At 35.9% G+C, this 127,581-nt stretch overlaps 2 protein-coding genes across 2 annotated transcripts; both read left to right on the top strand.

Moving 5' to 3' along the window:
- Window positions 1-32,689: 32,689 nt before the first annotated feature.
- On the top strand, window positions 32,690-35,088 carry LOC123526802 (uncharacterized). The gene is made up of 2 exons (XM_053522605.1): window positions 32,690-32,924; window positions 33,550-35,088. Exons 1-2 carry the CDS (start codon window positions 32,690-32,692, stop codon window positions 34,878-34,880), a joined length of 1,566 nt encoding a protein of 521 aa, XP_053378580.1. The 3' UTR covers window positions 34,881-35,088.
- Window positions 35,089-57,225: 22,137 nt separating this feature from the next.
- Window positions 57,226-125,171, top strand: LOC123531529 (alpha-(1,6)-fucosyltransferase-like). Its single transcript, XM_045312587.2, has 10 exons — window positions 57,226-57,285; window positions 86,423-86,657; window positions 100,204-100,343; window positions 109,551-109,728; window positions 114,144-114,261; window positions 114,939-115,176; window positions 115,722-115,968; window positions 119,267-119,443; window positions 122,505-122,655; window positions 123,443-125,171. Exons 2-10 carry the CDS (start codon window positions 86,464-86,466, stop codon window positions 123,761-123,763), a joined length of 1,764 nt encoding a protein of 587 aa, XP_045168522.2. The 5' UTR covers window positions 57,226-57,285; window positions 86,423-86,463; the 3' UTR covers window positions 123,764-125,171.
- Window positions 125,172-127,581: the final 2,410 nt, after the last annotated feature.

The following is a 127,581-nucleotide window of genomic DNA, read 5'->3' as shown; positions in this document are numbered from 1 at the left end:
AGCTACGTGGTAAGTCATAAGGTGTGAGTAACTTCCTTTAGATACACACCAGAAGATACGTATTTACTGTTTTTCTGTTGAGGCAGTGAAATCTTGAACTGGTACGAAAAGAGCGACGTAAGATGAAAATTTATTCTACGCAAGACCCATGTCCTTACAGTTAAAATAGAAAAAGAGACAACTCTACTGGTCGCCCTGCACGACAAAAATGAAAATGTATCAGGCTCGGTTTGATTGAGCTTGTTCACGGAGGGTAGTGGAAATACAAGCTACCGTCCAATCCTTTCAGCCCCGGGTTGAGTAAAACTCAACATTTACACATGCTACAAGTACAAAAAAAACAAGAGATATCCGCAGATGTGTTCATATGGCGGTGCACATGGAACCTTCAATGATACACTAGTGTGTAATTCCATGAAAAGTGGCGTATGGTCCTCAGTAAAAAACAATGGGCTTGCCCTAAACGAGAAAACAATAGGCAGATTTTTTTTTTTTTTTTTTTTTTTTTGTGGGGTATAGTAAAAATCCATTCAAATATTACAAACAAGCTCTATGGCTTTTTCAGTACTAAACTAACATTGGTATTTCACTACTTACTGCAAAGTGTAAACAAAATAAATCATTCAGACACACAAAAAAAAAATTTAAAGCAGAGTTAATAATATAACTGTGAAACATTGATTATAATTTAACAATTTCATATAAATATTACTATTCAATTCTACATTACTGTTTATAGAAAGTTGTTATTCTACCCCATTCTTCTACATATTCAGTCAATTATCTGTCTGCTTTTAAAACTGCATTATTTTAAAAACTACATTTCATTTCTATGTCTACATAATTCCGAATGTTACATATAATATAAACATTTACAATATGAATTCCAACATTGTTCAAAATATCTCAACCAAAAACATTTATTACGAGAGAAAAACATGACAAACTTATCAACACGATATCTAAATATTCTTATAAAAGGTTTCTTCTCCACACCAATAAATTTATGCTTAAGTAGGAATTCAAACTAATTATCGAATAAAGCATGAGTATTCTTCTTTTAATGGCTTAGAAGTTCTACAAGAGTCCATCCCTTTTGTTTATCTACTCTACATGTTTTATTAATTATTGCGGAAGCAAGTTTAAAACTTGCTTTAAGTCCATGTAAAGATGGTATAACATCTCTTCTTTTACAGAGAAATATATATTTTTTAATTTCTAAACACAACACATTATAATTACATACAGTTTTTCCTGGATATCCCAAGATAAAGGATTTACAATTAGTAAAAAACTTATCATCATAAGTCTTGGCAAGTTTTTCAATTTCTGTGATCAAATGTTTTACATGACTACATTCCCAAAATAAATGAACTAGAGTTTCTTTTTCATGTTTACAAAATGTACAATATTCGGTTATAGTCTTGTTCATTTTGAATAACAAAACATTGGTACCTAATAGTCTATGAGCAATTCTAGTTTGTAACCATTGTAAATATGTATCATTACAGGTCATATAAACCCAGCTATATATATATTTCCATTCAGCGTTATCAATATCAAAGATATTACACCATTTTTCTTGAGACGTTGGATTGTCGGAGTTTTTTTATAAAAATTCACATGTACATTTGTTTTATTCCTTTGTCTATACCTAAAATAGGCTTCATAAAAAAAGGTATAACTGGGAAAACATAGTTAAAATCCGACGTTTCATCCATTAAACGAACAGATTTAAAAGCTTGTAAGATTGCTCTTTTCATTCCTGCATATGTAAGAAAATTTATTTTCAAATCCGAAGTTCTCTCTAGGTCTTGTTGGTCAATAAAAATCCCATTTCTGTTCATAATATCTTTCACATATCTAATACCTTTATCATACCATAACTTCAAAAAAATAGGTTTTCTATCAATTAGAATAAAGTGATTATAGAATAATGGCATTTCAAGAAAATTGTCCACCGTAGCTATCTCAGGTTTTTCAATTAATTCAGAATATGCACGCAATACATCTTTCCAAAAGCAATTTTTAACATTATTGACCATTATGTCTATGTATCCCTTTCCACAATTGCATAGTTTTTCCAAATTCAATAAATTACCAATAAGACTGTAACATTTGTTATTTGTACCCTTTAACATCCTTTTAAACCAGGTAAGTTTTAAACTTTTCATATATGCGTACACGTCAACCATTTTTAATCCGCCTTCTGCATATTCCTTTACTGCTACTGATTTTTTAATTTTCACCGGCCCTTGCCAAACAAAGTCCAAAAACAGTTTATTTATTTCCTGTAAGGTCTGTGTTTAGGGATTTGGTAGAGACATAAAAAGATGTGTCAGCAATGGTAAAAGAAGAGATTTTACAACAGTAATCCGGCCAATCGGCGTAAGGTTTCTTATGTTCCAGTACGAAATTACGTTCCTTATTTTATCAACCTTTCCTTTGTAATTCATATCGCACATACTTTTATGGTCAATATGAAATTTCAAACCCAACAGTTTAAATGATTTTGTACGCCAGTTTAATTTCCATCTTGTTTTTATTGATCTTGTACTGTATTTCAAAGCACCGATCCACACAACATGTGTTTTCTCAAAATTCACCTTTAGGCTGGAATATATTGCAAACTCATTTAAAACATCTAAAGTAGAGTGCAAAGAGGTTTCAGACCCATCTAACAATAACGATGTATCGTCTGCAAACTGACTTATTTTATATTCTACTCCATCAATTACAATTCCTTTTATTTTCCTACTGTTTCTAAGTTTAATTGCTAAAATCTCGGCACATAAAATAAAAATGTAAGGACTTATCGGGTCCCCCTGACGACAACCCCTTCTAATAACAAAAAAGTCGGATAAATACCCGTTTAATTGAATACATGTTTTGATATCTGTGTAAAACAGTTTTATCCATTTCTTAAACATTGGACCAAAATTAAAGAACTCAAAAGTCCTGTCAATGAATTCCAGCGACAAAGTATCAAAAGCCTTCTCAAAATCAATCATCATCAAGAGACCCGGAATTTCATTTTGCTCAGTGAAGTTCATTATGTCATAAATAAGACGCGTATTTTCACCTATATATCTGCCCTTGAGAAAACCTGTTTGATCCCTATCAATAAGAATATCTAAAACCAACTTTAGTCGTTTTGCTATTGTACCTGAAGCTAACTTATATACAGTGTGATAGGCCGCCAATTCTTTAGATATTGTCTAGGTTTATTCTCCTTTGGAATGCAAGTAATAATACCTTGTTTTTGTGTAACAGAGAAGTGACCCTTCAGAAAGGCAAAGTTAATAGCCCTTACTACAAAATTACCAAGTTGTAACCAAAATACTTTAAAAAAGTTAGAAGTGAAACCATCCGAGCCGGGACTCTTGTCGTTTTTCATAGATTTTAGGGTTTCTGAAACTTCTGCAAATGAAAGGAGTCCTTCTAGGTCATTTGATTGATCATTATTTAGCTTCGGAATATTGGCATTTTCTAAAAAAGCTTCAATATTTATATCAGAGGGTGTATCTCCCTTGGTATATAATTTACTGTAAAACAGTTCGGTTTCTTTTAAAATGTCTTGTTGTGAGTAGACTTTACTTCCGTCATCTTTTTCTATAAAAGGAATTGTTTTGTTTACATAGTTAGTCTTTTCTAAACTACAAAAATAACTTGACGGTTTTTCTCCATTGTCAACCCAATTAGCTCTTGATCGAATAAAATGTCCTCTCATTTTCTCATGCCTGATATTCTCTAATTCTGCCTTTGAAATAAGTAAATCTTCCTGATTAGATTCGGAGAAATTTCCCTCAAGCTTTTTAATCTTTAAAATCAAATACTGTTCTTTAGATTTAGAAGATTTACTTTTAAAACTAGAATACGATATAGTTTTTCCTCTTATTTCCATTAAAAGAGTTTCTAAGAATAATTGATCATCGATTGTAAATTGAATATCAGCATTATATATTTCTGGTAACTTAGACATAGTATAGACAGGTAAGCAATACTGTGCTTTTACCTCTTCTATTTTCTCTTTCATGCATTTGAGATACTCACTATCGTGTAATAATGAATTATTAAATTTCCATAAACTTTTACCATGTGTAAATTCTTCTAGAGATAATTTTAAAATAGCAGGCGAATGATCTGACCTATAGCTTATATCTAAATCACTAACGCGGATTTGAGAAAGGAAGTCTTCAGTTACTATAAAAAAATCTAGTCTTGCTTGCTGAGTAGGATTGGATCTTCTCCATGTATACTTTTTTGTATTACCGTTTAATTCTCTAAAAGGATCATGCAATCGTCTGTCTTTGATGGCATCGAGTAAAACTACCCTAGCATTCCTATTGTTATTTATGGATTTGTAGTTACAGTAATCTAAATCAACATTTGTTACTAAGTTAAAATCTCCACATAATATGTATGAACTATTTCCTATGTTATCTATATTTTGAAAAATATGCCTGTAAAAATCAGGTTTATCAACATTAGGTCCATATAAATTTACTAAAGTGAATCTTTTCGAATATACAGTTAAATCTAACATAATGTAATTTCCTTCTTTATCTACAACAATATCATTAGTTTGAAAAACCAGCTGTTTTTTAAATAATATGCCAACGCCTCTTGAGTTACTTTCACCAAAACTAAAATAGCAGTTTGCATTCCATTCTGAGTATACTTGTTTCTGTATGCCAGCTGTAATGTGCAGATCTTGCAAACAATAAATATCTGCATCTCTTTCTTTAAGAAAATGAAATACATCTGCTCTTTTTTTTCGAATCATGTAGTCCTCTACAGTTGTAAGATATTATCTTAATATTACCCGATGTCATAGCTAAACTTTACTTTGATTTGTACCCGTAACGTACATTCAGGAATTACATACAATATTGTATAACAAAACATACAGATAAACATGACTGAAAATGACATAACTGCAAAACAACAATGAAAAAAAAACACAACAAAAACGTGAAAAAACGAGCAAAAGTGACAGAAAATGTAAAGAAGAAGCCTAAAAGAGGCTTAATACATATAAAAGGATAAAAAGTGTTTAATTATCGTTTATCCCTTATTTTTTCAAATTGCATAAGACGATCACTTAGTATTTCCGTACTCCCACTATATACAATTTACACTTCCTCTATACATGTACCTTCAACAAAAATGCCTATATTTAATTACGGATCGTATTTATACCTACACCTATATAACGCATTATTTACCTATGTCAACGGAATTTGAGTCGCGCCACGAATAACCATCGCGCATGCAATCTCAAGAATCCAGAACAGCCCCTGCACCCGCGCAGCCCGCCCGGGACCCACACCGCTGGCTGTCAGACACTGTGACTATTACAGAGGCTTTGAGCCAGCCGTACAGAACCCTCACAGACCCCGCAGACCGACACGGATCCAGTGTCTTCAAACTCACTAAGCCCGGCTCAGTCAAAGACCTATAGAAATAAATAATTTTTTTTCTATACATCTCTGGCAGAATTAAACAAAATGGAGTTTAGAAAGGGGATCAGAGGTTACGATGCCTACATATCGCAGAAACTGCCAAAAAACAAAATTGAAAAATTGAAAAGCAGGCGCCATATCCAAGGGGTGATTAAACAAGACCCAATGCTATGAAAGCGGGAATGTTGGAACCACCTAAGCCGAGATGTTCAAGCAGAAAAAACTAAACAGTACCAATAACACAACATAAAAGTCGTGCTGAACTATCTGAAAAGATCAAAATATAACATCCCTCATTGAATGTACGGGGAGACATTTTACGGCCGCCACACGGCACCAACTATAGATAGAAAAAGTGGAAACTCTACAGGTCGTCCAACACGAAAAAAATAAGAGGACTACTTTTGATCTACAGTTGCACAGTACTCAAGAATACCTGACATATTGAGAATTATGTGATTTCCAATGCGTCAGTATCAACATCACAACCACAACAAGAGGCCTCTACCGATGGCCTCCCAACCCAGAAAAAAAGCAAATTTTTTTAAGATAATATTTCAGCAAGAGTGTCACAATATAAAGCTGTTTATAACATTTTGTAATAATATACTGACATTTGATATGGTAGTGAGGCTAAAACTATTTTATTACCTTGAAGTGTATTGATAAGTAAACGCAACTATATGCTCTATGACATAACGAATTTAGTATGAAAACAACGTATAAAATGTAGGGTAGAAATCGTTCAAACTTGACTGCTGATTCTTAATAATATCACCACATACTCAGCAAGACTGTGCCGACTCTTAAATTAGCATAAATATTAGGATTCGAGGCTCCAAATTACCAGACATCTGTAGATAACTGATTGTATGAATATGTATTTTTTGTTGATTTTTTTATTCGAAAATTAATATGAATTTAAGTGATTGCTCGTCATATGGGAAGATTCAAATAAAGATCTAGAATTCCACAATATATTTGTTGGAAGAATCAAAACGGCAAATTATGGAACTTCTATGGTGTACTAGGGATGATCCAGAATTGCGTTTACGTGTGCTGTAGCTAAAACTGGGGTAGCTTAATTACTAAAGGTTATATTTTAACTTCATCTTTTAATCCCGGGTACTGAATGTGAATATAAATAGTCAAAAGCCGGAAAGGCGAAGAGACATTTCATAAATGCTACACTGTGTCTCTGCAAATTCAAAATTTGCCAAGACCTAGTATTTGTCTAAAATTCATAATTATTCTTTGAATTGTGGAGTGTTCTAAATTCTTGACAAAAGTCAATATATTTTAAATCACTCATATTTTCAAGATGACACATTTCACGTAAAGTTTCTTATGTGTCTTTCTCGGGGTATTTAAGGAAATTTTCATTTTCTGGTAGGGTTTTAATTTTTCTGCAGGCTTTGTTATAAGGTAGCTTTGTGTCTATACTTAAGCTTTTATTAGAAATAAATCTCTCTGTGTCCGAAACTTTTAAGATGTACTTGTTGAATTCATTGGTTAAAATGATTGACATATTTTGTAATAAACGTTAAAGAAAGACAAATGCATAAAGTTGAAATTTCGTTCGTATTATATAAATTGTTGTATCTTCGAATGCTTAATGTATTTGAGGTATTTTGCTTAAAACGGATTTCTGTGGTAGATATTTTGGGGTAGTGTCCTGCCGCTTCGATGCTGAATTTGCAGAATGAAGTATTTCTTATTAAATGGTCAATTTAAAAGTTTTCAAGCAAATTCAGGCTTCTTGTTATGAACTTTGATCTTTTATAATATAGATACTGTATGTTGTGTCCCGTGTAAAAATGTACGTATTTATGGTCAGTCCTATTTCCTTAATTCGATGCCTGGAATGTTCAGGAAAACACAAAGAAGAGAACAATGGATAGTTTCTCTGCACAGATTATCAAGAAGGCAGATGATGAGCTTTTTATATAAAACAAGTCCACGACCAAATTAACAAAAGATGCTCTGCCTTACCAAAAATTCAAGAAAACTTGCCCCGGAAAACTTTAATCTCACTTCAAGATTTTCGTTGTATTAATTCCCTACGGATGAAACGATATTCCGTATTACCCTTTTACATTGTTTCATAATTTGAGCCGTGCCATGAGAAAACCAACATAGTGGGTGTGCGACCAGCATGGATCCAGACCAGCCTGCGCATCCGCGCAGTCTGGTCAGGATCCATGCTGTTCGCTAACAGTTTCTTCTATTCCAATAGGCTTTAAAAGCGAACAGCATGGAGCCTGACCAGACTGCGCGGATGCGCAGGCTGGTCTGGATCCATGCTGGTCGCAAACCCACTATGTTGATTTTCTCATGGCACGGCTCATTTATATTTTTATATTGATATTAATATTATGAGAATGTCAAGAACATACCGCAGCATTGTTTTGACAGATGTGTTTCTTCAAAGGAACATTCGAAGCATATACCAGTGGATTATTGCTCCCTTAAATAATAAAGGACGGAAGATTTATCTGTGTTTGAAAATGTAATATCTATTGTTTCTTTGTTTCCGTCTTCCTTCCTTTGATCCCAGCATCTTCGGAAATCATTTTTAGTTTTGCTCCTTACAAGTTTCAAGTTATCAAATTTCAAGCATATTGCAGCGACAGTTTCGTAGAAATTAAGGACTTTTTTTTGAATATATGTATCTATTGCGAAGAAAAATGATAATAATGTACACAGGTATAATTATCGCATAACATACTATAGTTTAACTATTAGAAATTAACAATTTATTGAATACTAAGAAAATCAAATCCTGTAGTGTTGTAAGTAGTGATGTTCCTATTTTCGCCGATGATCGAGTAATCGTCGCCGAAGCCGGCGAAATCGATTCTGACCACAGAGAATTGATTCTAATCGCTGATGTTGTTGAAGAAAATAAAACCTAGCTTTCAAGACTTTTTCAGATACCTCTCGCTGTTTAGCGTACATACTTCTGCGCTTTTATCATATTTGGTTTAGTATTTCAAAATACATGTATCTACTCTTTAAAATGGAGAACGCTGTAAGGTCAGTTCATGATCGCAACAAAAAATTAAAATTAATTCATTGTTCTGGCAGTAGATTCTGAATAAGTAGGGACACATTGTAGCATTTATACAATGTCTCTCCGCCTTTCCGACTTTTGACTGACTATTTATATATTCACATTCGGTATCTGGGTTTAAATTTAACCTTTAGTAATTTAGCTGTGTTTGAGCTACTGCCTTTTTGATAGATTGTGGAATTCTTGACGAGAAATTACCGTCTGAATTTGAATCTACCCATATGACAAGAAAACAGTTAAATTTAAATGAACTTTTCGGAGAAGAACACAAAATACATTCATATAATCTGTTATCTACAGATGTCTAGGTAATATGTTAACATGAATAAGAATATTTAGGCGGTCTAGTATTGCAGTCTTTGGAGATATTGTAAGAATCAGCAGTCAAGATTGAACGATATCTTCCCTACAATTTATTCGTTATATGTTATATACTATAGTGCAATATATAGTTGTATTTACTTATCAAAATACTTCATGGTATAACACAGTATTTACCCTAAGGGGTACCAAATGTTTAAAGACTCTATAGTTCTCACTTAGTTGTATTAACGTTTCGGCCTTAAGGCCTTTATCAAAATGACAAATTCCGAGAATTACTCTACATCATGGCGTCTCATAATATAACAACATTTGAAATACAAAATCGGAACTGACGTAACGTTATTAAACGTTAACGTCAAATCCCGCTAAAAAGCGATACACATTTATGATGCACAAGGACTGTCTTCAGGCCTAATGAAGATATGATTAAAAAGTAAAAGACTTAATGTGCAGAAACACATCAAGCTAGTGAAGTCCCAATGCTATCATGGGAGACAAATTAAAATTATATCCTAAACAATTCGTTGGTAGGACAATGACAGTTTATATACCATAGATATAATATAAATATAAATGAATATATTACTTCATGGTAATTAAAATACTTTTAGCCTCACTGCCAATATTATTACAAAAATATTATAAATAGCTGTGTATTGTATCACTTTTGTAGAAATATTAACTTTTTAAAATGATGGGAGGCCATCGGTCTTAGAAGATAACAGAGGTGTGCATTTTATCTCGAATTTATATTAATAAGCTGACTTAGCGGCATACATGTAATATAGAAAGCGAATAGTGTAACTAATTACTGTTTGGTATAACTAAATTAAAAAAAAGAATGACACCTTGGGAATCGCACAATGCTCAATAAACATGCCAGGTATTATCGAGTACTGGGCAACTGTAGATCGAAAGTAAAGTCCTTCACTTACTCTGAAATTACTCTATGGTTCTTGCATAGCATATATTTTCATCTCTCTTTTCATACCAGTTAAAAACCGAATTGCCTCAACAGCAAAACAGTACATACGTATCTATTGGTGTGCATCTAGAGGAAGTTACTTACACCTTAAGACTTAGTTTAATCATATTATATTGCTTAACAAATACGACAATACAGTACTATACAATACATGTAAATAAATCAGGCAAAAAATAAAAGAAAGAATAAACACATGTGTTAATAAAATGGATATCAAAAGCAAATGGGTTTGGCCACAAGTTATACCAACATTAGCGGATGGCCCCTCCCTATAGTCAAACATAAGGAACAAGACTTAGAAGAATTTTTGTATTGTTGTCAGGCTATTTATACGTTATGTTATGTTGTATTCTGTCTACAATTAAAATTTTATCTTATGTATCACTAGGTTCTAAAATCTTTGCAAACGTTTTGAGTCATTTTACTTGAAATCACACATATTTTCAAGATGACACACTTCACGTAAAGTTTCTTGCATGGCCTCGGAGTATTTAAGGAAGTTTTCATTTTTCTAGTAGGGTTTTAACTTTTCAGCAGGCTTTGTTATAAGGCATCGCTGTTTCTATAATTGAGCTTTTATTAGAAATAAATCTCTCTGTGTCCGTAACTTTTTAGATGTATTTTCGTTTAAATCATTGTTTAAAATGGTTGACATATTTTGTAATAAACATTAAAGAAAGACGAGTGTATGAAGTTGAAATTTCGTTCGTACTATGTAAATTGTTGTATCTTCGAGCGCTTGATGTATTTGAGGTAATGCTTGTTTCACCAACTTGATAACGGATTTCTGTCGTAGATATTTTGGGGTAGTGTCGTGCCGCTTCGATGCCGAGTTTGCAGAATGAAGTATCTGCTTTTAAATGGTCAATCTAAAAACGTTTTAAGCAAGTTCATGCTTCTTGTAATGAACCTTGATTTTTTTTCTATGTTGTGTCCCATGTAAAAGAATGTACGCATTTATGTTCAGTCTTATTTCATTAATTCGATGCCTGGTATGTTCAGGAATGCACAAAGAAGAGAACAATGGATAGTTTCTCTACACAGATGATCAAGACGACAAGAGCTATGCAAATTATAATGAGGCTTTCGACATGTGAAGCTTCCACTTTTCTCTATTTTATTATCACAGCAGCGTTGTTTGTGCCGTGTGGCGGCCGTAAAAAGTATCCCCGTACATTCAATCAGGGCTGTTATATTTTGATCTTCTCAGATCGTTCAGCACGACTTTTATGTCATGTTACTGGTATTGTTTAGTTTCTCAACATGACCATTTCGGCATGGGTGGTTCCAATACTCCCGCTTTCATAGCCTTGGGTATTGTATAATCACCACTTGGATACGGTGCCTTGTTCTGCCCATTGTTTTCTCGTTTGGGGCAAACCCTTTACTTTATCTGGGGACCAAACGCCGCTCTTCATGGAATTACACGCCTCAACACGTGTATCATTGAAGGTTCCATGTTCACCGCCGTTTGAATACATCTGCGGATGTCTCTAAATTGATTTTTGTACTTTTAGTATGTGTAAATGTTGAGTTCTGCTGAACCCGGGGCTAGAGGGCGTGGACGGTAGCATGCATTTCCACTACCGTCCATGAACAGGCTCAATCAAACCGAGCCTGCAACATTTTCGTTTTTGTCGTGTTGGGCGACCTGTGAAGCTTCCACTTTTCTCTATTTTATATAAACCAAGTCCACGACCAAATTAACAAACCTTGCGCCCCCTTAAAGCAAAAAGATACCCAGTACTGATAATTAAAGAAGGGTTATGGTACATTTTTGCATTAAGGGGGCGATTAACGATGTTCTGTTCAATTCAATTCAATTCAATAGTTTATTAGACATATACACATGTTCATCGCCATTGCATATATATATTGTGTATGGCGGTATAGTTAAACATATAGTATGAGAAAAGTATGAGAAGGTTTGAGTTAGCAATTATCCAATCAACTATACACATTTCTCTTGCTTTTCTTACTATATTACAACTATATCTTTACTTAAGGATGTAGGAACTAATTTTTTCTAACGTTAATAATTTTTTCATACTCTGTGAGCTTGAAGAACATAAGTTTCCAAGACAAAGAGAAGAAAAAACAAAGATCACCGAACTCGTTTTAATTTTATATGGCATTTTTTTCACCCACTGTTTAAGCATTTCTGAAATTTTGTAAAATTAAAAACATGGTGGTACTTTATAAAACATATAATATCCCACTTAATGTTTAAGGGATTTTAGGTCCTACGTGTTCATATGAATACAAGGTGATGTCAGTATTATATAAGCATAAATGTCACTAACAAATCTCTTTCATTTTTACATGTTGACATAATTACCCCACCCACTTTATTTTCAATGGAAAGAAACGTATTTAGATCTACAAAAAATTCCGACATTAAGATTTTAAAAATATTTTGCAGCTTTAAAGACACACAAATATGCTTCAAAATGGAAAGAAAAAAATGGGATCACCATGCATCTAAGAGATTTATTAAGGAAAAAACTGTTAAAAACTCGTGAATTTTGTTATTTTTCGTTCTTTTTGTTTTAATTTACATTTTCTAGATAATATAAAGTGCTATCTTTAAAACTTTTAATTTTATTACTAGTATAGCTTATCAATATAAGTATCAGTCTGGAAAATATCAAATCCAAACACGGTCTTCTTTAACAGATATTTGAAATTACCTACCCCTACCCCATTGTAAATCTTACGTCAATTTTAGGCAATTGCCAGCCAAAGATAAGGGTGAAAAAAAAATTCGCAAAAAGTAGAATCTTTTTGCTTAAATGGTACATTATAAAAACAAAGACAAATATCAAACAGGGAATGCCACGTACCAAAATCGCAGCCTCCCCAAAACGAAACCTACAGCACGCAGACGTGCACACCACAAACACACACACATACACGTGCACACACACAAAGCCAACTCTCGAGGACAAAACGAACAAACAAAGGAACACACACACATACACAAAGCCTACACAAGAGGACAATACGAACAAACAAAGGAACACAGTGGGGCACCGCCTTGGAACGGTCAGTGGCAAAAACACCACTGGGGAGCTTAAACCGGTTTATGGTGCGCACCCAACCTCACTCTTACCCCCACTATGTTCCAAAGAAACGGGACAGTGTAAATAAAAGTAATCCCCTCCAGGTGAATCTCTAACATACGTAATGGAAACAAAAAGGCATGGCAAGTAAAACACAAAAATGCTCGTGTATAAAAATATAAAAAGCAAACCTTTAGAACCAAAAACGCATGTACTCAATGCCTTTTCAGAAGACAGAGCAACAAGAGAAACACCCTTAAGGGCCCGACGAAACAGGCCAGAAAACAGATATCAAAACAGTTCAGTCTTGGTAGGATTTAAAAACTGCTTATCATAGAGTCCTCCCCCTCTTCCGTCAGACACAGTCAAAGAGGGAAGCGTAGTGTCCAACTGTAAATGGGTTGAACACTAAACATGCGGTATGTCTCAAAACAGTTGGGTCGTAACCTCTTTTAATAAAACGTTTTATAATTTTACCAAATACATTTGGAAAATTACCATGACCCAAGATCTTACGAAGTTTGTAAACCACATCCCCATAAAAAAACGGGTTTAGAAATACCTTCTCGCAGAAGTGTCTTTAAATTACTATTGGATTTTAAAACTAAATCATAATTACGATAGTAAAATGTAGCAAAATATATACGCAATTTGTAATAACGGTAGCCTTGCTGAAGAAGTTTACTTGTAATATATAGATTACGTTCATTGAAATGCTTGACATGACTACACGCTCTGGCAAACCGAATTAATTGAGAAATATATACCCCATAAGATGTAGCCTGAGGTACATCCATAAGCCATATTTTATATAAGCCACCCATAAGCCATATATAAAAAACAAAGAGAAATATCAAACAGGGAATGCCACGCACCAAAAACATAGCCTCCTCAAAACGAAACCCCGAGCACGCAGACGCGTGCACCACACACACACTCAAAGCCAACACATAAGGACAAAACGAATAAGCCATATTTTAATTATTTAGCATTACTTATGGGCAAAACTTTTGTAAGAAAGCAATATTCGAAGAACCATTTTTCAAAATGGTGGATATCTTGAAGGTCAGGTGATGTTTAGCCATATTTGGCCAAGAACAATAATATCTTGACAAACATTCAAGTCTCAAGTCCCTGTATAATGGACATTTAAGCAAGAAATGATATTCATTCTCGATGACATTCATGTGACACTGTGTACACTTTGTTTTCTCTATCAGTATTACGCTATTAACGAATTATGTGCAGAACATCTAAATCTACTTAAAGCTCTACGGTATTCTCATTGTTTAAACAATTAATATATTTCTCTTCAGAGAATTCTACTACAAACATACAATACGTATCTAATTTTGTCATGTTATAAACATCATTTTACAACATTTGAATATATTGATCTTTAACTCTTTGTATTAACTTGTAATATTTACATCATACCATATATAGGCAAAATCAAGATTATCTAATAGTTGTTTAACTTCTAAAGACCATTTGTTTAAAATATTACCATTTGCATCAATCATATTAAAAACTCTATACATCATAGACTCTGGATTTTTCTTCAGTCTTTGCCAATATTTTAGATTTCTAATTTTCCTATAGACATAAAGGGGAAATCTACCTAGTTCCCCATAAATTGTTGCGTTTACTGCATTCAGTACTTTTTTCATTTGAGGCCTCTTACGGGTAACCCCGTTTATTTTTTTATACATGATACTTAAACATACAGTTCATATATGCACAAACTTGACAATATTATGGTTAACATAGCCTTATATTTGAATTTAGGTTTAAATATCATGTATTTAATAATATAAAATGTAAAGAAAAATAATGATATTTTTGTTGCTATCCCACTTAATAGAAGAGTTTAGAAATGAAATAACATGAAAAGGACTACGTCAAAAGGATACAAAAAAGACCAAAATGGTGGGGGTGGAGAAAAAAAAGAATTGATTGTATCATATTTTACACTGTTGTAGATGTTAAAAAAATTGAACAATTGAGGGACAAAAAAGTAATGAAGAAGTCAAAGGAATCCTTGCCATTTTTGTTTGAAGAGGTCTAGTTTTTCCTTTCTAAAGCTATTTCTTTTTCCAGTAGGATTCTGTTTTCTAAGATCTTAATAAAGCTTTCTATTTTTGGAAGTGTTTTACAATTTTTCATTTGCAGAAAAAAAAACTTGCACAGAATAATTATAAAATTTATAGCGGCATTTGTTAAACCTTGTTCTTGTATACCAAAGCAAATTTTCCGAAGATTGAATTTTATATGGATGCTTTTTGTTTTAAGTAATCGCTAAGTTTACTCCACATATTTTGTGCAGCTGAGCATTCCCAAAAAAGTATTCTAATGTTTCATCATGCATATTGCAAAAATCACATAGTCTTGATGATATTAGTTGACATTTATAAAGGTATGTATTTGTTGGAATTGATCTCATTATGAATTTGTATTGGAAATTTCTCAGTATAGTATCAATTGTTAACATAAAAGGGGTTGAAAATATTTTCTTCCATTTTTGTTTACTTTCTTTATCAATAAGTCTTTCCCATTTTCTTAGTGGAGTGATTGTTTCTTCTTTCATATGTTTTATTTGTATATTATATAAGGTTTTATTTGAATATTTCATTTTCTTAACCTTTTCCATTAAAGTTTCATCTCTATTTTGTGTTATCATTTCTTCTCTTAACTTTAATGTTTCGAAAGCAGATATGGCATGAATAATCTTATGATAATTCAGGAAACTTTGCGTAGAAAAATTGTACATTTGCCGTGCCTTTTCAAAAGAAAAAAATGTTTGACCTAAAGTTATATAACTGTTCAACATATTTGATCCCTTTATCATACCATTCTTTAAAAAAAATATTGTTTCCTTACTACTTCTTATATTTGAATTGTTCCATATTATATGACAGTTTATGGGAATGCTGCTTTCATAGTTCATATTCTGGATATTGAACCAAGATATAAGAATGTCTTTTAGGAACAGATTTTTGGCACATATCGTTTTTATATCTTTCGTTGCTAAATTGCAATCAAAAATAAATTTTCCACCATATTTTTCCAAATACTGATTGTAAAAGAGTTTCCATAAACCTTGATTGTTTTCATCAATGATTCTTCTAAAAAAAAACAAAGAAAAATATCAAACAGGGAATGCCATGCATCAAAAACGCAGCCTCCCGCAGACGCGTGCACCACACACACACACACACACACACACACACACACACCCAAAGCCAACACATAAGGACAAAACGAACAACCCACACGCACACAAAGCCAACACATAAGACGAAACGAACAAACAAAGGAACACAGTGGGGCACCGCCTTGGAACGGTCAGTGGCAAAAACACCACTGGGGAGCTTAAACCGGTTTATGGTGCACCTAACCTCACTTTTACCCCCACCATGTTCCAAAGACATGGGAAAGTGTAAATAAAAGTAATCCCCTCCAGGTGAATCTCTTACAGACGTAATGGAAACAACAAGGCATGGCAAGTAAAACACAAAAATGCTCGTGTATAAATATATAAAAAACAAACCTTAAGAACCAAAAACGTATGTACTCAATGCCTTTTCAGAAGACAGAGCAACAAGAGAAACACCCTTAAGGCCCCGACGAAACAGGACAGAAGACAAATATCAAAACAGTTCAGTCCTGGTAGGATTTAAAAACTGCTTATCATAGAGTCCCCCCCCCCCCCCCCCCCCCCCCCCCCCCCCCCCCCACTCTTCCGTCAGACGCAATCAAAGAGGGAAGCGTAGTGTCCAACTGTAAACGGGTTGAACACTAAACATGCGGTATGTCTCAAAACAGTTGGGTCGTAACCTCTTTTAATAAAACGTTTGATAATCTTTCCAAATACATTTGGAAAATTACCGTGACCCAAGATCTTACGAAGTTTGTAAACCACATCCCCATAAAAAACGGGTTCTAACCCAGCAAGCTTTTAATGAATTTAAAAATGCATAAATATCTGTCAATTTAATCGCTCCATTTTCGTAAGATTTCGGAAGTAATTTTTGCTTACTTTTGTCTGGTTTTCCATCCCAAAGAAAGTTAAAAATGCTTTTATTTATATCATTTAGAATTATTTCTGATGGGTTGGGCAAGACTGTTAGGGGGTATATGAGTTTTGGTAATGCGAAGGTTTCTAAAACAGTAACTTTGCCTAATAGCGTCAATTTTCTATGCTGCCACTGCTTGAGACAATTTTTTAATTGATCAATTTTTGCATTAAATTCTGAGGTCCATAAGAAATGTTTGTCTACACAAAATTTTAAGTTACTTTCTTTTAAAGTTCCTAGTCTTAATACTACCGATTTCTTTAAATTTAACTGTAATTACAATAACAAGATTTTCAAAAGTTTCTTTTTCACCATTGTTAACATAAGTTGCATCATCGGCGAAAAGAGTTTGTTTTATTTTTGTACCATTTACAGAGATTCCTTTAATACTATCATCATTAGAGATTTTATTTGATAATATTTCCATACAGAGAATAAATAATGAAGTAGAAAGGGGACATTCTGCACTTGCTTTAAAAACTTTATATATACACGCTCGATATCCGGAGCTTTGTGAAAACTCCAAATTTCTGAGCCATAGTTCAAGATAGGTAATACCATAGCATCAAACAATTTAATCTTTTCTGAGACATCCACAGATACTTTATCAAATAATGCATTTAAAGAGTATAATGCTTTGTTTGCTTGTTTTGACAAAGCTTTTTGAATCTGATTTTCGATGATAAGTTTACACCAAGATATGTAAATGTTTTGACAACTTACAATCTTTCATTACTATAATATACATCAAAACTTTCGTGAATATACTACCTCAGATCCCCTTTCTAAATTCAAGTTTGTTTAGTTCTCCCATTTCTTTCTCGTTTAGGGCAAACACATTATTTTAACTAGGGGCCGTACGCCCCTTTTCATGGAATAACACACAAGTGTATCATTAAAAATGTTGAGTTCTGCTCAACCCGGGGCTAGAGGGCGTGGACGGTAGCATGCATTTCCACTACCGTCCATGAACAGGCTCAATCAAACAGAGCCTGCAACAATGTTGAGCGACCTGTGGAGTTTCCACTTTTTCTATTTTCTTACTCTCAGTCCAACATTTTTGAGGGCAGGCTTTTGCTAAACGATGAAGATTATTTTTTTCTGTATATTTTTATATTGTGCAATAGCTCTTAGTTTTGTCTTTTTAAACCTTCTACGTTTTATAACATGCAAATCCCTGTTATCTACAGACATGAGTGTTCTATAATTTCTATTTGCCCTTCGTAATTCTCTTCTTGCAGTTTCGCAGTCATTATTAAACGATTGACTTTTATATTTACGATCATTATTGCTGTTAACAGGTAGAACGTTTCTCTTTGTTCTAAAAACAGAACGAGCTTTATCATAAAAACAAGAAGCAATCCTGTCTGCACCGGTATCAAAATCCACATCAGACGAAATAATATTATTTACAATGCCATCAATATTATTATACTCACTAATCATAGCATCTCTAAATTCTTGTGATCTCTGTTCGTCAAATTTTAGATTATTATAAGAAACATTAACTTGTGTTTCATGTTGTTGTAGCACATGGTTTGGTTCAAAACTGATTTGTAATGGTACATGCGTCGAAAATGTATATAAATCGTGAACCGTAAAATCATTTATTAGGGAAATAAATCGTATGAACATAAAACATAGTCAATTAAGCTATTGCCATTTTGGTTTAAATTAGAAATACTTCTAATGCCTTTGTCGTCTTCACAACACCCATTGTTCAATGATGATCTGCCTTATCAGAAATTCAAGGAAACATGCCCCCGGAAAACTTTAACCTGACTTCAAGATTTTCGTTGTATTAATTCCCTACGGATGGAACGATATTCCATATTACCCCTTTACACTGTTTCATAATTTATATTTTTATATTAATATTTTTATATTAATATTAAAAAATGTCAAGAACATACCGCAGCATTGTTTTGACAGATATGTTTCCTCGAAGGAAAATTCGAAGCATATACCAGTGGATTATTGCCCCCTTAAGTAATAAAGGACGGAAGATTTATCAGTGTTTGAAAATGTAATCTCTATTGTTTCTTTGTTTCCGTTTTTCTTTCTTTGATCCCAGCATCTAGGGAAATCATTGCTTAAGTATACGATTATATTTTGCTCCTTACAAGTTTCAGGTTATCGAATTTCAAGCATTCTGCAGTATACACAAACTGACTAAATTCTGACATGGAAAACGGTTTCAAAAGTGAAGGATGGATTAAAGGGCTTTGTCAATACGTAATGTTGTGTTGCTCTCTTGTAAAATTATCAAAGACAACAGCCAACTTCATGCGTTGTCGCCAACACAAGCTGCACAAATGAAAACAACCCGAGAGAGAAAAGTGACGAACGAGTGAATAAAAAAATTTTAGTGCATTTAATTATTTGGTTAAAACAGTTCGAGGGGTGTTCAATAAATACCAGGAAAAGTGCTCTCATTTCTTTATTCCTGGTCTCATTTTGCTAAAATTTGAAAATATGAAGGATATGAACATACTGAATGCAAGTACCAATTACAGATATCAGAACATGCACAATATTTATTTGTCGTCTCCTAAGCACCGCCATCACCTCAAAAGCGGCCCAACGTCATTATGATGCTATCATATCACACTCAATTAATCAATACAACTCGTGATTACCATTGATTCAATGTTTATCACCTTTAAATGCATTTTTACACCTTCCTTAGAATAAATGAATACTGTTCATATGATGTTCCTGTTGTATTGAAGAAATTGGACACTGAACTGATGCCCTAGCAAGGAGCTCTTTAATTTATTAAATGTGACTGAGCGTTATTTTTCATGTCTGTAACACAAGTCGTCAGCAATATTCTCCTGACCACTTTTAAACGTCACGTCCCACTAATAAAATTTTTTTTTTTTTTCAGGGCATTGTCCCTTAAATCTTTTTTAGCATATCATTTGTCGTTTTCCTTGATTTTCGATTCAGAACACAAAATGTTATCTCACATCTCCGTTCAACACTGATTTTCAATTGACGACCAACTCAGTATACCTGCCAAATATTTTAATGATGTCACATTTATAATTTGACGTTATTGGCGTAACGCTTACTTTTCATATCAATATTCACCCAATTTAAGAAAAGGTAGCTTGAAAAATAAGTAAGTGGCAAGTAATGTTTTAGCGCGAGTAAAAAAGAAAAAGAGACAAAATCGGGTCGGATGACGTCACATGACGTTGCCATGGGGACTCGCATTTACTTACTATTTATCCAAAGACAATCTAATTTTGAAAAAAAAAAACTCCGTATTCCCTAGTCTACATTTTGTAGCATTTTCATTTATTTTTAATGATACATGAAGAATTGAGAGCACTTTTCCGGGTATTTATTGAACGCACCTCGTATATATAGTCATAATTGCAACTGTTACAAGATTACAAATATATAAACATAGAGGATTGAATTGGAAGCTATAAGCTTTTTTAGAAACTCTCTCTCTTTATTCATTTGTAGATAGCTATAAAACTTGACACATCATAAATGAAATGTATAATTATGACTTAACATGTTCATTTTCAACAGTTTGAACTGAATTGAAAAAAAAACACCAAGAGATGCTTAAATTTAGGTATTTCAAAACAGAGTTTTATATGCAGGGTATTGTTGAAGTACTCGTATCAAACAATAACAGAGGCCATTGAGAGAAAATGTTGTGTACAAGAGCAATAACTCCATCCTGCTTATTTTCTTACTATATCCTTTCATTAAATTTAATTGTCCTGGCCAAAATCTTTAAAAAATGTTCATCATTTTTGTTCAAGGAGCATCCAGAGGACATAAACGGGTACTGCAGTGTAAAAGACCAATAAATCTATGCTGAATAGTTTGAGTATCATCTCCCTTTTTGTATGTAGTCTTTCTAGGTCGAGATGATAGTTCCAATGTACAGAAGTGTTACTGGAAACATACTTTTGAAATATATATAGACCCTATTGAGAGGGGGTAGACCAACAAGATAAAAATGAAAATGTTGCAGGGCCTGTTCATGGACAGTAGTGGTAATTCATGCTAACTTCCATGCCCTCTAGCCCGGGTTGAGCAGAACGCAACATTTACACATGCTACAAGTACCAAAAACAGTTTAGAGGCAAAAATCATCACAGAACTTTCCACCTGTATAAACGCACAAAATAGCATTTAATTATTTCAGTTTGTCTGAATATAATTCAAATTCCTTATTTACAATATCTACACACACAATACTAGAATAAAAAATCTGTTCAAAAGATTATGAAGGTTATTATGAAAGAAACAAGACGCAGATACCAGATGTCAGTCTGCGAAGAAATACATATACGTCCCTGGGAAAGCATTTAAAAAATAAAAATCATGTATTAACAGCACATGAATTGCCTTGTTTGCAAACGATTTTTCTCCTGTTAATACACGGCCGGATCCAGTGAAAAAAGTAGTTTTTATGCAAGAATTATCATTTGCGGCGTACGTTACGTTCTTTTACGTTATGTTTTTTTGTATCTCTGAAATAACTTTTTAAATCGAGAAATATACTAGATCTACGTGGAACAAAAAGCAACTATCAAGGTGTTGAAAATAATCGAAAGTTTCAAAAACAATAATCAGTGCATGTGGATGGATGTAGTTCATTGGTATCATCACCCGAAACGTCAGCCCGATGAATAAAAAATAAAAGCATCTGTGTATACATTTTTGACAGCATATGTTTACATAGATATGGACTTTTTGCCACACCTTTCTGAATTAAGATATACTTTGTTGGTTAATTCAAACAATATACAAAAATACAATTACGTCAATTTCTCAGAAATTATTAATCATTTATTTTCCGTCTTTTTATTATGTTAGAAATCTTAGCGATAGGTAGTTTGGAAACAGTTGAACATTTCCCTAGTCTGGTTTTATTAGACATATAAAACAATGGTGCTTATCAACTGTCCACCTGTACAGCAATTTTAAGTAAAGACACATATTTTATGAAACCCTGAAAATTATGGCTTTTCGTGGATCAACAATATTAGAAAGAAGCAAAAGTATTTCCACTTTATTTTGCATATGAATTACTACGGAATGACAAAAGCCGTGTTACCGTGCTAGGAGACGATTTTTCTGAAAAAAGTACAATGTTTACTTCAGAAAAATCGTCTCCTAGCGGTGACACATACTTTATCAAGGGAGGTAAACTAGTGAATGCAGTTCCTGGAGAAATTGGTATGCATCTTTTATCCATTTCCGATTAATTGATTAATTAAGAAAATGACTAAATTTTATTGTAAAACGTTAACCAGGTCCACTTGCAACAAATACAATTTCGACCAAAATTCAACGTCGATACAACGTCGAAACCTGACCTCGTACCGCTGTCGCACTTTCGACGTCGGGAAGACGTTGTATTTTGGTTGTCGACGTCGTGACCTAATAACAACTTAGAACCGACGTCGTTTCGACTTCGCATGCCCGCTGGGAATGCTTTTGATCTGGAATTTCACGAGAGCAAATTTATGGTTTGCATACACAATTTTCGTTCTGTTATCTTCTTTGGTCAGTAAGTGGTACCAACTTCACTATAAGACAGCTAGAAGGAAACACCTCTCTTCAAATCATTTCGATAAGAATTTCAATAAATTAACCTCCCTTTACAACAAACACAACTGGAGTTTTATTATTACTGTCTGCTCGACAGAATGTTGAAGAAATAAATTATAAATTGAGTAGTACTCCGAGATATGTTCGTATAGGGTTAATATGCGGATGTCTCTAAATTGTTTTTGTACTTGTAGCATGTGTAAATGTTGAGTTTTGCTCAACCCGGGACCAGAGGGCGTGGACGGTAGCATACATTTCCACTACCGTACATGAACAGGCTCAATCAAAACGAGCCTACAACATTTTCGTTTTTGTCGTTTCTGTCGCATTTGAACTCTAAACAATGATTTTATTCAACGATAAATCACTGGATGAGATATATTATTTCGATTCTAACACGTTACCAAGGATTTTTAAGTACATCCTTGACGACTTCCGTCAAATATTTGCCTGTTTTTTGTTGGTTTCTTTTTCAACGCGCAGCTATACCGTATGACACTATGACGTAATAATATTGACGTCAGAACAGTGAATTGTTGTAAGATAACACCCAACTTCCAGCCTTCTTTGTTTAATAGGAAAATGAATCAAGTCGTGTTAGAATGTATAATAAAAAGGAATAATACACGTTTTTGTGTATTAACGTCTGCAGAAGCCTGAAGGATTGTTGGTGACCGATACCATCAACAATTCTTCGGGCGTCCCTAAACTATCATACACAAAACAAGCGTGTAGCTTCTACTGTCGCTATTCTTGCATAAAAAATGTGACAAAAAGACTAAATGTATTGTTTTCACAGGTGATGACTTTACGATTCCGATACTATTATTTACCATTCTGTTGTTTTTGAAAGCGCACAAATCAACGAAACTACCAAAAGATGTAGATCTATTCAAGATTAAACGAACGTTTTTATTTTTTGTTATTACAAACATGACATTCACAATAATTTTGCATATTACATAAAATTCGTAAACAGGAACTCAATTTCAAGAATAGTTTAACACATTACCTATTTACTCAAAATATGTCTTCAACGTGTTGACCTGCTTCCAAGATGTATATGAATTATATGAGATATTAAATGAAAACTTCCCCAAACAATCGGATAGATTATATGCAATTCAATAAATTCACGATTAACGTCCAGTTCGAAAGAAAGTGAAAGCCGCCCATACGATTGCAGGAGATCTTTCTGTGGCGTAAGAATAAATATTCGGCCCTGACACATCATTTCAAAAATAAAAAATCGTGTATTAACAATACGTAAATTGCCTCATTCATGACCGGATCCAGTTAAGTAGTTTTATGCAAGAATAGGGTTATTATGACAAAACAAGGATACATATTAATCAGGGAATGCCATGTTCCAAAAACGCAGCCACCCAAAAACGAAACTCACAGCACGCAGATGTGCACACTACAACACACACACTCACATAAAAAGCAAACACACGGGGACAAAACCAACAAATAAAGGTACACAGTGGAGCACCGCCTAAAACGATCAGTGGCAAAAGCATCACAGGGGAGCTAAAACCGGTTTATGGTGCGCACTTGATCTGCAATGATTTATTCGGCTGGAGCGAATTTAGCTAGACCTGGATCCCACAAGGCGCTTGCCTTATAATTATATCAGGTAACAAATTTAGACATTTTCGAAGCGAAACAGATAAAAGATAAAAATGAACAAAAAAATGAAAAGAAATTTGCTGCAATCAAAACTGTTTCCCTAAGGCCAACCGACGTGCCCGCAGACTGAATTTTAAAATGTGCGCTCATGTCATGAAACATCGTGTGGCAACAATGTATGACTGGACGTCAAAGACACAGGACTGTTTGGCCTAAGTTTCAGGAGCCGTAAATGAGACAATTGCAGACTGTGTTACCTCTGATCTCGTTTCTAAATTCCAGTTTCATTGCTGCCCATTGTTTCTCGTTTAGAGCAAGCCCATTATTTTAACTGGGGACCATACACCACTTTTTAATTAAACACTAGTGTACCATTGAGCGTTCCATGTGCACCGCCATGTGAACACATCTGTGGATGTCTCTAAATTTTATTTGGTACCTGTAAATTATGTAAATGTTCTGCTCAACCCGAGGCTTGAGGGCGTGGACTGTAGAATTAAATGAACAGGCTCAATAAAACCGAGCCTGCAACATTTTCATTTTTCTCCAGTTGAGCGACCGGTAGAGTTTCCACTTTTTCTACATGAAAGGTTGTATATATAATATTGGTATGTTGTTTTAAAAGGAATGTATATGCGTTATAAAGAGGACACGCTGGTAGAAAATGGTTTCCTGCTTCAGTCTCTCCACATATGCAATGGGGCTATCTACAATAAACTTTCTGAATGAACCATTTTTCAAGTAGCTTCATTCACGACGAAAACGGACATGAAAGATTTGTGCTATTCAGCTCCCATTAAGAAAGTGGGGAGAAACACGATGCTAATTCAAATTAAGGTAATGCTTCAGTTCATTGAGAGTAGATGATTTTTATATGATTTAGTAGTGCGTTCCAATCGTGGATTACGGAAGGAAGGGAATTTCGCTTTAAAGCGTTTTACCTTAGAACGTGCCTCAAACCTTTTGGTCTCGAAAAAGTAAATGGAAGTGTTATAATTTTTGGACTAATAGATATTATGCGGGGAAAATAACACGTTTCTCGTCTACACACGTGACATATGTAAATTACTATTGCGGCAAGTCGTGCACTTTTACTTCAAGAATTGTCCGTCTTTGGGCTCATTATAGTTCTTTGAAAAAGAAGTATGTTAATCGTATAAAGTTTATTGAAAGTTTGCAAATACGCCTGTAAGTCGTGGTAAACTAGTTGTTACAAGGTGATTTTAATTCTTGATAGATAAAACAGTCACTATGCCGGTTTTGCGTACCTGTGGTAATTAAGATATTCTTTGCGCTTCGCCTGTAAGTAAATATGTTAATAAAATATATGACCAAATTATAAAACGACTGCGATATACAGCGATTGTATTGTGCGATGGACTTCGGACAGAATTTCATTGGCTTTTAAGTTAGCGTTTATATATCATGGATAACAACACAAATTCTTGTCTTATTTTCAATTAAGTTTCCAATATCAGAAATCCCATAACTCACAAATATAGCAATTAATTATAACAGCAAATAAATTATCTGTTGTCCTAAAACATGTGACATGGAAAGCCATTACTTTTCAGTTGGAGATCCAAAACCTAATTGTCTTCTCTCTTCGTTCACAACCCTTGATTTTTAAAGTTAATCAATAGATTTTCGAATCATACATCGCATGATTAGGTTGGATCAAATAATGACCAATGTCATTCGTACAGATTACAGATTCGTACAGCGCGTTAAGATTCTGTACTACCTCATGGGAAGCTAGGCCCTGTACTCGAAGTAATTACTTAAAGACTATCGCTTTATTGCATGATAAACAATCGCCATAATAAAAAGTATCCTTGCAGGTAACCATAAATGTAGATAATAATCTCTGAAAGGTATTGGCCATTCTGTCTAGGTATCAAATATACTTAGTAATATTTACATTTACCACAAAGAACAAAACGCGTTATTTTCGTATAAACATCACTGGTGTAATAATATCAAGGATCGCCCTTTCCGCGAGACTGCACGCGCGATCTGACGTCATTCAAAAAAAGAACATGAACAAAATCGCATCGTTCGATATTTCCGTTCAAACTAGATAAAAATCGATATCGTACAGCCAGGTGATTTCAAGGGGGATAATTTTACCGATAAGACGGCAAATTTTACCTAATTGTTGATCATGCTTTCAAAATAGGAAACTTTGAAATATAACACTAAATTATAGCAAAAAATAATTTTTCGGACGATAAAAATCAAAACTGAATTAATCGACATGACTATATGATTTTTCCCTGGACAAACTATTCAAAATTATGTAAAACATAATAGCTGGAACGACTATACGTATTAGACCTTCCTGATAATAGATCTAATCGTTTTGATAAGTAATTTGCATGTTTATCATAAATAGTCTTCAATCACATTCCTCGTTATTTAGTTCTTTATCCTTGTAACAAACTGGCATCAATTTCTTCAGCCTCTTCTATCTGTTTTCTTACAAGGTCCTAAATCAAACAAAACTCAAAACATTTCTCATTTTAATTATTCAGTATTTTGCTGTTTTGTGTTATTTGTCAGCCAATCAATTTTGATGTTTTTCGTTAGAGAAAGGCCTTTTTTAATATTGAAATAAATTGTTGCCCACCCTTTTTTCTTTATGTCTTTTTGTTGAGTATATGATCTGTTTTGCAATTATTGATATTGTAAATATGTAAAGAGCAAATAAAATATGATTAACCTAATGTGGATTTAACGATGTTTTAAATAAAAACAAGGAACTGTATTTTTACCGGAAGGCGAATTACAATTAAAAGTTGGCAGGTCCTTATTTTTGTAGTAAATGTAAATAAAGAAATTGAATGCTATTTTTGCGTGTACACGGGAAGCCCTGAAAGAACTGATAGCCAGTGCTTATTGAGTGATATTTCAAACCAATACACCTGAAGGATCAACATTTTATTGTGCATAGACCGGTCATGATTTGAACAATGTTGGTAGAGGTCCACTAGACAATGCTACATGCCAAATATCTAAGGTCTGTGCATTGTGGTTCAAACCAAGAAGATTTTTATCAGGGTGGGGCTAATTTCAACCTTAACCCTAACCCTAGAGCGGAGTGATTCGTAAATATAAAGTTTATAATTATTCTAGAATCCATTGCTGCTTGGTTTTGTTGTTTAAAACAGTAGTCCTCAGTTGCTCACGCACTCACACCATACCAAGATTATAAAAAATAAATATGGGACTATTCTTACATGTCTAGAATATTTGTGTGATGCGGTCAAATAGAAATAGAAGGAAAACTCAAACGACGCGAAGTTAAAACTTGGTTGTTGATCTAGAGCTATAGCCAGTTGCTAAAGCACTGGCTAAAAAGCGGAAACTCTACAGGTCGCCCAACATGATAAAAATGAAACTGTTGCAGGGCCTATTCATGGACGGTAATGGTAATTCATGCTAACCTTCATGCTCTCTAGCCCCGGTTGAGCAGAACGCAACATTTACACATGCTACAAGTACCAAAACAGTTTAGAGACAAAAATCATCATATATATATCAGTTAGAAAAATATCAGAACCAAACTTGAATTTAAAACTATCGACCCCTACACCATTGTATATCTTACATCAATTTTAGGCAAATACCATTCAAAAATAAGGGTGTAAAAATCGCATATGTTTCCTAAAAACAAACAATCGCACAAGTTACACGTGATTCAAACATTCACGCTTATCGACAAAAATTGAATCTACGCTGAATTTGAAAGGGTGAGTAGCAAGTAGTGAGATAGCAAATTGGCGACACTGTAGGGGAGATGGCAGTTAGTTTCGGTTAATAACTGATACAGAAATACATATTTTTGATTAGATTGCATTTTTATGCTTCAAAAAGAGATTATTATGAAAGAAACAAGACGCAGACACCACGTGTTCATCTTCGCAGGAATAAATCTTTGTCCATGGAAGAAAAGGCATTTCAAAATAAAAACCGTGTAATAACAGCACGTGCATTGCCTTGTTCTGTGATAACACAAGATTTTTCTGTGATCCAGTGAAATAAGTATTTTTTTTACAAGAACAATTTATAAGGCCGAAATAACCATTTTGGTTCGCTACAGGGAACGAACTAAACTAGATTAACTGGAAAAAGAAAAAAAACTACCTTGTATTGCTTTGGAGAAAAACAAAGCACCATCGCTGCTGAGCTCAGTAGCATTTCTGGAAGCATGTCGGTGTTTTAAATAGATATTTCAATCAGTCGAACATGACTCTAAGGCACTAAAGGAGACGTTATTCTTGCATATCTCATTGCATCTCATGAACAGACTCGAGTCTGCCATTATGTTACTTGGTTCCAGTCTATGCTTCCAAAGGATCTTTTCAATGATTTTATTAATATAATTAGCTTTTGCAAATGACAATGGCAGATTTACGTGCGAAGACAAAAATAAGTTTATCTTGTGATTGAAAAAGAAAACGCTCTCACGATATAGGATTTGAATATTAAAACGGGGATTAAGTGTGTAGGCGGCCGTGCTCAGTCAGTAGAGCATCGGAACGGTATTCCGTGGGTCCGGGTTCGAGTCCCTGTCTGGCTGCATATTTTTCTCACCCTGTGACATTGGCGCCCAACGTGGGACTGTGACGGCATTACACTGGGTAATCTCCGGACTGTAATTGCATATATATAAAGTATCCGCTGAAATTCGAGGACAAATTTCAAAAATAGTGGGGAAATATGTCACGGTAAAGGACTTTAATATTAAAACGGGGAGAAAATGTGTGGGCGGCCGGGTAGCCCAGTTTGTAGAGCATCGGAACGGTATTCCGAGGCCCCGGGTTCGAGTCCCGGTCTGGCTACACATTTTTCTCCCCCTGTGACATCTGTCAGATAAAAAACAGCCTCTGTCAATTTTCGTATGATCGCTAGTTTCCTTTACGGCCGAAAAATACAATATTATGGCATCAACAATGAGCTATTGCATTGTTGAATGCTGAAATATTATCCCCGTCTTCTTGTGTCCGGTATGTTACAAAGTAACGTCTTATTTTTGTAAATTGCAGATTTATCTTTTGACCGTAGCTGTTAATTTGAGAACTTTTTTGCACCTAAACGGCGGTTTCAGTATTGTATTTATACGTTTATTTCAAAGAACACTTATGAAAACAACATTCCACTCAGTATCTTAACTAAAATACAGGAAATGATTTTACAGTAACATCACTCCGCAAGGACTCAGAAAATTAAATGTCAATGAAATTAAATCAGGACCATAACCCTATAAACGATGTCGACATCACCAACTTTGCTTGAAAATTTAAAAATCATTTTCGATCGGCAGTTATTCAAACTATATCGTAAGCAATTGTTTCAATTCCATAGCTTTGTCATATTTAAGACCACGATTCACCATTAGATGTGACATAGAGATTTTTTTGTTCGCTGGCAATTTACTACCGAGCAATAATTGTAATTTTAATGTCTTTTACAAGGAAATGGGAAAGAAATTTCCATCTCTTATTTCTGAATTAAACGGATTTTTCAGCTAATTAAGCATAGTTCAAAGTCCCTAACTTAAACAAATTTCTTTTATATGCCACAGAGGAAATACCGAAATGAAAATTACTACACAATAATTTATGTCTTTTCTTGTCTCTGAAATTTTGAGTGTATTTTCTCAATAATGCACACTGAGTGCAAATTTCAAAACAATCCTCAAAAAATTAAATACATATATAGAATATATTTTAACATATATATTTTGAACAATATTTATTCAGATTCAAAACTATGTATGTATACATGCATCAATAGTATTGGTATTAAATCTATTGTTGGTTAAAACGCAGTCACATGATAACTGGTAAAAAGTCGTATTGACTCGTACGCGGAGCCATAAACACGTATTAACCTCAAACGGTGACTTCGTGGCATTTTGAAGTCAAAACAGAGCTACGTCGCACACAATTTGCAGGGGAGTAATGACCAACCGCTGCAGATGTTTGCATTTGACTTTTCTGTATCCAATTAACATTCAAGATGTTGCATGCATTAATAAAACAATTATTGCTCTTTTAGGTTTGGTCAGAACTGAGAAATGCTTCTGGTATCGAAGGAAATTATTTTATCAAGTTTGTAGTAGTTTTGTACACCTCGCAGTTTTCCCGTTTTCAGTTGCGCAAAAAGTACATGAACATAACAATTGATGTTGCATTTTTTGTCTAGATTTTCTACATATATTTATGCCACTAGATGTCACGATAATATTACAAACTTTCCAGGAAATGTGTGCATTTTTCTGCAAACATTTCAGCAATAAATGATTTCTTTAGATATCTAAACTATTTTCTAAAATTGTTCTAGAGCATGCTTGAAACTGCCACGAAACGCTTGGTTGCTTTCAGGATAATATTATAAACTTGCGAGCAAAGTTGTGCATTTTTCTGAAAATATTGAGAAGGAACACTTGGAATTGGTAAGTCACACTTGACTGAGCAACTGACCTCGAAAACTGTTGTCATTGCAAGCTGGCCAATCAAACTCCATGACCTTAGAAATAACCTCTGATGTTAAAATTGTTCTTTCCTAATTGAGGCGACTCTCTGGCTGAACGCCCTCCGCGATTACATATTACTAAACCCAAGGATGGAAAAGTGGCGTTGTTGAAACCTGACAAACATCTTATTGGTCACAAAGATTAAAATACGTCGATACCTTTGAATGCATGGTCAATATGTGTAAACAAAGCCCATTGCGACCCTCTTATTGTGCTCAACAAATTCACGCATCGAATGCCCGGATGTCACACTCACGAGATTTAGGACAGGTACTAATAAATTACAGCCATGAATTACTTGATCATTAACCACTAAGTTTGTTTATTGTGTGCGGGGACGTAGACTGTTAGCGCATCAAATTACTACATTAGGATGTTTAACACAAAAAATAAAGGGAATATATGTCAATAGGGTAGAATGTCCTTGCGTCCAATCTTGAGGTTCCACACATTGATGACCAATATTTAAAACAGACATTTCAACCAAAATTTCACAAGATGATCATTATATATTCATATAGATGTGCCCTAGAAGGAACTTTTGCTATGCTTTAACTTGTTACATCATAGCGTTAGACGGCATAGCTGTGCGCTGAAAAAGAAATAAACAGAAATCAGGTAAATCTTTAATGGATATCGTCAAAGATGTACATAATAATCCTTGATAACGTGTTAGAATCGAAATAATATATCTCAAAGAGTGATTTGCGCAAGAATAAAATCATTGTTTGTCGTTTAGATGCGTATTATTATATCACGAGGGCGCATTCTTCCTCATCTAATCTCCAAACAATGATTTTATTCAATGGCATATCACTGTTTGGGATATATTTTTTCTTAAATAATAAATGTATATTTTAAAACATTAATACACGGCAGAGCCCGGCCGGGAGGTGATAAAGCCCTCGGACCATTATTCATTTTCCGGGCCGACTATCTGCTCATGGCCCGGTGCTCTGCCGTGTATTAACCTCTAAATAATTGACTCTTTGTACGTCACAATTATTACGTCATAGTGTCAAACACCTTCGCATCTAATCGCCAAACAATGATTTTATTCAATGACAAATCACTGTTTGGGATATATTATTTATTAAATTTACAGAGCTTGACTTTCTTCTTTGTTTAACTGGTAATCAAATTCAGCCATGTTAGAATCTTAAATAAAATCATTGTTTGGTGTTTAGAGGAATTTATTTTATGTTTTTCGGTGGTTTATCGAAATATAACGGTGAATTATATCCTGATAAACTCACTGGCCACTCAGTGAAAATTATCAAATCTGATACCCGGATTAACGTCAAAAAGTTAACCGAGCGTACTGAAAGCCGGAAACAATATGACGATGACGTCGTTAAAATGACGTCATCTTTGCAATGCTTCCTGATAAAGTTTCCCGCAAATTTCGACATTTTATTGAAATAAACACAACAAAAGTAGAGTTTTAGACATAAAATAAACAGAAAAATTGTTGGTATCGATGTAATATCACGGTAATTTCACTCGTGAACACCAAAAGTTGTTATTTTCACTCGTGGCTGCGCCACTCGTGAAAATATCACTTTTGGTGCCCACTCGGTGAAATTATGTATTAGTTATTGGTCAAATATCAAATTTTATGGAATTTATTGCAAGCGTAGCGTAGCGGAGCGCAGCAATAAGTTCTATAAAATTTGATATGACCGATAACTGATTTACAGTTTGCCTGTGCAAAAAGTCACGTATGCCATGTCGGCGTACGCTTTGAAGTGATAAACGTCCGCCCATAAGAATTCTGATTGACAGGTCTAGAGAGGAAAAAGTTGTCTTGAAACACCAATCAAATACCAATAGCCAGGGTTCATTTTTACAGTGATAGTCAGGCAGGATTCATTTTTACAGCGTTAAAATTCGTGAATGGTATTGCATGTATATGCACATCTCGAAAGTATTAAACTAAAATATGGCAGAAATGACAGTTTCAACAGAAGACAAAACTGAGCTGGATTATCAGTTAGATTTTCTGAACGATGACTACTTTTATAAGAATTTTTTCTTCGAAGAAATTCCGTTTGGTCAACATGATGTTACTGTTTCGCAGCTCCTTACTGTCGACACGCAACAACTCTACGACGCCAAGAATGATACTACTAATCAAGCAGAAAACAAAGAGAACACCCCAGCAGAAGTGAGCAACAGTATGTATTTTTTAATTTAATTTTTAACTTAGTGCTATTTGGTAACCGGTCCTAGAGCTAGAAATTCTAGCAATATTTTTGCTATAATTTGTAATATTTCATTATCTCCCGCCGATGAAAGGGAGGAAGTAGTTGAAGTGGCGTACGTTGTCCGTCCGTGCGCCCCGCCCTGCGTCCGTCCACAACTGGCTGGTATATTTTATGAAACTTAAAATTAATATGGACCATAGTGCTGCAATGATGCCCGTCATTTTTTTATTGGATTGGTTAATTTTCCTCAGAGTTATTGCCCTTGATTTAATAAAAGCACGTGTCCTTCCGTCTGTCTGCTGCCATTTCTCAGTAACTTGCATGTAGAATTTCATGAAACTTAAAATAAATATTGAGTAATATACTGCGATGATGCCCGTCATTATTTTTGGATTAGTCAATTTTACTTGAGAGTTATTGTCGTTGATTTAATGAAAAATCCACGTCCGCAGCCATTTCTCAGTAGCCAGTTTGCAGATTTTCATGAAACTTAAAATAGATAACAATCGGAATGACAATAATTTTACCACCAACCGTTTTACGTGTCATTTTTTGTGGCAGTTTAAATTAAATAAATATTCTTTCCTCTTTGCAGGTAGATTTCAGAAGCCGCTGTCTACAGTAGATATCAAGAACAAGCAGAGGAACGCTGTTCCTGCCAACACGACTCGAAGTAATATATGGGCGATAAATGTGTGGAAAGAATGGGCCGAGAATCGCAACCTGCAACCAGAAACTGCATCGGAACCGGGCTTTCCAATTCCTCTGGATATCGGAAACTTTCAGTCTTACAAGGAAATGGACTTTTGGCTTCAACGCTTTATTTGTGAAATTAAGCGGAAGAACGGTGAACCCTACCCACCAGCAACTTTGCAAAATATTGCAGCAGGAATTCAACGTTATTTACGTACAGAGAAATCGATGCATGTAAATTTGTTTAAAACGGACGATCCCACATTCGCGGAATTTCGAAAAACATTAGATTCTCATATGAGAGAGCTCACCAACCAAGGAATTGGACTAGAAATAAAGAGTGCCGATGCCGTGACAGCGGACGACGAAAAGAAATTCTGGGAAACAGGAGTGTTTTCAATGTCCAGTGCAAAAGGATTGAGCAATGCAGTGTTTTTTTACAACGGCAAAGTATTTGGACTACGTGGAGGGGAAGAACAGACGGGACTTTTCGCTGAACAGTTTCTTCTTGGTTATGATAGTGTAAACAATCGCCGCTATGTTAAGTTCCAGCCAAGAATTAGAAAAAATGCTCAAGGTGGACTTAAACAGTCAAAAAAGGCTCGCGGCCTATTGGAACCAATAGTACACTACGACCAAGAAAACAGTGTTGATTATAGTATTTATAGGTTGTATGAGACTTACTTAAACTTGATACCTAGAACTGGTTTGTTTTACAGAAAACCATTAAATGATTTAAAGTTTAGCGCAGGTCACATTGCGCAGAAAGACATGAAAATGATGATGAAAAGTTTCTTTTCTGAAGCAGGAATTGCTATCGGAAATAGGAATATCAGCAACCATTCCGGGAGAGTTACACTTTGTACAACTCTGTACAATCAACGATACGCAGAAAAAACGGTAATGAGTCGCTCCAAACATGTATCCTCTGCGGTCCAGCGGTACCAACGTGAACAGTTTCCTCTTAACTCTGATGTTTCTCGCGATCTGGAACCCATTTTGCCGCCAGATCTACAAAGGAGTGAATCTAAACCAGACTTGAAAAACTTGCAAAGTAAAGAGATAAAACATGACTTGCAAAAACCTGTTACTTCTAGTGTGTTGAAACCGGACAGCACCATAACAGAATTACCAAATGAAAGCGAATCTGTATTAACTGTGAACGTACCAGCAGGTGTTCAGAAAGTCATGATAGTTACACACACTGGTAAAAAATTTGTGATGGAAATTTAAGTAGAAATTTCATTTGTTACGTGACTGTATTTTGTGAACTTTTGGCGGAACTGCTTATGGTATGTTGACATTAAATAGGGGCTACGTGTACACTTTTTTTACTTGATTATTTCAAACGAATTCGATAGAGTGACAGACATTTATTCAAACTAGCCTTCATTTGATATAGATCTATACTAGTTAGCCTTTCTTTTCAGTTTTCACTGGATATTTAGACACGCTGATTAAAGTTCATTTCTGTGTTTGTGTGTTTGCTTTGAACTATCTGTACTTGATCAACTCATTTCCATAACCTGCTTATTTGCATAAATCCCTCCCCTGTGTTGCGGCCGATGACGTCACGCTCCTCACAATATCGAGAGAAAATACGTGACATATTTTATGCCATAAAATAAGCAAAACGTATTTTATGTGATATATTTTTCAAATATTTTTAAAAACTTTGCTCTCTGATTGGATAACAAAGTAGGGCAAACTGTAAAACGTGATATTACACCGAAACCAACAATTATCCTCTATATTATCATATCCTATAGTTCCTTCGCATCTGAACTCCAGACAATGAGTTTATTCAACGACATATCACTGGAATATATTATTTCGTAAGCTACAGCATTATATCCAGAGCACTTCTTTGATGTATAAATTACAGCAGACTGAAAAGAGCCATATATCTTGAATATTGAACTGAATGGAAGTAAAGCTTTGATTTCAATTTCCAGACAAAATCTTTAAAGCAAAGAAAATGGTTCTATATAAAAGGTTCTGTATGCAGAAGCACACTTGGTCAAATTACGTGCCATTTTACAAATATTGCCTACCGCCAGACAGATTAACGAGAGACATACTGTAATGCATTCATGGGCGAGGAACTGGAATTTTTGGCGATAAAAAATTATGATTTGAATCAATAATACTTGTGATAAATCTGAATATTTGTTAATTTATTCCTTTGTTGTTTATTTCATTAAAATAATAAGAAATGTATGGTGGCTAATTTGTGTCATTTCGTTCTGTCGCAGCGAAACAACGACAAATGTCAATTCCCAGCTGAACCGGCGTCACTCCGCCAAAAGTCATTATATAGCGCCGCGACAAACGCCGCCCAGCTAAATTTCGCCCCGCCAAACGTCGCCCCACCCAATGTTGCCCCGCTAAACGTCGCCCCGCCATTATACACAAGCCAAATAGATTTCAACTCTACGGTATTACTAACAACAGTTAACAGCACAATTTGGATTTCTGTGTACCGATCATCACATACAGAGGTGCAAGGTTGTAAATGCAGACACATGTACATTGTAAATGTCAACACAATTGGTTTTGCATTAGCTGAGTTACTTCGCACTCGTATACACTGGAGTTACTTAAGAATTAAATGTTATTGTTGTGTACGGGTAAAAAAAAAGCTCATTAAGACTTCTTGCAACACAACGCCACGAATCGGACAAGCGAATATTGGATGATTAGCAAGAAGTCCCAATGGGGTTTAAACCCATGTGAACGCAACACTTCTATTTTACATTTTACTGTAGCTTGCTATAACAATGAGGTTTGCTTTTCATGAGGGTCAGAAAATCAAAATAAATGTCAGGATACTGATCTTTTCAACATCTACGTATAGAGATGGTACCTACCCAAGAAGATCTAAGAGGAACAACTCAAAATTGACTAATTAACTGAAGCCAACGCAAGCCAAAAGTGAAAGAAAACTAAATAGGTCATTTTCCCAACAACTGACCAGGCAAGCAAAATATGACCTACATTTGTTTAAAACTCTTTGCGTCCGATATACAACATACACACTTTTCTCTTCTCATGGCTTACACTAACAATTATTTTATAAGTTGTGATGAGGCCCTGTTGTTCTCTACTAAACAGAGCAGCCAAGACGACTCGCCCTCGTTCAGTTGTAATTCGCCTTCCCATAAAAACACAGTTCTTGTTTTTTTAGCTCGATTATTCGAAGAAATTTCCGAGCGATTTCCGCGTCACACCTTGCCTAACGTTCTGCATGCAAGTACATATAGCTATAATTTCAAGGCATGTAGCTTTGAAACTTCTTTTTCTAGGTCAATTACCAACCTCACAGGGTCAAGTCCCATAACTCTGACATGTATTTTGGCCAAATTATGACCACTTTGGGATCCTGGAAAAAGTTTTGCATGCAAGTTACTATTTCCAAAACTAAAGCAGATATTGAATTAGACACTTCACATGTGTCTTCGGGGATACAAAACTAGGTGATAGCATCAAGTCCCATAACTCTGACATGTATTTTAGCCAAATTATGCATCTTTTTTACTTAGAAAATTTTGCTTAAAGTTTTGCGTGCAAGTTACTATCTCCAAGACTAATGCAGATACTGGATTGAAACTCTAGAGATATTTTAACATTTAGGGTAGTATTTTGCTTCTGGGACAACAAATCGAGTAGTCGAGAATTGGCTGTCTTACTCTTGTTATGTAAAATATCGTTAAGTAGTCAAAAATCATATAGTCGTGTCGATTCAATTTTGATCTTTACCGTCAGAAAAAAAATAGGTTTGGCTACAATTTAATGTGTTTCTCGCAGAAAAGTAGAATTGGTTCCTGAACAGTTCAAATTTCCAGTGTGAAATGATAGCTAAGTGCACCAATTTACTAAGTATATTGATGTTTTTCTTGTATACTTAAAACATGACCTCCTGAAACTATCTGAAGCAAAATGGACAACTCCTGTATTGACAGTTTTTCACTGATTATGGGATTTCCCAAATTATATAATCTATATGAAAAGTATCCGCAGGTAAATAAATTCAATAGTGTGTAACGTAAGTTTACTCTACTTTCATCACTTAAAAAAAAACACTCAAAAAGAGCCTATACTGAACTTTGCTTTGTCTTTTAGTAAATTCAAAATCCAAGACTAGCCAAGAAACTAAACCTCGTGAAAACAAAGTCTGCATGAAACAAAACCACATGCTCTTCATTGTAAGCTTACCAAAACAGGAGCACCGCCTACGGGAGCCATCGCTCGTCTGCAAGTGCTGGACAATATGTAAGAAAAGAGTTATAGTTCAGATATTCAATGTACAAACAGGGCCGTAATTCTGACAAAGTGCAAGTTAGAATTATGGGTCTTGGTCTACATAGTCCCCTAATGATGATAAACAAGTGTACAAAGTTTCAATGCTGTAGCTCTTACAGTTTTTGAGAAAAGGTGAAACTAAACAAAAAATTTAAGCAAGAAACTCAAATTTTTCTAAGTACAAAAAGGGCCATAATTCTAACAAAATGCATATCAGAGTTATGATTCTTGGCCTACATAGTCCCCTTAATGATTTTAAACAAGTGTTTGAAGTTTCAAAGCTGTAGCTCTTGCAGTGTTTGAGAAAATGCGAATAAAAAATTTAACAAACGCCGACGATCAAGTGAAGACAATACCTCGTAGATTTTTTTCAAAAATCAGACGAGCTAAAAATGACTTAAAAGAAGAAATTAAAGATTTTATAATGTAAATAACCCCGTGCAAGATTTACCACCAATATTTGCCACTCATGATTGATCCCAATGCGGGTGATAATTGTTAATATCTTTGTTAAAGGAGAGACCCCCACAAAAATCTTTTTTTTCAAGATGTGTAAACAAGGTGGTAAAATTGATCGGAATATCCTAAGTTACCCGCTTACATTGTTTGCAACAATAAATAAAACATCTTATAATTTGTTTAAGGAGGTAGGTTACCATTAAGCCTCAGATCGGAGACAGGTACATGTTTTCTTTTCTGACGAATGGATATACAAACACATTTGGTTTGTCGTAAACGCTGTCGTAAATCGTCACGTTAGCTTCCGGTTGGGCATGCGCACATACAAATATGAAGGCAACCTACCTCCTTAAGTGGACTAGCGAAAATCGCCAGATTACGTACTTTCTGTATGCTATTTCGGCATTTTTCGGGTTTTTTTACGGAAAGCAATGATCGCGTTAAGTACAGTTACGTCTGCTCGAACGGAAATTGCAGAGTGTCATTATATCGTTGAAATAACATTTGATGACAGTGACTCTTTGCGTTCAACTATTTGCAGCAAAGTACTCCTAAACAGTCAGAGAAATGCTTCTAGATGATTAAAGCATAAGAAACGATTCCAAAATGATTAAATGAAATAATAAATATAACAACAATCTGCCTATGTTGTTGCACATATGTGATAATTTATTTTTTTAAAGCCAAAACCTTGAATGGAATTCAAGCATTTTTTTTTATTTTGCTGCACTACTAGGCCTCAGCAAAATAAATGTCAGTAGAGTGTGCATACAAAGAGTTTTAAACAAATGTAGGACATATTGTGTCCGCCTGATTAGTTGTTCCCCTTAGATATTTGCTAATACGAAAATAAACGTTTTGTTTTCTACCATACAAAATATATCTTGAATGCAAATATTTCATAGTAAGTACGAAGGCTCAAGCTAGGAAGGAAATTAGGTCCTACACAAAGTTGCGTTGTTCTCTGAATATACCAACCAAGCAGATCCTGCAAGAATATGAAACTGTTTACATCCAAAGCCACTGTTTATAGGTGGGTATCCCATCTTTTGACCAAAGAGAACAAAATCCAAAAGGGTGCAATGTTACAAAAAGTATAAATCTGTGAAAATGCAGATGATGACGTTAGAAGTCGACAAACGTGCTATACTGATAATAACATTTATTTTGGGCTGATCATTCATTTATGTTATAAAGATGACCAGAAGGGGTGGGCACATTCTACTTATGTGCAGATGTAGTGTAAACTTTGAGAATCTTTCTGTCAGAAACTGTTGGCTTGACTTTGAAATAATTCACAGGAATTTTACTTAGTTGGCCCTACAAAAATGTTAAAGCCAACTATGAAACTCAGACGAGCGCGATCAAGGGCAATCATGACCCTCTTGTTTATTTTACGGAGCTACTTTGCAAAAAGAAATCAAACTTCCGTTACGTTTGTTAAATAAAAGTGAATTATGGATAAAACCATTTGGTATTGTTTAAATAACAAAATATTGAGAGCTGATAAGTGAACCTCAAAACATTAAGCAGAAACATAATTATGAATAGATATTTATATATACACGTGTGCGTAGGCCCTGCATGCATGTACATGATGTACATTCTTCTCTTTTACTTAGCATATCTTGTTTGTCTGCTGCTTATAATAGGTTTTGCCATCACCAGTAAAATAGGCAGAAAATATGCAACTTTTGGTGAGATTTGTATGCAAATATTGCTTATCGCCAGACATATTTACTACAGATTTCTGAGAATGTTAAATTCAGAAGAAGTTCAACGTACCCTGACAGTACATATACGGTTTCCGAATTAAATCTAGTTTACTGCATTGCTGTGAAGTCAGTGATAAAGAGGTGTATTTCCCATCAGCTCACCCTCCCCCCCCCCCCCCCGCCCCCAACTCCTCTACCCCACCTCACAACGCCCTTTGAGCAAAAGGCGATGATTTGTGTGTGGCTCTAAACCTTAAACTGTATCTGCTTTTTACAGAATCTGATCTTGAAAAAGCATGCCCAACGATTTCTTATGCATGCACGTTAATGACATGACCATTAATATGGAGGAATACAGGTTATAGCTGCAAATATGGACTCACTCTCCATTCCCCGCCCCTCCCAATCCCCCACGCCCATACCCCGCGTTAGATCAGTTTTCTGTTGATATAAATCTTTGAAATAAACTAACTGAGTTAAACTAATGTTCAAGAATTCAAAAACCTTAAAACATAATTATGTACATAAACATCGAGCAATAAAGCTATTCAAGCATTTTTGATGCTAACAGGTACGCTCTGAACGAATTACTTCAAACTGCGCATTACCATATTATTATATTTACTTTATTAATGTTTTACTGGATAACAGAGTGTCTGAGATATTTATCACATGTAAGCTTTTCCTACTGAAATATAATTTCTTTTCTTTCTTTACCTATCATATACCAAGTAAATTCGCCCAACGTCTCCTATACTTTAAAACGACGTCAACGTCAAAGCTTTAATACACTGGTGTAGGCCTAATACTATAAGATTCTTTCACTGGTTATACACGGGTGGTAAACGCGCAATCCAATTCCCGCTGGGAATACGCTTAAAATGGGTTGCGCAACGTCCGGTGCTAGTGTTGCGCGTAAAAAAGATGCAATTGAGCTATGGAAAGTTATGATTTTGCTTAGTATGAGACAAGAATAAATTTTCTCGAAAAAAGCAAACTGCTATTCGACACAAATATGATAATACATCATATGTGTAAAATATCTGGTTTGTAAGTTAAGATTCGGCTCTATTATCACAAAAACGCGACAAGAAGCGTGAAAAAAGTATGAAATCAACGTTTCTGACCTCATATGCCTAATCTTAGGACATTTGATGCTTTTATGATAACTCAACTGTTATAAAGTAACGAATATCAAAATTATTTGCTTCAAATCCTGCTTACGGGGACATAATTGACAAAATAATCATCGGAAATGGGGTTGCGCACCGCGGGAATGGAGTTGCTCGTATACATCATAATGTATATAATGTATACGCGCAACTCCATTCCCGGGCGCAACCCCATTCCAGATTATTTTTTGCCAATCTTTCCCCAAAATCAACATTTCATTCAAGTGTATGTAATATTCATGACTGTTTTACACGTGTTTGATCATTAGAAGCGTCACCTTTCAGAAAGAAGCACAAGAGTTAGAAAATTGGCATTTTTCATGATTTCAATCTTTTTTGACAGTTCTAGCCAGCAGAGTTTTCGTGATAACAGAGCTGATTCTTAAATTAATAAGTTGGTATTTCACACATATGATCTTCATTCATTTTTGTGTTGAATAGCATTTTGCTTTTTTTCGAAAACTTTCGTAAATGTGTCATTATTTACAAAAACAAAAACCGACCTACTTCGATTTTGTATATATTGATGTGCAACTCCAGCACCGGAAGTCGCGCAACCCATTTTTAGCGTATTCCCAGTGGGAATTGGATTGCGCGTTTACCACCCGTGTTATAGGTGCAGATGGGAATATCCGGCCTCGGGGGTAACTGTTTAGGCGGTAACGAGGTTCCTACCGAGTTACCGCCTAAACAGTTAACCGAGAGCCGGATATTCCCATCTGCACCTATAACAAGTGACAGAAACTTTTTCTTGCATACCGATATCAAGATATAATGATAAAAATAAAGTCAGTCGAGCGGCTTTCTTTTTAGAACTATTTCTTATAGCAGCGTATTTAAACAAAGCGCGGGAAACCAACGTCTGTAAACAGGAAAGACGTCGTGAAGTTTCAAAGACAAATAACAATGTTTAGTTCCGGTTTTGTTTTATCAGTTGCAGCGTAACGGTATGAATTTTTGATAAAATAACGTGTTTTGAATCGAGAAATATACTATCAGGAACAAAGAGGAATTGTCAAGGTATTGGATTTTTATTCCGTTTTTCGAAATAAAATGTAAATAACTACATAAATCTTCTACATATATGTAGTTCGTAATACGTCATTTAAAGCACGAGAGTCATCTTACACCCCGGGGGTGTAAGATGGATTTTTCCAGCACCTGTAAAAATACAGGAAATCCCCGTCTGGTATGCAAGAAAACATTTATGTAATGACTTTATTTCTATTCCACGACGTCAAACATGTGATATAAGTTATAATTCGGAATAACAACCGGAAAATATAATTAAATAATATATTTCACTATCGCTAACAACAAAACAAAAAAAACTTAAGCATATATAAGACAGTCTCAGAAAAATACATCTTGAATTATCAATGAAACTGGTATACCAGGGTCTGTAATCATCAACATTCTAAAGAGACTCGCCAGCACATGTCAGGCAAAAACAAAAAATCCTCAAATATCGATAAAAAGAAAGTTAGTAAAATGGTACAAACTTATTGACATATGATTTTTGCAACATATCATTGTTAATAACCAAACCTTTTGTGCAGAACTTATTAAACCGTTGCAATGCTACTGAAATGGTGCAGAAATGTTACATTCAACCTGCAATTTTACTAATATTTCACTCATATTTTCACTCACTCATTTTCAGTGTCATATATACATTCCTGGTGAAAACGAACATACACGCCGATACTGAAATGGAAACGTAAGCAAAATGAAAACAATGTACGTAACTTAACCCTTACACTGATAAATTTCTATAATGAACGTGCCCATCTTCCAATCTGGACAGTACCATTAACTGTTAAAAGGGGTGCTTACCAAAAAGATACTGGCTGAATAGCGAACTGTGCAGATCATGATCAGACTGCACGGATATGCAGTCTGATCATGATCTACACTGGTCGCAAAGGCAAAATTAATCGTGTTCAGCATGGTAAGGATTAAGATGACAAGATCTGGTCGGAAACAATGCGAAAAAGATCACATTTCTCCCACAAGTTCATCAAATGTTTCCTCTCTCATGCGCAAAAAGGTTATAAAATCGTCTAGGATCCTCAACCAGTTCATCATCAAGTGTGTAGTATTCTCCAAATTTGTCTCCCTGTTTACAACAAAAGTACATGTAGCCATTTCTTCTCATTAGGACATCTAACATGCCGCTTTTAGGCGAAAGCACTTACTGATGCCGTAACGTGAAATGGCGTCGGTTTGGTTCCCTTTGGTTTCCTCAATTATATAAGGATACATGAAAAGAAGTCAAAAGTAATATATTGTTCAGGAATGGTAAATTAAAGAAAATCATAATAAACTGATAGAATAGGATGTTACACATGAGACGTTATAAATATGGTCCAATTGCTTGCCATGTGGAATGTACTTCGATGTTTTCTATTACTTGTCCCATTTGGTTTCAGTTGAAACATGTAATTTATATTTACTGTTTGAGTAAATCATATACGATATGAAGTAGTTACAAAATCAATAGAGTAGTTATACCATAAAGATAACACAATGTGAAAACTTACATCATACAATTTGAACACAGATGTATTTCCCTAACTCTAACCATAACCCTTCGCCATATAAATTCATTTTAATGTCGGTTAAACCAAATATTAACAGCAAAATCTGGCAAAAAGAAAACCCTTAAGTCTTGCACTGAAGTGCCTAAAATAAAATCTAGCGCGAAATGGTACAAGTGCCATAAGATGATATGAAGTCCGCAATATAAAGTACAATTTATAACTTAAACCACGCAACTTGTTCAACATTGTATCATAATATAAATCATATAACTTTTCATGTCTCCAGGTCAAATACATTTTGAGATACTTGCAACACAATCTTTTAGGCCTTATGCATATTTTAATTAGGCCAATGTCAGTAAATCTGGACTGCCTGAGTAAAACCACAAACAAAACTTCCAGCTGCACAACTTCTTATGCAGAATAATATTCCTTAAAGGTTCAATGAGTCTAGGTCAAATCTTCTTGAGGAATGCACAACACAAATTCGGACGAACTGACAGCCAGTGGGATGGGGCACTAAAACTTAGTTTTAATAAGATTTATCTAAAATACTTTTAGAATTAGAAACTCCTACAACCTATGAAACAGGTTGCAAATAAAAGAAATTTGAAAAGTCGCCGGTGCGTTTGTACATACCAGCGCATGAACGTTTTTAACCTGATAAATTAGAATAGAGGATATTATAGTGTCTTTTCATATTAAATTTATTAAACGAGAATAAACTAATAAAATGCGAGGCTCTGCCGAGCAATTTGTCACTTTTATTCTAGGTCAAATACATTTTGAGATGCATGCAACACAATCTTTTAGTTTGATAAATTCAACGTAGAAAGACACAAATGTACGTTTATACTTCAGCTCAACCATCCGTGTCATGTTACAAATGATTATATGTTTCAAAAATAAGAATGATCATCTTGTATCCATGCACTAATTATAAACTGGAAAAGTAGCCATTGTTTCCATTTTTACGTTCATCCCGATGCGTCCAAACTAGAACGAGCCATTTCAAAGCGCGCATCCAAAACACTGACAATTTAAGGTCAAGGATGTGTCTTGTAAATATCAAAATTAAACGACTTTTACAAAATAAAAGTTGTATCTGCCTGAAATGTACGATTATTCCACAGAATATCTACTTAGGAAATCTGCTCAACATCGTAATAAAAGCAGTATCAACGTGTAGAGAAAGAATTCTACTGGGACGTTAGTTATGTATGTAATTATTATATAGATAATGTCAGTGTTTCTGTAAAATGCAGTTTTCTTCCCTTTATGTACACATAAGGAGTAAAGAGTGTAAATTCAAATTGTTGCTTAACAACAGTGTAAGTTTAGATATTTTACAAGGAAAGGCAAAATGAATTCCCATTAATGAATTAAACGGTTTTTGCAGCTAGAGCTAGTGAAGCATAGTTCAAGGTCTAAATGAAAACATTAATGGATTAGGAACACATTGCCTGTTTAATCAAGTTTATTTGTATTTAAAAATAAGTTGGCAGAATGAACAATTCTTTTATTCGGAATGAACAATTCTTTTACTCGTTTAGAATCGCATAAGATCTTGAATGTTACAAAGTACCACGGAATCTTCTTTCGTAAAAAGGCGATAGTTCGAGGAACTTAATTTAATTTATACACAAAATACATAGACAAATTATAAGCATACAGTCACCGACGACAAAACAGACAAAACACAGTGTGGCACGGCCTTGGAATGGGCAACTGTAATTAGCAATTAGCAACATCATTGAGGAGTTTGAACCGGTTAATTGTGCACCAAACCTTACTCTCTATCTCCACTATGTTCCAATAGCACAGAGTAGTGTCCTAATACGGGTAATGGCATAAGTAGTGATGTGAAAAACACAGAAGAGCTTCATGTAAATACAACAAGCGCACCGCTATGCGGAGCAAAATACGTTTAATGAAAGCTTTGGAGCCGGTAGTATTGAATAAAATTCTTGAGGGATATGAAGTGAATGACTGCCTATGCTGACCATTTAGTTTGACAGTGACATGACCCTCAAATCAAAAGGCATTCGGGGATATCAAAATAAAAAGCCTGCAAATGTACAAGTGCCTACCAGGTTTAAGGATCGAAGGCCGCATATTGAGCGAAAACGCTTTTGTGCTAACAGTCACTTTGACCTTGACCTTGACGTTTGAACCACTGGCCTCAAAATTTATAGAGTCAACCCCTGCCCGTGAGCAAAGTATTGAGCAAGTTTGCGAGTATTCTCCAGTTATTGAGCGGAAAGTAAATTGAAGTAAATTCGTAACAGACCGAAAGACAGACAGACCGACTGACGGACAAACGGACATACGACCAGCGCCATTACATTATTTCTCCATTCGAGTACTAAGTATTACAGTAACAATGACCTTTTGCTAAAAGAAACCTTAAAATCAAGAGGGGCAATGGTGAATGTGCATTGTGTTCCAACAATCACTGTGACCTTTGGCCCATTGACCTCAAAATCAATAAGGATAATTCAACTTTATGTGCAGTGTGTCTGCCAAGACTGATGGTCATATGTTAATGCGTACTCAAGGTATAGAACGGACACTTTGACCTTGACCTTTTACCCACTAATCTCAAATCAATGTCAAGCGCTGTCAATGAGTCGTGTGCCTATCAAATTCGAGGATCGTAGGCTAAGGCATTCATATGTTATTTAACGATAAGTAAATAACTTCCAGGCGGACAGACAGACGACCAGGCCGTTAAATAATATGTCCCTTCGGGCGTGCAAAATGTAATAAGACGAATCATAAAAACATCTACTCAATGTCAGTAAAAAAAGGAAAGACCATTAAGGGTCCAAAGAAACAATGTAGAAGACAAATATCAAAGCAGCTCACTCCCAGTGGGCTTTTAGAAGTACATGTACTAACATACAGTCCACCACCTGCGTTCCGTTACTGCAAAACTTAATTTCATCATCAGGTCAATAAATGATCTATAACCTGTACTCTTCTTAACGAATTGTACATTTTCTTACGCCGGAAATGAAGGAACTATTTTAATGTATATATAGTCTCGACCTTTGCTAAAGGATGCATAAACGTTGTGCCATGGAAATTATTCAGATATTAACAGAATAACTAAATTGCAATAGAGCAGCTAGAATAATTTTACACGTGCTTGTTAACACGTATACAATGTACTTCAAAAATGGTTTACAAATTAATTGGCTTTACATATATGTCAAAAATAATTTCCCTGTCACAAAATATGAGCTATTGCTAAGGAAAAATTGCCTAAAAGCGTTTGGTTACTCTGGTATAGAGATTCGGAATAATATTCACGTGAGTATTAAGAATTTAAACCTCATTTTAAATAAGATTTTCATCGTTTTATGTTGTTCTGTGATGTTTTTGTCTTAAGGAGTTACCTTCGTAAAATAAAAAAAATACTGAAATTATCATTATTATTTATATAAAAGTGTTGAAAAGGAAAGGATCTAAGTGTGTGCCTTGCGGGACACCTTTTACATACGTGCCTAAATACTGACTGTATTTTCCAATTTTCCTTGTTATTTGCGCATCCTAAATGGATAGCAGAAATGTCTGATAGAGCATAATTACGCTGGTCATTTTACTTAGGAGAATGTGAATGCAGTCGGAAGTTCTAGCTAAAATTTGTCAACGTTGTTGCAACAAATAGATTGTTTTATATCATAGAATATGTGAATCAAACATGAATATCGTTTATAGAGTTATCATAATTGTTTTCTTTGAAAAATAATAATTTGACCCATTTTTTCAGCTCAAATAATTCTTTTTCAGAAAAATGTTACTTTAATTATTTTTTCAGACTGTCGGCGATAGATTTATGCCGCCCCCCCCTCCCCCCCCCCCCCCCCCCACCACACACACACACACGCACACCTCCCACTCCATGGGATAATGTTTATAATGTTTCTCTACTTAAGACATTTCTTTTTACTTTCGGGCATATTTGGATGACATGTCCCTGTGAACCCCTGTAAATACGGGTCTGACACAGTGACCATTTTCAAAGTGCTCCCGCGATAGCTAGCATCGTGAGACGCATTCAGTAGCATATTATCCTATGTTTTGAAACTATGAAAAAATGCAATTTTTCGGCGTGCCGTATTAAGCACGATATTATGACCTCGTATGACCTTATGCCGCCTGAATAATGTACTAATCGGATTGCTTGGTAAGGTATTCTCGATATTTTCAGCCATAATGAGAAGAAGAGTGGCGCTGATTGGAGGAAAGGCTGAAAATGCTTCACTCTGAGTCATGTGTGACACTGAGTGAAATGACAACGCGTTCGTCATCTATAACCTCTATAAGTACAGCACCATCGGGTTGTATGCGTACCACTTGAACAGGTGTGCGTAACCAAATATTCATCTGCTCATCCGGAAATATTTCTGTTTTGCTCAGTTTTCTTGTTCAGTTATTTCTGTTTTGTTAAGTTTCCTTTCCTTAAGTTTTGTTTTTACAAAAAAGGTTATTTGTTCTATACAGTCATTAACTCTTACCCTGCATTACAGCAACAATTTCTAACCAGTGCAAATCATTATTAACCTGCAACAACAAGTCCGATACTGTTAAATTTTAGACTCTAAATTTTAAATTAATCTTTCCGGTGAAAACAGTACTGTACATATTCTGAATGATAGACAAATTTGATTATAAGCTGAAGTAGGGTAAGGGTTCATGTTGCTTCCAACAATTCTAGAAACAAAGTATAGAACGTATTTCAATATTGTTTGCTTACTGTTACCATCTTTTAAGCAAGCACCAAAGGCTCAAAGTGAGCTTTTGTGATTGTTTGGTGTCCGTCGTGTGTCCCTCCACAATTTCTAAACACAGTCTTCTTCAGAACGACTGTCCTTTTTTATACAAAACTTCACAGAGGCCCCTTTCAACATTGCCAAAAAAATTAAAATACAGGTTTCTGCCCATATATATAACTTGTGCTTCAGTTACATCACGCCGACCATCTTTTTTAAAGATATTTCTTGTTTAAAATCTATTTTACGGCATTATTCAATTGTTATCTATATCGTATAGGTGATATAGCCTACTAACTCCACAACCCCACACCCGTTATGATTTTATTGCATTTTTGCTGAAACGTGTAAGCCAGACCCTATATCTGTATCTATGTGATTACTGGTATAAAACACCGGTAGCAACTCTGGAGGCTAGTCTTAAATGCCACGGTCGCCTAGGTGATGACAGTGCTTTCTTTCAGCTGGCTCCTTTTAACCACAGTTCTTGTAGGAGTTCTTAAATTTTGCAGTTGAAGCCCTTCGCATTAAGAAATATTTAAAGTAATTTGTGACCTGTTGTAGTGTTTACGGTTTTACTTAGTCCCAATGCGTGACTCTAGTTACCTCCCCTGACGGTCCGTCCACATATTAATATCAGACTGAAATGAAATACGGTTACGGGTTGGACTAGGTTTTACTCTGCGTTTGTTGTTCTACTCAGCGTTTAGGTATTTGTCTGACTACGAAGTCACAGGTGTTAGGGTTAGGTTTTAACGTTTAGACTGCTGTCGGACTATGAAATAGAAAATGTGAAAACTCCACAGTTTGCTCAACACGACAAAAACGAAAATGTTGCAGGCTCGGTTTGATTGAGCCTGTTTATGGACGGTAGTGGAAATGCATGCTACCGTCCACACACTCTAGCCCCGGGTTGAGCAGAACTCAACATTTACACATGCTACATGTACAAAATCCGCAGATGTATTCATACGGCGGTGCACATGGAACCTTCAATGATACACTAGCGTTTAATTCCATGAAAAGCGGCGTATGGTCGTCACAGGTGTCCACTGCCGTCACCACCCTCCACAATCTTGAACAGGAAGGTTAGTCTGTTGAATTCTCGGCGCTGTTGGTGTGTTGACAGATTGAGCTCTTGCGGCATATTGGTTCTTAATGCAGTGTGCTGCCTGTCGTCGGATCTTTTCGATGGCGTTTATGTCTTTGGAGAGGTAAGGGTCCCTAGAGCGGATCCGTACTCCATGGTGGAACGGACGAGTGATATGTAGGCGAGTTTTCTGCTTTCAAGTTTACAGTTTTGGAGGTTGCGACGAAGAAACCCTAAATTTGTGTTTGTTTTCCTGCAGATGTTGGAAATATGTACATGTGATCCTATGGAGATCTTCTGCGATGAAGACAGGAAAATGTTGTTGCGTTGATAAAAGTGAGAAGACTAACAGCGCTTGTTGCGAATGTTTTGGGCGCAACGCTTCATAGCCTTGAAGCACATTTCATATGTAGTGGTCCGTTCCTCAAGTTCCTGCATATCATTTTGTAGCCTAGTATGATCACTGGCTGATCGTATGGTTCTGTACAAGATGCAGTCATCTGCAACTAATCTTACTTGGGAGCTGGGAAGTCACCGGTGTGACAAAGGAAGAGTAGGGGCCTAACACGGTCATCCTTTCTGTCAGGAAACATCAAAGTCAATTGTTAAGCTCGCCTCGTATGCCCGAGCATTCTAGTTTATGAAGCTGAGTCATGATTTAGGTTGGTTAGTATTTTATGAAATAATGTGATTGTTTGTTTTGTTGGGTTTAACGTCGCGCCGACACAATTATAGGTCATATGGCGACTTTCCAGCTTTGATGGTGGAGGAAGACCCCTGCATCATTTCATCACGGGCGGGCACCTGGGTAGAACCACCGACCTTCCGTAAGCCAGCTGGATGGCTTCCTGGCATGAAGAATTCAACACCCCGAGTGAGGCTCGAACCCACATCACCCCCAGTGAGGCTCGAACCCACATTGATGAGGGCAAGTGATTTGAAGTCAGAGACCTTAACCACTCGGCCACGGGGGGATGGGGGGCGGTGGGGAGTGGGGGTGCTTTTATAATGTGAAGATACAAGATACAAGACACTTTATAATAATAAAAGTTTATTTTCCGTCGGATACCAAATAACAAAATAACATTAGCTCAACAGCTAGTTTCTGACAAACATAGTAAGTAAAACAAGGATAAAGCAACCGTATAAACAAAAACATAGAAATTAATTAATAAATCAGCACATAAAAAGTGTTAACCATTAAAGCACATAAAAAATATAAGTAAAACATCAGGAGAGTAAGAATTCCATGCTGAACTAAAGCAATACACAGATACAGCTACAGGCAAAAGAAGAAAAAAGTAACTTAAAAGAAATTAATTAAATAAATCAGCACATAAAAAGTAAGTGTTAACCATCAAAGCACAAAAAATATAAGTAAAACATCAGGAGAGTAAGAATTCCATGCTGAACTAAAGCAATACACAGATACAGCTACAGGCAAAAGATGAAAAAAGTAACTTAATAGAAATTCAAAAAAGCAAATTCTAAACAGGACATCAACATAAAGCAGAAATCAATAGCACATAGCACATTTACATGCAGGGTGCGGATCAGCCTGACAAAATCTTTATACTTCTCTATGATACGTTTGTCATTTGGCAGGCTGTTCCACACTCTGGCTGCCTCAAACCTGAACGAGTTTTTGCCGTATTTTGTTGCCCTGACTAGTGGCACCTCTAACATATTCTCATACCTGAAATCATGTACATGGAATGATGATCAACGAACCTTGTCTGTTCTTGTGGACGCATTGGTCGAGAGGGCTAAGACGCTTCCTATGGAGGTGAAGGCCCCGCGTTCGATTCCTGGCTACTCCCACTGCGGTATGTCCTTGGGCGAGGCACTTTATCACAATTGCCTCAGTCGGCCCAGCTGTAAATGGGTACAAGGATATTGCTGGGGGTAAAATATAATTGGTTTTAATTGTTCTTAAAATAGGATGGCTCAAAAGTTGTACAGAGCTTATGTTCATTGTTTCACAAAGCGACGGTAAATGAAATTTACCTTTACCTTTCACCTTTACCTTATTCTCTTGCAAGGTGTCTATCGCCCTTCTGGAACACATGGATATGAATTTAAAGGTAGTCCAAACTAGAGCTATCACTAAAGGTGATGAATGTACCCCCCGCATGCACTGACACTGTATATTGCAATTTGACGCACACAAGATTGCATAATTATGTGGACTGTATGTATATAGACTGTATGTATACAGTATAGTAACAAAAAACAAAGTCCCATAACTATGCAGAATATTTATCTAAAAGAACGTAACATGCACCATGCACAACTAGGGTTAGCACTGATCACTTGTGTGAAGTTTCATTAAATTGTGGGCAAGGGTTCGGAAGATTAGGCGCGCACAAGACTGCATATGCAGACTGTATGTACATAGTATGTTAACAAGAAACAAAGCCCCATAACTCTGCAATTTTTGTCGTTGAAAGAACCTAACATGCCCCATGCATAACTACTGTTGTTACTGATCACTTGTGTGAAGTTTCATTAATTTGTGTCAAGTGGATGAGGAGAGATGGTGCGCACAAGATTGTGTCTATGTATATAGTATAGTAACAAAAAACAAAGTCCCATAACTCTGCATTTTTTTTTCTGAAAGAACCTAACATGCCCCATGCACAACTACTGATGTTACTGATCACTTGTGTGAAGTTTCATTAAATTGTGTCAATGGGATGAGGAGAGATGGTGCGCACAAGATTGTGTCTACGGAGACAGACAGACAGACAGACGTACGGACAGACAGACAACCTGAAACCAGTATACCCCCTCTTACAACTTTGTTGTCGGGGGGTGTACAATAATAAAATAGGACGTTTTGGGACAGCGTGATAACTTTTGACTGTCGCTGTCCCGGATGACACCCGATAGGTTTTTCTTTGTGTTCTATTTCTAGTTCTAGTCGGTACTCCCGAACAATCACTTTTAAGAGTATGACTGGGAGGCGCTTGTCAGGGAAACTGTGTTAATCTATAAAGGTTAGGTGCAAAGGCCAAAAGATAAAGATAAAAATAGAGTGCAAAGGTTAAAAAATAAAAACATTAAGTTATGAGAAAAGGAATGACCGTCACCAGCCTCTGGGTAAAAACTAGACTGAATATGAGCAGGGAGACTGTTCCAGTAACGTATACTTCTATGAAAGAAGGAATTCAGGTGATACTGAGTTCGAGACTAGGGAACGAGGAAGTTCCAGTTTCTAGTGGGTATGAGGTGAATGGGCCATATATAAAAATCTGAGTGAATTGTTAGCTTTTGCTGTGATGTTGTTCATGTGCTGGTTCCAGTTTAAATCCTTAGAAATGGTCACCCCTAGATATTTAGCTGAGTCCGTGGTTTACGTGTGGTGTTATGCAGTGTGTAAGGGAAAATAACAGGGTTTTTATTCCTGGTGATCCTTAGGACCTCACATTTATCTGGGTTCAACTTCATAGCCCAGTCTTGTTCCCAGGTTTCAAGTATATTTAGGTCTGTCTGTAGGTTCTGAGCGTCTGTTTCGGAGCTAATTGTCAAGTATACTATATAGTGTCGTCTGCATGTAGTCGGGCCTTAATTTTGACGGATTCATGCAAGTCATTAATATAGACAAGGAAAAGGCAAGGAGCAATAACAGAACCCCGTGGGACACCCGATAGTACAGGAAGTTCATCAGATAGGTGACCATCAACCGCCACTCGTTGCGAACGGTTTTGCGAAAACGACTTGATCCAATTTAGAGTTTCTGGATTTACACCAAATTTACAGAGTTTGTGGATGAGCTTGTGGTAATCTACTTTATCAAAGGCTTTTGAGAAATCCATTACAATTACATCTGTCTGTTGACCTTTTTCAAGGTTATCAAAAACTTCTTGTGTAAAGCTGGCCATTTGGGTCTCACAGCTTCGCTTTGACCTAAAACCATGTTGGAGGGGGCTATTTATTTATTTTGGTTTTACGGCGCACCAACACAGTATAGGTTATATGGCGCCAAACAGAACTACAAATTTTGGTTTCACATCTCATTTACATCGAAATAAAAACATGTATGAGGTATGGAATCAAAATTTGAATACCTGCTGGAATCACAGAGTTACAGCAAAACCAAGTGTTAAGACCCTATTAGTCGCCTCTTACGATCATGCAAGGGTAAGGCAGCTAGTGGTTCCAATTCTTTTCATACACAGATCGTCCCAGAACCACATGGGGCTGGAGGGGGCTAAGAATACTATGTTCATGAAAATAATTCATCAAGCTGGAGACAATGATGTGTTCCATGTGTTTGGAAGCAATACAGGTGAGTGAAATTGGTCTGTAAAATTTGCTTGGTTTGCATTTAGGGCCTTTCTTAAACACTGGGGCTATTGTAGCTTGTTTCCAGTCATGAAGGACCATACCTGTATGAAGGGAAAACCTAAAGATTTCACACAGGATGGGTGCTACTTCCGAGTGCAGTTCTTTTAGGATGCGGGTGAGATCTGGTCATGGCCACTTGCTTTATTAGGGGAGAGACGACACAGCAACTTATCAATACCTTCAACTGTAATATTTACAGGGGGCATGTGGTTTTCTGATGGATTTAGCAGACTTGAACAAATATGTATCAAGCTAAGTGGTTGAGGGCTGGAGAATACAGATTTGAATTGTTTGTTTAGAATATTTGACTTGTCAAGGGGATCTGTGAAAGTGTGTTTCCATCAGACTTTAGGGGTGAAACTCCAGTTTTCAGTTTTATTATGTGTTGACTTGGGGTTTAGTGGAATCATTATCTCTAGTGAATTATATCAGGCGGTAAGTTAAGAATTCGAGTTATAAAGGCTAAATTTCGAGTAATTCATCTCGATATTTCGCATTACTTATTAAAAAAATATACACATTTTTTTCATCAATATTGATTCGGTAAATAAACCTTTTGCTTATTATTGAAGATTAAGGGGCATGACTAGATACCGGAAAGGGCCCTTTCCGTGATATTTGATCGGAAAGGACCTAACATGATCGGAAAGGGCCTGCCATATGTTTATTATTGGAATTTATTTAACTATTTCTTCATATTTCATTATGGCATAATAAAAGAAAATAAATTAAGAAAAAAAAGTTATCAATTTGTTATTTTTAAATGAATTATAGACAAAATACAAGTCATGGCATAAACCGCGCTGATCGGAAAGGGCTTAACATGATCGGAAAGGGCCTGCTTTATGTTTATTATTGGAACTATTATTTCTTCACATTTCATTTAACAAATGAAAAAGGAAATAAAAAAATATCCATATTCGATTTTTAAATGAATTATGGACAAAATACAGGTCAAGACATAAACCGTGCTGATCGGAAAGGGCTTAGCATGATCGGAAAGGGCCTGCCATATGTTTATTATTGAAAATTGTTTATTTATTTCTTCATATTTCATTTATCATAACAAAAAGAAAAGAACATACGGTAAAAAAAATATCAATTTTTGGCTTTTAAATGAATTATAGGCAAAATACGCGCCAGTACATGAAGCGCGCTGATCGGAAAGGGCTCAACATGATCGGAAAGGGCCTGCCATATGTTTATTATTGGAAATTATTTATTTCTTTCTTCATATTTTATTTATCAAATCAAAAAGAAAAGAACCTAAGAATAAAATAACATTTTTTTTTTATAATTTTTAAATGAATTATTGTCAATATACGCGCCAGTACATAAAGCGCGCTGATCGGAAAGGGCTTAACATGATCGGAAAGGGCCTGTTATATGTTTATTATTGGAAATTATAAAGAATAGATTAAGATATATATATATATATATATATATATATATATATATATATATATATATAATAGATTTTAAATGAACTAAAGACAGAAAACCTATTAGTGAATAAAAGCGCTGATCGGAAAGGGCCTTACTTGATCGGAAAGGAAATGTCTTGTGTTTCCTATAATAAACAACAGTTGTGTTTCCTATAATAAACAACAGATAAAAAGGTTTAAAATTTATTATATAAATATTTCACATCTTAATAAATAGGCAATGTAACACAAGAGAAGTATAGTATAAATTATCACATAATCAAACAAATCAGGGAATATGACGAATTCATTTAACTTTTTCAAAATTCAGATACATTTAATGTGTTGCTATTTTCTGTTTTATCTAATTATTATAACTTATCAAAAGAAGGTTCAATATTAACAAGAGCAAAGTACAACATGAAATAGAAATTTACAAAGAAATGTGATCAAGTTAGAATCTCATATATCAAGTCACATAAAAAGATCAATATATTGCAGATTAAAACAACAACGTGATATAGCGTCTTAATGAATGCGTTACAGCATATGCAATTATTCACATTATTTACATAGTACGAGCCAAGTACAGAATGAAACATAATTTACAAAGAACGGTAATGAAGTTGGAATCTCATTGTTTAATTCACATACAAAAATTGAAAGATTAAATACCAACATGCTAAATCTTCTCAATGAATATGTTACAGCATATACATCTATTAACATTATATTAACATGGTATGAGCAAAGTACAACATATGTAAAGTGAATTATAATATTTTTATAATATAAAGACATTATTTGTCACATGGCACTTGTGTGTGTTTACAATTATACTGATTAACTGATGTAATCAATAGGTGTGATAATCCAATCATACCTTATCAGGACTAATCAGAGGCACGTGTTTGTTACGCCGCATATATTCAAAGACCGGTCCTCTCCGATCAGCGCGGTTTATGTCATGATCCGTATTTTGTCTATAATTAATTTAAAAATCGTAAATTGCTATTTCATAATTCATATTTTATTTTCTTTTTTATTGGTTAAATGAAATATGAAAAAAAAAAAAAAAAAAAATTAAGTTCCAATAATAAACAAATAGCAGGCCCTTTCCGATCATGCTAAGCCCTTTCCGATCAGCACGGTTTATGTCATGACACGTATTCTGTCTATAATTCATTTAAAATTCGAGTATTGATATATCTTTTATTTTAAATTATTTTCTTTTTTATTTGTTAACAGAAATATGAAGTAATAATTAAATAATTTCCAATAATAAACATATAGCAAGCCATTTCCGATCATGTTAAGCCCTTTCCGATCAGCGCGGTTTATGTCATGATCCGTATATTGTCCATAATTCATTTAAAAATCGAATATTGATATTTTTTTTTTTTTAAAATAATTTCCTTTTTCATTTATTAAATGAAATGTGAAGAAATAATAAAATAAGTTCCAATAATAAACATGTGACAGGCCCTTTCCGATCATGTTAAGCCCTTTCCGATCAGCGCGCTTTATGTCATGACTAGTATTTTGTCTATAATTCATTTAAAAATAACAAATTGATAACTTTTTTTCTTAATTTATTTTCTTTTATTATGTCATAATGAAATATGAAGAAATAATTAAATAAATTCCAATAATAAACATATGGCAGGCCCTTTCCGATCATGTTAAGTCCTTTTTGCGAAAAGGGCCCTTTCCGGTATCTAGTCATAGCGAAGATTAAGTAAGCACTAACCGGTGCGCACATACACGTCTCCGGGGAATTCTCGTTGCCAAACATCATATTTTTGGTAAATTGATGCATGCCTTTAGTGTATACATTATTGCAGTTATATTCGTTGATGTTTCAACTTATAAATAAGTAGTTTTTATTGTTAAATTTTTAGAAGTAGCGTGTGTTGTGTTTATCACATATTTCCGCGATGTTTACAGCACCAAAATTCGGATAATTTATACATGGCACATGCACAGTCATACTACCGGAACTAAGGCGTATGGGGTTGACAATATTGTTTATAAGATTATATCACAACAAGCAGATTTCTGTTTGCTGTGCAAAATATGGTTTAGGATAGACATAGTCCAAATAATTGTACTCGAGAGTTGAATATCGTTAATATTTTTTTGACTTGTCGATATCCACCTCCGAGTACAAACCAAAAAAGGAAAAGAATGTGATAGCACTGTCCCCTTCTTTACGTAAATAACACCCAACGGATTATGTGATAATAAAGCGACAGATCAAAAAAAGAAATACATACATAGAAAGTCATTTTTCCTTTCCAATGATGTATATATTATCTAGATTCCTTAAAAAACTTTCAAACTATGGCAGTTAAAAAAATTCAGAGGTTTAAATCGCATGTACTACATATTGGAAAATGGCCGATACAGGTAAACACATTACTACACGAAGCGTTTTCATTGGTCACTCCTCCGACCGCCATTACATGAAGACGATTGAAATGTTAGAGGTTTAAATTTTTTACAACAGAAATTCTTGATAAATAATAATATATTAAATATGTCCTGTTCTTATGTTTTTTATTTACTATTTATGATTTAAAACAACAGGTAAGCTGTTAGGGCTAAAAAAATGTGACTAGTACTGAAAAATCGTAATTTCAATCGACCACAGTTTTGATTGTTTCTGGTTGAGACCTCTAGGTAGAACGTAAAATATCAAAATGTAAAATCGGTCTACCCGAGGTCTCATTATTTAGACTAGGATAGACACATACATGGTTTCACTTACCGCAAGCAACGTTCTGTAAATAAACGTTGGACTTCAATATTTTACGATTTTGTTATTTCATAGAGTGCGACATTTTATTGAAAGTTTGAAATTCATGGTAGAGCTTTCTGTAAGATTTTTGCGGAAGGTTCTTTAGGTTTATTGTAGTCCTAATTACATCTCCAATAATTAATTTATGTTGACATTAAAGCACAAAATTGCCCCACTGACATATTTTTTGAATGTATATTATGTGTTTTGTTTCTGCAATTTACTGTCATCGGCAGTCTGCCTTGTACTGAAACTGGTGTCTAGGTAGGTTTTTCCTTGCACTGGTTTACACATATTTCCGAAGATTTAAGTCTCTTTTTTTTTTTAAATTATGAGTTATTGGAGCAAGTAAGTTTTACCAGTATTTTATGACTTTTTCAGATTTTTTAACGTCTTCGTTTTCCTAACAGTAAAATGCAGATACGGGTAAGGCTTAGAGGGATGACAGCTATAAAATAATAGATCATAAAATAATTCATTCCGATAAGCCAGATAAGTAAGGCTAGGTTTATTGTAAAAATTGCTGAAAAGAGATTGGTACAAATTAATAATATGGCAATAAACAACCTTTTACATATCAACTTTTAATGTTAACTTCCTGCTGTCCATGAAAATTAATCTACACTTTCAACATTATTGCACATACAGTCACTTCCGGAGGAAACACTAAACAATAACAAGGTTGGAGTAAAACGAGAATGGAATTTAAATGAAATATGACTTGTGTTTCGGATTTTGTTACAAAATTCATTTTCTGCGATCCATGAATCAAACATTTTGTGAAGTGCCTCTCCAAAAGGCCCAATAATTTAGCTACATCGTTTAATTGTAAGGTCTGTGTACCTCTCTTTTGCTGCCTCAAGAAGATCTTTAAACAGGCGATTGAACACTTCTTTGTGCAGAGGTGCTGTTTTTGGGCCATATATGCCATAATTGACTGTCCTGTTATGCAGTTAGTCTTGCTGAAGTCTTTCTGGCAGCCAACCACCAACAGATGCTAAGAAGCAATGTGCCAAGATGACATATTTTGTGTGTATGGGGGCAAAAAAAATGGATGAGATCAAACTTCCAAAAAGAAAGCATTGCTTGCCCGTCTGCCTCTCTAATTAACTCCTGCATAACAATTTCATGCCATGGCTCTTCTATAAGTTGCTATGCTGGCGTTGACTTTGTCTTTACTTTGAGCATTCAATTCTCTTGATGTTTGAAGGTACCTGTCAGAACAAAACCAATCTCCTTTTGGTGGGCGTTTGGGATTGATGCCTAGATTTACATAGATACAAAATTTATATGGCTGGTCTTTCCATAAATTGGAGTGAACAGAACCAAGGTTCTGATACAGGGTTTCTTTTTCAAGCCTGACACAGATGTAGTGGAAAACTTCGCCATTAATGCAACTTGAACGGGATTCACATTGTATCATTTCATCATCTATGTCCTGGCCACAGCAAACCATATTTGTATCTTCTACATCTTTTGATTGAAGATCATCCGTTTCTAATTTGTGCCATATTAACTGTACAATTTCTGTACAAAAATCAGTATTTTTTCTTGTCTTTGTGTGACATGCCTGTAATATTTAAGTTCGGTTGATCCTCTCATTTCTTCAGTGACAGCAGTTGCATGGCAATCATACAGACAAGTGGTACACACTAATTCCCACCCGTGATTGAACTTATTGGATATGGCAAATTTAACTTGCCTGTAGTTCAGTAAATTATTTATTTGACAAACAGTAGCTTGTTCCGATGCACTGAAACCTTTAAAAACATATCAAAATAGTCTTGTAAAAGTATCATTTCCTTATGAAACTCTTGAACCCCAGGCTGCAATATGAGCAACTGTAAGGGCATGGAAATTATCTGAAAAGAATGGCATATATGATGGCACAAAATCCTACCAACAATGATAAGGAATGGCATATGATGGCACCAAATCATACCAACAATAATTTCCATTCTTTGACCTAAACATTCAAAGTCTCTGTCATTTGGTATAAATGTTTGTAGCAGTAAATCCTCTGCTAATTTACATTCACTGCTGTCATATTTATTGCTGTTTGTAACCTAGATCCATATTTATATATTTATTGCTACGCTCTCTGATGTGGGATGACGACTTATTACTTTCTTTCCCTATTAGCAGAATGTCATTCCAGTATGCTTTACTGAGTCATCATTTATAGTGTCTTCAAGATATGTATTTCATTGGTAAACTTTTTAATTTCATCATAATATCTTCATAACAATAAATACTATTGCACAATATACATGCATAAGCATATTATCTCTCACACTCATTTTGATTTGCTTACCGTCGTGGTGCTGTTTGACCTACTGATGTTCAGTGACCTTGATTTTGACCTACTGACATACTTTCTTCTTTGGCAGTGGCTAGGGGTCCGGTGACTGGACCTCTAGACAACCCGTACAGCGCTGTCTTGAGGTCCTGTAATATATATGAATATACAAAGAGGAGACTATATTTTGTCTTTAAAAATGGGAGATTATTTAAAAAGTTTGCTCTCGTATCTTTTTCGTTGTTTGAAATACATTGTAAGTGACAAAAACATAAATATTTATAATTATTTAGTCGTTGGTGTGGGGGTGGGGGTTACGATTGCAAATTTGATAAATAATAAATAGCAGTTTTGTACACCGTAATCGAAAGCTTTTATCAAATTCTTGTTTTTCTCAGGACTGATGAATTAAAATTTATAAACTTAATGTTTTCTGTAGTATGGAGACATGGATTGTGCTCATGAATTGTTGAATTCGTTTTACTGCTTGAGTAAATAAATAATGGTGACTACTGGGAAATCACTGTTAAAATTTCATATTCAATTTGCTTCGAACCCGAGTGAGAGCTAATTATAAATAATATATTTTTTTCTAAAAGCGTGATAACGGCAAATTTATGACAGCTAACCATAACTTTTACCAGCAAATACTTTGTAGGACCTACTTTATACACTTGTAATTAAGTACATAATACAAACATGTATATTGATTACCGAACCTCTAGACCCGGAGTCTAGAGGTCCGTAACTGGACCTTTAAATATAGAAAAACCTTTTTTTTTTACCTGATTAACATGAAAACTGGTCAGATTGTTAATTTATATGAAGTAAAGATATAAACTAGGTAATTTTAAATATAAAAAAGCGAAGTCAGTAGTTAAAATCATCCAGACAAACCATTTAAGCACAGAATTATAGTTACAGAATTATAGTAACGCTTTGAGCATGGATGTTACATCCATTCATTTTTGCAGCAGACATGTTATTGTCAGAAAAAAAGATTGGTGTAATACTAATGTTTGGATTTCTTCAGTGTAAGCATGTAATTTTTTTGACTGTGTAGAAAGCTTTGCAGTGTCATTAAATTTTGAATTCTCCTCATCATGACTGTTTTTTTTTCTTCTCTTTTTATAAACAATTATAGACCTTCGATGCTGGGCCGTTATAAAACTCAAGTCTCATCATGTTTGGCTTTAAGTATATTTTATTGAACTACCAGTATTAAAATGAAAGATAAAGACTTGTCCATGTTTTCTGCAGCTGTTGCTGAAATTTCAACACACGCGGCTTCATTGACAAAGTCAATGATCATTTTGCTAAATCTTGCACACATTGTAATACTAAGAAATTTCTACAGGGTCGGTTAACAGCTTAGTCATTGCAAACTGAAGAAATAGATGTTATTGTCAATGGAACGGATAGAATCCAGAGAACTTATAAAAGTTGCTATGGTTTTCTTTTGCTATAGCTAAAGCAGAAGCAGTATTCCGCTTTCTGGCTGCAATACAGGCTTTTTGAGTTTAACGAATCCTGTTCACCTGGCGTGCTATAGAACCAGGGATGCTTCTGGAATGGGAGTATTTTCTGTATCTTGCACTATAGTCCCACTGTAATTACTAGCAATCTTTGAAGGAGTCACAAATATGGGTTACAGATGGTGGCTATGAAAATAATGAATAAGCGTAAATGCAAATAAACTACAATAAACTATTTGCTTAGGCAGCAAAGATTTTTCTTTTTGCTTCTTGTTAAAACTTGCTTTTAGTTTTACTACAATTTGTATTTCAACTTTGAGAATGAAAGTATTGCATAAAATATTCATAAATGAACCTGAAAACCATTAAAACACAAGGAACTATATACATAACATTGGGCAAATATCACAGCAATTAAGAGAAAGAGTATTGTTTGCAAAGTAAACAGCGTGTAACATATTGGCTAGAAATTAATAGCTTACATGTATGTTGTTATTTCAGAAGATAACAGAAGAAGTGGTATAAATCCCGCACGATAACTCAAACAATGACATGTTTGATAATTATGATTTTTCTTCATTAAAACGTTTCGATTCAGAAAATATTTTTGTGTAACATTACAGTATGCACTTAGCTTCTATCATTGACAACCTTTTTGAGTTCAACAATGCATGAGAACCATAACAATCAATAATATAAACATGCTGTAATTTAAATTATCGTGGGGGAGTAGTATAAATTAGGTATACTGGTTGAGAACCATATTCTTGACAGGACCTGGTTCTGGACAAGCAAAATGACCCCTTTATAGTATTATTTATGAAATAATTAAAACAAGATCATTCAGAACTTCAATTTTCATATCTATAACAAAACTTTTTATCACAAATTTTGTATTTACTTAAAATTCTAAAATGATATATCGCCTGTGTTTACATAAATGTTCCATAGCATTGGGGCATAGAGGTAGCATTGCGCATGCAAGCAGTTTTAACTTGTTGAGGTACCAAGTGGGGGAGAAAGAATCAAACAGTTTATTTCATCTATGATTACAGCACAAGTTCCTTTTTTACTACCACAATATTATTTCTGATGATTTTGTACTATTTCAGTTCAGTATCTGTTTGAATTATCAAGCAGTCGTTTAAGACAGAATTCTGGTAATAGGGAATGGGCTTCTGCTTGAATTGGTGCTTTTAACTGTCGGGTTACCATTTACATGTATTAAAAATTTGAGAATTGCCCCAGCTAGAATCAAATAGCAGGGCGCAGCACCTGTTCCTAATTCCTTTCTGCCCAGTGTTGGCCTATTTAGCCAACCTGCCTTTTTTTGTCTCAGTAGTTTTATTGCCCTTTTTTTATCGAGAGATACACACCGGGGGCATACCTTATCACATATTGAATAATTAGCAAACAATTACCTGTTGTAATCGTGCCCGAGACAGAAACATAATTTAGACTGCTCCTAATAGCATTATTAAAACAATATGCAAACCAATCTTAAAACTATTTTTATTTTCGCGCTCTGTCAACGTGTACTTTCGTTTTCGGTCACATAGTCGTAAATGTCTGTTTATACACAGTTGAAACTTAACTGAAATCCAGACAATATATGTTTAAATCTAATAAATAAATATCTTTTTCTTTAAGTTTTTGAAATCGAAAGTAGGTTGTCAGCTGCGGTGTCAAACTGCCGATTTTTCTTGAATATTTCTATGAAATTTGTTTAAAAAGGGGTAATGACACGCCAAACTTTAATGTAAGATACTGTCAAATGCTGTTAAACTGTCTTTGCATCATCAAAATTTGTCAAACAGATTGTTTAAACTGGAGATTTGGGCAATGTTTAGAAAAGTGTAACTGTATCCGGATATGAAATTTTGGATACCCGAAATACAATCTATTAGTGGTGCTTAACTTGCATTAATTCAGACTGTTGTAAATAAATGCACCCAACGATCTCTCAAACTGTGATTATACTCCATATGGAGGGAAGATACTGTATATCATCTTCAACATAGTTCTCACTCAGCCTAAGCTTTGTCCTAATTCAGTCAAATGGAACATGCTTATGTATTCCATTAACTGGAAATTTAAAAGTTATTGACTTATTAAATACTCTACAGGAGACATGACCTTAAAGTAAAAATGTGTAGGACACATGTTAAGTAACAATCATTCATAAAGATGGATATTGTAATCATAAGCAATATTTAAAAAATGAAGCACATTATTTTCAGTTAGAAAATGCACCAAAGGCCGTCTCCGGGGTCTAAATTTTCAAAATTTTCTTGGGGGTGATCCCCAAACTCCCCTTTAGGTTCCTTATAGACTTAAACAAAGGTTAGGATTGCATTTTGGTTCTATGAGGTCAAGATGACTGTTAAATATGAAAAGAAACTGTGTGTGCTCGATTACTTTAGTTTTTTAGCTCCACTATTCAGAGAATAGGGGTACTATTCTACTCGCCCCGGCGTCGGTGTGAGCTTTCTTGGTTCAAGTTTTTCGGCAATGCTACTATTGCTTTTATCTTACTGTAACTTCACATTAACATTGTTCAGCAAACAAAGTATGTGCAGGGGCTAGGCACATTATACCCAAGGTCAAGGTCACCAAGGTGTTATACTTAAGTTATTTTTAAGGTTAAAGTTTTTCGGCAAACTTTGTTTTTCTGTCATATCTTTGTTACTATTGCTTACATCTTACTGTAACTTGACATAAACATTGTCCAACATACAAACAAAATATGTGCAGGGGCTGGGTCCATTATACATAAGGTCAAAGTCACCAAGGTGTTATACTTAGTTATTTTTAAGGTTAAAGTTTTTCGGCAACCTTTGTTTTTCTGTCATATATTTGTTACTATTGCTTATATCATACTGTAAGTTCACATAAACATTGTCCAGCATACAAACACAGTATGTGCAGGGGCTGGGCCCATTATACCCAAGGTCAAGGTCACCAAGTTGTTATACTTGGAATTATTTTCATGTTAAATTTTTTCAAAAGCTTTATTTATAGACATATCTTTGGTACTTTAAAAGATAATGACTTGAAATTAAAAATATTTCTTTATAATCATCATCTGCATGTGTGGTTACAATCCCCATAACTCTTGATTGTATTTTTGACAAAATTATGCCCCTTTCATACTTAAAGTTTTTTGGTAATCTTCGCTTTCTGGGTATAACTTTATATCTTGGTGTATCTTCCTTTTAAAGTAGAGGTCTCTTATTGAGACATAAATTCATTTTACTGTCAAATCGCCGAATAGTGGAGCACGCTGTATGACGGACAGCTCTTGTTGATTGATATAATTATATTTAAATTTTAATTTGGCTCAATTTGATTGCCAGTGAAACAAAAAAGAAGCTTAAGCTTTGTATGTTCTGTGATAAACAGTAGTTGACTCATGGACCAGTAAGAGAGCATTATGACCTTAAATTGCCACATGACATCCAGTTCATTAGTACACGGATGAATGAAATTTAACAAAGCATAGTTTTTATCAAAATATTTCAATAAGCATGTAAGAATGAAAACAATCAAGGCCTTTTTGTGCTTTAAATTCTTATTTACCAAGGTTCGAGGTATATGAAATCAGGGGAGTAATGTTCAACTATTACTAAGCATACTTTGAAAATTCTACCATGATTCAGTCTCTATAATGTATCTTTTGTAATGTTGAATGGGGGATCGAGATTCAAATTTCGAAAACAACAGATAGCAAAGAATCTAACTAAGAGAACGAGTGCTCGCGTACATGTATGTTTCATTCAGAAATAAGAAAGTTATCGCTATTTTTTAAATGTTACTGATTGCATTGACACAACGCTGAAATATGCACATGGATACAAAAATATTGTCTCGGCTAAACCCACCAAATTAATTTAATAAAAGGAACGGTACTGAAATTATATAGTAATCAGTAAATTTATAGAGAACTGACTCAAGGAATATGGTAGAATACTTTCCATGTACACTGTTGAAATAATGCTGGAAATGAAGTACAATTTGCTCAAAGTGATCTGATATGGTCACAACCCACACTTCATTGTTATTTGTTTGTCACTGATACATCCTGTCCATAAATCCAAAACAAAGGTAATAATTCCTGATGGGCTGATTCCTAATAAAGCTTTCCCTGTCATGTGGGACTTATAATGTAAATACATAAGTGATTTGTTTACTAATGATTGAGACGTTTTACAGAGAGAAATGATGTCCATTGACTGGTGATGTTGCTACAAGTAGATTTTGATATATGAAATCTTTGTGCCAAATCTTCAAGTAGTAAGCCTAACCGTAGGTGCATCAGGACGAGTAAAAACTCATCAATAAGACGTAGAGTCCTTGGACGTCCAGCCTTTTTCCCACTTCCGGTCCGATAAGTGTTCATTTCCGCATCATCTAATTCATTAAAAAGAAAGTGCCAACATTTGGTAATCCAGTATAAAACATACACATTTCAATAGTCTGGATATGAGGGTCCTCTATTGTGATATCAGGTTTAGTTACCTGGATACCAACGTCTTGTGTTTTTGTGCCCCAGAAAGGAGGCATATTAGTTTTCAACTGTCCATCCGTTCGTCACAACGTTAACTTTTTGCATGAAGGCACTTTACTCACAAACCACTGCACCCAGGACCTTCAAACTTCACATGCTGATAGTACTTATTGAGTACATGACCCCTACTGACTTTAGGGTCACCAGCTCAAAGGTCAAGGTCATAGTGGCCAATGTTAACTTTTTGCATGAAGGCACTTTAGTCACAAACCACTGCATCCAGGACCTTCAACCTTCACATGCAGATAGTACTTATTGAGGTCATGACCCCTACTGACTTTGGGGTTACCAGATCAAAGGTCAAGGTCACAGGGGCCAACGTTAACTTTTTGCATGAAGGCACTTTACTTGCAAACCAATGCACCCAGGACCTTCAAACTTCACATGCTGATAGTACTTATTGAGTACATGACCCCTACTGACTTTGGGTCCCCAGGTCAAAGGTCAAGGTCACAGGGGCCAACGTTAACTTTTTGCATGAAGGCACTTTACTCGCGAACCACTGCACCCAGGTCCTTCAAACTTCACATGCTGATAGTACTTGTACACGATCCCTACTGACTTTGGGGTCACCAGGTCAAAGGTCAAGGTCACAGGGGCCAATGTTAACTTTTTGCATGAAGGCGCTTTACTCGCGAACCACTGCACCCAGGACCTTCAAACTTCACATGCTGATAATACTTATTGAGTACACGACCCCTACTTACTTTGGGGTCAAAGGTCACCAGGTCAAAGGTCAAGGTGCTGCTGGGGCTTTGTCACCATTAGTGACAGCTCTTGTTATTTCAAACTCTATCTGAGTACCAAATGACCTTGTTGTTTTTTTTTTGCACAGTTAGATGTAACTTTTTCAATGTCTGTCTGTGTGTCACATGTCCTTACAATTGGCACAGTCTGTGTTTCTTTATTTGCATTTGTCTGAAAGTTGTTGCAATCTATTGGACCCTCATATTCATGTAAACTAACAAAAACATACTCTGAAATTTCTGATGAGCTGAATGGTGTATTGTGATAAACTTCAATCTGTTCAGGCTCCTCAGTGACATTTTCTGGTTGGTGCACATCATGATCATAGATCTGAAAATATAAAGAAAGATTTGTATTATCGTTATGAAGAAATATAGAAATAATGAAAATGAAACTTGTAATGTACAGTTGCTTATTCATGTCTTTCCTGTCTATAATTAATTCCAACAAATGTCAAGGAAGTTCAACATTCTGAAAACAAAAAAATTATGTTAAAATAGCTTAATATTCACTTTGGTAGTAAGTGCCAGTTCTACGTATCTAAATGACTATTTACTAACTGGAGATGGTCTGGATTTACACATTTAGCAGGGCATATCTCTAGATCGGGTGACTCGCTTTGCGTCATAGATCTGCGACCTACTCGGGGATATTAACTGGAAAAATTTAAAAGTACAGAATTTTTGGTAAATTTATGTGGGTGAACAGCTCAGTTAACAGCATCAAAATATAATTCCGAGTTCCCAGGTTCGGTGTCCAGTATGGCTGCATAGTTTTCTCACCCTGTGACATTCGTAGGGGGCATTCAGAGATTATGGTCACCTTTCTCTCTGTACATAAGAAAATAGAAAAAATAAATGCTGGTCTTGTTATACTCTGATAGAGGAATTATTATCTCGAATGGGGTAATTTACCCAGGTTGGGAAATAAAGTAGCCTGATTAAATAAGGCTGAAAATTTGAGCAAATATTCTTACTGCAGTAGTCTCAAATCATTTGATTCTGCCATCATGCAGCACAAAGATCGATGGAACATTATTGTACCCCCCGACAACAAAGTTGTAAGGGGGGTTTCAGGTTGTCTGTCAGTCTTTCCGTCCGTCTGTCTGTCCGTAGACACAATCTTGTGCGCACCATCTCTCCTCATCCCCTTGACACAATTTAATGAAACTTCACACAAGTGATCAGTAACAACAGTAGTTGTGCATGGGGCATGTTAGGTTCTTTCAGAAAAAAAATTTGCAGAGTTACGGGACTTTGTTTTTTGTTACTATACTATATACATAGACACATTCTTGTGCACACCATCTCTCCTCATCCCCTTGATACAATTTAATGAAACTTCAGACAAATGATCAGTAACAACAGTAGTTATGCATAGGGCATGTTAGGTTCTTTCAACAACAAAAATTGCAGAATTATGGGACTTTGTTTCTTGTTAACATACTATGTACATACAGTCTGCATATGCAATCTTGTGCGCGCCTAATCTTCCGAACCCTTTCACACAATTTAATGAAACTTTACACAAGTGATCAGTACCAACCCTAGTTGTGCATGGTGCATGTTACGTTCTTTTAGATAAATATTCTGCATAGTTATGGGACTTTGTTTTTTGTTACTATACTGTATACATACAGTCCACATAATTATGCAATCTTGTGTGCGTCAAATTGCAATGTACTGTGTCAGTGCATGCGGGGGGCTACATTCATCACCTTAAGTGATAGCTCTAGTTATTCTTTGAATTCCTATCATATATTCCCTCTCTGAAATGCGCAGAGCACAGACCATCATCTCGTTCTTCATATTGAAACTTCGGACTGACTGTCCGAATTCGTTTCAACCAAGCATTCTGTAGTGTTTTCTTCGCTGGGAAACGATGTAATGTCACAACCTTTTCATCTACTACTTTCCCCCTATAGTTCTTACAAACACAGCAGTATTTCCTCCATTTACATTCAGTATTTTCTCTTTTATCGTTGGATTTAACACTGAAATTTACGTCCGACATTTTCATGCATTTTCTACCCCATAAATGCTAACTTTATCTCTAACGGTGAAGAGCAGATAAAGGGCGGTAATAAATCATGGGCGACAACAACCTATATTGAACAGGACTATAATCTAGCGACATTTTTTTTTTTTCAGAATACATCTCTGAAACCATTTTTGAAAAAGTTGAAGAATCTTGACACTTGTTCCTTTAACCTTTAGCCTGCAAGGGATTCTGCCTTTGCGAACAGTGCAGACAAAGATCAGCCTGCACATCCGTGCAGTCTGATGATGGTCTGCTCTGTTCGCTATTCAGTCAATAACTTTGGTATGCACAGCTTTTAACAGTTAATGATACTGTCCAAATTGAAAGATGGACAAGTTCATTACAGAAATTTAGCAGAATAGGGTTAAACACATTCTTAGCAGCTTACAGGTCTTCAGTTGACACCCTACAATTTGCCAGTCTGATTTACAATGTTCCTATCTATACAACAGCTTTCAGCTGACAGTGATTACTATTACTACATGGCTAGTTAATAAAATTATAGCAGTTAAGGTTATATTACAGGAATATATCATATATATGTCATAGGTATGGCTTTTACAGTCTCCAATAGACAGGAAACTGGTTGATTGCTACTGTCAGCCAAAATCAATTTTTCATCTTCTGATATTTCTCGATTTATTCCTGTCATTACAGTTATGGAAATTTGTAGTATTTTCCGTTTTGGGGAGGATTTGTTTACATGAAAATTGACAACCCTGTCTTTTTTGTCATCAGAGCGGTGCTATAAAAGATTGGGAAACTAATGTATTTTCTGAGTTTTGTTTCATCTGAGATATATTAGTTTTTACTCTCAGTATTTCACTTACTGAGCCTTATTGATTGTTTTCTTTTTCGGTGGAATGTGTGAATTGCTGATCAATCCTGGTGAAAAAATAAAGTTAATTGGAGTTTGTTGGAGTGATGGTAAACTGTGATCTATCTTTTCTTAGGAATTAATATCGAAGACTTGCCTTTTATGTAAGTTTATTATTTATTTTATCTTTTGTTATAGAGCTGAGACTGAAAAAAAAAATCTTTGTGTACAAAATCAGAATTTTTGTGTGTGTGTGTGTGTGCAAAGGTATCAGCATTTAGTGTAAAGCCGTAAGTGCAATGATTCTTTAATTCATTATGTATAAATGTCCAAATATGAAGTTTTCAATACTCTACATATTGTCTAAATATAAGAAATATCCCTTCTTTAGATGGCTGGAAAATTACATTTTGAATTCTATTGCAGAATTGAAAAAAGCTGTATTTTATTATCCTGCAGTTAAGCAAGATGTTCTGGTACCTTTTGCTGTATCTTTTGCTGTAGTATTTCTAAAATTGTTACCACAAATCATATTCTTTAAAGCTCCTAGTCTACAGAAAAAATTAAATGTTTAAAATTCACTGTCTATCAAAGCATTCCACTGTAAACATTTTATAAATGTTGGAAAAATGGGACATATTTTGTGATGGTCATGCTACAAAATGTATTGTATTTTATGTCATGAACAAAAGTTAAAACCGTTAAAGATGCTAGTATTGACTAACTCACTAAAACTTTGTTCAGGGTTAGCTGTTGGTACAGATGGAGCATTCTGCGTCCTGCGTCTATCATCCTGCATCGATCAGACGTCCATTGTCAGTGGTCCTGCATCAACAGTTCTACTTAACATCTTCTCCTTTGAAACTTCTGGTTAGAATTACACCAGACTTGGTTATTTTGTTCAGACTGTTCCACTAGGCCTCTTGAATGAATTGCCTTGCTGAAATTAACTTAAAACAACTTCTTCTCATGAACCATACTGTCTGTTTTATCCTTGCATGTACCTTAAATTTTTTTTAATGATTTCACTTGGCCACATTTATGGGCTGCCAGAGCCAGGAATAGAAAAAAAACTTTAACCCTTAGCCTGCTGGCGGCAAGTGATTTTGCCTTTGCGACCAGTGCAGATCAAGATCAGCCTGCACATCCATGCAGGCTGATAATGGTCTGCAGTATTCGCAATTCAGTCAGTAAATTTTCAGTGAACACCCCTTTGAATAATAAGTGATGCTGCCCAAATTGAATGATGGACCTGTCCATTTTAGAAATTTAGCAGGGTAAGGGTTAAACAACTTCTTCTCATAAACCAGATGATGGATTGTCTACAAACTTGATCTTAAGCATACTTGTATGGTCCTCTGCATACCAACTGTTACAGGCCACCAGAGATGAAAATAGAAAATACATTTAAGGAACCTCCTCATTAACTATTTGAGGGATTAGTATCAAACTTTGGTCTGTACATGTCTTTGTAAGGTCTTCTCAAATTTTCCAAATGATTCCACTTTTATTTGATTTTATGCAAACTGGGGCACTTAGTGCCTTTTAGGGATTGATAGTTTGTTTGTTTGTTTGTTTTGGGTTTAACGCCGTTTTTCAACAGTATTTCAGTCATATAACGGCGGGCAGTTAACCTAACCAGTGTTCCTGGATTCTGTACCAGTACACACCTGTTCTCCGCAAGTAACTGCCAACTTCCCCACATGAATTATCAGAGGTGGAGGACTAATGATTTCAGACACAATGTCGTTTATCAAATAGTCATGGAGAACATACGCCCCGCCCGAGGATCGGACTCGCGACCCCGCAATCCGTAGACCAACGCCCTTACCTACTGAGCTAAGCGGGCGGGCTCAGGGATTGATAGACCTAGAAATATAATTACCTTTTAATCTCATCTTTTGAAGGACCAGATTGTGGATCTTCACAAAATTTGGTCTGTAGCATCCTTTTATGGTTTTCTTCCTTTCATTTAAGTGGCTCAGGTTGGCCCCTTTTGGGGTCTGCAAGAGCTTAAATTAGAAAAACCTTTAAACATTTTCTTCTCAATGTACAAGCTGATTGAGTTGACCAAACTTGTTCTGTAACATCCTTGTATGATCCTGTCTGAAATTTGTTCAAATGCTTCCATGTTGCCCTTTTTAGAAACATCAGAGCTAACAATAGAAAAACCTTTTAAACAAAATTATAACATCCTATTTTAAACATCTTTCGAAATTTATTCGAATTGCTCTGCCTGGTCCCTTTTAGGGGCTGCTAGGTAAAAAGTAAAAGAAAAACTTTTAAACAAGTTGGTCTTATGAATTACTTTATGAACCGTTGCCAAATTTGGTTTGTAGCATCCTTGATTGGACTAGACTTTCAATTTAGTTATAATGATGATTGGATTGGAGCCATCACAACAAAAATAGAGAAAGCTTTAGATAGCTTTCAACTGATTTGCTTAATGGGTGTTCAGAGGCAAGTTGAAAAGGTCAATGTCCTCAGGTGAGCAGCTTAGGCCCAGGTTGACCTCTTGTTTTGATCAAATATAACAGATGATTTGCAGGTGCAATAAAATTCATTCTATATGCTTATTTTATGAGTGATATTATTTTCCATTATGATAGTGATTAACTGATTACTCAAATAATTTTCAGGCTTGTTGTCTAATATAGCTTGGATATATGGCTGTGCCCATAGTCTCTAAAAGAAGATATTGCTCCACTTTGTCAAGCTCTTATAGATAAAGTTTATTTGAAATAATTTGTTGTTCCATCCTTCCAGTAAGAGGGAGTATATTGTTTTGCTCATACTCTGTTGATCTGTTTTGTCAGTTCATTGGTTGGTACGCTGTTTGGTTTCTGATCAGTAACTAGGAAATGTGTGGTCCAGTAACTAGGGAATGTGTGGTCCAGTAACTGGGGAATGTGTGGTCCAGTAACTAGAGAATGTGTGGTCCAGTAACTAGGGAATGTGTGATCCAGTAACTAGGGAATGTGAGGTCCAGTAACTAGGGAATGTGTGGTCCAGTAGCTAGGGAATGTGTGGTCCAGTAACTAGGAAATGTGTGGTCCAGTAACTGGGGAATGTGTGGTCCAGTAACTGGGTAATGTGTGGTCCAGTAACCAGGGAATGTGTGGTCCAGGAACTGGGGAATGTGTGGTCCAGAGAATGTGTGGTCCAATAACTAGGGAATGTGTGATCCAGTGAGGTGTGGTTAAGTAACTGGGGAATGTGTCGTCCAGTAACTGGGGAATGTGTGGTCCAGTAACCGGGGAATGTGTGGTCCAGTAACTGGAGAATGTGTGCTCCAGTTACTGGGGAATGTGGGGTCCAGTAACCAGTGAATTTTGGGTCCAGTAACAAGGTAATCGGAGAATGCGTGGTCCAGTAACTAGGGAATGTGTGGTCCAGTGAGGTGTGGTCCAGTAACTGGGGAATGTGTGGTCCAGTAACTTGGGAATGTATGGTCCAGTAACAGGGGAATATGTGGTCCAGTAACTGGGGAATGTGTGGTCCGTTAACCACGGAATGTGTGGTGTAGGAACCAGGGAATGTGTGGTCCAGTAACCAGGGAATGTGTGGTCTAGTAACCAGGGAATGTGTGGTCCAGTAACTGGGGAATGTGTGGTCCAATTACTGAGGAATGTGTGCTCCAGTAACTGGGGAATGTGTGCTCCAATTACTGGGGAATGTGTGCTCCAGTAACTGGGGAATGTGTGCTCCAGGAACCAGGGAATGTGTGGTCCAGTAACCAGGGAATGTGTGGTCGAGTAACCAGGAAACGTGTGGTCCAGTAACTGGGGAATGTGTGCTCCAATAACTGGGGAATGTGTGCTCCAATTACTGGGGAATGTGTGCTCCAGTAACTGGGGAATGTGTGGTCCAATAACTAGGGAATGTGTGGTCCAGTTACCAGAGAATGTGTTATTAGGACGATTGCCAGTGGACAGTAGATGACCCCTGTTGTTTTAGGGTGTTAAAGGGCATGGTCACAGTGAGATTGTTTTCACTGGACAACTGAAGAATTGACAATTGAACAATTATATTAAAAGTAAAAAAAATGTATTTAAATGTTGCTTAAATGCAAGGACCTTTATCTTTAAAAAGCAGAAAGAAAAGCTATACAGGATTATGACAGTCTTTTTGAATTATGCAGTGCTTTAAAGGCTGTATGAGACATTTGATATTTAATATAGTCTGTGAGACAGACACTTTCATAAGATACTTGCAGCTGACACTTTGCCTGTCTTAAATTATCAGATATGCAGTCATTTTGACAGACATATAAAATGCTGTTACACAGTTTGTTGTTATTCTGGAATACAATCATTTTAAAGGAAAATGTTTAGGACTGCATATTTTCTATCTTTCTAAACTGATGTGACAGCTTGTAAATGTGGATTTATCTAGACTTTTCAAGGACTGTTTTTTTGATTAAGTGAAATTGAATTTCTGTTGTTTCTTCAGAATTCTAATTGAATGCTGTTACTTTTCTCTTTCTTTATCTTATTAGTTTAGATTTGTAGTAGGGATGTTTCTTACATTTTTGGATTTGCTATAGTGAAACGTAACATCACTGTGTGAAACATAGTTGCACATATTGCTGCCTACTACCAGCAGGATTACTGTCAGCTTTGTTGATTTTGATTATGTAACTATATCTATCTTTGTTTTATCTCCTTAACCAGTGTGGGGAATCAGTGACCCAAAATGGTATGGAACACGGAAATCAACATGGCGGATTTTTTATTTTTTTACCAATTTTTAAAGGTTAGTAAAAACTACAGCATCTATTCCACTCGTATTATAGCGCAGTCAATGCACATTTTAATGCTCTTTCCAGCAATGTATGTGTCTTGTCTACGTTCTCTCTAGTTTCTGAGTTACCTTCGAGGTTTTGACCGAAACGGGGATGATTTTCTGTAAAAACGCAGTGGTACGGTACACGTAATCTCTCTTCGCATACAAAATCTATGTAATTTGCAGCTTTTCGTACTTGTTTCAATCTGTAACTGTTAGGTCTTTATCATAGTAACCATGCACAGTGTTTGTTTATGATTTTTTGCGAATTATTGCAACAAATGGACAAACTATTGAAATGGTACGCGACACGTGCTATGGTACGCATCACGTACTAACTGTTGGCAGTCTGATACGCAACACGTTTTCTAATCTTGCACACATTTTCTTCTACAGAAATGGCAAAACCTAAGAAGAAACCAAGTCTGATTCTTGGGAAAAAGAACAAAACAAACAAACAAAAAGGCTGCTTACGCCATCTAAATCCCCTCTGTACAACATATCTCCAGCAAATAAAAGAATATTGTCTTTTAGGTCACCTGCCGTTTAAAAAAAAATTACAATAACTTTAAGATCACCTTTTAGACCTTTAGAGGAAAACAGTGATATTAAAGACGATGTAGAACACTTCTTAAACGCTGAAAAACAGTGTGAAGAGACCACAAGCAGAAAGAGACTTCCTGGGAGAAGGAAACAGGGAACTGTTAGTACATCAAGGAATGCAGTTCAGTAAGGACAAAACCTTGAAGGTAACTCAGAAACTAGAGGGAACATAGACAAGACACATACATCTCTGGAAAGAGCATTAAAATGTGCATAGACTGCGCTATAACACGAGTGGAATAGATGCTGTAGTTTCTACTAACCTTTGAAAATTGGTAAAAAAATCAAAAATCTGCCATGTTAATTTCCATGTTCCGTACCATTTTGGGTCACGTGATTCCCCACACTGTTAACTTCTGCTCTAGTAATTGAAATTTTAATGAAATTCAGGAGAGCAGTTTCCTATATTTAATTCAGCTCATCAGGCAAGGAGTCACTGTTGTAATACAATTATTATGCTTTTGTTTCCATGCCAGTGGGAATTCAAAGTTCTGCAAAAATAGAAGATGTAATTAAATGTTCAGAGGTCTTTGAGAAATACAAAGACTTTAATTGTTAAACCTATCAAATAAAATTGAAATATCATTTTCTAGTTTGACTGTTTAAAAGTAGTACAGCTATTGTTGTTTCTATAAAAGTAAGGGTCTAATGCTTTAAACTACACGCATATATTTGGCATCATGGGATGACCTCAAAGGATAAGTTCAATAACTTTAGCTTTTATTAGTCCCCTACTGGTTGAAAACCAGTTTCGGGGACTATAGGAATGCACTTTTCCGTCATTCCGTCATTCCGTCTTTCCGTCATTCCGTCTTTCCGTCATTCCGTCATTCTGTCATTCCGTCATTCCGTCATTCCGTCCGTCCGCAATTTCGTGTCCGGTCAATAACTCTGTCATCCATGAAGGGATTTTAATATTACTTGGCACAAATGTTCCCCATGATGAGACGACGTGTCATGCGCAAAACCCGGACCCCTAGCTCAAAGGTCAAGGTCACAGTTGGAGGTCAAAGGTCAACAGGGCTTTTTTCCTGTCCGGTCCACAACTCTCCCATCCTTGAAGGGATTTTAGTATTACTTGGCACAAATGTTCCCCATGATGAGATGATGTGTCATGCGCAAATCCCGGACCCCTAGCTCAAAGGTCAAGGTCACAATTGGAGGTCAAAGGTCAACAGGGCTTTTTTTCCTGTCCGGTCCATAACTCTCCCATCCATGAAGAGATTTTAATATTACTTGGCACAAATGTTCCCCATGAGGAGACGACGTGTCATGCGCAAAACCTGGACCCCTAGCTTAAAGGTCAAGGTCACAATTGGAGGTCAAAGGTCAACAAGGCTTTTTTCCTGTCCGGTCCATAATTCTCCCATCTATGAAGGGATTTTAATATTACTTGGCACAAATGTACCTCATAATAAGACGATATGTCATGCACAACTTTCAGACCCCTAGCTCAAAGGTCAAGGTCACACTTAGCAGTCAAATGTTAACATAGCATGAACAGGGTCTGTTTCGTGTCCGGTCCATAACTCTGACATTCATTAAGGGATTTTAATATCACTTAGCACAAGTGTTCCCCATGATGAGACGACGTGTCATGCGCAAATCCCGGACCCCTAGCTCAAAGGTCAAGGTCACAATTGGGGGTCAAAGGTCAACAGAGTTTTTTTCCTGTCCCGTCCATAACTCTGCCATCCATGAAGGGATTTTAATATTACTTGGCACAAATGTTTCCCATGATGAGACGACACCCAGTACCCTAGCTTAAAGGTCAAGGTCACACTTTGAGATCAAAGGTCAAGAGGATTTTTTTCCTGTCCGGTCTATAACTTTGTCATGCAAAGCAGGATTTAGATATCAGTTGGCACAAATATTCCCCTGGATGAGACATGTCATGCGCAAGAACCAGGTCCCTAGGTCTAAGGTCAAGGTCATATTTAGAGGTCAAATGTCAAATTCAAGAATGACTTTGTACGGAACATTTCTTCTTCATGCATGGAGGGATTTTGATGTAACTTGGACCAAATGTTCACCACCATGAGGCACCCTTGTTTTTAGAATTACGTCCCTTTGTTGTTACTATAAATAGATTTAATTGTAACTTTTTTATTACTGGCGGTAGAGAAAAATCGAGACCACTTTTCTGTGGTACAGCATGCATGTTACATCCAATTTTTAGGTGTATTTTGACCTATCTCTACCTGGTAAAGAGTTTCTTGTGGACTTATATTATTATTTTTTTTTTTTTTTTTTTTTTTTAAAGATTAATTTCCCTTTGTTGTTACTATAAATAACTTACATGATAACATTTTTATAATCAGCCAAAAAAATTCAATATGAAAACAACTGTGGGTTTTTATATATGCACATTTTAATCCAAGTGTGTTGTTATAACATATTGTATATGTAGTACAATATTGTTTATACATCATTGACAGATATCAATTCATTATGTTATACTGCAGTAGAGAAAATTAGGTGCCTTCCAGTAGGGGACTTTGTATTGCATGGCAATACTTCATTCACTTGTTTTGTCAAGATTATGCCCCTTTTTATATGCCCTTCTCTGAAGGAATCCTGTCTGTGGTAGCGGCGGCGGTGGGCGGGCTGTCGGCCTCCAAAGTATGTCCGCTCTCTAAGTCGAACAGTTTTCATCTGATCTTCCCCAAACTTGCTGACAATGTTTGTTGGCATAATATCTCGGCCAGGTAAGATAACCAGCCAAATCGCCCCCGACATTCTTGGATTATGGCCCTTGAATTACTCAAAAAACTGCGAATTTAGCCTTGTCCGCTCTTAAGGCGAACAATTTTCATCCGATATTCACCAAACTTGCTGACAATGTTTGTGGGCATAATACCTTGGCCAAGTATGATAATAAGCCAAATTGCCCCAGGCATTCTTGGATTATGGCCCTTAAATTACTCGAAAAACTGCGAATTTAGTCTTGTCCGCTCTCTAAGTCAAACAATTTTCATCCGATCTTCACCAAGCTTGCTGACAATGTTTGTGGTCATAATATCTCAGCCAAGTATGATAACCACCCAAATCGCCCCAGGCACTGACTTGGATTATGCCCCTTGAATTAGGCCAAGTTCGATGACGGGCGTATTTTGTGACAGTCTGGAATCCTTAAACTTCAGGTTAAATTTTTGCAGGGAAGCAGGTTTCTCAAAAAACTGTTTTGCTAAATGCTTCAAACTTCACACATCGAGGGCTCGGCGCAAGACTATTCTAACTTGATATTTTACAGAAAATGGTTATTTCACATTTTCTCATGTAAAATCTGGAATTACATAATTCTGTAAATTATTGCAGTAATATTCCAAGATTTTTTCATTTTTTTTCAAATTTCAAAAATATATTCCATCTCCAGTTATAAATTACTTTGTGCAAAACTATTCTAACTCAAGTTAGATTAGTTTTGCAATACAGTTTTATATTATTACTGACTACACATTAATGCAAAACTATTCTAACTCGAGTTAGAATAGTTTTGCAAACAAAGATAATGTAACTTAACTGTGATATGTTTCATGTAAGACTATTCTAACTAAACTTGATGATGTCATTAAATGAGTTTATGATGTCATAGTTCTTTTGGCACTTGTGATTCCATTGTATTGTCTGAAAATGTCTGCCAGGTTATGATTTTTTTGGTTACCAATCTTTTATAAAAAGCAGAATGGAAGACTATTTTCTAAGACTTTAAGTTTTGTAAGTATCACAGTTTTCTTTTTAAAAAGGTCCTAGTGTATATGAATCATGAAATTTTATATTATTCATTGGCACTTTATAAGAGGCGTAATTATTTTAGAAACAATGTCACTCCTAGAGCGACACTAGTGATGGACAGCTTTTTATAGCTTACTTTGTATTGTGTCGTCTCAACATTTTCGCACAGTTCTCGTAGGAACTGACCATAATTTGAATCTGAACTCACTCATCACATTCTTTTTTTTTTGACTTGTTTCAATGACAATTGTGTTTTTATGCTTAGTTTGATGTTTGATGAAGTACCTTGACAATGTGACAAATTCAATATATCGTAAATGAAATCATGTGCAAACAAACATTATGCAGTGGGACCAATCATGAAAGTCGGAGTGAGTACAATTGTTACAGGCCCATAGGACTTTGCTCTTGGTACAGATTTATAATAAGTTCCAAGATAGGCTTCAGTGTTTGATTTTGCATTCCCCTTGTCACTTAATTGTGCATATATTTGAAATCCAGATGAGTGCTAAATAACTTTATTGGACTTGACGACCTGATTGTAGCTCAAAATCATTCATCAACTGTGCAGCTGATCAGAGTCTGTAGTGTTTGCTACATGGACATTTTAATCAAACCTAATGGTTTGAACAGCAAACCATGATACAGCATTGATAGTGATGTCTGATCTGGGTTTGCACTAAAACTTGATACTATATAAGTGGTTACCATTAAGTTACAATGGTACTGGAAACGTCCATATTTTTTTCAATAAACTGACGCCTCTTATTCATATCGGGTGCATAAGATAATTTAATGTGTCATTGCATTAATACTTTTATTTATATCAGTATTTTCAATCTTATTCAGGCTACTGAACAAAGTCATAATATTAACATATTACCTTTATACGTGTAGATAGGTATGTAATACAAGGGTCATTATCTTTGCATTGGGAAAATATGCACTTGTTCTTCAGCAGAGAATATTACGCTTCTATCGTCGCGCAGTATTTCCATTGCAGAACTTGTGCATATGTCCAGATACAAAGCTAATTACATATATATACAGTGTATCTTTAATATATTAGCAGGTTGGACTACAACACCAGCGGACCGGGTTCGATTCCTGGTCACGGCTGATATCCCAACTAGTGTTCAGGGCTGGGTGATTTACTTAAATTGGTACTGTTTCCAGCAGTATCGGCCTAGACTGGATGCTGGGGAGGTAAATATGGCACCTGCCGTGGGCTCAGCTGGAAACAAGGTGTTCCATCCATTCCAGGTGGGGACTTTCGTCGACTACCCACGTTAAACAAGAAACTTTACCTTAACTTTTATCTTGTTTCGTCACTTTAAAAGTTAATAAACATAAAACTGTGTCACTACTGTTAGAACTGAAAAATGGTATGACACTGTTTCACTTACTTTACTTCAAAGAGCTTAAATAAATAACATTTTCAGGTTATTATGTTGTCTGTACAAGGTTCATATCATCAAGGGCATACAAGGTACCATGGGGCTGGATGCAAGGGCATAGCCAATAGTGTAACAGCAATTATGCTTCTTGCAAATGCACAGTCTCCTATGTTATGGAAATCAGATGACATAGACCACATTCTTAAAGCTGGCGATATATACAGTAAAATAGTCCTAGACAAATATCTACTAACATCTGACTCAGCAAATGTATTGATAGAAAGTTGTATAATCTATCAAAGTAGTCAATACATTATATAATATATATGTGTAATATTTTTTAAGATGTTTGCAACACAAATTTAAGACCTTTATGTGAATTTTTCACCTAGTGAAGGGCCAAAACTCTGGCCTAGACGAGTAAAATCCCAAAATGAACACCTGATGCAAAGTTTCATAGGCTATAAAACAATCCTCTAATGTTTTATGACTCTAGGTAAAGTACATTTTGACAAACATGTAGAAAAAAACTTTTATTTTTTTACTTAGTCAAGGACCATAACTCTGGCCAAACAAAGCGGAAAAAAAAAAAATAATTTAGGTGCACAAATTCACATACCAGATAATATTCCTGAATGATTTCATGAATCTAGGAGAATTTTTAAAGATAAAAATATATGCAACACATTTAGCACTTTATTTGTATCACTAAGTCAAGGACCATAAATCCAGTCTGGCTGAGTAAAATCCCAAACAGAACACCAGGTGTGCAACTTCAGATGCTATTTAACAATCCCCAAATGTTTTACTACACTTAAGTCAAATACTTTTTGAGATTCAAGTGACACTAACTTGTATCCCACTTATGCATATTTTTGACAATCAAGGGCCATAACACTAGTCTGACTGACAAAAATCCAGAACAAAATCCCATGTGCATAACTTCACATGCCAAACAATATTCCGATGATGTTTCATGACCCTATGATATATATACATTTTAGATATATGCAACACAACTTTGCATGATAAATTATCTTTTTACTAAGTCAAGGGCCATAACTTTAGTCTGACTGAGTGATGTCACTAACAAAACCCCAAATGAGCAACTTTATATGCTAAATAATATTCCCGTTATATTTCATAATACTGGGTCAGATACTTTCTGAGATACATGCGACTTGGGCCCTTTTTATGCCTATTTTAGACTATAAGTCAAGGGCCATAAATCTTGTCTGTGTGAGATCCAAATTAAAACCCCTGGTGCTCTGCTTCCCTTGCTGAATAACAATCTTGTGAGGTTTGATGATTTTGGCTGAAATACTTTTTTAGATAATTTATGAATGATACACATTGGGACGGACAGATGGAGGGACAAGGGTAACTCTTAAGACCAGAGCATGTGAAATGCTTTTATGGGTTTTCATGTTTTGACTTCGAGTGCAATTAGCACTAGGAGCTTGATTTCTGTTTTGCTGATCAATATGGAATTGACTTTTTTAAATTGTTTTCATATTTAAAGGGTTTTCTTGGTTTGGGCAATTATTAGACAAGAGTGAAACAAAAATACCTTAATTTGCAATTTAATCATATTAGATTCACAAAGATAAGAGGTTGGATTTACATGGATAAGAAAACAGAATCACTGATATTTTCAGTGAAGTTGTTATTTACTTTACAAAGACAGGAAATCATATAAAAACAGATATAAGTATATTTATTCCTTTTTCAACTTGCATGTCATGCAGACTTCTGGAAATTCGTCGGTCCGACGGACATGACCGGACAATTTTGAACAGGTCTGTGGTTTCTCAATCTGGATTCGGTCTGACTGACTGGCAATTATCGTACCCCGAGAACTGCAATATCTCGGACAACATATCAAAATGGCATCACTTACATATTATGCCGGGGCAGGATCGGGAAAGAAACATAAATTAACGCCCAACATAAGTGAAAGGAAACAAATGTATGAAAATAAAAGGGTTGACCAACATTTAACAACTAAAAATGATCACACCTGGCTTGAATATGAATTATAATAAAGAAAAGCAACATATACGTGGTACACTGACATTTTCTTCGGTCCGGCATATTTTTTTTGGTCCGGCAGATTTTTAGGCATTGCTGGACCAAATGTCCGGCCATTTTTTCCAACTTTCCTGAAGTCTGGTCACGGCGCTAAAATGTTTCCACATTTCCCTAAAATCTCACTCTCCCTAATCCTAGCCGAGGGAGAAGTGACTTCTCCCTAAAATCTTAGCCTAGCTTAATCCCTGCTAAAAACAACATAAACATAGCTTCAGACAGGTTGAATGCAGATCAGCCAAATATTTCTTAGCAGAAATTTCAAGATCCACTACTCCTTTGCTGGAGCAGTATTATATCAAAAGTCCATCATTTGTTTTATCTGCAACTTCCGCATGACAAAACTGTTCAAACTGTTTCTAGGAAGTGTTTTTGATAGATCTCTGCAATGAATGTTACTTTTCAGTGCACTTAACATTTCAGAGGGTCTTTTTCCTCTTAACACGCTTAACAGTTATTGTTACAGTTTTAAAGTTTCATTTGAAAAGGTCAATACATGATGTATGTGTATTAAAGGACACCCAGTTTTCTGTGTCTTAGATATTTTTGTGGAATCTCTTTATCATGCTTGATTTTACCAGTTGTTGAATGAAATGCAATGTAAGTCTAAATTATGCTAAAAAATGTAAGAAAATCGACATTTCGCTAGTAATTATAGTACAACTTTTACTGTAATAGCTTGGTACTTCAATTTCTATTGTACATGGGGATATATTTGCAAGAATTTCATTTTAATGATTTCAGTTATTTATGAAATCTTAACACTTGTGAATAACATTCTGTTGTATTTATTGCTAGAATGCTCTAAGAGAAAAAACTTGATTAGAAGTAAGAAATAAGCAGAATTTGTTACTAAAGTCATTTATTTATAAAGATTTTTTATTTTATTGAAAAATATTGGGGTAGGGGCTTCAGGTTCCATTTTTCCTATGGGACTACTCATATATACCATTTTTCTTCATACAACATGAGTCTGCATGACTTAAGATATATTGCAGAAGTATTCAAACTGGAGTTAGAATTATTCTGCACTAAAAAATAATTTGGATTCAACTTCTTTTTTATGCAAAACTATTCCAACTTGAGATAGAATAGTCTTGCATAAAAAAATAGTTTTAAGTAGTGTGTGTTTCTGGTGCAAAACTATGCTAAGTTTAAAGATGTGTATAAAATCAAAATAAATGATTTTATTGAAAAACTGAAAGTGTTTAGTATCAGTTTAGCCTTTTAAGATGTACTGATGATGAGAAACAATTTATAAGGCCATATCCAAAACTACAACGCAATTTTTTTCACTTCCTGACTAATTTCTGAAAATCAAGTTAGAATAGTCTTGCGCTGAGCCCTCGACATGTTTCCAGCATCATGAGCTGACCTCATGGGACAAGTGTCATAACTTTAGCTTCTATTTTGTCAAAATTATGCCCCTTTATAGCTAGACTGTTTGAAGAAAAGGTAAAGCTATCATAATGGCATCTACATCCCAGTTTGGTTGTATTATAAGCTGGTATTTCAGTACCCGCTAATGGGAATGGATCGTAACTTCACACTCTTGTTTACTGTGATGATCTGATTTGCCTTGCACAGGTTCCATAACACTGCTTTGCATTTTCACAAAATTATGTCCCTTTTTCAACTTAATTTTTAGCTTACCCAAGCGCAAAGTGCTCAAGGTGAGCTACTGTGATATCGCTGTGTCTGCCGTGCGTGCATCTGGCCATCTGTGTCAGTCATCAACAGTTTCTTTAAACAACACCTTCTTCAAAACCACTGAATGAAATTTTGCCCGGATATTCCTTGGGTGGTCCCCTACCAAAGTTTTTCAAAAGGTTCCACTTCGTTGCAAAAGGGTCGGCCAGAGCTAATAATAGAAAAATAATCTTCAAACAACATCTAAGACCATTTCTTTAACTTTGACGATAGTTGATCTACATGGTTTTAAAGCATCTGGATGAACTTATACAAATGTTTGGAGATCAGAAAGTTGATTTACTTGTTTCAGCTCAGCTGAACCAGCTGTGTCCGAGAAATATGGAGGCATATAAAGTTGCTGGAAACATGAACAATTCTTGAAACTAAAGTTGTACCAATCGACACTGTGTTTCCTATCTAATGATAAACTGTAAGTTATTCTTAGAAGGAAACTGTAATTTACTAGGAAACTGTATGATTATCTCAGACTTCAAGTAATGAGAAATTTGTACTGGCATTAATGAGGAGAGAATGGAATAACACTGGAATCTTTGATTTGAAGCTGACATTCTTTGGTATTTTTATATGCCTGTTTTGAAAAACTGAACCTATTATGGAATGGTTATTGTTTGTCCGTCTGTCTGGCTATCCATTTGTCAACATGTTCCTTTCTGGACTCTAAGTCAGAAAGTATAATTGCAACAGCTTTCGAGTATTCATATGACTAAACACCTCTTTAAGAGGACTCCTTTTGTTTTTGGGGTCAAAGGTTAAGGTAACAGTGACGTGGAAACTAAAAATGGTTTCCAAACTCTTTAAGTCACAAAATATAACAGCTATGGCTTTCAAACTTCATGTTTTGATTGAGTACTGCTATAAGAGGAAGATCTCTATTGGTTTTGTGGTCAGTGGCTCAAAGATGAAGGTCACAGGGACCCGACTTTTCGGGTATTTGTGTTGTTTTCAGGCCTTTAAGTTTTTTTTGTTTTTTTTTGTTTAATGCCGTTTTTTAAACAGTATTTCAGTTATTTAATGGCTGGCAGTTAACTTTACCAATGTTCCTAGATGCTGAACCAGTACAAACCTGTCCTCTGCAAGTAATTTCCAACTTCACCAAATGAATCAGAAGTGGAGGACGAATGATATCAGACACAACGTCTTTTATCATATTATTACGGAGAACATACGCCTTGCATGGGAATTGAACTTGAGACCTTGCCTCAAATTGTGGTTGTTATGGCAACAAATTGTGGTTGTTATGGCAACAAACAATAAAAAAATATGACTAAAAGCATTTGACTATAACTATGATATTTTCATGAAGCTTGGTACTTCAGTAGAAGACACTATGGAGAACATGCATGTTGTCATATTCTCTGTCCATATGTCTGTCCATCTGTCAGTCATATATGGTGGATTCTCCCATCACTTCAAAAGCAAAGGGATTTTTTTTCTGGGACCTTGGACAGTAATATGGAGAATATGCAAATCATTTTATTTGTCCATCTGTTGTCTAGTCATCCATCTGTCTGTCGATTTATTAGTCATTGAAGATAGATCATGCTACAAGAGACTGTTTTGTAACTTTTAATTATTGATTTCATTAGCGAACAATCTCAGCATAGTTGTTATATCACAGCTTGTCCTTTTACAGTTAAGTGGTTAAATATTAATAAACTTCTTGGAAGTATGTGTTATGTAATATCTCTTTCGAAAGAAGTGTGTAATTTTTTGGGAAAAATTATGGGACTTGTGTGCCGCAACACTAAAGAAATTAAAATCAAGATTTTCTGGATTTCAACAGTTCTGAGATGACATGTTCATTTTGACAAGTATCATTTTGTTTTGTTTATTTTTTTTTTTTTTTTTCAAAGTAAAATTACTGTATAATTTTCAGGTTTTGCAGTGGGAATGTCTAGCAGAACCTAGTGAACAGCTATGAAGTACTGGCAGTATGTGACTGGGCTGCTAGTGTTATGGCTGTTAGTCATTATATACATGAGCAATACAGTATTCCCCAATGCCAGTGACTCAAACTTCAATGCGGAGCGCCAGCTCCAACGTGCGATGGAAGAGCTGCAGAAGCTGAGGGATCAGAACATTGAACTTCACGCCCTCGCTTCAGAAATAAAGTAAGTACCTTTCTTATATTTATGGCTCCCCCAGGAGACATATTGTTTTTGCCCCGTCCATATGTCACACTTCATTTCCGAGCAATAACTGGAGAACCATTTGACCTAGAACCTTCAAACTTCATAAGGTTGTAGGGCTGCTGGAGTAGACGACCCCTTTTGTTTTTGGGGTCACTCCATCAAAGGTCAAGGTCACAGGGGCCTGAACATTGAAAACCATTTCCGATCAATAACTAGAGAACCACTTGACCCAGAATGTTGAAACTTCATAGGATGATTGGTCATGAAGAGTAGATGACCCCTATTGATTTTGGGGTCAATCCGTCAAAGGTCAAGGTCACAGGAGCCTGAACATTAAACCATTTCCGGTCAGTAACTTGAGAACCACTTGACCCAGAATGTTGAAACTTAATAGGATGATTGATCATGAAGAGTAGATGACCCCTATTGATTTTGGGGTCACTCCGTCAAAGGTCAAGGTCACAGGGGCCTGAACATTGAAAACCATTTCCGGTCAGTAACTTGAGAACCACTTGACCCAGAATGTTGAAACTTAATAGGATGATTGATCATAAAGAGTAGATGACCCCTAACGATTTTGGGGTCACTCTATGAAAGGTCAAGGTCACAGGGGCCCGGACATTGAAAACCATTTCCGATCAGTAACTAGAGAACCACTTGACCCAGAATGTTGAAACTTCATAGGATGATTGGTCATGAAGAGTAGATGACCCCTATTGATTTTGGGGTCACTCTGTCAAAGGTCAAGGTCACAGGGGCCTGAACATTGAAAACCATTTCCAATCAATAACTACAGAACCACCTGACCCAGAATGTTGAAACTTGATAGGATGATTGTTCATAAAGAGTAGATGACCCTTATTGATTATGGAATCACTTCATCAAAGGTCAAGGTCACAGGGGCCTGAACATTGAAAACCATTTCTGATCAATAACTAGAGAACCACTTGACCCAGAATGTTGAAACTTCATAGGATGATTTTACATGCAAAGTAGATGACCCCTATCGATTTTGGGGTCACTCCATTAAAGGTCAAGGTCACAGGGGCCTGAACATTGAAAACCATTTCCGGTCAGTAACTTGAGAACCACTTGACCCAGAATGTTGAAACTTAATAGGATGATTGGTCATAAAGAGATGAACCCTAACGATGTTTGGGTCACTCTGTGAAAGGTCAAGGTCACAGGGACCCGGACATTGAAAACCATTTCCGGTCAGTAACTTGAGAACCACTTGACCCAGAATGATGAAACTTCGTAGGATGATTGATCATGCAGAGTAGATGAACCCTAACGATTTTAGGGTCACTCTGTTAAAGGTCAAGGCCACAGGGGCCTGAACATGGAAAACCATTTCCAGTCAATAACTTGAGAACCTCTCGACCCAGAATGTTGAAACTTTATAGGATGATTGTTCATGCAGAGTAAATGACCCTTATTGTTTTTGGGGTTCACTTCGTTAAAGGTCAAGGTCACAGGGGCCTGAACATAGATAACCAGTTCCGATCAATAACTTGAGAACCACTTGACCCAGAATGTTGAAATTTCATAGGATGATTAACATGCAGAGTAGATGACCCCTATTGCTTTTGGGGTCAGTCTATTAAAGGTCAAGGTCACAGTGGCCTGTTCATGTAAAATCTTTTTTTGGAAATAACTTGAGAACCACTTGACCTACAATGTTGAAACTTAATAGGATGATTGGACATGCAGAGTAGATGACCCCTATTTATTTTGAGGTCACTTGATCAAAGGCCAAGGTCACAGGAGCCTGAACAGTGACTTGAGAACCACTAGGCCACGAGTGTTGAAATTTAGCAGGATGACTGGACATGCCAAGTAGATGATCCTTATTGCAGCCAACCATCAGTGTCTCTTTGACTTTCGCTCCTGACCCCTATTGACTTCTTGCCTATAGCACTTTGCATTGGGGGAGACATGCGCTTTTTTACAAAAGCATTTTCTAGTTTAGTGATATATTGAGGTTGAACGAACGGGAAAATTTTAAATAATTCAGGACATGTTAATGATAATTTCACTTTATTCAATAATTTCACAATATGTTTCATATCTCTGTGCATATAAATTTTTGATGTGTAGTTCAAATTTCATATTTCTGTGCATATAAATTTTTGATGTGTAGTTCAAACAGAATTTATAATTTCTTGAGTAAAAATGCATTTGATGAAAATTTGTAAGTTTTGGATCTAAAATTCTTGTGAATTGACACTACGTTTATATGGAAAACTGATGTAACTCAAGTTAAAACAGCTTTGTATAATTTGCTTTCTGTGGAAAATTTACTTCAAATACTTGCATAAGTAATGATTCTTCCCATTATGAGACAGACTTAATAGGTATTTTTTTTCATTTCCATATTTCACATAGAGAAACATGAAATATTCAAAACCTTGCCTGGTTTAATATCTTCTTCGGAAATTCTATTGGAATAGTAGCAAGCCTCTTTGCTAATATATATTATAAACTTTAACACTTTCTGAAAAAATCTGGTAAAATAATTATGTAAGGTAGAACAGATAGCAAATTTCTAAAATAAAGAGAAGGTAGGGTTATCATTTTTCTGTCCTCAAGGCTTTTTATTTTATTAAAATCAATCAAGTAACAAGGAAATTACAAACAAATAAGTCACAAGAATCAAGGGATTTTCCCTGTGTGTATTATGTCCAAAAGTCATATGGGTTGGTTATGCTGATATTGAAATGCTACAAATACAGATCTTTTTGTGAATTTTTATTGTAGAAAACATGATTAAAAACTCAGACTGTCTAAAATGTTGGTGTTGCATTTTTAGCTCGACTTTTCGAAGAAAATGTAGAGCTATTGCACTCGCCCCGGCGTCGGTGTCGGCGTTGGTTAAAGTTTTTGATAAAGTCAAATATCTCTGTTACTATCAAAGCTATTGACTTAAAACTTAAAATTGGTATTTACTATCAAAGTCTACACCAGGAGAAACAATCCCCATAACTCTGATTTGAATTTTGACAGAATTATGCCCCTTTTTTAGCTCACCTGTCACAAAGTGACAAGGTGAGCTTTTGTGATCAGGCAGCGTCCGTCGTCCGTCTAGAGGTCACATTTTTCAAGGGATCTTTATGAAAGTTGGTCAGAATGTTCACCTTGATGATATCTAGGTCAAGTTCGAAACTGGGTCACTTGCGTTCAAAAACTAGGTCAGTAGGTCTAAAAATAGAAAAACCTTGTGACCTCTCTAGAGGTCATATATTTCAAAAAATCTTCATGAAAATTGGTCAGAATGTTCACCTTGATGGTATCTAAGTCAGGTTCGAAACTGAGTCACGTGCCATCAAAAACTAGGTCAGTAGGTCAAATAATAGAAAAACCTTGTGACCTCTCTAAAGGCCATATTTTTCATGTGATCTGTATGAAAGTTGGTCTGAATGTTCATCTTGATGATATCTAGGTCAAGTTCGAAACTGGGTCACCTGTGATCAAAAACTAGGTCAGTAGTTCTAAAAATAGAAAAACCTTGTGACCTCTCTAGAGGCCATACTTATGAATGGATTTTCATCAAAATTGGTCAGAATGTTCATCTTGATGATATCTAGGTCAAGTTCGAAAGTGGGTCACATGTCTTCAAAAAGTAGGTCAGTAGGTCAAATAATGAAAAAACCTTGTGACCTCTCTAGAGGTCATATTTTTTATGGGATTTGTATGAAAGTTGGTCTGAATGTTTATCTTGATGATATATAGGTCAGGTTTGAAACAGTGTCAACTGCAATCAAAAACTAGGTCAGTAGGTCTTAAAATAGAAAAACCTTGAGACCTCTCTAGAGGCCATACCCTTGAATGGATCTTCATGAAAATTGGTCAGAATGTTCACCTTGGTGATATCTAGGACAAGTTTGAAACTGGGTCACATGCCATCAAAAACTAGATCAGTAGGTCAAATAATAAAAAAAACCTTGTGACCTCTCTAGAGGCCATACTTTTCATGGGATCTGTATGAAAGTTGGTCTGAATGTTCATCTTGATGATATCTAGGTCAAGTTTGAAACTGGGTCAACTGCGGTCAAAAACTAGATCAGTAGGTCTAAAATTTGAAAAATCTTTTGACCTCTCTAGAGGCCATATTTTTCAATGGATCTTCATGAAAATTGGTCAGAATTTTTATCTTGATGATATCTAGGTCAGGTTCAAAACTGGGTCACATGAGCTCAAAAACTAGGTCACTTTGTCAAATAATAGAAAAAACGACGTCATACTCAAATCTGGGTCATGTGGGAACAGGTGAGCGATTCAGGACCATCATGGTCGTCTTGTAAATTAGAATTTTTGGTTAAAGTTTTTGATAAAGTCAAATATCTCTGTTACTGTCAAAGCTATTGACTTGAAACTTAAAATACTTATCTACCATCAAAATCTACACCAGAAGAAACAATCCCCATAACTCTGATTGAATTTTGACAGAATTATGCCCCTTTTTAACTTAGAATTTTTTGTTAAAATTTTTAATAAAGTCAAATATGTCAAAGCTTTGACTTGAAACTTAAAATACTTATTTACCTTGAAAGTCTACACTAGGAGAAACAATTCCCATACCTCTGATTTGAATTTTGACAGAATTATATCCCTTTTTAACTTAGAATTTTTTGTTAAATTTTTTTTATAAAGTCAAATATCTCTGTTACTATTAAAGCTTTTGACTTGAAACTCAAAGTAATTATTTACTATCAAAGTCTACACCAGGAGACACAATTCCCATAACTCTGATTTGAATTTTGACAGAATAATTCCCCTTTTTAACATGGAATTTTTTTTACTGGCAAAGCTCTAATTCAGAGTCAAGCACTGAGAAAAGTCAAGCGCGCTGTCTTACTGCAGACAGCTCTTGTTGTTCTTGTTTGAAGCGCTGGCCACTTTTTCAGTTGCAAATATAAAAGTTCAAAATAGTGAAAATCAAGTATGAAGGACTATAGAGTAGTTTAATGATATGCTCGGCATAATTTGTCTTTCTGTTTTGTAGAGGAAATATTATTGCAAAAGACTTCTGACCAGGTTCATATTTTAGTGTAATATCTAATCAGACTAGGACTTAAAAGCAACTATTGAATACCTGTAGAAGAATGATGTTACAAAAAAGTGTTCACTGTTTAAGAAAATCCCATTTACTGATGAAAAATAATAGTTAAAGAGTGTTAAAAATAACTCACAGGAGGGTTGATTTTTACCCCAAGAAAAGTGGTAAAAATCAGTTTTGGCAAGAGATATTTTACCCCATCGAACCCCTCAACTATGAAAAGTGTTATTTCAGTAAATATAGCAAACTATATACACCTATAAAGATTGCTTTATGAAAAGACCAATGCACAATGTCATATATCTAGGAGCTTACTAGAGATGCTACAGCATTTTAAAATGTTTACACACTTAAAACATATTAGGGAATTACACAAAGTACTTTATTTGAATTGAGGAATATGTCTGTATATCTGAACAGCTTCTACAGTAAATGGTTGTAAGCAATTATTCATATTGGATTTATAAAAAGGGCATCCCCATGGAGTGGTGTGCTGAGTTTCAGTTCTCTTGTCAACCTTTGAGTGACAGTAGAAATGCTGCTTTATCCAGCTGGGAATATTGGAAGTTGAAAGGTTGCCATTATGAGTTTCATATGACTGCAATTCGTTGGATGTTGATATATCTTACTGTCACTAAATAAAATGTTTAATGTTTTCTTGATAAGTAATTGGTTCCCTTAATATATCAAATGATATATATGTGTTTATATTGAACTGGTCAACTCTCACATTTTCCTAAATGATAAGTATTTGGTAACTAAGAGGCTGACTTATTATGTCTCCCTCTTGCAGTGGGGAAACATATTGTTTTAATGCTGTTTGTCCATCTGTCTGTCTCTCAGGCTGGCTGTGTGTCACAAAGTTTGTCCATGCAATTCCTTCAACATTACCAGGGGGATTTACACCAAACTTTACGAAAGTGACCATTGCCAAGCCTATTTGTGTATATCTTTGACATGTTCTGGTTTGATGATTTCCTTGGCTCTAAATTTATAGTATTTTACAGTTTCAACACTGCTTGACGTATACCATTGGTTATGGTTCCGTGATTTATACTGGAGTTATGGCCCTTAATTTTTGGCATTTTGTAATGTCTGCATAGTAGGTAGTGAGAAACATGTTTTTCTTGAAAAACGATCTGTAATTTAGAAGTATGATATTTAGGAAACATGAAGTATATAGTATTTAGAAACTGCTCTCAGTCTCTAAATTCCCTCTTGGTTTCTTAACCCTTACGCTGCTAAATTTCAATAACGAACTTGTCCATCTTTCAAATTGGACAGTACCATTATGTGTTAAAAGGGTTCAAGGTTACCAGAAAGATACTGACTGAATGGCAAACAGTGCAGACCATGATCAGAATGCATGGATGTGCAGGCTGATCATGATCTGCACTGGTCGCATTGGCAGAATCACTTACCACCTGCAGGCTAAGGGTTAATGATTAATGGTTTCTATATCCTAGACCAAATGGCATTACAAAGGTGACTAAATTCAATAAGTATTAAAATAGGTTATTATACTGGAAAACAAATAGATAAATCTTATAATTAAGACATGAAATAAATACAGACATTTAATAGTTATGTTGACATACTGTAATTTTACTAAGAAGCAGGGGCCCTTGTGTACGAAATTGCAGAGATATTGCATACACAAAACTTACAAAAAATTTACAAAATCATAGGCCAGGTGGTTCACAAGTCTGTTGTACAAAATCATTGTGAATGTTGGTAGAATTATTTCCTACAAACTTTTTTACGAAAAATATTTAAGCCTATTTCTCCATGTGATAATTGATTTTCTGCATACAAATTAAGAGGAAAGTAAGTTGTGACAGAAACATTAAAAGAGCAGATAGATTTTACAGCAGATGTAGAATAAAAGAACAAGACTGACAGTTAAATATCGTTTTTGAATACAGTGCTTTTGCCAGGCTGTTATTGCATGTCTCATATGACGTGCCTTGAGACTTTAAATTGTAATTTCGACATTGCCATCCCTTAAGCAACATGTCATAAAAGCAATTTAATAAACAAGCCAGTTAGATGGATAGTTTATTCAAAACACTGCCTAGTGCCACTACTAATAGTCTGTAAGACTATATGTCAGTTAAAATAAGTGAAAAAAATAAAATGACAGCTTTGGATGTATTCCATCCATTATAAGGATTGTTTTGCTCCACCATAACACCTAATGACATGTCAGCTGAAGTGTTATGTATATGAGCATGAGGATAAAAGAAAGACAATGTCAGGTATTAAGGTAGCCCTGCTCCTTGGAGTCGATTTTTTTTTACAATGTAGAATTTGATTAAACCCTGATTTTTCAAAACTTCAGAATATACTTGAAAATTCAGCAAATAAAAATGATATGGTCATGTGCTTGATTTTTTGCAACACTGATTTGAAAAATTTGGACCTCGCGCAATTTTTCATAATGGGAGTCTATGTGAAATTCATAACTTTCATAACATTTTCGCTAATAGAAATTTTTCTACACTGTAGATTTTAATGAAACTTGTCACAGTTGTAAATAAACATTTATGGCTTATAATGTGGTGAAATAAAATGTATAGGTATGTGTGCTTATTTTTAAGATATTTGACCATGATTAAAGTAAACCGCACATTTCACACTAATTTTAAGACATTATTTTGTATTATTTAACATGTCAGATGTTTTAATATCATATTTTAACTTGAGAAAGATAGTAACAGTGCCATTGTGATAAATTTACTCACAGGTTGCTATTACTTTATAAAATGATTTTCATTTCTGTATGCCGAATCCAGTCTACGTTTCCCAGATAAATGATGATACGCCATCACTTCCATTTTATTAGATGTGCAGAACTACCTTAAATGAAAAAAATGTGCATCACAGTTTCCCAAGAAATGTTTTTCACATGTATAAATCACTTGATGAGCAGAATCCCGAACAGAATATCAATGTCAACACTTTAAAATAATATTTTCTAGGGAAAACTTTACAGCAATGTGGGTCTATAATTAATGAAATCATGCCAGGAAATTATTGCCTTTTTTGTCAGTCTGTGACAGATTAATGCTACATCAAGGAGTATTTCCAAGAACATTGAAATCATGGTTGTAGATGGTTGATTTTGGTAAATTCCAGTGAAAAACTGTCATAAACAAGCAGAAGTCATTGATATTATTAAGTTTGGTCATAGAAAATAAGTTAGAAATTTTTATTTTAAAAATGTTTATAGCTTTGAACCATATTTGTTCAAATGAGGGTGATTGGCCCCTTTTAGGGGCCACTTGAGCTAAAAACAGAAAAATCCTTAAACGGACTTCTTTTCATGAACCACTAGATTGATCTTCATCAAACTTTGTATGTAGAGTTACCCAGTAAAGTTAATCTTAATTTTGGTGATATTTTCTCTGGAATTTAGATTTGAATGATACGTTTCCTAATTGTAAATTCCGTTAGCATGTTTTTGAGATATTTCTCCATTATTCACCAGTTCTGCAAATTTCAGACACTGGAAGGCATTTCCTAGAATTATTTCTTGTGTCAATATTTCTGTTATTATTTTGTATCTTAAGAAAGGAAGTAATATTGCCGTAATTACAAATGCAACATGGGATAACATTTATACATTAAGATGATTTTCCTTTTGGTACACGTGCTGTGCTCAGGTGTTATCGTGATAAATCATGTTACAATATGATTTCTGTTTATTCTAACATACAGAACTTAGTAACCTAAAGAAAATGAAAAATTGAAACTTCCGAATATTTGATACTAAATAACCAGAAACATTTTCAGTACCCTTTCCAGTATTAGAAATTTAAAGAAAGACGAAGAGAAGTGTTGATGTAGCAGTTTCTAATGAATGATAATGTTGGTGAACTTTCACTCTTTAAAGTGTGATGCAGTAATGAAAGAAATAAAACAAAACATGTACTTTTATTTATCTTTTACTAAATGTATAAAGTCAGTGTTACAGCTAGTTTCATTTCATAAATACTTTCTTAAATTTGCAACTTCTTATAGGATTGTCGAAAATTTAAGAACTTTTGTGAAACATACTTTTTGTCAAGCCCACTTGCGGAGAGCGAAGACATATAGTTGTCCAAATGGCTGTTCGGTGTATGTACGTTAGTGCTTGCGTGCATCCAGATATTTTTGTCGGGGAAAAAAACTTTGACATGGTGCAATCTTGTTTATATTTTGGATGAATGTTTACCTCAATGAGACAGAGTGTCATGCACAAACCTCAGATTCCTATCTCAAAAGTTAATGTCACACTTGGAGGTCAAAGATCATGTTTAAGATCTTGTCCAGTGGGGGGGGGGGACCATAACTTTGACATGCATAAAGGAATCTTGTTTATATTTGACATGAATGTTTACCTCCACTAGACTGCAGTGTTGCACACAAACCTCAGGTTCCTATCTCAAAGCTCACAATTAGGGGTTGAAGGTCATTTTAGAGCTTGTCCGGGCCATAACTTTGCCATGCATAGAGGCTTTTTAAAGCAATTATTTTATTCGGCATAAATTTTTGCAGCTTCCAGACCCCTACCTCGAAGGTCAAGGTCACACTTACGGGTCAGAAGTCATTTTAGAGGTTGTCTGTTTCATATATTCGACATCCATTTTTTTTTTTTTTGGTGTGGATGATCGTTTCTGTTAAATAACTTAAGTTTGGGTCAAGATATTGAAATAAAACTTCTTTTAATTGGCTGAATGTTTGAGTCATTCAGGCAGTGTGTCAGCAAGTAATGGGCTCGACATTGTTGCCCTTTGGGCTTCAACATTCTAGTTTTATGAAATGCTTACAAAATTCATAACTGAAAAAAATGTCATAAAAAGTTTTGTGGAACAGGCCTGTGGTTTTAAAAGGTATTTGAATAAATTGAATAAAAATTTCATCTGAAATCTAGCAGTAGTGAAGCTTTATTTATGTGACAGTAATAAAAACTAAATACCTTGATTTGTCATTTTTGTTAGATTGATTATAGAATTCCATTTGAGATAAACAGATTTGAAAGGCTTTCTGTAGACAAGAGTGTGTTATTTATTAAGTTTTCACATCTGCAATGCACTCTCCACATTGCCATTAACTTGACAAGGTCATTTGTAACTTTCTCAATGTTAAGTAGGCCAGTGTCCAGTAGAAACATACGAAAGTTTGTTTTACGTTTTTAGGTCACTGGTACAGAACTATACATTTTGAGTAAAGCTATGTTAAAGCCATTGAAAAAAAAAAATAAAAAAATAAAATGGAAGTTTTATATGTAAAATCAAAATATTCACTTTCGAACTTGAGATGATACATTTTCACTTGTTGCTATGGCTATGTGCTAGCCCAAGGTCAAGGCTACATCTGAAAGTGCATTGTCTGAGTCTTGTATTTCAAGTACTTTTAAGTTAATCACAGCTGTTGCAAAATATGTAATATCAAGGTCTTATATTTCAGTCTAGTTAGGCAAATCACAACAGTTGCACAGGGTGTGAAATCAGAATCTTGTATTTCAAGTCTAAGTGTTAGGCTGATCACAACCACTGCGATATATGACCACTTTGTGTCGATTCGCCGTAAAATCCAACCCACTCACTCACAACCACTGCACACGGTGTGACATCAGAATCTTGTATGTCACGTCTTGTTAGGCTGATCACAACCACAGCACAATGTGTGACATCAGAATCTTGTATGTCACATCTTGTTAGGCTGATCACAACTCTGCACACGGTGTGACATCGGAATCTTGTATGTCATGTCTTGTTAGGCTGATCACAACTACTGCACAAGGTGTGACATGGGAATCTTGTATGTCACGTCTTGTTAGGCTGATCACAACCACTGCACAAGGTGTGACATGGGAATCTTGTATGTCACGTCTCGTTAGGCTGATCACAACCACTGCACACTGTGACATCGGAATCTTGTATGTCACGTCTTGTCAGGCTGATCACAACCACTGCACAAGGTGTGACATCGGAATCTTGTATGTCACGTCTTGTTAGGCTGCACATTGTGTGAAGTCTGCAAAACCGCAGTCTTTCATTCAGTGGAAATCTCTTTAGCCTGACAACATTCAACAAACAAATACACATTTGATACAGATACCAGTTCAACAAAATTGCATTGATTTAAATCATTTCCATGTTCCATCAGTCCATGGAACATGGGAATTGAATCCCAGTGAATATATAAAACATCTATTTATTATATCTGTAAATTGTAAAACCCATGAATTTATGTCCCAGCTAAAAGCACTTTCGGCCAAAGGCACCGGTTTAATGCCAATGAAACTGGCTGATTTCCCATCATATTTCTCTCTGAAATGTCTGCAATAAAGACATTTTCTCACATTCTTTAAGATACAGTAGGCATAATATAATTCTGGAATATCCACTGCTATTGTAGCAAGTAGATAATTGCTGCTCAAAGGTTGTATTTAAATGGTTAATTTTGTCTGAAAGTATTTGTGATCAATAGCAAATAGATTTGTTAATTATCTCTGACCGATAAAACACCAGATGTAAGATGTCTCACTCCATATCTGTAGTGGTAGTTTGGAAAACTGGTTCTTATAAACTTCGGCTGTTTTAATGCGTTATATAGAACATATTTGTTTCAGTGTAAGATCGGAATATTGCTCCTCACTTATGTTGGTTCAAAACCTCTCTTGCGGTACAGAATTCTTTGTGTGAGAAACCCATTCAGCTGACATGCGGCAGGCTACTGGTGCTGCCAAGGCAGACTGACCATGCCTAAAATGCCTAGATGGGCACCTGGGGTCTTCCTCCTGTCTTATGGACAGCTCCTGTTTAATTATCTCCCTTTATTTAATATCACTCTGGATATTGTGTTCAGTCTGTAACTTTGTCATTTGTGGATGGATTTCAGAAAATCTTGGCATCTGTGATCAGCTGGACATGATGATTTGTTGCGTGCAAGAATTATAACTGCCGACCTTACTCTTTGAGTAATCTCCCTTTATTAGATATTCTCATCCAGGACATAACTAAAAGCTGCTAGCAAATTGCATACAATGATAGAGGACATTTGTGGGAAATGCATTGTACAAGGACCATAAATCTACCATACTTTTTTCAGTTATCTCCCTTTATCATCACTCTTCCTCACCCCCTCACCCTGTGTTGTATATGTTTAATCATGATGTTAAGATTTTCCACAAGCAATATTATGAAATATAAATGAAATTAAACCTTCATTTATTAAAGTTTAAGTAAAGTAACATATTACAAAAAGAATTGAGCGAACATTTAGCCAGATATTTCATGGCACTTAACACTTACGTTCCAAGGAAGCAGAGTGGTGGGAGGTGGGGGCACGCACTTTTTCAAAAGCATCCTCTTTTTGTTTCATGTCTTAACCAAAGCTGGCAAAACTACCAATAACTATATTTTTATGCTCCCGGCATCTACTGATGCGGGAGGCATATAGTGATTGTCCTGTCCGTCCGTTTGTTTGTCCGTCCGTACGAGGTTAACCAAATGGGACCGTTTCGTCTAGCATCAGTACCCCTTACTAGAATGACTTGATACTAATGCAGATGTAACCTGTGACCATTCCTCAGCTTCAGACATCACCTGACCTCAGTTTGACCTTGACCTTGTTTTGGACTTAGGTTGCTTTGTATGGGCCATCTCTTTGTTAACCAAATGGGACCGTTGCGTCTAGCATCAACACCCCTTACAAGAATGACTTGATACTAATGCAGATGTAAACTGTGACCATTCCTCATCTTCAGACATCACCTGACCTCAGTTTGACCTTGACCTTGAACTTGACCTTGTTTTGGACTTAGGTTGCTTTGTATCGACAAGGATGCCACAGGGGCATCAAGCGTTTATTGAACGCAGCTCCTTGTTTCACTGTGAAATTGCCATGTATATTACGTCATAATTTGCCGAAAACATGTTAGTAGTTGTAATTCCCCTTGTAGAATTATTGTGCTCCTTTTAGAAGTGTTTTGCCCAAAATCTGAATGTGCCATTCCTGGATATTCTGATGTTAGGTTAAATAGTCAGCTAGATATTCCACTGTTAGCACAGCAAGCTGAATTGTCAGCTGTACATTCCGCTGTTAGCTCAACAAGTCAAATGGTTAGAAAGACATTCCAATGTTAGCACAGCAAGCTGAATTGTCAGCTAGATGTTCCAATGTTAGTCCAACATGCTGAATGGTCAGCTGGACAGTCAGCTGTTAGCTCAACAAGCTGAGTGGTCAGCAGGACATTCAAGTGTTAGCCAAACAAGCTGAATTGTCAAATGAACATTCTGGGGTCAGCCCAACAAGCTGAATGGTTAGCTGAACATTTCAGTGTTAGCCAAGCAAGTTGAATTGTCAGCTGTACATTCAGATGTTAGCCACACAAATTGAATGGTCAGCTGGAAAATAAGTTAAGTTACAAAACATTTAACAAAGAATAATAATTGTATATAAATGTTTATTTTGCAGAGATTTGAAGTTTGGAAGAGGAGGAAACACGGATACTGAATTAACTGAGCTGAAGAATAAACTGGATAAAGCTACTGTTGAGTTAGAGAGGCTACAGGGCAAGGGATTCTCAAGGAATGGCAAAACACTTTCAAGATCTGGTATGGACTCTGCACTGGTTAATATTTAATGTAAACAGTTGATGGGCTGATTTTGTAAACTCACCTACATACTTCTTCTTCACAGTCATTACAGTGTTAATTCAGAAGTGGATCTTCATTTTCTTAATGTTACTGCGGTTGTATTGGACATGTTCAATACTTTTAGGATTTCTACATTCATTTTATAGATAATTCTAGTTAATAACTCATTAGAAAGATGTCACTTCTGCAGTACTTTTTGTTACCGGACTGTTTCTTGGCTGTGTCCTTAATAATTACTTGTGACTAATTATAAGTATTGACTAGTTACTTCGGATGCAAGTCAGTTGTTGTATGTTGTATACAGTGTTCCTCCAGCATCCTCCCCAGTGTATTATAGTATACTGTGAAATCATTAATATTCGTGGGGGACTAATTTTCGTGGATTTTGTGGCTGACTCAATCCACGAAATTTAATCCCAACGATCAAGTAATATTTCCTTTCATTTTATATTCAAAAGTTGAAATCCACGAATTCATATCCCCTCGAAATTGCCGTTTTGTTCAAAACCACGAAATTTCATGCCCACGAAATTTAATGATTTCACAGTAGCTGACTTGATAAGTAAGATACTTGTACTAGAAACCTCATCATTAGTGAAAACTCTTGGTCTTTTGCTGTGATTGTGGTCTTAAAAAGTATACAATGAGCTACTGTGGTTCATTTTACACACTGTAAAAACAGTATAGTCCAAACAGCTACTCTGTGTAAAATCCTCAAACCATTTGGTTATTTCTGACTGTCCCTTAGTTAAAAGTCCTACAGCCCTTTGGTTAAAACCCTGCAGCTTTTGGTTAAACCTGTTCAAACCCATTGTATCTGCAGTTCCTTAGTTCCTTAGTTAAAACTCCATATTATCTGTTGCATTTGCTTTGGTTAATTGCATTGTTTACTTACAAGGAAAGTTGTCAACAACATCTGTTACATTAATTTAACATGTCTTAAAAGGAAATAAGTGGATAATTATTGGAAATTAATACTGATAATACTGATGTCAGAGACAGATGTTGTGTGATATAAGTGGATTATATCATGTTCTTATCAATTAAGTTCACAATGAAACAAGGCAGTCTGAAAGACAGCTAAATCCCCCGCCACTGCTATGGATAGTGAAAGGGTAAACCTTTGATTTTAGCTGTGACCTTGACCTTGAACTGACATGGCTGACTCATGAATTGTGCACAACGTCTTGATGAGGTGATCATTTGACCAAAGTTTCATGAAAATCCTTCAAGGGGTTTAGGAGATACAGAGCTGAAACCTTTGACCTTCAGTTGTGACCTTGACCTTGAGTTGACATGGCTGACTCATGAGTTCTTGATGAGGTGATCATTTGACCCAAGTTTGATGAAAATCCTTCAAGGGGTTAAGGAGATACAGAGTGGACACCAAATGGAAGGCTCAAACCTTCGACCCTTAGTTGTGACCTTGACCTTGAGCTGGCATGGTTGACTCATAATTTCTGCACATCGTTCTGATGAGGTAATCATTTGACCCAAGTTTTATAAAATTCCTTCAAGGGGTTTAGGAGATACAGAGCGGACACGAAATGGAAGGCGCAAACCTTTGACCTTCAGTTGTGACCTTGACCTTGAGCCGACATGACTGACTCATAAGTTCTGCACATCGCCTTGATGAGGTGATCGTTTGACCCAAGTTTGATGAAAATCCTTCAAGGGGTTTAGGATATCTAGAGCGGACACAAAATGGAAGGCTCAAACCTTTGACCCTAAGTTGTGACCTTGACCTTGAGCCGGCACGACTGACTCATGAGTTCTGCACATCGTCTTGATGAGGTGATCATTTGACCCAAGTTTTATAAAATTCCTTCAAGGGGTTTAAGAGATATAGGGCGGACACAAAATGGAAGGCTCAAACCTTTGACCTTGAGTTGTGACCTTGACCTGGCATGGCTGACTCATGGGTTCTGCACATCGTCTTGATGAGGTGATCATTTGACCCAAGTTTTATAAAATTCCTTCCAGGGGTATAGGAGATATAGAGCAGACACAAAATGGCAGGCTCAAACCTTTGACCTTGAGTTGTGACCTTGACCTTGAACCGACAAGGCTGACTCATGGGTTCTGCACATCGTCTTGATGAGGTGATCATTTGACCCAAGTTTCATGAAAATCCTTCAAGGGGTTTAGGAGATATGGACTGGACTCGATTTTGTTACGGACGGAAAGACGGACGGAAGGACGGACGCACGCAGACCATTCCTATAATCCCTCCCCACGGCGGGGGATTAAAAAATTGTACTGGCATGATGTCTGGTTACTAAAGGATTTATCTAACGGTTGGTCAGTCATGCAGTTGGTTGACATACAAAACTTCGGCAGTTTTAAGGGGATTTGGATAGGGGAGCATACACCAGTCTGTCCCAAAATCTTTAATATCCCCATCTCATTTTTAATCCCCCGCCGTGGCTGAGGCATTATAGGAATAGTCTGCGTCCGTCCTTCCGTCCGTAACAAAATCATGTCCGGTCCATATCTCCTAAACCCCTTCAAAGATTTTCATGAAACTTGGGTCAAATGATCCTCTCATCAAGTTGATGTGCAGAATCCATGAGTCAGCCTTGTCGGTTCAAGGTCAAGGTCACAACTCAAGGTCAAAGGTTTGAGCCTGCCATTTTGTGTCCGCTCTATATCTCCTAAACCCCTTGAAGGAACTTTATAAAACTTGGGTCAAATGATCACCTCATCAAGACGATGTGCAGAACCCATGAGTCAGCCATACCGGCTCAAGGTCAAGGTCACAACTCAAGGTCAAAGGTTTGAGCCTTCCATTTTGTGTCTGCTCTATATCTCTTAAACCCCTTGAAGGAATTTTATAAAACTTTGGTCAAATGATCACCTCATCAAGACGATGTGCAGAACCCATGAGTCAGTCATGCCGGCTCAAGATCAAGGTCACAACTTAGGGTCAAAGGTTTGAGCCTTCCATTTTGTGTCCGCTCTATATCTCCTAAACCCTTTGAAGGATTTTCATCAAACTTGGGTCAAACGATCACCTCATCAAGGCGATGTGCAGAATTTATGAGTCAGCCATGTCGGCTCAAGGTCAAGGTCACAACTGAAGGTCAAAGGTTTGAGCCTTCCATTTCGTGTCCGCTCTATATCTCATAAACCCCTTGAAGGAATTTTATAAAACTTGGGTCAAATGATTACCTCATCAGAATGATGTGCAGAAATTATGAGTCAACCATGCCAGCTCAAGGTCAAGGTCACAACTAAGGGTCGAAGGTTTGAGCCTTCCATTTGGTGTCCACTCTGTATCTCCTTAACCCCTTGAAGGATTTTCATCAAACTTGGGTCAAATGATCACCTCATCAAGAACTCATGAGTCAGCCATGTCAACTCAAGGTCAAGGTCACAACTGAAGGTCAAAGGTTTCAGCTCTGTATCTCCTAAACCCCTTGAAGGATTTTCATGAAACTTTGGTCAAATGATCACCTCATCAAGACATTGTGCAGAATTCATGAGTCAGCCATGTCAGTTCAAGGTCAAGGTCACAGCTAAAATCAAAGGTTTACCCTTTCACTATCCATAGCAGTGGCGAGGGATTTAGCTGTCTTTCAGACTGCCTTGTAATGTATTAAAGCCAGTGTGTAATTCTTAGTAAAGGTGCATCACATAAATACAGAAAGTAAGGTTAAGTTAATCTGCTTGTAAGAAAAATTAAATAATGCACTTGCTGTGAGACAGAAAATCTAGTACTTGTTACTGTTTTCAGTGAAGCACCTCTGCCATGATATATTCCCTTTATTAACATTCACATACCCAAACTTTCAACAAGGACTAGGTCTAATTAGGAATAAAAATGACTGAGAAATTATTTTCTGACTTCTATCTTTGATATTGAGTATGGCCAGTGTGGGACTTGACCCTTCACCCTGACACTTTAGGTCAGAAAGAGCACAATACTACCAATTTTTATACACCCGAAGGGACGTATTATATTATGGTCCCGGTGTCCGTCTGTCCATCCATCTGTCCATCTGTTCGTTAGCAATTTTGTGTCCGCTCTGTAACTCTTGAACCCCTTAAAGGATTTCAAAGAAACTTGACACAAATGTTCACCACACCAAGATGACTTGCAGAGCGCATGTTTTGGATGTCTCATTTCAAGGTCAAGGTCACAGTTAGGGGTCAAAAGTCATATGAGTGTGTTTCGTGTCCGCTCTGTAACTCTTGAACTGCTTGAAGGATTTCAAAGAAACTTGGCACAAATGTTCATCACACTGATACGATGTGCAGAGTGCTTGTTTCGGATGACTAGCTTCAAGGTCAAGGTCACACTTAGGAGTGAAAGGTCTGTAACTCATGAACTGCTTGAAGGATTTCAAAGAACTTGGCACAAATGTTCACCACACTGCGGCGACGTGCAGAGTGCATGTTTTGGATGACTCGCTTTAAGGTCAAGGTCACACGTAGGGGTCAAAGGTCATATATGACATTGCTTTGTGTATATTGCTCTGCATTGCAGTGCTCTTGTTTTTATTTGGCAAAATACCATTTTGTTCTCTTACAATAATTTTTTTTTTAATTACTTCCCTTTTTTGTTACTATAAATAGCTTATTTTGAAACTTTTTTACTATTGGCAGTAGGGAAAAACTGAGACCACTTTTCTGTGGTACAACATGGATGGTACATCCAATTTTTAGATGTATTTTGACATAACTTTACCTAGTAAGAATTTTTTCTTGGACTTGGACATTTTTAATCCCCCGCCGTGGTGGAGAGATTATAGGAATGGTCTGCGTCCGTCCTTGCGTTTTTCCGTCCTTCCGTCTGTAACAAAATCTTGTCCGGTCCGTATCTCCTAAACCCCTTGAAGGATTTTCATGAAACTTGGGTCAAATGATCACCTCATCAAGACGATATGCAGAACCCACGAGTCAGCCTTGTTGGTTCAAGGTCAAGGTCACAACTCAAGGTCAGAGGTTTGAGCCTGCCATTTTGTGTCTGCTCTATATCTCCTAAACCCCTTGAAGGAATTTTATAAAACTTGGGTCAAATGATCACCTCATCAAGACGATGTGCAGAACCCATCAGTCAGCCATGCCGGCTCAAGGTCAAGGTCACAACTCAAGGTCAAAGGTTTGGGCCTTCCATTTTGTGTCCGCTCTATATCTCCTAAACCCCGTGAAGGAATTTTATAAAACTTGGGTCAGATGATCACCTCATCAAGACGATATGCAGAACTCATGAGTCAGTCGTGCCGGCTCAAGGTCAAGGTCACAACTTAGGGTCAAAGGTTTGAGCCTTCCATTTTGTGTCCGCTCTATATCTCCTAAACCCCTTGAAGGATTTTTATCAAACTTGGGTCAAACGATCACCTCATCAAGGCGATGTGCAGAACTTATGAGTCAGTCATGTCGGCTCAAGGTCAAGGTCACAACTGAAGGTCAAAGGTTTGAGCCTTCCATTTCGTGTCCGCTTTATATCTTCTCAACCCATTGAAGGAATTTTATAAAACTTGGGTCAAATGATTACCTCATCAGAACGATGTGCAGAAATTATGAGTCAACCATGCCAGCTCAAGATCAAGGTCACAACTAAGGGTCGAAGGTTTGAGCCTTCCATTTGGTGTCCACTCTGTATCTCCTTAACCCCTTGAAGGGTTTTCATCAAACTTGGGTCAAATGATCACCTCATCAAGAACTCATGAGTCAGCCATGTCAACTCAAGGTCAAGGTCACAACTGAAGGTCAAAGGTTTCAGCTCTGTATCTCCTAAACCCCCTGAAGGATTTTCATGAAACTTTGGTCAAATGATCACCTCATCAAGACATTGTGCAGAATTCATGAGTCAGCCATGTCAGTTCAAGGTCAAGGTCACAGCTAAAATCAAAGGTTTTACCCTTTCACTATCCATAGCAGTGGCGGGGGATTTAGCTGTCTTTCAGACTGCCTTGTTTTTTTTGGAATTTCTTCTTTTTGTTGTTCCTGTCCTTTGGGCTTCAACAATCAAGTTCTTTAAATTTTGCTCCCATCCTCTGATGTAACCCTTCGGGCATATATTGCCTCGCTTGGCAGTGCTCTTGTTATGTTGTAAGTTTGATCTATGGCTGCACTTGACAGTTTGACAGACAATGCAATTACATGAACTAATTTGTCCTCCACTTCTGATTGATGCATATTACTTGCACAGAATAGGCCAGTACTGATACAAATTCCAAGAACACTATCGTTACAAACTACAATGCAACCTGTCTAGTTAGAACACTACTTAAATTTGTTATACAGAGGTTGCTGTTATAAAGAGACTTATGGCAGATTCTATGAATTACGGGAAACAAAATGAGAGATTTTTGCAGCAGGAAGGTTGTACTGTACATAGAAAAGTGTCTAAATCAGACAGTACTAGCTTTTATAAAGTCTAGTGAATTTGTTGTTTTAAAAGGGGCAAACCCACACATTAAATAGGCAAAAAATAATTTCTCTCAAAAATCTATAAAAGTGAGTACTCTGAAAGTGAGTAGTAGTACAAATTTATTGACTTAAGATTTTTGCAAGATATTCTTATAAATAACCAAAAATATTCTGCAGAAGGTAGTAAACAGTTGCAACGCTTTTGAAATAATGCAGAAAATTTGCATTCTACTTGCATTTTTACCACTAACTTTTATTTTCACCCACAGTATCATTTTTCAGTGTCATATATCGCGGGCTTAGCGCAAAACGGTTGTAACTTATATGAAATAAAGAAGGAGTTACAACCGTTTTGCGCTAAGCCAGCGATATACATTCTATGCCAAACTTGGTGGAAATGAACATGTTGAAAAATTTCACCCAAACTGTGGGCCAGTACCTTTAAAGAAACATAATATTATTCACCCTGTAAGCCTTTTAGGGAATTAGTATATAGCTGAAGAAAAATATCTGTAATTATAATATGTTATGTATGATTGTAGGTTTGAAAAGGTAAGTATTAATAACTTTTATCCGTTTCAGACTGTTAAGTTATAAATGCCATTGTTACTTATTGAAGCTTCTTTGTCTTCCTTTTGATTTACTTTTTCTTGTTCAGCTTTTTGCATTTACTTGATAACTGCCCTCTCATAGTCCACTAGATTATACAACTGCAGTTTGGAGACCATGTCAAAAGACAGCCTGGATCCAAGTTTATAAAACTGAGTTTGGAGATCAGTCTTAAATCTCCACTATCTGATTGGTTGATTCTTTACTCAAACATGAGATTGACCAATATGTGTCAGCACCCTTAATAGGTCAATGTCTGGTCTAGTTAGTGTCACATGATGAAATCCAGGGAGTATGGCCCTAAAAAGGGGATATTTATTGCCTGAGCTGCATCTCGCTGGCGTGTCATCGGTGTTGGACCTCTCTCCAGAGGCCGGAGGTGGTGGATCTGGAAGATGCCATCAGGCATCATTGATATGACTTCCAGATGCGGGCTTTCCGGACACGGCAGTCAAAGGGAGCAACGGACAATGCAGGGACAACGCAGATGGAATGGTGACCAGACGACCAGGTCGTTTGAAATGAAGAAATTAAACTTAGACAACAAATTAAGAGGCTCTCATCAACGCAGATACAACACGCAGACACATAACTTTGTAGCTACACCATAGCACGATGTTACAGAAAGTGATGTACCATAACTACGAAGGAAATAATAGAGCAGTACCAGTCACCCAAATATGGTATTAACCGGCGGCGACTATGAACAAACTCAACACACACACACACACACACACACTTGGCTATTGGCCAGTTTCAAGACTGTGCAATAAAAGAAACAATCAGAAACCGGGTATTTGAAAGGTCTCCAAATGCACCTTTATATCCTTTAGATTATTGCTATTTATGATCTTGTAGATAGGTGAAAGCATTATTGATCTGATCTATACTGATTAACATACCATCTCATTAACCTGGTGCACTAGTCAATCACGTAAATAATTAGTCTGGGGGTCAGGGTTTTTTCTGTAGTTATATAAGGAAGATATAATCTTGGGATCAAATTCAAGACATCAAATGTAAAATTGTCCGGCATTGAAAACAGCAGCCATCCAGTGTAATTATAATCTTTGGATAAGCATATAATGCGAAAGGGGCCTCCATCGTCGAGTGGTTAAGGTCACTGTGTTCAAATCACTTGCCACTCACCAATGTGGATTCGAGCCTCACTTAGGGCATAAAATTCTTCATGTGAGGAAGCAGTCCAGCTGGCTGACAGAGAGGATCGGTGGTTCTACACAGGTACCCGCCTGTGATGAAATAATGCCCTCCACCATGAAAAGCTGGAAAGTCGCTATAATATTATGACCTATAATTTATGGATGTGATGTTAAGCCCAGCAAAAATACAAATAAATATTCTGGGAAATCATTCAGTTTTTTAGCATGAAACTCAATTGTTTTTGGGATTTCAGCAGTTTATGATTTGTTGTTGAGATATTGACAGTATTAATTGAAGTCTTGAAATTAAAGAAAATTTGTCTGCCACAAGTGGTTTTGCAGTTGTTTTTAGCTTCGAAATAAAAAATATCATCAATCAATTTGTTTAACCAATCGGAAGATTTATGATTAATCTGTTATCAAAATAATCAAATATTGACATCCCTAGAATTTTTCAACAGCTTTTAAAGAAGCAGAAGTAGAACTTTCAACCTAGCAGCAGAATATAAAATGTAATCAGTGTTTCATTTCATTTATGTCAATACAATACAGAGAGACAAGAAATTTTAGAAAGAAATTCAGTGCACATAATCACCGATTAGCCAGACAGCATGATGAAAATGTACGATTCCATACTCACCAAATACTGTTGGAATGTGTTTTAACTTTTACCCTGCTGGTGGCAAGTGTTTCTGCCTTTGCGACCAGTGCAGACCAAGATCAGCCTGCACATCCATGCAGTCTGGTCATGGTCTGCACTGTTCGCTATTCAGGCAGTAAATTTTCAGTGAACACCCCTTTGAATAATAAGTGGTACTGCCCAAATTGAATGATGGACCATTCATTTTAGAAATTTAGGAGTGTAAAGGTTAATGTCATGTGATATTTTGCAAAAAAATCTTAGGGTAAATGTAAAACAAAAAAAAATGTTTCAGGTCCAAACTTCACATGTGCTGGATGCATTGCAATGCTGGTGTATAGTATCAGTAATTTGTACTCTTGTTTTAATTGCTTGCAGTGAATGTGAGTGTTCCAAGTATGGAACATGAGATGGCACGACGAGAAGTGGAGCGGGTATCCATTGAGTTCTGGTTGTATATACGTAGTGAACTCAACAAACTGAAACAGAAAACCACAGAAAGCGATATTGTCAAAAATATCAATGACATCTTGGCTGATAGTTTTGAGTACCAAAAGTAAGTTTTAACCATTTACATAGTGAAATGTTGTACCTGATGTATGTATCTTGAATGTTACTTTTTGTCTGGATACTGCTGACTAAAAGTAGGGGAAAATTGTGTGTTTAATTAGAGATGTAATGATTGGGTTTATTTCTGGAAATCACGTTAAAGGGACACATTTAGGCGTAAAATAATTTGTCAAAATTACTTTGAAAGTGACTAGTGATGCAAACTGATTGCAAGATATTCTTATAAATAACTAAAAATATTGTGCAGAAGGTGGTAAACTGTTGCAACGTTTTTTGAAATAATGCAAAATATTTACTTCTTGCATTTTTACCAATATCTAACTTTAATTTTCACACACTTTATCATTTTTCAGTGTCATATATACATTTTATGCCAAACTTGGTGGAAATAAACATGTTGAAAAGTTTCACGCGAACTGTGGCGCGGTAGCTTTAATGATATATATAGGTTATAGATCAAATACAGGTCTTATAAGATAATGTTTCATGAAAGTTTAGAAAAATCAAGTACAGTTTTCTTAAACATGTATATTCTAATGTTGTAAAATCCATTATAGAATTCACAAGAGATAAAATAGGATCAATATTCTTATATCTATAAGAAGAAAGCTAATTGCTGGCTTGCAGAAAATTAGTTGTTCTACCAAGCTGCCTTAGGGGCCTCCTTGGCTGAGTGGTTTAGATCACTGACTTCAAATCACATGCTCTTCACTGACATTGGTGCGAGCCTCACTCGAGGAATTGAATTCTTTATGTAAGGAAGCCATCCAGCTGGCTTACGAAAGATCAATGGTTCTACCCAGGTGCCTGCTTCGTTAGGTCATAGGGAAACAACTAAATTTCCATAGGCCCACATTGTAATGTTTCCAGTCATGGGCCTTTCCTAACATTTAAACATTTGATGCCACCTACTCAGGTTGAAAGAACTATCCAAGAACTATGGAAAACCTGCAGGAAATATATATGTTGACCATCACTTTTGGGCACTTTTTTTCTCTTTGAACTCGGTTACCCATAGTCCGGCAGTGATTTTTAGCTCACCAGAGCCAAAGGCTCAGGGTGAGCTATTCTGATCAGTCACCGTCCGGCGTCCGTTGTCCGTAAACTTTTAATTTAAATGACATCTCCTCATAAACCGCTAGGCCAATTTCATCCAAACTTCACAGGAATGTTCCTTGGGTGAAGCTCTACAAAAATTGTTCAAAGAATTGAATTCCATGCACAACTCTGGTTGCCATGGCAACAGAAAGGAAAAACTTTAAAAATCTTCTCAAAAACCAGAAGCCCTAGAGCTTAGATATTTGACATGTAGCATTGCCTAGTGGACCTCTACTAAAATTGTTCAAATGATGACCCCGGGGTCAAAATTGACCCCGCCCCAGGGGTCACTTGATTTTACATAGGAAAATCTTCAAAAACTTTCTAAAAATAAACCAGAAGGCCTAGAGCTTAGATATTTGACATGTAGCATTGCCTAGTGGACCTTTACAAAATTTATTCAAATCATGACCCCCAGGTCAAAATTGACCCCGCCCCAGGGGTCACTTGATATTACATAGGAAAATCTTCAAAAAAATCCTAAAAATAAACCAGAAGCCCTAGATCTTAGATATTTGACTTGTAGCATTGCCTAGTAGACTTCTACAAAATTTGTTCAAATCATGACCCCCGGGATCAAATTGACCCTGCCCCATGGGGTTACTTGATTGTACATAGGAAAATCTTCAGATTTTTTCTAAAAATAAACCAGAAGGCCTAGATCTTAGATATTTGACCTGTAGCATTGCCTAGTGGACCTCTACAAAATTTGTTCAAATCATGACCCACGGGGTCAAAATTGACCCCGCCCAAGGGATCACTTTATTTTACATAGGAAAATCTTCAAAAATTTTCTAAAAATAAACCAGAAGGCCTAGATCTTAGATATTTGTCATGTAGCATTGCCTAGTGGACTTCTACAAAATTTGTTCAAATCATGACCCCCGGGGTAAATTTGACCCCGCCCCATGGGGTAAGTATGATTGTACATAGAAAAATCTTCAAAATTTTCTAAAAATAAACCAGAAGGCCTAGATCTTAGATCTTTGACATGTAGCATTGCCTAGTGGATCTCTACAAAACTTGTTCAAATCTTGACCCCCCCACCCCCCAGGGTCAAATTGACCCTGCCCCAGGGGTTACTTGATTGTACATAGGGAAATCTTCATAAATTTGCTAAAAATAAACCAGAAGGCCTAGATCTTAGATATTTGATATGTAACATTTCCTAGTAGACTTCTACAAACTTTGTTCAAATCATGACCCCCCGGGATAAAATTAGCCCCGCCCGATTCAAATCAAAGGAAAAGCTTGTTAACACTCTAGAGGTCACAGTTTTGACCCAATCTTAATGAAACTTGGTCAGAATGTTACCCTCAATAAAATCTTGGACGAGTTTGATATTAGGTCATCTGGGGTTAAAGACTAGGTCACCAGGTCAGATCAAAGGAAAAGCCAGTTAACACTCTAGAGGTCACAATTTTGGCCCAATCTTAATTAAACTTGGTCAGAATGTTACCCTCAATAAAATCTTGGTTGAGTTTGATATTGGATCATCTGGGGTCAAAAACTAGGTCGCCAGGTCAAATCAAAGGAAAAGCTTGTTAACACTGTAGAGGCCACATTTATGACTTATCTTCATGAAACTTGGTCAGAATGTTACTCATGATGATCTTAAAGTCAGGTTTGAATCTGGGTCATGTAGGATCAAAAACTAGGTCACCAAGTTAAAATCAAAGAAAAAGCTAGTTAACACTCTAGAGGCCACATTTATGACCATATCTTAATGGAACTTGGTCAGAATGTTAAACTTGATGATCTATAGGTCATGTTCAAATCTGGGTCAGGTGGGGTCAAAAACTAGGTCACTGGGTCAAATCAAAGGAAAAGCTTGTTAACACTCCAGAGGCCACATTTATGACTATATCTTCATGAAACCTAGTCAGAATGTTAATCTTGTTGATCTTTAGGTCAAGTTCGAATCTGGGTCATGTGGGGTCAAAAACTAGGTCACTAGGTCAAATCAAAGGAAAAGCTTGTTAACACTCTAGAGGCCACATTTATGACTGTATCTTCATGAAACTTAGTCAGAATGTTAATCTTGATGATCTTTAGGTCAAGTTCGAATCTGAGTCATATGGGTTCAAAACTAGGTCACCAGATCAAATCAAAGGAAAAGTTAGTTAACACTTTAGAGGCCACATTTATGACCATATCTTGATGAAACTATCTTGAAGATCTTTATGTCAATAGGTCAGGTGAGCGATACAGGGCCTTCATGGCCCTCTTGTTTTTATTTTTCATAAAATTGCCCTACCGATGCATATTTCCCACACAAAAAGCACCATTTCATATTATTTTAGCCAGTAATCATGGATTACAGTTCTATTTTATGAAATAAGATAGTTTTCAAACACATCCAGCATATTTTACACCAATGGGAGATCACTTTACATGGTAGATATACACTGCGGAATACCATATACTTTTTTGACCAATCAGATGCCTCGTTAATTACTTCCCTATGACCAAGAAATAATGCCCAGATGGTCTTCTGGGGTCTTCCTCCACCATTAATTAAAGCTGGAAAGTTGCCATATGACCTATAATTGTGTCGGTGAACGTTCAGTTGAACCAAAAAACCAAGCTGCCTGCTCAAGCCTGAGTACCATGCACCTTCCTCTGTCTTAAAGGTAGAGAATTGTGGTACAACCTCAACTGTGTTGATGTGATTTAAAATCCAATTGATATTTGAAACTTCTTAAAGGTCCATTACTAAGGGAAAGTGAGTTGGCAATTTTTTTCATAGCCAGTGCATAGACTTCTGCAAGACACTAAATAATGAAGATTGGCAGGTCAAAATTTACAGAAGGTCTTTGGAACTCAAAGAAATGTATGTGTATTATGTTGAAATTTCAATGAATCGACAGAATGACCCCCCAGGTTATTTTAACTTTCTTCATACTTCATAGAAAAATAATTGTACATATACTGTGATTTATTTCGAATTTCTACATACCAACTTTCATTTTCCAATAAAATGAAATAGTTTCTGTGCTTTTTAAAAGAAATTAAAATGTTCACTTTCCTTAGTATTGGACCTTTAAGTTCCAAGCATGTCTACTTTCCACCTTGCACTGTTAGTTTATACAAATTTGTTTTGTCTTGATTGATGATGAAAGCTTCAAGCTTATTTAAACTGCTGTTCAGAATGTTTCCTGGAAGAATCAGTACTTGTGTCATATGTGAAGGCTCAAACTCATGACTCTGAGATGAACTGCTGACACTTTAATCACTAGACCACTGGTTTCACTGCTGACTGTTGAATCTGTATGAACTAATTTTTAACTTTTTCCAACACAGGAAGTTACAGAATGACATGTATAAACTTGGTAACACAGTAGATGGTGTAGGGGTATGGAGAGAAAAAGAATCACGAAAGTTAGGAGATCTTGTACAAAATAGGCTATCTTATTTACAGGTAATTTTTTCTCCTTATCTAGGCTCTGTATAAGTCGGTCAAATCTAAAGCACTTTGTTTGAAAATCATACATTTATAGGTCCATAGACTATTATGACTCTTGACTTTTGTAACCATGGATATATTAGCGCAGTATTAATTTAATACTGTGTTGCTAGTAGTTCTGCACTAATACAAAACTGCGCTGTTATATGTGTTTGTATCATGGCTGTTACATTTTTCTCAGATGATTTTTACACTTACTTCTATGACTGCTTCATACTGCAGCAGACATAAATTTTTGACTCGTAAATGGTATTAAAATGTCAATAATATTGTAAGCCTTTGAGAGTTACCTCATGCCAGACATGTATTTGCATTTACAGGCTGTAAGTTACGATGTGTTGAAGGCAGTAAACTGTCTGTGTTGCTTTTAAGATAATAATCCAAATTTAATTTCTGGTTGGGTTTTTACTGTTAAATAAGAATTACAGTTTTTCACATCTTTTGCTATTTTTCGACGTCAGATACAGGTTTTCTGTCAAACTATGAAAATGCATAAGTGAAAAAAAGTTACTGAAACTGAGAACAAATAGCTTTAACAGTTTGTATAAATATTTATTTAGCTTTACAGAAGCATAGTCAGTGAAGTATGTTTATAATTTAATATCTAATATTGTCTAATTTTCTAATTGCAGAATCCAAAGAATTGCCAAACTGCCAAAAAGATGTTATGTAACTTGGGTAAAGGTTGTGGGTATGGTTGTCAACTACACCATGTAACTTACTGTCTCCTCATGTCCTATGCTACAGGGAGGACTCTGGTCCTGCAGTCCGAGGGTTGGAGGTATGCCTCCAAGGGTTGGGAGACAGTGTTCCAGCCGCTCAGTAAAACATGTACTTCCACTATGGGTCAGCCAGCTGTAAGATGGGGACGTATGTATCTATTTGCTTCATTTGCTCAAGTTGCAAGCCAAAAGATCTCAAATAAGTGTACTTTCCAAATTTTGTTTGGATGTTTTTGTATGTGCAAACACTTTTATATGCTTTTTTGACTTTTAAATAGTTGTTGTTAAGTTTATGAAAGTGGCATCACTTCTACAATTGTGTGCTTGATTATTACCTGTCAAAGAAATATCTGGTATATATGAGCCATGCCATGAGAAAACCAGCATAATGCGTTTGCGACCAGCATGGATCCAGACTGTTCGCTAATGGTTTCTCTAATTGCAAAAGGCTTTGAAAGCGAACAGCATGGATCCTGGCCAGACTATGTGGATGCGCAGGCCTGTCTGGATCCATGCTGGTCGCAAATGCACTATGTTGGTTTTCTCATGGGACGGTTCGTATATATTATGTAGTGTATGATTTCATACAAATGTAATACTGAATATTTTGTTAAGTTGTATCTGATTGGTTGTATTTACGGTATAGTTATCAGTGGTGTTGGTTTAGTGTTCTGCAATACTGTTCTATTTTAGCCGTAAGCATTACAGACTCTGCTCAGGTTGTTGAATTGCCAATTGTGGACAGCTTGTCCCCACGACCCAGCTATCTTCCACTGGCAATTCCAGATGACCTCGCCGACAGGCTATTCCGTTTCCATGGAGACCCATCTGCATGGTGGATTGGACAGCTTGTGACATATCTTACACGCCCTAATGAAATGCTTAAAACTGATCTCACAGAAAGCAAGAAGAAATTAGGGTTCCAGAATCCTATTGTAGGGTAAGTACATACTGTGATTTTCCGCTGATAAATCACAGGTTATATGATTAGCTCATCTGATTTTTTGAAAAAAAATGATGAGTTATTGTCATCACTTGAGCGGTTGTCGTCGTCGGCGTCGGCGTTGCCTGGTTAAGTTTTATGTTTAGGTCAGCTTTTCTCCTAAACTATCAAAGCTATTGCTTTGAAACTTGGAGTACTTGTTCACAATCATAAGCTGACCCTGTATAGCAAGAAACATAACTCCATCTTCCTTTTTGCAAGATTTATGGCCCCTTTTGTACTTAGAAAATATCAGATTTCTTGGTCAAGTTTTATGTTTAGGTCAACTTTTCTCCTAAACTATCAAAGCTATTGCTTTGAAACTTGGAATACTTGTTCACCATCATAAGCTGACCCTGTACATCAAGAAACATAACTCCATCTTGCTTTTTGCAAGATTTATTGCCCCTTTTGGACTTAGAAAATCAGTTTTCTTGGTTAAGTTTTATGTTTAGGTCAGCTTTTATCCTAAACTCTCAAAGCTATTGTTTTAAAACTTGCAACACTTGTTAACCATCATAAGTTGACCCTGTACAGCAAGAAACATAACTCCGTCCTGCTTTTTGCAAGATTTATGGCCCCTTTTGGACTTAGAAAATATCAGATTTCTTGGTTAAGTTTTATGTTTAGGTCAACTTTTTCTCTTAAACTATCAAAGCTATTGCTTTGAAACTTGCAACACTTGTTCACCATCATAAGCTGACCCTGTACAGCAAGCAACATAACTCCATCCTGCTTTTTGCAATAATTATTGCCCCTTTTGGACTTAGAAAATCATTTTCTTGGTTGAGTATTATGTTTAAGTCAACTTTTCTCATAAACTATCAAAGCTATTGTTTTAAAACTTGCAACAGTTTTTCACCATCATAAGTGGACACTGTACATCAAGAAACATAACTCTATCCTGCATTTTGCAAGAATGATGGCCCTTTTTAGACTTCGAAAATCATGGGTAGGACAATATTTCTATTACACAAAAAAAATCAGATGAGCGTCAGCACCCGCAAGGCGGTGCTCTTGTATTTTACTGACTTATCTTCTGGTATATACGACAAAAGCTGGTTACAGGGTGTCAGACAGAGTATTCAGAATTAAAGGACCAGTTTGAGATGCTCAGGTTTTGACATGAAAAACATGAAAACAACAGTAAAATTAATAGAGAGAGAACAATGCCACCAAACCCATTAAGTTCTAGATAAGGAAATCCAACATTTGGTTTTGAGATATGTCCAAACACCTGGTAACATACCTCAACCTCTTTGTCAATTTCTATATCCACAATAGAAGTGGTAGATTCATGTTGTCTGTAGGAAATGACAGCTTTTTATGCTCCCAAAATTTTTTGGTGGGGGTGGAGTCAGAGTTGCCTTTGTCTGTCCTTCTGTCAGTCTGTCCATCGAAATTTGTGTCAGGCATATCTCAAAAGATATTTGACCCAGAGTCATCAAACCTCACAGGATTGTTATTCAGCATAGGAAGATATGCACCTGGTGTTTTAATTGGATCTCACACAGCCAGACCAGAGTAGTGTCCCTTGACTTAGTAAAAATATGCATAAAAGGGCATAAAAGTTTGTTTTGTGTCACACATATCTCAAAATGTATTTGACCTAGGGTCATGAAACATCATAGGATTATTATTCAGCATGTGAAGTTGTGCACCTGAGATTTTGTTCCAGATCTCTTTCAGTCAGAAGAGACTTACGGCCCTTGATTGTCAAAAATATGCTTAAATGGCTAACAACTTTTTTGTCGCATGTATCTCAAAAGTATTTGACTTAGAGTAATAAAACTTTAGGGGATTGTTATATAGCATGTGAAGTTGCACACCTGGTGTTTTGTTTGGGATTTCACTCAACCAGACCAGAGTTATGGTCTTTGACTTGCTTAAAAGTTTGTGTTGCATATATATTAAAAATATTTCACCTACAGTAATGAAACCATGAAGGAATATTATTCAGCATATGAATATGTGCACCTGAAGTTTTTTTATGTCCCCCAAAGGTGGGCATATTAAAATCACACTGTCCATCCGTGCATCTGTGTAGATTCTTGTCCGGGCTGTTACTCTGCCATCCATAAAGGGATCTTGAAATAACTCGGCATAAATGCTCACCATAATGAGACGATATGTCTTGCGCAAGACCCAGACCCCTAGCTCCAAAGTCAAGGTCACACAAAGAGGTCAAAGGTTAACATGGTTAACAGGGTCTGTTTTGTGTCCAGTCCATAACTCTGCCATCCATGAAGGGATTTTGAAGTAATTTGGCATAAATGTTTACCATAAAGAGACGATGTGTCATGCGCAAGACCCAGACCCTTAGACCAAGGTCAAGGTTACACTTAGAAGTCAAAGGTTAACATGGTCCATTTCTTGTCTGTTTCATAACTCTGCCATTGGTGAAGGGATTTTAAAACTACTTGGCATAAATGTTCCTTATAATGAGGTGACAGGTCATGTGCAAGACCCACACCACTAGCTCCAAAGTCAAGGTTACACTTGGAAGTCAAAGGTTAACATGGTCCATTTCTTGTCTGTTCCATAACTTTGCCATTTATCAAGGGATTTGAAAATAATTTGACACAAATGTTAACCATATTGAGAAGGTGTGTCGAGCTTATGACCAGGGTCTCTCAGGTCAAGGTCACAAAATGATTCATACCTAAACTATTCTGGCATAGTTTGCACAGACAACTGTAGCATTCTTGGGCACGCTTCGGGGGCATTTGTCACTAATAGTGACAGCTTTTGTTTTATTTTACTTTGCAAGACCTGTGTTATGGCCCTTGACTTAGTCAAAAAAATAAAGTTTGTGTCCCATGTATCTCAAAATGCATTTGACCTAGAGTCATAAAACATTAGATGATTGTTATATAGCTTGTGAAGTTGTGCACCTGGTCTTTTCTTTGGGATTTCACACAGCAAGGCCAGAGTTATGGTCCTTCACTTGGTGAAAAATACACATAAAGTGCTTAAAAGTTTTTTTTGCATATATCTTAAAAAGTATATCACCAGGAGTCATGAAACCATGTACAGTGTCAGGAGTGAGGGGCACCTGTGTTCTATGGATACACATCTAGTTTATAACATTTGAAAATAGATATACAAAGTCTTCATTGCTGTTTACAGCTCAGTAATATGTTTCTTTCTTTGAAAAAAAAGGCATTTAAATATCCTTCAATATTAATCTTGAATTTCTTGATCTACAAAGTCGACATGATTATGTAAAACATTGTATGAACCTTTTAACTTACAGGGTCCATATACGCAGAACAGACAAAGTAGGTATGGAAGCACAGTTTCATGGTGTGGATGAATACATGAAGTATGTTGACGAATGGTTTGATATATACGAGAGGAGAAATCCCGGAGTACAACGCAGAGTTTATCTCGCTTCTGATGATCCTAATGTTCTTAATGAAGCTAAAAACAAGTAAGGCCAGAACCTGTTTTCTTTGACAATTCAAGTATGAAATCAGACTCGTGAATGCCAAGAAAATTAAACTGGCAAAACGTTTTTCATAATTGTATAGCACGGAAGTAGTTCTCTGCTATCTGTGGCTGGAGAATGAACTCTTGCACAAAGTTTCACAGATGATATTACTTTAGTGGCTTTCCGATCAATCGACAAGTTGAATAATATAAGTCAGTCAGTTCAAGCAGCAGCTCTTGTACTTAAAACCATATTAAGCTGTAACAGGGCAAAAACAAAATTTTGTATATTACAGTCTTAAGTTTCAGATTTTTAAACATATATATGATAATATATATGAAACTGGTCTTTACCTACAAAAATCAAAAAAATCTTTTCATTACAAGATTATTGATCCATACTGTTTGATATAGGTTTATACTTGTTTATTATTTTTCCAGTAATTTAAGGTAATTTGTGCTTATGCAATTTTCCTGAACAGAAATCTGTATTGGATTTATTGTTTCTTTTATCTCCATGGTAAAATAAAAATTTTGTAATGTGTAATTCGGATCTTTGATCCTTTTTGTAATTTTATTTATAACCCTTATGAAAAGATATTCTAACACGATCCGCAGCAGCTGCTATATAAACATATAGCGAAATCGCCTATACATGAATCTACGATAAAATATAGCTCTTCCATTCCACCCTACGATTGTAACATGACTATGAGATTCTACTCTGCTTCCATTATATACAGTATAATACCGACTAAATATTCGACTTTTTCAGTGCTAGTAGTAATAAAAAGTACATCAAATTTTCTGAAACAAACTATTTCTAACTGATGACTTTATTTGTTTATATTTTTACCGTAAGAAAATGTTTCAGCCCTGTAAGTTTCAACTTCAACACCAGTGCATCTATGTCTGGTCGTGTGTGTAGTTTACAATTTCTGCGTTGTAGGCACCACAAATGTCAACTAGATTCTACTTTGACAGTAAATAAATCATAATTCATGTTTCAATCTTCCAGACTCGAGTGTTTACGTGTTTATATGCCGCCGCAATGTCCTAGCGTGTATGTTTCAGTGCCATCATGTAGGTGACGTGTACTATTTTTAGAAACTGCATCTATAAACTCTGAATTAAGTATTTATCTCTGATTTCTATATCCGACCTTAGATGTTATTAAAAATAACATTTTCACGGCAATAACTACTTAATAATTTAATACAAATTTATTGAACATCAGAAAATTCAGTTTGATGCAACGCTTTCCATTCGTGGGGAGGTTTTTATAATAGCATATGGCCAGCCGAATGATATCGCGCTAAAATGTAGTGCTGTAAAATGCGAAGAATTTGCGTGGTTAGAATCGAAATAATAAATATGTTCCAATAATTTTATCAGTTAATAAAATATGGGCAGTCGTTCGGATGCGAATATTAAATCACTCGTGCTACGCACTCGTGATTTAATTATTACGCATCCGAACTCCTGCCCATATTTTATTAACTGATAAAATATAGGCACATATTTATTATTTCTTAAATATATTATACTTTGCAAGTGGTAAAGCCTTTGAGATTTCCATGTACTTTTGGCTTATTCCCAGTAGTACCTGAATAATTTCTCTATTCTCCAGATCCACCTAGTATAATTGCTACTGGAATAATGTCTCTCCCCACCTGGGGGAGACATATTGTTTTGCACTGTCCATCTGTCCGTCACACTTCATTTCCAATCGGTAACTTGAGAACCATTTCACCTAGAACCTTCAGACTTCTTAGGGTGATAGGGCATATAGAGTAAATGACCCCTGTTGTTTTTGGGGTCACTCCATTAAAGGTCAAGGTCACAGGGGCCTGATGATGGAAAAGCGTTTCAGATCAATAACTTAAGAACCACTTGACCCAGAAACTTCATAGAATGATTGGACATGCAGCAAAGATGACCCCTATTGATTCTGGGATTAGTAGGTCAAAGGTCAAGCTCCCAGGGGCCAGAATATGGAAAACCATTTCCAATCAATAACTTGTGAACCGCTTGACTCAGAATGTAAAAATTTCATAGGATGATTGTACTTGCAGAGTAGATGACCCCTATTGATTTTGGGGTAAGTAGGTCAAAGGTCAAGGTCACAGGGCCATTTTCTGATCAATAACTTGAGAACTATTTGACCCAAAACTTTAAAACTTCATAGGATGATAGGGCTTATGAGTAGATGACCCCTATTTGTCACAGGGGCAAGAACATGCAGAACTGTTTCCGATCCATAACATGAAAACCACTTGACCCAGGGCCTTGAAACTTCACGGGATGATCGGACATGCAAAGTAAAAGATGCCTATTGATTTTGGAGTCACTCGGTTAAAGGTCAAGGTCGTAGGGTCAAGAATATGGAAAAATCGTTCCCAATCAGTAACTCCAGAACCACTCTGCCAAGAACTTTGAAACTTCATAGGTTGATTTGACATGCCAGGTAGATGACCCCTTTAGATTTTGGAGTCACTTTGTTGAAGGTCAAGGTCACAGGGACAAGAACATGGAAAATTGTTTCCAATCAATAACTTGGGAACAACTTGACCCAGAAAGCTGAAACTTCATAGGATGCTTGGACTTGTAGAGTATATTACCCTATTGGTCTTGCAGTCACTCTTTCAAAGATAAAGGTAACAGGGGCCAGAACATGGAAAATGAATTCTGATTCATAATTTGAGAGCCACTTGGCCCAGAACATTGAAACTGTTAAAGGATTGTTTGACATGCCAAGCAGATGATCCCTAATGATTTTGGGGTCTGTATGTCAAGTTAAGCTTACAGCGCCCTGAAACTTGAAAACAGCTTGTGATCCATAACTTGAGAACTACTTGACTTAGAACCTTGAAACATCATAGGATGTTTGGACATAACATGGGAACCACTTGACCCAGAACATGGACACTTCCTAGGATGATTGGACTTCTAGAGTAGTATGTCTCCCCCCTCCCACTCCCAAAGACCACAGGGACCTGAACATTGAAAACCATTAACACAGTTATCTCGTGTATAATAGTGATTTTTTATGTATTTTCCAGTTATCCACAGTATATATTTGTGAGTGACAACGAGATCTCAAAGACAGCTGGTCTAAGCAGTAGGTACACAGATGCATCATTGAGAGGAATTATCCTAGATACACATATGCTCTCATTATGTGATTTTCTTGTGTGCACATTTTCATCTCAGGTAAGGCCTTAGTTTGTTTTATTTGAAACTCTCTATTTTGATTACTGGCAAAAAAGTCAAACATTATCTTTAAATAAAGTTATTAGCTGACCAGAGCACAAGGTTTTTTCCCTAAATTTGATATATATTAATAGACAATATGGAGAACATGCATGATATTTTCTCCATTTGTCCATCTGTCTATCAGTCAAAAGTGATTGATTCTGTCAAAACTTTAGAAGTACAAGAGGGCAATATGCACATCATTTTTGTTTTGTTCTTTAGTCCATTCATCCTGCCTTAACGTAAAAAGTACAAGAGATTTTCTCATTAATCCTAGTTAACTTTACAGATGGTTGGTTATTTGGAGAATTTGCAGTTCCTTCAATTTAGTTTCAGTATTTTATAAAACAAAAAGATTCTTATGGAAGCAAATGCAAAAACTGCCCCTTCCGGTAAGGGACTTCTTTGTAGGGCAGTAGGCTTGTTGTACCAGTTTGAGGTGAGAAACTTTGGTGAGGGCTGTAGGGCAATCATGGTCCAGTTCTGTTATTACATTTCATTTTGGATGCAAAGAAATAAAATGAATTTTGATTTAAATTCTTAACCTTCAGCTCTGCTTACCAAAAAAGGAAAAATGATCAGTTTCAGTGTACAGTCTGAGACATTGAGTACAATGTGTATCTTGCTTTATTTCATATTTGATTCATTCAGCAAAAAAATGTTTTTTGAGTTCATTATTATTGGAATAGCATTCTGAAGGGAAAAGTGTTGAATATGTCATTGAAATAATTTGATATAATTGTAGGTGTGCAGAGTGGGGTATGAGCTGATGCAGCCACTTCATGGAGACGCTTCTCACTGGTTCAAGTCCCTCGATGATATTTATTATTTTGGTGGCCAGAATGGCCATCAGTGGCAGGCAGTTGCTAGTCATGTACCTAAAAACAGTGATGAAATTCCACTAAATGTTGGTGATTTAGTAGGTGTGGCCGGGAACCACTGGGATGGCTATTCTAAAGGAAAACTGGCTAGGTCACACAAATCTGGGTTGTTTCCTTCATATAAGGCCATTGATAAAATAGAACGTATAAAAATGCCAACATACCCGGAAGTTCCAGAGTTATGATAGTGTTCATTATATTCTACATCAGTCATAGATTTAAAGGCTGTATATTTCAATATCAGAATTGTGATATTACTGTACTGTCTTGAGTATTTATGTTAGTACAGTTGTGTTTCCAACTGAGAAAGAGGCACGCCATTGATCTTGGTTCAGTGTAAGGTATTAGTATAGGTGGATGGTCATCCATTGTCCTGTATAAACAGTTTACTTAAATATCTTTAACTATTGGTCACAATTACATTATTCTAGTCTGTAGCAACTGGGCATGGACTTTTATCATTTACATTAAAATGGTTCTACTTGAACTTTTTTTGGTAGCCACCAGAGCTAAACAAACAGAAAAGCCTTTAAAAGACTTTTTGTCATGAACCCTTTGATGGACATTCATCAAACTTGGTCTCTAGCATCATTGTATGGACCTCCCATAGGTAGATGATATAGTTTTGTTTGACAGCTTTAAGGACTGCCATAGCTGAAAAGTAACTTCAAACAACTTATTCTCATGAACTGCTTTATAGATCTTCACCAAACTTCCTCTTGTTACATTCTTTGATGGACCTCTCTCAAGTCTGTTGAGATGGTTTCATTTGACCCCTTTAAGGGACTGCCACAGCTAAAAGTTTAAAACAAAACATAAACAACTTCTCATGAACTCTTTTATAGACTGTCATCAAATTTGGCCTACAGCATCCTAGTATGAGCCTTGTTTAAATTTGTTCAAAAGTTTCATCTGACTGCTTTTAGGGGCTACCAGTGCTAAATATAAATATAAAAACATTTCAATGACCTCACATGAACCACTTGATAGATCTTCATCAAACTTTGTGTGCAGCATTATTGTATGACCTCTCTCAAATTAGTGAACTTTATTTGAAGCCTTCTTGAATGAACCATTCTCAAATTTGTTTAGTTGGTAAATAGAAAAATCCTTTATATGACTTCTTCACATGAAAGGCTTGATGATGATAACCAAACTTGGTCAGAAACAAAGTCAAACAGTCCAGGTCTTCATTAAGTGAGCAACATAGGCACTTATTGGCCTCTTGTTCTCTTTTTTTTTAGCTCACCTGAGCACGAAGTGCTCAAAGGTGAGCTTTAGTGATCACCCTGTGTCCGGCGTCCGTCGTCGTCCGTCGTCCGTCCGTCCGTCCGTCGTCAACAATTTGACTGTTAACACTCTAGAGGTCACATTTTTGACCCAATCTTAATGAAACTTGGTCAGAATGTTACCCTCAATAAAATCTTGGACGAGTTCGATATTGGGTCATCTGGGATCAAAAACTAGGTCATCAGGTCAAATCAAAGGAAAAGCTTGTTAACACTCTAGAGGTCACATTTTTGGCCCAATCTTAATGAAACTTGGTCAGAATGTTACCCTCAATAAAATCTTGGACGAGTTCGATATTGGATCATCTGGATCAAAACTAGGTCATCAGGTCAGATCAAGGAAAGCTTGTTAACACTCTAGAGGTCACATTTTTGGCCCAATCTTAATGAAACTTGGTCAGAATGTTACCCTCAATAAAATCTTGGACGAGTTCGATATTGGGTCATCTGGGGTCAAAACTAGGTCATAAGGTCAATCAACGGAAAAGCTTGTTAACACTCTAGAGGTCACAATTTTGGCCCAATCTTAATGAACTTGGTCAGGATGTTACCCTCAATAAAATTTGGACGAGTTGGATATTGGGTCATCTGGGGTCAAAACTAGGTCACCAGGTCAAATCAAAGGAAAAGCTTGTTAACACTCTAGAGGTCACATTTTGGCCCAGTCTTAATGAAACTTGGTCAGAATGTTACCCTTAATAAATCTTGGACGAATTCGATATTTGGTTATCTGGGTTCATAAACTAGGTCACAGGTCAAATCAAAGGAAAAGCTTGTTAACACTGTAGAAGCCGCATTTATGACTGTATCTTCATGAACTTGGTAGATTGTTAATATTGATGATCTAAAGTCCAGTTTGAATCTGGGTCATGTAGGATAAAAAACTAGGTCACCAAGCCAATCAAATGAAAAGCTGTTACACTGTAGAGGCCACATTTATGACCATATCTTAATGAAACTTGGTCAAAATGTTAATCTTGATGATCTATAGCTCAATTTCAAATCTGGGTTAGGTGGGTCAAAACTAGGTCACTAGGTCATATCAAAGGAAAGCTTGTTAACACTCTAGAGGCCACATTTATGACTATATCTCATGAAACTTAGTCAGATGTTAATATTATTGATCTCTATGTCAAATTTAAATCTTGGTCTAGTAGGTTCAAAAACTAGGTCTTCAGGTCAAATCAAAGGAAAAGCTAATTAACACTATAGAAGCCACATTCATGACCATATCTTAATGCAACTTGGTCAGAATGTTATCATTGATGATCTTTAGGTCAAGTTTAATCTGGTCAGATGGAGTCAAAAACTAGGTCACTAGGTCATATCAAAGGAAAGCTTGTTAACACTCTAGAGGCCACATTTATGACTGTATCTTCATGAAACTTAGTCAGAATGTTAAACTTGATGGTCTTTAGGTCAGTTCGAATCTGGGTCATGTCGGGTCAAAAACTAGGTCACGGGGTCAATAAAAGGAATAGCTAGTTAACACTTTAGAGGCCACATTTATGACCATATCTTAATGAAACTTGGTCAGATGTTAATCTTGATGATCTTAGGTCAAGTTTAAATCTTGGTCAGGTGTGTTAAAAAACTAGGTCACTAGGTCAATCAAAGGAAAAGCTTGTTAACACTCTAGAGGCCACATTTATGACTGTATCTTCTGAAACTTAATCAGATGTTAATCTTGGTGATCTTTAGGTCAAGTTTAAATCTGGGTCATGTGGGGGCAAAAGCTAGGTCACCTGGTCAAATCAAAGGAAAAGCTAGTTAACACTTTAGAGGCTACATTTATGACCATATCTTAATGAAACTTGGTCAGAATGTTGATCTTGATGATCTTTAGGTCTTCATTAAGTGAGCAACATAGGCACTTATTGGCCTCTTGTTCTCTTTTTTTTTTTTTTTTTACCTTAATTTTTGCTGCGTTGCATCTAAGTGAGACAGACTTTATTAGTGGAGTTTTTACAGAGAGGCTTATACCTCGTCTAAATTAAGCAGATGTTTGTGAATACATTATAAATTTCAAGTATTATAAGTATTGTGCAAATTACTCTGACGAGAAAATTATGTGCACATTATTTATTTAAAGGAAATCCAAGAGTAGTATATTACGTTTAGTTGAATGTTTGAATCTGATCTCAGTATTTTCAATCCACAATATGAAATCCTATTTTTTACAATGGGCTGTGCTCATTATGTTTATTTTTTTGGCTTTTTTTTCTCTTTGTCTATGAGACAGAATGGTAAAAACACACTACTTACAATTCTAGACTTTGATCTATAGGAGTTTTTTTCTAGCAAAAGACCTGTTCATTAATAAATGAATTGATACATTTTAATGAAAGACAGCTTGACATGTTTGTCTCAGATTTCATATTTTGCCTCCAGTTAATGTTTTTAAAGTATATATATAGAGAGAGAGAAGTGGACTAAATGATTTTTCTGACTCCACACCTGGTTTTTTGTTATCTCTGCTAAATTTTGACAGATTTGAATGAAATTTGGGCATAGTGTTTGATGATTACTTTATTATAATAAAGCATAACAATGATAACAATTGGAAGTAAACTCATTTAGCCATAACAGTTATGATAAAGTAACCCTTTAATTAGAAGTCAGATAATTAGTAAAACCAAAAGGACAGCCGTACCAAAAAATACATTCACATCGTTAATTTTCAAATATACTCAGCCAAACAAGTAAAATATGTG

Source organism: Mercenaria mercenaria, chromosome 1 (assembly GCF_021730395.1).
Source record: "Mercenaria mercenaria strain notata chromosome 1, MADL_Memer_1, whole genome shotgun sequence".
Classification (NCBI taxonomy): domain Eukaryota; kingdom Metazoa; phylum Mollusca; class Bivalvia; order Venerida; family Veneridae; genus Mercenaria; species Mercenaria mercenaria.
This window is presented reverse-complemented; position numbering and strand designations above follow the sequence as displayed.

Excerpts from the sequence above, each read along its gene's own strand:
- LOC123526802 (XM_053522605.1), top strand. The coding sequence starts at position 32,690 with ATGGCAGAAATGACAGTTTCAACAGAAGACAAAACTGAGCTGGATTAT. Across the intron at positions 32,925-33,549 it reads CCCAGCAGAAGTGAGCAACA|GTAGATTTCAGAAGCCGCTG; the intron begins GTATGTATTTTT and ends TCCTCTTTGCAG.
- LOC123531529 (XM_045312587.2), top strand. The coding sequence starts at position 86,464 with ATGAAGTACTGGCAGTATGTGACTGGGCTGCTAGTGTTATGGCTGTTA. Across the intron at positions 86,658-100,203 it reads GCCCTCGCTTCAGAAATAAA|AGATTTGAAGTTTGGAAGAG; the intron begins GTAAGTACCTTT and ends TTTATTTTGCAG. Across the intron at positions 115,177-115,721 it reads GCCAGCTGTAAGATGGGGAC|CCGTAAGCATTACAGACTCT; the intron begins GTATGTATCTAT and ends GTTCTATTTTAG.